Genomic DNA, 144,179 nt, shown 5'->3' with positions numbered 1-144,179 from the left:
ACTTACTAATTAAATTGGCTGTAACTGCCACCGTTAAAATGTGATGGCCAACGTAATTGGCTCAAAAGTGACTGCTAATGTCTCATTCATAGAGGACATGCAAATTAATTTTATAGTTTCCACTTCCAAATACACAGAGCCTTCCGTTCCCTCTGTTACCCATCTGTCAGTCCCTGCCTGCACAGGCTTCCTCACTAAGCTGCCATACAATCCCGTAATGGTTTCCTGAATTAATATTCATTGTGGTAGGAAACAAACCCACAACCTCACCCTACCTAGGAGGACTTTACAGACAGTCTCACTGACAGAGGTATAGGTTCCCATGTGCCCAGGGTAAGCACATATCTCAGGCCACCTCACTATTCATCTCCTTCAACTCCACCATTGACCTCTGACAGACATGCACATGGACATTTGTGTGCACACCAAGCAGGCACAATAGTTGGCTGAGAGCATCTGTGTTGGCTTCCACGTTAGAACTTTTGTTTTCATCAGCTATTATTTCCCTTCCTTAACCTCAGATGACCTAGTTAGGGCCTTATGTCCTGCACTACTTCTGATAATTCCCTTTCTAAAACCTGGATCGTGGACTTAGCCACCCTAGACATTGATTGTGGTCTTCCTGTGACCTAGACCATATTCATCCACTTGAATTTCAAGGATGTCCTGCTGATAAATAGAAGATAGCATGAGTGGTGGGAACATGAAGTTAAGGGAATAATTCTGTAATTTGGACCCGCTGTGCTGACCCCACATGCCTTCTTTAAAAAAAAAAAAAAAAAGGAAAAAAATTAACCTGCAGCCCTGCCTGGTTTAAGTCAATAGGATATGTTATATTCCTGAGCAAGTTGTTATTGCAGGAGAAATGTCACTAAGAACAACACAAGTTACCCTGAGGAGGGGGACTTTTGTGATCCTTTCACAGACCAAGTTCTAGAACTTAGGGAGATAAGCAACATTGCCCCTGACCATAAAATCTGGAAGAACAGATTCCAAGTAGAACTGGTGAAACAAAGTGACCTAGAGTTGCCCTGAACCTTTACTATGCCTGGTGGGGACTTCAAAGTCTGATGTCATCCTGTGGTCAGCCAAAACTCAAGAGGTGGACCTGGGCAGGATTCTCTGGAAATTTCCCTGAAACCACCAATAAGACTTCAGGGCAGAAGGGGAGACACCATCCTTCTCCATTCTGAGGAGCCATAGTCTCCCTTGTGAGTCTTCCATTTTCCCTTCTCTTCTAAGAAACTCATGCCTGCTACTCTGAGTAATATAACTGAAATCTCTCCGGTATCATTGCAAGAACCAGTGAGAGTGAAAGAATTGCTCTGACTGCCTCAGCTGCAAGGCAGGGCCCTTGCCCTGTAACACTACCACCTGATCAGGCTACTAGGCTCCATCTATCAGATTAGCCATTCTCAGGAACCAAAACCAAGATGAGTTGATCAGACCCTTCTTATTACCCACTTAGAAAGTAGCTCATGTTTCACACAGACTCAAATTCCTTTCTCTTCCTCCTGAGCCCTTGTTTCTGAGGTCTCAGGAGGCCTCAGAATGGAGTTCTGATGAATTATGAGACCAAGTCATGCCACAATTTAGGCATAGCTGGTTTTACCAGCCAAAGGGGTTAGTTTGCTCTCCACATATCCACAAGCTCATTTAAAAAAAATTACGACAGGTAATGAATATTACAAAACTAAGAAAATTAAAACAATAGGAAGAATCTTGAGCAGTCAACAATTCTAAAACGCCTGAGTAATCCATAAATTCAATGTTCTCAAACTATAATAAATAACATGGTAGAATTTAGCTAATGAAAGATGAAACAACTCAAATTTTTCATTAAGGAGTTATGAAGACATAGTTTATTAGTTTTATACTAAATCACACAAATACTCAGCAGCTACAATCCTTTAGATTTGTTTTGACTCCACATCTCAATTTAACACCTCCAGGGTGAAAAAAAATCAACAAAACAGTTGTGACAAAATGTTCCCATATACTTTAGAAGTCTATTTTACTTAATCTTCCAAATAAGACCTATGTGATGAACCAAACAGGCTTGGCCATGTATCTTCTTGAAAAGAAGCTGTTAATAAAGCATGCAAACTAGGAAATTGGAACCCAAACCAATGCATTGACTGGCGTTTAGTCAAAAATAACAATACACACATTCTGGTTAGTTTGTACAGAAGGGAATTATAAAAGAGAGAATTTGTCACTGATAGTCCCTGTGGGGGCTGGATACGCTTGCTGGCTGTGCATTGTAGCCCATCATTGCTGTGCCACAAGACCAGCAAACGCTGGCCCAGTGTCACCACCTGGTGTCAGCACTGGTTTCACTGGGTGATGGACTCAGAATCTCTAACACTGCACCCTACGTGTTCAGATACCACGACTGTACTTGCTTATGGTTCACAAGTGTCATGTCTACCTTTAAGACTTACTCCATTTCATCAGTTTGGAACCACCTAAGCCAAGCGACTACATCATAAACTGCAAGAAAATCAGAAATCTGAGATTTGTGGTAGAGAAATGCAAATAGAAGGAAACTGGGATGAGTGAGTCAAACCTGCGGTATCAGTCAGTCTTTTCCCTTAAATACCCAACATCCCTTTCCACCTTCCTTCTCAAAATTGAATGTACAGACAAAGCAAAACATACTCCTAACAAGGCAATTCTACATTGTGACTGAAAACACCAGCATATCCTCCTACAAGGAGATATCCATGGGTTTATTAATCCCTGTACCCATTTCTGAGTGATATGCATTCCTCCTCTGGTTCAGACACCACCTTGCCTTGATATCCTATATGCTATGACTCAGATACAGTCACAAGTTTCTGAACTACAGGGATACATGCTGAGAAATGTGTCATCCATTGGTTTTGTCATTGTATGAGCATTAGTGTGTACATTTGCACAAACAGAAGGGTATGACATCACATGGTGGAATAACCTGCATCATCTGTGCAGTCCTTGTTGACTGAACAGTCATACGTGGCTCATGACTGTACACATCCAATACAGAAGTAGGAGAAAGAATGGTAGGAATTGTAAAACTCTTACAGTTCCTTCCCTTGAGCTCTGGAGCCCAGCTGGAAGAAATCAGTCACTTGTCAGTATTCCTTGTGCACCAAGTCACAGTGGGAGAGCTGCCTCCAGGCCACCCACCCTATCTCTACAGGCAATTCGGAAGATGACCTGGTGAGACACTAAGTAACCACTTCAACATGTCTCCCATTCTTAATGCTAAAATCCTCATTGCCTTCGAGCATGCTGGATCATCAATCCCAGACTCACACCTTCTGAAACTGCATTCCTGGTACACACTACTAAATTAACCCCTAGGTTTAAATACTGGCTTATCTACCTTCCAAGCTCTTTCTTCTGGCAAGTTTTTTTTACCAATTAAATGGACTAGTATAACTAGTTCTTTTGAGAATAAAAAACATGTAAAAATGTCTAGGGTACATACTGTATGTGAAATGAAATTTATCTGATGAATTATCAATAAAATAATTGTTTTTGATATAGAAGCACATAGAACAGGGAGGACAACAGGCAAGAGAATGGAGTGGGGTGCAAGGAACCCAGAGTACTTTAAAAGAGGGTGATGCTGAGGGAGTTGATAGGAGAGATCTGTGGCACAGGTCAGCTGCTCAAGGCATTCAGGGAAAAGCCAAGCCAAGCCTCACACATCCTGGTAGCCCTTGAGGAAGCCCATTTCACAGCAACGACACAGTAACCACACTCTGGAGGCACCATGGCACAGAGGAAACAAGTGAACACTCCAGAATCAGAATGATAGGAATGCAAACTTCAGCTCTCCTGTTCATTAGCCTGTGACCAGGGGTGAGTAACTCAAAAACAGTTTCCTCATTAGTAAAGTATATACCTTAGTAAATTAGTAAATTATGGATGTTTGGCAAAGCTACATGATCATTATGAGAAACAATGTGCATAGTGTCTGTCTGTGGTGTATGCTCAAGAAACAGCACATGTGATTTATAGGAATCATGTTAAATGCTTTGCAAGCATTATCCCATAAGACGTAGGAAAATTCTATGGAATAATCATCATCATGTTCATTTTACAGAAGAAGAAACTGAAGCTTAAAACAGCTAAGTAACTTGCCTAAGATCTCAGCATGCAAGTGATGGAATCCAGATTCACACACAGTGATCTTGATCTAGAGCTTGTACATTATATTTGGCCTCATTGTCCAGATGAGGAACACAAAAACTTATATGTATATAGCATAATATAGTTATATAGTTACAAATGGGTAAACCATACTCATATCAATTAACGCTTAAGCTCTAGATTTCCAACCTATTTTAATGCACCTGTGTTAATTTTGTTCAAATAGTCACAATTAAAAACTTGGGGCTTAATGTGTTAATGATTAAGCTCCATATCCTGTACTTAAGGGAAGTTACAGGAACTGCAATAGATTATCTTGATCTTACTCTCAGAACCTAAAATACCAAAAATGATTTACTTACATCAATATTCTCTGAACAGGAAAGATAGAAGTAAACAAAGCATTTTCAGAAACTTTTTGTAAATACTCTATATAAATATCTCTTGGTCCAAAGTAGGACCTCATTTACCTCAAGGACAAAAGCAACTAATCTAAGATGCTTAGTTACTTAAAAGGAGTAAGGAATACATAAGAAAAAGAAGATAATTACGAGACACAAGATGCCTACAGAAGAGCCCCTGAAGGGTTAGCGAACCTCAAAGCAAAGTAAAATTCAGCACAAGGATTTTCTAAACCAAGGGATTTAGCTAGTAAAGACGATGGTCTCTAAAGTTCATCACTATTTAAGAATCAGATTGAGGAGGAGCAGACTCAGGGGCAGTTTGGAGGTTCAGACAACTCGAGCGAACTAGACTGTAAGACTATAAATCAATTTTAAGTAGGTTATGAATAGTCAGATTGGGGGAAAAATCAAATGTTCTCATATGAAAGTTTACTCTATTTTAGATCAAAGAGCACACACTAAGAACAGATATTTTTGGGGGGGAAAGAGATGACTGTACTTATCTCCCTTATCTCTCCTCCTTTATGCTGTTCAGGTATTTCCTGACTCTGAAAACCTACTGCTGGCTCCATCTTACACTGAATGGAAACAAAATTCCTTTTCATGGCCTGAAAGTCCTTGCAGGGCATGTCATCCAACTGCCCCTCCAACCTCATTCTAGTTGCTGTTCCCACCCTTTTATTCACCCCAGCACCACTGATGTTCCCTTCTGCTCACAGGAGCTTTGCACACAAGGTTCCTTCTTCCTGAAAAGTCTGGCTACTCCCCATCACTCCTTTACCATCGCCCATCCTTTAGCCCTTAGTTCAAGCTTCACTTCCTTGGGGAATTTTTTTAACTTCCCTGACCAGGTCAAATCCTTTTCTTACAAGTACTCTCTGTGCCTTGTATCTCTTTATTGCAGCAACTATCATGGTGACAATTTCAATTCAAAAGTGTGTTATTTTATAAACATATGCCTCATTTGCTTTGCTATATTCCCTGGGAACAAAGGAGGAGTTCAGTTTTACTCATTGTTTTATTCCCCAGCACCTATCACACAGTTGGTTACTTGGTAAGTCTTGAATTAAGGAATTAATTCAGTAGTAGTTTCTAGACTTTGGGAGAATGTTTTGGTGGTATCAGTGTCACACCAATATCTTTGCATTCCTTTCCTCATTGGTGGATTAAATGTTTTTGTCCTACAAAATTCATATTACACAGTAACGCACAAAACAATGGCAATAGGAGGTGGACCCTTTGGGAAGAGATTAGATCATGAGGATGAATCCCTCAAGAATAAGATTAGGGCCTGATAAGAGAGATAAGAACTTGTTCTCCTCTTTCATCTTGTGAGGACACAGTATGGAAACAGTCACCTGCAGCCAGGAAGCAGGACCTCACCAGAACTCAATCATACTAGCACCTTGACCTTGAACTTCCCAGCCTCCAGAACTGCAAGAAGTAAGTGTTTAGGCGACCCAGTCATCATAGTATTTGTTATAGCAGCGCAAGCTAACTAAGACACCCTCTGAGCACACGAAAGAATAAACTTTGTACTCCTCTTGCTGTTTGGTAATGGCATGTGATTAGTTCTGGACAATATACCATAGTGCTCTAATTTTCAGTCTTTTGATTTCTGTGGTGACTCTGCAATCACACGTTGAAATGGACTTTCGATCACATCCTGTGTCACTGGAGATAGCAGAGAGTGGAGTCTCCCAGCCAACCTGCATGCAAGTGTAGCATAAGTGAAAAAATTGTCCATTACTGTTTGAGCCCCTGAGGTTTTAGGTTTGTTTGTAATAGCAGCATAACCTAGCCTATCCTGCATAAGGCAGAAATTGGTACTAGGAACATGGTCAACCATATTATCCAGTAGTGATATATTTGATAAAATTATCTGATAATTTGAAAAACCAGTAACAAATGGAGAGAATTTGCTGTCTGGTAGAAATGAATAGAAATCAGAAGAGTAGTTGTGTATGCCATCGGTTTCTTTTGACAATGGGGATTTATTTTCCAGGACTTTCATAACAAATTACCACACTGAGGGGCTTATACAAAAAAAATGTATTGTCTCCTGTTACTAAAGGTTAGAAATTCGGGATCAAGATGTCTGAAATTTTGGGTTCCTTGGGAGGGGGCTCTGAGGAAGAATCTGTTCCATGCCTCTCTACTGCCTCCTGGTGGTTCCTGGCAATCTTTGGCATTCCTTGATTGTAGATAAGTCACCTTTATCTCTGCCTTCATCCTTACATGACATTTTCCCTGTCTGTGTGCATGCCTATCTTTGTCCAAATTTACTCTTTTTAAAAGGACACAGGACATTAAAGCCTATCATAATGACTTCCTTTTAATTCGATCACTTCTGTAAAGATCCATTTCCAAATAAGATTATATTCTGAAGTAGTATAGTAGGTGGTTAAGACTTCAATGAGTCTTTTAGGGGAGGATGAAATAGATCCATTGCACTGAGTATTGCAGAAAAGAGTTGAAATTAGGAATAATGCACACTGCAAACAAAAATTTAAGAGAATAGAGAATTCACAAATGCAGGAACCTGTAAGTTTGGAAGAGGTAGCATCTTTGGATGTCTAAAAAGGAAAGCATAAACTAGAGTAGCAAATGCCAATTGAAACTCTATAATGCAGTAAGAATTAAAGAGGGAATGAAGCTGGAGCTCAGTGCTAGAGACTTGCCTCGCATGTGCTTATCCTCAGCACCACATAAAAATAAAGATATTAAAATAAATAGATTATCTATCTCACACATGGTTAAAATCTTTGAAGCACCCAGATATTTGTGTCATTTAGAAAGCTATGGCTACTCAACAAATAGACAAAACGAATGGTTCTGCCACAGAAGCCTGATAGGCCCAGAATTTCCACAATTAAGCTAAATAAGAGAGGAATGGGGGTTCGGTAGCAACATGTTGCAAATCTAACAAGAATGTCTAGAAAAAGATTGTGGAGATGGCTACTGGTACCCAGTGACTGAATTGAAGTAAATGAGAAGTTGGCTAAGGTATTGAGATAACTGAATTACCCAAGAAAACCAAAGCCTGTGGGGATCTACGGGAAAGACGTGAGCTGAGAAACTAGACAGAATAGGCTGTTTATGTGGATCATAAAGAACATTGGTAAAAGAGGAGTCCCCCAGTGGGTGAAGCCAAGGTCTTATGGAGATCAACAGAGTGGGAGCTCCACCCAGAGAGTCTAATTAGTAAGCTCTAATTCAGAAGGGCAGGCCATCACCATCGCCCCTGCTCTGTCTGGAGGCTGTGATACATCCTCGAGAGATCCTGGATGTTAAACTTGATGCCATAACTAAATGGGGCTTTTGGGTTGTGACCCCCAGGAAGGAGTGAGTATATTCTACATGTAGGTAGGAAAACAAACCAAATATCTGATAAACACATGGACAGAATTTGGTAGTTACTAGTGCTGCACATGGATAGCCAGTTGTCCATTTATTCTGGGCAATTGGAAAACTGAATTTCCTGCCTCCCTTTTGTGGGGTGGGGCATACTAGTGAGCATAAATGATGTGGGTCATTCTCATGCTGAAATATTGAATTGCTGATATGAAGCACTCAAGAGATATTTCCCTATATCCTCTACTTTGCTGATCATGGAAGCCCATGTCAAGCTGAGAGGTACTCCTAAGACTGAGTTCCTGAAAAACAGAACCCATGAAACAGCTCAGAATAAACATGTAACTTAAGCCAAAAAAAAAATAAGCAAACATACATTTGCTTTAAGAGATTTTACTGAACATATGATCTAGGAATTATGTTCCTTGGTATTTGCTCAAAAGCGTTGAAAACATACATACACCTGCACAAAAATTTGCATGCAAATGTTTATAGTGACTTTAATCATAAATGTTAAACCTTTGAAGTCCCTAAAATGTCCTTCATTATGTGAATGAATAGTTAAATGTACTCTTAAGCCATGGGAAAAAAACTTAAATGCATATTACTAAGTAAAATTTCAAAATCTAAAAAGACTACTACATGCTATATGCTTCCAACTCTGTAATATTCTGGAAAAAGCTAGGGACACATTAAAAATACTGGTCATTTCCAGGAAACAGGGGTCAAAGGGAAGAACAGATGGAGCACACAGGATTTTTAGAGCAGTGAAACTATTGTGTATGATAATATAATGATAGCTCTAAGGAATTATACATTTGGCAAAAGCCATAGAATGTACGAGTGAACTTCCAATGTAAACTATTACTATTAGGTAATAATATATCAATATTTGTTCTTCAAAAAAGAGATATGGGTTTTTTTTTACTGAAGTATAGCTAATACAGTATTTATAAATAATTCAATTGATAAAATAATCTCACAACAAAGAAAAAACACAATATATGATATATCTTCAATTTTAAGAAATATTCCCCAAGGGCTCCATGTTTTAAAGGCTTTGCCCAACCCTGTTCCCTATTGAGAAGTGATGGAAACTAAGAATTGGGCTTAGTTAGAGGAAATTAGGTCAGTGGGGCATGACCTTCAAGGGGGTAGATAGACCCAGCCCCTCCCCTTCTATCTCTTTCACTTCCTGGCTGCCATGAGGTAGACAGCTTCCTCTGCCAGTTGATCCCTCCATGATGTGCTGCTTCACCACAGGCCCAAAAGCAATGGGGCCAACTGATTATGGACTGAACTCTCCACAATTTTGATTCAAAATAAATCTTTCCTACTTCCAACCTGATTGTATGAAGTATTTTTTCAGTAACAGAAAGCTAACTAACACAGTATGTGGATGTAACACAGGCAAATTTCACATACCAGCATAAAATTTTTACTTCAGAAGCAGCAGTGCATGAAAAAGAAAACAATAGTAATGTGTAAATGAAATAAGGTAAAAGCAGTCTTACAAAAGTGAAAAGCTTCTGAAAAATATGTAATATAGTGCACATTTAAAAAACAGTACTTCTACATTTCTGAAACTTTATATCCTTTGACCAACATCAGTTTCAATTATGTGAAATGAGTACGTCTAGGGATCTAATGTACTGTATGATCGCTCTGGCTAATATCATTGTATATTTGAAATTTAGTAACTGAGTACATCTTAAGGGCTCTCATCACACATACAAAAACAAGAGGCGAGGGAAATAATGATTGGCTTGTGGTAAACATTTTGCAATTTACATTTTACAATCTACCAAAATATCACATTCAACACCTTGAATATATGCAATTTTTATTTTTTGTCAATTATACATAAGTAAACCTGGAAAAGAAAAAGAATTTGAACTAAACCTAACCTTAAATATATCACAAAACTATGGGACTCCATTAACCCCAATAAATCATAATTTGTTTTTATGTAAAGTATAATAAACACATTCAACCCTCAAAATCTAAATGACTCTTGGTCAGCATTTTGCAAGGAAGATAGACCAATTATGTACAAATAATCTGAAGTGCTTGTTAAATATACAGGTGACCAGGCACCATCCTGGACTTCTGACTCAGAATCTGTAGATTAGAACGTAGGAAGCTAAAGTTTAGCATTTTGTGTAACATTGAAAGACACTGATCTAGGGGATAATTAAAAACTTTAAGATTCCAAATCATACACCTTTCATTTAAGATGCTAGTTTCTTAGGATGTTTAGTGAACACATAAGCATACATTATGTTAATATAACACAAATCTGTTCTCGGAATCATCTCTGATCCCTTTTTAGGGTTCCTTGATCCTTCTAACCCTTAAACTGTAGTGAATTACATGATTGTTCTTTAAGAGACAAGCTCAGAGTGGAGCTTAGTAACAGAATGAAAATCAAGCAAAAAGAAATCATAAATGAATTCCCATTTTTCCTCACACAAAATTGAACTGAGTTTGAATTGTCCTCTTGCTACTCACATTTCCCATAGGCAATGAATGGTATAACTTGAGTTAATGAGGTTTTGCAGTTAAGAAACCAATGGAAAACATAACAAATTATAAGATCTTTAAGTAGTTCTTTGGGGAGAACCCAACTTCATGGAGAAGGTGAAGAGAAACAAAATAATATAATGCAAGTGGTACTATTCAGCTGTTTGTTCCAAAGAATGTTATTCTTGGCATTCCTCCTGGTAATGATTTTATCTCATAATTGCACGTCTCTGGATTTTTAAGTGAATCAATCAATCAAAGGCGATTAGGTATAGGCATGTCTGTATCTGGAAAGTCCATGAACAATCTCTGCCATTCTTATAAATCAAAGATCAGTGAGCTAAATTAAAAGCCCTGGGGTCTGAGGATAGGGGAGCTCAACTAACATTTTCTACAAAACCAACCAGAGGGCTGGGGTTGTGGCTCAGTGGTAGAGCTCTTGTCTAGCATGTGTAAGGGTTCGATTCTCAGCACTGCATATAAATAAGTAAATAAAATAAAGGTTCATCAACAGCTAATAAGAACATTAAAAAAAAAAAGAGGTAGGAGTAGGCCGATTTTTAAATGAGATGAACCAATCTTTCTGTATGATATTTAAATTTACACAAAACACCATTAATAGTTCTCTAATAACTATATATCTATTAGTTTCTCTCCCCAGATTATTCGTTGTAAGTTTGTTTTTTGTTTTTTGTCGGCAGGGAGGGACAGAGACCATACTTAAATTAGATTATAGACACGAAAAAAAATTGGTAACTGCAAAAACATGACAAATATAAGGTATTATCAATGTCATTTGTACTTTATTCTAAAACAGCATGGAACATAGAACTGGTTGAACTACATTCAATGAACACAATACATTCCTCTCAAAAAACTATTGTTACCATCTACAGGTACTGAGTTTGTTGTCTCCATTCAGAAAAGAATTGAAGAACAGAACACACAGACAGCAAGCAAGAAGTAGGGTGATTGCAAAAGGGAGAGAGATACAGAGATAGACTTCTCCGAGAAGAGGCCCCAGAGTTGGGTGCTGTGGGGGAATTTTGGCTTCTTTTTGGGATCTCCGGAATTTCCTCCTTTCCTATCTCCTCCCTGCCCATGCACTCGTCACTATTATTCACTGGTCCCTCTGTCCTTGTATCTGTTTTTCTTTTGGATCTCCTGCTTAGGAGCAGGAGTACAGAAGAGTCTGCTTGTGTGCAGGAGCACTTTCGTGAAGCAGGAAGTTGACCTCATGAGAAGACCCTCTCCCTGCTCCTTTGCTCTGGCCCTGCCCCCACCTCCTCACTCTTGCCCTGGCTGCCTAAGCCCTTCTACATCTCTCTATCAGAATATTAAAATTTCATCCTAACTAAATCCAATGCACAAACTCAATCTTAGTTTCACCTTTGAAGATTTATACTTATGATCACCAAGGGAAAAACATCAAAGGATACAGAAATGCAATTGTTTCCGTTTCCAAGGAGGGAACTTAAGGTATTATGTGACAATAAATGAGTCAACAGATTTCTAAATCAATGATTTAATGTTATTGACATTTCCCCCGCCCCTAGGGGAAAGTAGACTATTCCAAAATTTTCAATATATTAGTGTATATTTTATCTAAAGTTATATCACCATGATGATCTCAGCATCTGAATACATGCTGAGTAAATAAATACTTTGATGAATAGCCATAGATTCAATAACATGCTCCTACCAGGATTGCTCTTACATCAAAGGCTTGACCCAAGATAGGAGGTTCCTATTACTACTCCCCAGAGGGTCCTTAATACCTAAAGGTCTTCCTAGGGATAAATCTGCTTATGTCAAATCATTAAATAAAACTAAAAATACATAAAAGGTCTCATACATGTAGGACTGTAGGACAGCAGAGGTGTAGTGAGGGAGCTAGACTTAGGATCTGGAAGATGGTAAAAAAGGGTATAGGATTTGCCACAAGATTGGACATTAGAATGTTGGGAAAAACTTCGGTGAAAAACAATTAGTGATCATGTAATTTGGCAACCCAAATAAGAGACTGAATATATGGAAAAGAATCTTGCACAGATAAGGCCTATCTTTCAGTATGTGCTGAATAAGTATCTGGTTTTGTTTTTTAATTGGTGATTTTATGGTACATGGGGATCAGAAGTTCTGCAAAAAAATACCTTGAGTGGTCTATTTTCCTTGTTCATGGCAGCAAGACGTGTTCTGAAGGAAACGGGTTTTGATGATCTATAGGGGGATCAATAATGGATATTAACAAATCACATCCCAAGGAAAACAGTGGGAGATTCCAAAGAAAAGAATCTACTCTTGAATGGACCCATTTGGTCTCCTCTGCAGGAAAACCAATCCAGCTGCCAATGTAGGTGGGATGTGCTGTCACAAGGAGACACACAGCCTGAGAGCTAAATGGAAAGCTGCTGTTTAAAGCAGCTCTTTACAGTTCTGCTTCTTCCTTCTTCTGGCCAAATGTGCATCACAAGGGGGAAAGGTTTACTAGGTTTTACAAAAGCAATGAAATATCAAAATCTGTCTGGGACAAACTTGAGAAGTTTGACAGGCATATTTGCAAAATCAGGTTACAGTCAGAAGGGAATTACATATTTGAAATTGAGACTGTGATGAAGAGTTCAGGAAACCAATCTAGGTTGGTAAATTAACTTCCTTGTTTTAGAATTGATGAAACTGGGTTTGGGACTGCTCCCACATACCTTAGCTAGCATGGGATAAGACTTACATCTCCCAGGGCTCAAGGTGAACATCTATTCTGCTACACTGCCCCTCCTGGAACAAGAGGAGGCAAACACTCTTGGCCAGGAATACTGAAAGTCAAGACTAGCTCTAGTGAAGCTTCTTCTCTTGCCTTTTCCATCTCAAAACCAATCACCTTTTCTACATGTCCATCCAAGAAAAGAGAAAGAGCATCTACTTCTATTTCAAACCCAGTTCTAAATATTCTTTTACTTACCCCTCTTTACTGCCCCCAGGAAAAACCTTCTATGTTGTATAGATGGGAATATGTAATGTTGTACATACATATTGTATACATGATTTTATCATACATCCATGTATAATATAGTAACTTAAATTCTATGTATTTTAACAAAGCAAATATTTATTTCAAAATCAGTGGTTGCCAATGGCTAGGGAGCAGAGAAAAATGAATAGATCTAGCACAGAGAATTTCCAGGCCCGTGACAATATCATTTGATACTATAAAGGTGTAGCTGTGACATCATACATTTGCCCAAACCCATAGGTCAAAAGCAAGAGCGAACCCAACATCAACTGTGGAGTTTGGCAATAATGATGTGTGGGTGTGGGTTTGTTAATTATAACAAATGTACCCATCTGGTGGGGACATGGACAATGGGAGATGTGTGAGGGCAGGAGGTATATGATTCTTTGTATTTTTCTTTCATTTTCTTTTTACCTAAGAGTGCTCTAAAAATAGTCTTCAAAAAAATTAACTGACATCAAGACTACTAACATCATGAGTCACTAAGCACAGGTTACCCTGAACTAGAAGCTTCACTACATGAAGCCATACCTAAGATATCAGATCTTTAAGCCCATAATTTAATCATTTTTATTTCCTATTTTTGGGGGTGTTCATGCCCATGAAAAGTGGAAATGTAGAGAGAAACCAATAAGATAGTGTGAGAGGAACAACAGAAGATGTGCAAGGAAGATAAATGACTGACTAGCAAGAAAACAAATAACCCAATTTAAAAATGAGCCAAGGTAAATAGATATTTCTCAAAAGACAACTATAAATGGCTAACATGTATAAGAGAAGATGTTCAACATCACTAATCATCAGAGAAATACCAATTAAAACCACAATGACAAATCACCTCAAACCAATTAGAATGGTTTTATCAAAAAAGACAAATGATAACAAATATTGGCGAGGATGTGGAGAAAAGGGAACTTTGCATACTGTTAGGGAGCATGTAAATTAGCATAGCCATGGTGGAAAAATCATATGGAGGTGCCTGAGAAACTTAAAATAATAGAACTACCCTATGATCCAGTAATCCCACTACTGTGGATATAGTGAATGGAATTGAAATGAGTATATTTTGTTAATTGTCTTATGTTTTTCTTTGGCATTTGTCCTTCTTCTCATGTTTTATTATTGTTGTTGTGGTGGTGGTGGTACTGGCATGCTTTGGTTACATTCTCATTTTCTTTCACATATCTTCTATAGGTATTTTCTTTGTGCTAACATGGGACTTATATAAAATATTTTGTAGTTATAATAAGCATTTAAGAAGATAACTTCAAATGCATATAAAACTCTTCCCCCACATTTTAAGTTATTGACAGCAGATTATATATCCTTCTAAATTGTGTATCTATTAGCATATTTTGTAGTTATATTATTTTTATACATTTGTCTTTTAGCATATACAGGAATTAAAAGTGATTTATGTAAACCTTGAGTGTTACAGTGTTCTAAATTTGTCCACATATTCACTTTTATCAGTTAGATTTATACTTTCACATTAATATCAAGAACCCTTTCATTTTAAATTGAATTATTCTCTTTAGTATTTCTAGTAAGGTACATCTAATGGAAATGAACACCTTCCGCTTTTGTTTATCTGGGAACACTTTTATTTCTTCAACCCTGAAGGACAGTCTTGCTGGACATATTTGTGTTTGCCAGACATTTCGTTTTGTTCCAGCACTTACCCTCCTCACTTCTATACTGCTAGGTTTCTGGGACGAGATCTCCCGATAGTCCTCTGGGGCCTCCCTTGTGCATGACAGTGTTTTCTCCTGCTATTTTAAAACTTCTACCTATATTTTTTGACAATTTGGTTATAATGTGTCTTAGTGTGCACTTTCTTTGGGTTCACACTACTTGAAGTCAGTTGGGTTTCTTAAATTTGGTTATCTATTTCCTTCCTCCAATTCAGAAAATCCCAGCCATTATTCTTCAGGTATATTATTTTGACCTTTTCTCTCTCACTTGTTATTCTTAGAGTCCCATAATGCACATACAGATGCTCTTCAGCTTCTAATGGAATTACATTGTGATTAATCCATTTTAGGTGGAAAGGCTTATAAGTCAAAAATGCATTCAATACACCTAACCTACTTAACACCATAGCTTAGCAAGACTATATACTGTAGAGTACCACTTATTTACCCTCAGTTTCCTGGTTACTGGGAGCTATAGCTTGCTACCATTGCCCAGCATCATAAGAGTGTCATACTGCATATGGCTAAACTGGGAAAAGGTTTAAAAATTCAAACTTGGAAGTATATTATTTTTGTACCATTATAGAATCAAAAATCACAAGTCAAAAAATTTTAAATCAAAACTGTGTTGGCCCACTTGGTAGTATCCCCTAAGTCCCTTGGGCTTTCTTTACTCATTTTCATTCTTTCTTTTTATTCCTCTGACTGGATTATTTCAAACGACCATTTTTCAAATTCACTGATTCTTTCTTTCTCCCTCTGGTGTCTATCTGCAGTACTGCAATTTTTCCGGAGCTGCTACAAGTTTCCTAACCCTCTTTTGTTACCAAGGTCCCCAGGCTTTAGAGTATGCAGGATCCCCTTAAGTCTTCTACCCAGAAAAAACAAAAACCAATCCCTTATGAGCCCTTGAAAAGCCAGAATGTTGTACGCATACTCCAGCTCATTCACTCCCCAAGGAGATGCCAAGATTTGCAGAATTTCTCCCGTTTGTTCTGCACTGACTTGACAGGGATGGGTGGGGGAATAGATGACAAAAGGGGTGCTCTAAGCTATCATCTTTGTTCTACATGATCCCAGCCTAATGCTCTCCCCCAGCAGTCATTAGATCCAGGCAGGACTGAACCCATTCCCTCAGGCAGCTTCTGAAAAACTGAACATTGGATATATAGTCCAGCCTTCTGTGTCCTTCCCAAGGAAGAAGCTGGGAGAGCTGGGAATTTTCTCCCAATTGTGCCATACTGAGCCAGGGGGAGGTACTATGGCAAGGGAGTACTACGGATTTTCCTCCCAGCACTGATATGGCTGATTTTATTCTCACTGGGGATTTAAAAAATGAAGCCTCATAACTGGTTACTAGATTTTTCACAAATATCTATGTGTTATTGCTTAGACAGTGTCTTCATTGGGAGAAGATGGGTCTGGAGCTTCCTATTCTGCAATCTTGAGAAGTGACTGCTATAGTACATTCTCTCAGTGTAGATATTGATATGACACTCTGCTGCCATCAAACCGCAACTCTCTCCTTCAAATGATGGTCCACAATTTAGACAACGGCATCGTCCTCCAAAACTTCAACAGTCATAAATTTAGCGATAAAGGACAGGAGAATAAATTACGGATAAAGGGAAAAGGAGACAATCATAATAAAAAAAAAGTAAATGGATTATTGCAAAATATACTACCACAGAATTTTGTGACTGTGGTAAATTCACAAAATATTCCATGTCCTATATGCATTTATTCATCAGAATTAAATGTAACTCCCCTTTCAAAATGCCCTCTGAAACTTTATGTACAATTTTAAATATCCATTTTATACTTCAAAAAGTTAAAAATGATAAATGTATGGTAAAATAAAAATCTTCATTTAGAATGTCATAATTATTTCTCTAGTAATAAAAACACTAACAATAACAACCTCAATGTTGACTAAAGAAGGGAGTTGTTCAGAACCCTACAGAAGTCAAACTAAACTATTATCAAAAGTCACTGGATTCAGGACCAGGCAGAACAGCTTCCTGGAGAGAAAGGTTTCTAAAAGAACAAGATCAATACAACAGTGGCACACACATATAAATGAAAACTATTCAACTGAATCACAAATTCGAAAATGTCTCCATTATCTTGGTCCAATTTCTACTATATGCACCGTTCTGGCAGCTTCTGAGACTGGAGAGTACATGTCTCAAGCTCTCTCTGCAGGAAGCTCATCAAGGTAAACCTTCAAGCAGTTGCACATACTCCTTTCCTCCTTTGTTTCTCCATCTATTATAAACACAGTTTGGCCCCTTTCAAACATCTTAAATAATGTCCAGCAGTAAATGAATGCTTGTGGTCAAATAGAACCATTGTGCTTAGAGAACAATTTATGCTTCCTACCTTCCAGCTGTTCCTAAAATGAGAAGCCACAGTAGCAATTTGTCAGAAAAAAAATATATACATACCAAACCAATGAAGAGCATTTTCCCCATCCGTGATTCTTTAGTTCTTTCTGCTCAAATAAAAATATGGATATTTCACAACATCAGTAGAAGGTAAAAGTTTCTACATATGAAAACCCCACAAATGTTAACAAAGGTAAGAAATGCCAATTCAATTTTGGAAGAGACCATGTTTGAAAGTTCTAAGGGCAAAGCATTTCTGACAGAAAACTACCTGGACACATGTCTAGAAGCAGGATAAGTATGATGTGCTTTAGGAGAGGGAAGCAACGGACATGGCTGAAGGGGATCACGTGTTAGGGAAGAACGGCAACTGAGGTTATGGGGGAAGGAAGAATCAGTTCTGGCAGACCACAAAGACCTGGAACATAGTCCAAATTGAATCCTAAGTGGCATGCAGAGTTACTGGAGAATTTTAAGCAGGAAAACTGTGTGATCTGGAAGACATGTCAAAATGATTGCCCCACGTGTTATGCAAAGAATGGCTTCTGGGGCCTGGGGTTGGAGGCAAAAACTAGAATACTATCACAGGCATCCAGACAGGAAGTGAAGACAGTTTACACTGGCAGGGGGAGCAGAGGCTGTGAGCGAGGGAAGATTTGGAATGGATCTTAAGATGCTCAGGTGACAGGGACTTGCTGATGGATTGAAAGGGAAGATAAGGAGAAGAGGGAACAATGAACCCCTAGAGGCTTTTGGAGCTGGTAAAATAAATTCAGTATGCCAACTGAATGTGGATATCTGTACTGCTAGATCAATACCTTGACCAGCACAGCCAAACTCTCCGTTCTGGTGAGGGGAGAAGGGGGATTCAAAATAAAGATTCATAAACACAGGTTTTGAAGATAAAGCTGGGATCAGGTGGAGCTCTGCCCTCTGATGGAAATGCAGATCTAAAGCCAGCAATCTTCCTTTATATATCTCTCATCAAGTTAAAGACTAAGCAAGCATCATTTTTTGTATTCAGGAAAGTTACTGAAACTAGGACATCTGTGTAGCTTTTCTGCAGTTGCAATGCACAGTTACAAAGTGCAATGTTAGGAGCTTTGTGTAGCTCTCAAGATAGCCCATTGTTAAAAGTTACTGTAAAACGAACAGATACAGGAGAAATGGAGCTGGTGAAACATTGTGGTTGTCTAGCATAAGAATTCCTCTATTCCCAGGAGCTGTATGCCTGAGATCAAGGTCAGAACTGACAGGACTTTTGCACAGAGCCTCCTCATGCAGGGCATTGCCACAGCAGCTAAGCATCCTGTGCCCTTGCACAGAAACAATCCCAGGCACCAGATATGCCACAGCCATGAGGTCATCAGAGACCCCCAATCTCAGTCATGCTCTCCCATCCTCTGTTAACCACTCTCCACAGATCAAAATTTGCCAAATTATAAAGTTTTATAAATTTCAATTTAGAATTCTGCATTTTTAATTTTAAAACAAAACAGCACCTAAATATGAGAACACTTGAATTAACACAAATGTGTGTAGAAAAGATTGTGAAGTTTTAATCAGGTCTAAGCTTAATAGAACCCCAGAGTGACAGTTGTCAAGAAACAGCTGTCATACCCAGGCCATGTAAGAGAAACCTAGCATTTAGAATATGAAAAGCAGTCTTCTGGCAATTTCCACTTGGACAATTCTTTACTTCTAGGTTCCTCATTTACTAAGAGATGACTGACACACTGGTAGTCTCCAAATGAGGGTACAAGTGTGGAAACTGTCATCTGAGGAACAGTTGGAGGAATGACAAGCACTTATCATGAAGATTAAGGAGGAAGAAAATAGTGCCCTTAAGGTACTGAGTTGAGAGTCATTATCAAACCTATTCTTTATCTTTACAGAAAGAGAATGGGCCAGTAATTAAAAATACAAATTACTCTTTCATAAATAGAAGATAGTTCTAATAAATATGTCCCACATGCAATTTGTTTAGTGAGGTAATGATATCCTCTAGAAGGATTCCTGCACGTCTTGGATGACCCCCACTGGGCAAATAAATAGCAAATAAATTTATATTGATGGAGAAGATGGAGAAAGCAATCCTATATCCCCTCTCAGGCCCATATTCCATGATGTCATAAGTTAAGGAAAATCCCCAAATTATGAAACAAGCAAACAAAATTAAAAAGGGAAGGTTAATCAAAGGTACAACTGATCGTGTGAGCAATTTGGCATTCAATTTCAATGTACAGGTTACTCAATGATGCAAGATTAAGGTAAGGGAAAAAGTCATCAAAAGTAAGTACTCTATTTTATATGGTAGGCCTTACACCAACCAATAATTCTAAATGAGGAAATAATGTATCTATGGTTACAGTGAAATAACAATATACAGAATTAAATGACATAATTAAATCTTAAACCCCAAGGATTGTTCTGCTTATTATTTGATACCAGAAATAAAAGTGTAATCTAAAAAACAGAAAGTGGTTAGTCCTTGTGATGGTTAGTTTTATGGGTCAGCTTGGCTAGGCTTTAACCCCTAGTTATTCAACATAACACCTCCAAATGTTGCTGCAAAGGAATTTGTAGATGTGGTTAACGTGTCATCAGTTGACTTTAAGTAAAGCCCTCACCTGACCAGTTAAAAGGAGTAAAATCTGATGTATTCTGGACAAGGAGAAATTTCCTCTCTACAACATAACAGCTCCTCTGTGAGTTTCCAGCCCCAGAGGTTTTGAACTTGCCTGGCCCCCACAACTGCTTGAACTAATTCCTTAAAATAATTTTCTGTGGATGTAGGTGTAACAAACTCTTATCCCTGTTTCTCTGATGAACCCTGACTTCAAAATTGCAGTGATTTTTTTTCAAGGTGGAAGGCCAGGGCAGCAAAACTGTCCTAACTTTAATGAATAAATTGGAGAGCATGTCTGCTCAAAAACAAAGTGAACCTATGTTTGTTTAGGTTTGTTTTTATCTCTTTCTATATTTATATCATACTTTTAATTAACATGCTACACTAAAAACATTGAAAACCAGAGGTACTAAACCCTGATACAATGGTTTCTACTTTCCTATTCCTTTTTTTCACATAATTATGTTCAAATAAATATATATATGTATATACAGTGTAAGAACTCAACAGTGTATTACAAGCACATGTTATCACAAAGCCTTTGCAATTATTTAATAGCTGCATGACATACCATTGATTGAATACATAAACATTTAAACAGTCCCCTATGGAAAATGTATGCTATTCCTAATTGTCCCATGACCTGAGTTATCACCTTGACCACGTGTATGGGTGTTTCCATATTTGGACTCATTTTCTGAGAAAAAGTCTATGGATAGAATTCTGGAGTCAGTCCTAATATTCAGCAAGAATACACTAGTGAATGACTTCCTATCCACGGAACTGCACAGCCAGCCCAATAATCCCCACTGAGGGAAGTGGCCGTGAAGTGGCAGAGCAGTGGCACATTTGGGCTGGAGCACAGGAGGCAAGCCTGGCTGGCAGCCTGAGACCCAGAGAGCTGGAGCCAAGGCAAGCCAGGGCACCTGGATCTGTTTCTCCTGGGCTAGGACTAGCCCTGTGCAGTGCTCTACACAACACTACACTCAAAACAGAGCATCCATGATCCCAGACTTCAACCCCCTGCTTCCCAAGGGGTGGCAGAAAAATGGAAGTGGAGCAGACTGATGAGATTGCAGGGCTAACCAAGAGCATTGGTACTTTTCCAAACCCTGATTAGCATAAACTTGGACCAATGGTTGACCCAAATGGTATAAACCTCTAGACTAGCACACTCAAGTGGCAACCTCTATAGATCCCCTCTCAGCTTTTGAGAGCTCAGTCTCTTTTTTTCCCACATGAATAAATCCTACACTTTTCCACTCAGTCTTCCATGTCTGTGCATTTCTTTCTTTGAATTCACAAAACAAGAGCCTAGAAAGAAGTTGGCAGGGACCCCTGGGGTCTGCTGCAACACTGGAGAACACAGCCTGCCATTAACAGCTGCAACACACTGCTCAGTGGTAGTGGAGAAGAATCAGGCTTTGCTGGCTGCGGCCCTCAGAGGTGACCCTGGCAGGCATCCCCTGCCTTGACTGACTGCTAACACTACAACAGACTCTTGGCTGCACAGGCCTGCAGCTTATGTAGATTCCACCTGCCAACTGAAGAAGAGATCTAGTTTCATCTCAAACTCCAGTTTCACTAATGTAGTCACACTGCTTGAACAACATATTAAAATATGTCCATATAATTTAGTAAACAACCTTTTCCCTTTGCCTATTAAGTGTCCCCGTTCCACCATGATCAACCCCCCTCTCTTGGAACCACCTGACATCTCCAGGATTGCAGAAATACAGGATTAACACCTGTCTGCAAAAAGGGGACATGCTCCAGCACTGTAACCAGGGTCCTCATTGGTTAGTAGACGTGTTTTGCCTGTTAACATATTTTGAAATCCCCAAGTCGGAGGCATCAGTATAAATATAAATGACTTTATATTAAGTAGCTTGGTTTTAACATCTCATTTAACCTGTATTGGTGCTTTACCATTTATTTTCATACAGTTCATCCTCTTTTGATATTCCTAACCTCTTCTTAAGCCAACAATGCCTCCTATTGTTGCCCAGATACTTCCCAGGCCCTACCCCACCCTCTACATTGGTTCTTATTCTTTCCTGAGACGTTTTAACTAGAAGTATCTCTCTTCTTTGCCATTTCATCCCCAACTTCCGCTTAAGTAAATCTTAGACCCTACAAAGAGCCTATCTTCTCCCCTGTGTAGGAAAAAAAGAATCTATAAATTTTTTTTTTGACTTGTTGATTATGCACAGACTGTATTTCTTACTTTTGTTCTAAAGACATTTGGGCTTTGGAAGATCATAAAAATAGTACTGTCAGGGCTGCTGAGAGATCAGGCAACTCTGAACTCAATGAGCAAGCTATTTTTCTCTTTCTGAAGTAAATACTTGAGGGGACCTAGTCTTGACAAAAGAAATAATCATTCTTTGTACTTATTGGAAAAAATACATGGAGGCAATTTATGATGAACATGTTTTATCCAAAATGTTGTTCAGCCAAAGTAATCGATCAGGCAAGGTTATTGCTTCATATGATAGTCACTACTCATGTGGCTACTGCAATACACACTTTAAATGTTAGTGTACATCCAAGTCAGTTTTGGAGTTGTTCTCACAGATCATCTCCTTTCCTTTTATTTATACCAATTAGTATTGAGACTCACCCCTAAAGCAACAATGAGTATGACAGAATTAATTAAATCATTTAAAAAAACAAACAAACAGGTGGGCCTAGTTCAGAATACCTGGGGATTTAATCCTCAGAGAAGACACATGGAAATAATTTAAGATGCTACAAGAGAAACATTCCAGGAGGAATTGCCATGTCAAAATCCATTAAATGGAAGTTCAAAAATTGTCTTAAGATACTCTTCAAGCAGATGGGACAGAATTTGATTTTGTTTTCAAATGAAATTGATATCACCAAGGAACAAATATGGACATTTCATCTGAAACGTGTTAAATATTATTGACAGAAAAAAAGTAGGTGAATACCTACTTATATAGTCCATGTGGTAACCAGAATATGCAACCCATAGGAACCTTGCAATGTAGTTGGCAAGTGAAGAGAGAGTTCAAAACAAAGTACATTAGGTGCCAAATAGGAAAAGAACTTAGAAAAGGCAGTGAGGCCACACAGCTCAAGCACCTCACCATTCCTGGCAGACAGACCACATCAGCCCTGACTATCTCATGCCTATCACTGGTGTCTAATAGCCACTGACAATTATTCTAGGTACAGCCCCACCATGGAAGCATTGCAGACTAAACTATACCATGCTGTTGTATATCCAGGCTATTTTCAATACAAGTGGTATCCGTCTCAAGCAAAAGGTAAACAGTAGGCAAATGGACATGGTATTCAACAGATATTATCACACTATTATCACCCCAAGGCTACTGTGTGTCTCCTGAGATGCGGGCGACAAGTGCTATGCCATGTGTGAGAATCAGGTCTGTGACTACTTGGTGACACTGTTCATTTGAAATTCAAATTATTCTCTGATAAAGAAACCATTGAACAAAATGATCAAAATAAGCCCATAAAGTACACTAAACAGAATGTAAGCTTCATCAGAGGAAACACAAACTATATATACATATTTGAAGGAGTGACAAAAAAATTAGTAAATACAATCCCAGTTACTAAGAATGAATAGATCTGTACATGTACACTTAGAAGAAAGTGGCAGTTGTAATCCCAAAATATTCAAGTTCATCAAAATAGATTCTAAAAAGAGGATAAAATCCATAATGAGCAAGAATGACATAAATGACTCATAATAAATGATAGTAATAAACTGTACTTAAAGAGAAAATAAGGCTCCTGGTAGATGCTTTGACTTTTATTTCCATAAAAATTTGACTCACATATAAAGACACCATGCAGATTCATACAATGTAAGTGTTCTGGGAGAATTTTCAAGTATTGGGTCAAAAACAATAAAAATCATTTAATATATAAGAAATCATTTTCTTATACATTTTCCCATATGGATGGGAAAATAATACATTGTATTACGATATGAAAAAAAAAAGTTTGGGACAAAGATGTGTTGGGTTATACTTAATGACCAGTTTTATAGAAAACAAAATTGATATGTAACATTTGACTATTTTCATGGTATAAATACTACTGCTATGGCCCATCCTAAGCTGTCAAAACATCACTCATCACAAAGTCGGGAAATTTGCTCTTGTGAGCTCATCATACCATCCAGCTCTAGCACACTACTGATTTAGGGGTGCTATGGCTTGCCTCCAAGGGCTCCTGTGTTGGAATCTTGATCCTCAGTGTGGCAAGACCTTTAAGAAGTGGGGTCTAGTATAGGTGTCTTAAGTGGTCAATATTATGATTTTTCTGGCTTCCTACCTTCCACAATGCTCCCTCTCTCTTACAGGCATACCCACCATGATGCCATTTGTTGCAAGATGACACAGCCAAGGTACCTTTTGACAGAGGCCCAATCAGACTTAAACTTTTTCTTTATATGTTATTCAGTCTCAGATATTTTCTTACAATGAAGAACTGACCAATACAGAAGACAATGGAAAATATGAGGTTTCTTTTTCTGTTTTTTTTTTTTTTTGTTTTTTTTTTTTTTCATGAAACCAGTCTTAGTATTTATTGCCTGTGGAAACAGTTTGGTAGCAAAAAGCCAAGTTTTGGTGCCAGGTGCACATTTGGGTAAAAGAATCTGTCACCGTTGACTACTATGTGCTCATGGGTCAGTTATTTCATTGTTCTATTGTTCTTAGATTGACTTTCCTATATGCACAATGGAAATGACAAGAATATCCACCCTATATTGTTGTCATAGACTCAAAGAAAGAAAAAAAAAAAAAAAAGAAGCTCCTTCTCTAATCTTAATGTCTCCCTCCAGTACAGTCTACTGACTGAGCCTAACACCAAACTAGTTGGCAAAGGAGAAATATAATCTGCAATGTTCAGATCTGCAATCACAAAGAAGGATGAAAAGGGGTAGATTTTGATATAACAAATAGCTAGCTCATTCCTGGAATAAAGGCTATAAGAACCTGGATAGCTCCTGAGACTTCAGGAACTAGGGTCAGCGACTCAATCACTGTCAGATGTTTCTTCAGCCAAACATCACCCTCATTCTACCCTTCAACCATGGATGGACTCTTTCATAGGTCAGAGATAACAGACACTATTACAATCCAGCACCATAGCTCCCAATCAAGACCAAGTAGAAGTTGGGGGTTGGGAAAAAGTCTCTCCTCCAGCTCCATTATAATATGTAAATTAGGAAGTATTTTTGAGTCATGGCCCTCCTTCAATGCGACCAAGATAGTGTATAACGCTGATGCCTGTATTAGTCTCTTCTTTGCTGCTGTGACCGAAAGACCTGACAAGAACAATTTTAAAGAATGAAAAGTTTATTTGGCACTCACAATTTCAGAGGGCTCAGTCCATAGATTGTTGACTCCATTGTTCTGGTCCCCAGAGGAGGCAGATCATCATAACAGAAGGGCATGATGGAGGAAAGGAGCTCAGGACAAGGCCACCAGGAAGCAAAGAACATTTCTCACCAGGGACAAAATATAAACACCGAGGTCATGCCACCCGAGAGCCACTTCCTCCATCCACACAGTAACTCCCTGTATTTACCACCAGTTATTAGTGGATTAATGTACTGATTAGTACACCCATAATTTCACCTCTGAATGTTCTAGTATTGTCTCATACATGGGCTTTTGGGGGGATGCCTCACATCTAAACCGTAACACATTGTGTAACATATGCCCAACTCTGTAGGAAGGAAATGGGGAGCTTTAATGGTAGTCCCATAAGAAGCACATGGGTGGGGCAGAGAAGGAAAAGTTTCCCAAAGAAGGGGCAGCAGATAAAACAACAAATATTCATGATCAATATTCCCAAAGTAGTCTCATATTTCATACCTCACTTTTTCCTTAAGACCCTGTCAAAAAATTACAGAGATGGATTCTTAAAATCTAATGTACAAGAAGACAATTCTGCTCCAGCATGACCAACTTGTTCACTGTGCTTGATCTCCTCTACCTCCAATTAAGCAATGACTAAAATACACAAATAACCAAGGAATGGTGATAGGCACAATGGTGGATCACAATGTGGTTAGTCATACTGCTGGTTGAGTTTCACTGCTACAGCTTCATAAAGGCAGGGGGAAAGGCAAGTTAAGGTTTATGCAGCAGAATAGTGGTTAATGTTTAAGTTTCCTTTACAGAGAACCAAGAATAATTAAGACCAAGAGGTTTTTTATTGAAGGAAAGAAAGGCCTATATAATACTATGAGACCTAGTTTAGCATTCAATTTATTAAACTCATACTATAGAATTAAATTCTGGGCTGCTTGCCACTCAAAGGCCAATCTTTGGAAGCTGAGAGATGGCAGGAAAGAATAAGTTTATTCAAGAATAGGTATCTTGGAAGATGGAAAGACTGTTGAACTTAAAGTCCCATCTTGGGGGAACAGGGGCACAAAGGGATCTTTATAGGGGAAGAAAAGGAGGCACAGTGAGACAAGGGCAGGAAGGCCACCCACTGAGTGGGGTCTTTACCAACCAGGGCGTGTATCTGCCCCCTCCCCTGCCAGCCAGAACATCACAATCGATCTTGACCTCCTGGTGCTAGTTCCTATATTTTCTTAAGACAGACCTATTACTTTTCTGCAAATTAAACCTCAAGTCAGTTTACATGTTCTGTGTCAGTTGGTGCACTGAATTAAAGATGGAGGAGGGACATTCAGAGGTCACCACATGTTCTGCGTTCTGTAAATCTGAATAGATTAATTTGCAGTGAACACCTTAACCATTTAGGTGGGGTCTCTCTTTACAGAATTTAGAATGATGGACAAAAAGTAGGGATGAATTACTTGCAGAAGGGTAGGGGAAGGGAACCTACTTTGCAGAAGAGCAGAGTGAGGCGTAGTGAAAAATAATTCTGCCAAGGACTACCCCTGAAGGAACAGTCCTCTTACACTTGTGATGGGCTGACAGATCTGGCTCCATGAGAATGTTATAGGCCAGACTCCATTTTGCTCTGAGACTCCATGTTATGTAGGAAATAAGTTTCTCCCATGGGAACACCCCTCTCTGTACCCATCATCAGTTACTTAGCATGACATGTTTAATAATATACAATGACAACTCCTATGTAGTAAAAATTGCTCTCCTTTGACCTCTATTGCTCTTAACCAATGTACCATGTAAACAGTGATTGTGTGGATGTTAGCAACCATTCTTTAGTTTGTACCTAGGTAAGGGTCACTTCCCCCTCTGTCGATGATCTCTTGAAGTTAGTTTGTAATTTTGAATCATAGCAACAGACACTTATGATTGAAGTGATTTTTGGTATAAGAACCCCTACAGCTCCCCCGCGCAAGCCTCCCGGCGGCCCCGCACACCCGCGGAGACTCGGGGCTCGGGCCGGGCTCCACGCAGAGTTGCAGTGGTGGCCAGATGCCAAGTGATCTTTCATCAAGCAGAAATGCATCGAACAACCAGAATCAAGATCACGGAGCTAAATCCCCACCTAATGTGTGTGCTTTGTGGAGGGTACTTCATTGATGCCACAACCATAATAGAATGTCTGCATTCCTTCTGTAAAACATGTATTGTACGTTACCTGGAGACCAGCAAGTATTGTCCTATCTGTGATGTCCAAGTTCACAAAACCAGACCACTGCTGAATATAAGGTCTGATAAAACTCTTCAAGATATCATATACAAATTAGTTCCAGGGCTTTTCAAAAAAGAAATGAAGAGAAGAAAAGATTTTTATGCAGCTCATCCTTCAGCTGATGCTGCCAATGGTTCTAATGAAGATAGAGGAGAAGTTGCAGGTGAAGATAAAAGAATTATAACTGATGAGATAATAAGCTTATCTATTGAATTCTTTGACCAGAATAGATTGGATTGGAAAGTAAACAAAGACAAAGAGAAATCTAAGGAGGAGGTGAATGATAAAAGATATTTATGATGCCCAGCAGCCTTGACTGTGATGCACTTAAGAAAGTTTCTCAGAAGTAAAATGGACATACCTAATACTTTCCAGACTGATGTTATGTATGAAGAGGAACCTTTGAAGGATTACTATACACTAATGGATATTGCATACATTTATACCTGGAGAAGGAATGGTCCACTTCCTTTGAAATATAGAGTTCGACCTACTTGTAAAAGAATGAAGATCAGTCACCAGAGGGATGAACTGACAAATGCTGGAGAACTGGAAAGTGACTCTGGGAGTGACAAGGCCAACAGCCCAGCAGGAGGTATTCCCTCCACCTCTTCTTGTTTGCCTGGCCCCAGTACTCCAGTGCAGTCTCCTCATCCAGTTTCCTCACATTTCCAGTACCATGAATGGAACCAGCAACAGCCCCAGTGGTAACCACCAATCTTCCTTTGCCAATAGACCTCAAAAGTCATCAGTAAATGGGTCGTCAGCAACTTCATCTGGTTGATTCCTGAGACTATTAAGGAAAAAAATTTTAAACTCCTGATTTATATGGATATCTTCATGCCATTACAGCTTTATAGATGCTACTACATGTGACTATCGTCCAATTTGCTTTCTTTTGTAGTGACATTAAATTTGACTATAAAAGATGGACTAGATGTGATATTCATATGGACGTTAACTGAAAAGAAAAATTGTTCCTATAAAGAATTAGATTCTTTTTGTTTGCAAGGTTTTTGTTTTTGTTTTGTTTTGTTTTTTTGTGTGTTAGGAAAGATGTGAAATGGTTTCTGTAACCATTGTTTGGGTTTGGAAATACTCTGCAGTGGATAGAAGCATTGGGCCATAGTTTGTTAATCTCAACTAACGCCTACATTACATTCTCCTTGATTGTTCTTGTTATTACACTGTTTTGTGAACCTGTAGAAAACAAGTACTTTTTATCTTGAAATTCAACAAACAGAAAGAATAAGCATAGAATAATGCATTCTATGTAGCCATGTCACTGTGAATAACAATTTCTTGCATATTTAGCCATTTTGATTCCTGTTTGATTTTTACTTCTCTGTTGCTACGCAAAACCGATCAAAGGAAAAGTAAACTTAAGTTTTACAATCTGTATGCCTAAAAGCGGGTACTACCCTTTATTTTACTGATTTGTTTAAATGATTTCGCTTTTGTAAGAATCAGATGGCATTATGCTTGTTGTACAATGCCATATTGGTATATGACATAACAGGAAACAATATTGTATGATATATTTATAAATACTATAAAGAAAATATTGTGTTTCATGCATTCAGAAATGATTGTTAAAATTCTCCCAGCTGGTTCGACCTTTGCAGATTCCCATGCCCTATGTTGAACCTTGCTTTTACCAGCACAGATTATTTTCAACATGGATATCTAATTCTAAATTCTGTTCATTGGAAGCAATTGACAAGTCATCGTAATACTGACTTTTCTCCAATAATACATGTTTGCTTTAAGAATCATTGTTGCAGTAAAGAAAAGCTTTAAGGAATATGGACATAGTGTTTCCATTGGTTATAGTGGAATTGTGTTTTTAAAATGTATATTTATCACTAATTCTAAAACAAATTTTTAAATAAACCAGCTAAGTGCTGGAAGAAGACATTTTATCTGAAGTTATTTTAATGTGTATTACACAAATAATTTCAAACTTAAGCAGTGCTTTAACAATGGAGTATGCCTTCTCTGTAATGTCTGGAATACAAACAATTTATAATGAGCTTCTACAGGTATTTAAATAGAGCAAGCATGTTAAATTTAAAACATGAACAACCTCAACACTTTTCAGTTTGTGTTTTGCTTTGGTCGAACTAGGTGTTTGTTCATCACCCATCAGTTATTTGTGAGGGTGTTTATTCTATATGAATATTGTTTCATGTTTGTATGGAAAATTGTAGCTAAACATTTCATTGTCCCCAGTCTGCAAAAGAAGCACAATTCTATAGCTTTGTCTTGCTTATAGTCATTAAATCATTACTTTTACATATATTGCTGTTACCTCTACTTTCTTTGAAGATTCAGTAAATGATGTTTTATGAAGCTACAAAATACATATATTTTTATTTTGACCTAAATTTGTACAGTCCCATAGTAAGTGTTGTTTCTAATTATAGATGTAAAATGAAATTTCATTTGTAATTGGGAAAAATCCAATAAAAAGGATATTCATTTAGAAAATAGCTAAGATCTTTAATAAAAATTTGATATGAAAAGCACAATGTGCAAAAAAAAAAAAAAAAAGAACCCCTACAACCCTGTGGTCGGGGCTGTTCTCCTAAGAGCCATTTTTATGAAGTATTGTGTGAAACAGTCAGCTGGCCAGCTTAATATTAAGACTCTCAAATTTGGACTTCTCAGTGGTGATTGGTCTGTTCTTAATTTGCGCCCCATAACAACACTCATATCTGATAAAATTTTGAAAATCAATTTTATTAAGCATTTAGACATTGATTATGAATTTGATGAAATTCCTTTAAACAATTCAACTGTAATCACAAAGTTATATGTTTGATTCTTTGGAGTATCTCAAAGCATCTGAAACAGTAAACCATGCACAATGTCATTTCAAAACTTATGATACCTTTACATTGAATCTAGTTATCAAAATTCTAAAACATGCTTAGCTATTCTCTCTTATCCTTAATTTGACACATTGCTAGTGTTACTATTTTAGATGATCTTAGAGTTTTGTTAATCTTACTAGACCAAAGGGAAAAAAAAGTCTACCGTAAGTCGAGACTGTGGATGCTCAGTTGCTAGATAAGTGGCTCTGGGCTGGGAATTTGGACATGATCATAACCATTATGGTGATTCAAACAGGTTGACACTGACTTTCATAAAGTGAGTGATTTTAATATAATACGTGTTTTAAATTTCAAGTTTTTGAAACCTGGTGCCTTTTCTGCAAATGGTCTATTTTAAAGTTTAAATGTCCTAATCCCCAATCTATTGTCCTGTCATGATGACAGAGGGACCTTGTCTATGGACATTTAAAGGTATGTATTTCCACCAGATTTAATTATTGGAGTCATCTGGGGTTTAATCCCTATGAATAAGCAACCTCCTTTGGAGAACAGGCTAATTTATTTCATCAGAAACTAAAGTCTTGAAATTTCTATCTTCAGAAGTCTGATAAACTTTCATATCCAGTTTACTGGGTTATTTTGTGCAACAGCAAATGCTAATCAGAGCTGCTTATTCTTGGCAGAGTTCCTACTTTGTATAGGATTTCTTTTCTGCTTACCCAGACAGAAAGAATAAGTGTATCTATATAACAAGGTCATTCCTTTTGGGGGTCATCCTTGGCAGAGTGACTCACTTTCCATTTTTTTATAGAGGTTCTGCTGACAGAAGACTACAACATGCCTAGACATGCCTCACAATCCAACAATGGCACTCTTCGATATTTAGTGATGCTTAGCCACTCTTTTCATATTTGCCAAACCTAGAAATGACCAAAACATCCTTCAGCAGGTAAAGGGACAAAAAGGCCATGTTATACTCAGAAAATGGATGATTACTCAACACTAAAAAGAAATGAGCTATCAAGCTATGCAAAGACATAGAGGGAACTTAAATGTACAATGGTAAGGAAAAAAATCTGAAAAGGTCACATACGTCACATACTGTATAATTCCAACAGTTGATATTTTTTAAAAAGCACCACTATGGGGACAATAAGTATCAGTGGTTTCCAGGGGTTAAGGTGAGGGAAGGATGAGCAGACAAGGAATGGAGGCTTCTAGGACAGTAAGGTGCCATAATGATGGCTATGTGTCACACATTTGTCCAAGCTCATGGAATGTGCAACACCATGAGTAAACCCAATGTAAACCATGGACTTTAACTAAATGACTTTCAGACCTGTTAACACTAACACTTTTCATAATAAAATGACAAAGTCCACCAATTGCCCTAAAAATATGTCTGAAAGCTTGACCTCAGATCTAAACAAAACTTAAGAAATGTCTTTGGCTTTTTTTTGTTGTTGTTGTTTTTTCAATTCTCTTATTATAAAATAGTCCTTTCATCATCTATTTTTCTTTTTGTGGCACTGATTTTTCAGATGAGACCAATGGTCATATTTAATATTCCACATAATGGTTTGCCTAAATGATGCTTCGGTAGATTCAGCTGAAACATTTTTTGCAAGAATGGTTTAGTGGTTATACTCTGTACTTCTCAATGCTTTGAATTTAAGGCACATAATGTTAATTGTCCCACTATTAGAAATGCTGTTTGATCACTCGGTTAAGATCATCACTGGCAGATGTCTCCAGTGTAAAGGTTGATTTTTTTTTCCCTTTGTAAATAGTAAGTAATCTATGGGGTGACATGTGAATTTCTTGTTCCCCAAAACTTTTACCCATTAATTTTAATATTAATATTTTTATTCTGGGTGTTGCAAGACAGCAACATTTCAACATTTTTATTTCTGCACTTATTAAATGACATGCCATAGTAACATTTTTTCGTTTATATTTTCTCCATCAGTAGGTACAAAATACAACTATTGTATGTGAGGGCGCAAACCTCCAGTAATACTGAAATCACCAAATTTAGATAGGCACTAGAAAGTTGGCTGGAGATCATGTAAATATTCCACTTTGCACACACGCGTGCTACACCATCGCACAAGACAAGTAGTTTAAGAAAGCTCTTTTGATTGACACCACTGCTGTCTGAATTATTAGTAAAGATTTCTCTATTTGTTTTAATATGAATAAATGCAATTTGAAATAAACCAAAATTCATTATTCCCGATGCATAGTGTTAGGATTCTAGAAAGATAGAGGAAATTATTAAAAGCTGGCTTATCTGGGCCATGGAAAAACTAAGCAAATAACTGTATAATCCCTACCTCCATACATGCCAAGAGCAACAGAATTTTAATACTTACTACTTAATTTAAATTTATCTTCATTTCCCTTAATTTCTGATGTGTTTAATGCAAAGACAACATGGGGATGGGTTGTTAAACTTCTAAGCAAGGCATGCAACTCTATAATTTGTGATTCCCTGGGCTTCTCTTAAAAAGTAGCCAGAAATTGCCACAGGTGCAGAATTCAGCAGCTTGGAAACTGCATTCAAGGTGAAGAGAGACCAATTTCATAGATTGAAAGCATGATATGTAGAATCTCTAAGAAGCTCACATGTAAGGAACTCACCTACTTGCATCTTGTGTCAAAACAAGACTATGACAGTGGGTCCAGTACTGGCCCTCTGATTTTAACAAAAGTTTCTATCAAAATGAGGACCCCATCTCTTAGGAATATCTCCAGAGAAATTCAACAAGGTTTTTTAAAAGTTTTAATAGTTCAAGATCTTCTAAATAATCAAATATGCCTATGAGATTAAGAACATTTCCCCCCTGATCTGGGGTTCTCTCTCTTAAGGGTAACAGATGGTAAGTGGTTGAAACACTGTAGAAATCAGAGATTATTAAAAGGCCCTCCTAAACTTTTGCAGGATATTGTCATTACCCACTTGTGTTTCAATCAAATTTGAATAATGGAATAAATACTCACTCATCCCTTATTATGAAAAGAAGGTCGAAGAAAATTCCATTCTACTTGGATGGAATTTAGGAATGGGTGAAATATGGGAATGGAAATACCAACTCATAAAACAAACAATACCTAGTACTGGTTTCAGAAAAATCAAAACACGTACATCTCAAAAATATACTCTATGCCTTCAAGTAGCTAATGCATCATGATTCATTAACTCACTCCGCTGAGGAGGAAGACCTTCCCAACAGTATATCTCCAACAGCCTGAGGAGGGCCTTCACTAGCACAACACACCCCATGAGTGACCGTTGAACTACGGCCCATCTCGGGGCACCAGGTAGGCCCAAGAATTTTACCTCCTCCCTTTTTCCCTCCTCTCATTCTTTTTTAAGAGTTGTACTACTGAAGGAATTTTAAACTTTTGTGAAGGTAAAAATATCACAGGGGTTGGGGATTTAGCTCAGTGGCAGAGCACTTGCCTTGCACGTGCAAGGCCCTGAAAAAAAAAAAAAAGGAAAAAAAATCCAAAAAAATAAAAAACAAGGTAACAAAAACACCACAAAATGCAGGATAGTCAGGTGACTCCAGGGCAGAAGTTTCCTTTATTCTAAACTTTAATCTCTAACATATTCATGGAGCTTCAGGCTTTAGTCTTTAGTTCTCACTAGTTCTTCATTAACTGAATAACTGGCTCAATGGCTCTTCTATTCTGCTAGATAATAAGCTATATAATGGCCAGGACCTTGTCTATCACTATTTTAAATGCTTAGCACATAACAAAAAAATTGATATATTTTTATTGAATGAATGAAATAATGACTAATCAACCCAATCATGCAAAACTCAGTCCAGAAGTCACACCTGACTCAGGGAATCCTCAGAATCTTACACAGATGTCAAATAGCAATGATTTTCTTCCCTCATAATATTTATATTGTCATCTCAGTGCCTCCCTTGAGCAAATCCAGTTCTCTGTGGGGTTCCCTGGGACCCATGTCTTGCCAAAGAATCACTCTGCTCACACAGATGCAGCTTCAATCATCACTATGAATATTTCTCATTTGACCAAATGCATGAGATGCCCTGATACCAACAAATACTCTCAGTTCTTCAACACCAGCTGGAGTCCAAAACTTCACTTCACTTCTGACACCAACTCCTGCAGTTAGTGCAGACTTCACGGGTTAAGGACTCAGTCATAAGACTGTGCCACATCAAATGCCATTTGCAAAGGGTGAAGTCAGATGACTCATTTCTGCTCAGACAATTACAAATTTGAAGGTTCCCATGTCTTCCCTGCCTCAGGTTCAATAATTTTCCATAATGACTCACAAAACTCAGTTAAGTAATTCACATACTATTACCTCTTTATTGTAAGACACTGTTTTATAAAAACTAAATGGCAGACATACATAGGGCAAGGCAAGGGGGAAGTGCAGAGTGTCCATGATCTTTCCTGTGCACCGCTCACTCAGAACTTCAAAATGTTCACCTAACTGGAAGCTCCCCAACCTGTAGTTTAGAGGACTTTAATTAAGTGGGCCAAATTAATTGGTCATTGTGGATTGAACTCAATATCCATCCACTATAACCTCCCTGGAGGTTCTAATCAAGGTTCGGTGTTTCTGGTGATTAGCCCCTTCCTGAAGCTGTCCAGGGACCCACCTATGTTACCTCATTAGCATAAATTGAGGCAGAGCTGAAAGGAGCTTAATATGAATAACAGAAGATACACCTATCAACTTTATTGCTCAGAGATTACAAGAATATAGGAGTTTTATAGGAACAAAAGCCAAATAACTTTTCTCTTGTTAACACAGCTGGCTTATCACTTTTCATCTTCCTCTTACCCATGACTACATGGAGAATCCAATCCCTATTTAGGTTGAAGTCCATTGTCAAATAGTAACATTACTCTGGCCTGTAAAATCTGCTACATGCCAGGCCCTGTACCTAGTGTTTTATTTATACTAATTCAACCTTGACAACAACACTTTGAGATAGGCACCTTTTTTTCCCATTTTCCACAAAAGAAAATTGAGGCACAAAGTAGTCAAGTAACTTGTCCACAGTGAAGGTGATACACAGGGAAGGCAAGATTCAAATCCCAAGGCTGGCTCCAGAATCTGAGCTCCTGAGCACTCAACCAGTATAAAAGACTCTGTTAGGAGGATCACCAGGTTTTTGCACAAACTGAATTCTTCATATCCTACTGAGTGGTTGTAAAGATTAGATTATAAGATACATCTAACAGTGCTAAGCTATTCTTTTTACAAGAAATGATGGTTTCCAATTTCCTATCTCCTACTTTCTTCCTTTTTCTCTTTGCTCTTGCTAAGCTCCTCCAAGACAAGGTTATGGAAAGGCACATTGTTTCTAAGAGTTGCTGAAAGCAGGACAGAAGGAGAGGTTCACTGGACACATCAACAAGAACTCTAGAAAACAGCCTCATATCAACTCCCACCAAATGTGAAATCTTAGGCAAATGGAATTCCCTGAGCCTGTAGGCTTTGCACAGGAGTAAACAGAATTCAATGTGGAATGGAAAATGGAAAATTTTATTACTTCTCCTGACAGATGATCTCTTGAAATCAAGACACTATGTCTCCCAATTCTGCTTGTTTTGTGGGAAAACTTTGTGTTCCATGCAGCAAAGAGAAGGAAGTTGTTAGATAGTATCTAGACCTGAGAGGTGACCCCCCCAGGTAGACCCTCTGTGGACATTCGTTTCCACACTTGCAGAAATGGCTAGCTCTCCTTCTCTGGTAAAGATGCACTTCCGATTGATTTGTGTGAACTGGGGACAGTGCGAAAGAATGTTTCTATTTACCCAGAACTAATATCAGCAACCTTTCTATGGCAAATAGCAAATACTGTGTTCATATGCCACAAGTTAGTTAGAAATGTCAGCCTTCTATTATTAAAGCCTCGTCCCTGCTGGTCATCTTCTCGGCTGACACCTAAGGAGACAGCTCCACCCTCAAGTATGCTTATGCATCCAGCTCAGATAATGAGCCCATTAGCTGTCCACTCTAGCCCTGTCGAAAGTCAACATAGAGAAAAACGTAGGTGACTAAATTTTAGTCAAGAAGTAACTCTAGGGCTGGAGTTGTGGCTCAGTGGTAGAGTGCTTTCCTGGTATGTGTGAGACCCTGGGTTCCCTACTCAGTACCATATAAATAAAATAAAAGATCCATTGCAACTAAAAAAAAAATTTTTTTTAAAGAAATAACTTTAAAGAATAAAAGTAATGATTGGCAGGAAGAGCATAAGACTGAACCTAGGCTATAACTCAGAACATAAACCCTAGCATGTCAATGCCCAGCAGGGCATCTTACAATCGGTAGGAACATCACAATGTGTAACTGAAGCAGAATGAAGTAACTGGTAACCCTTGAGAGTTCCCACTATCCATGCTAGACTCCCACCACAAAATGAAAACTCTTAACATTTCCTACTGCTTTTCCTATCCCTGCTCACTCTCCTTCATTCATAAAGAGTTGCTGCACTTCTTATGTAAAACAGGTTGGTAAAACACAGTCTGCAGACCAATCACTTGTTTTAATAAATAAATAAGTAAATGCCCATTTGTTTGTATATTTGTTGGCTGATTTCATGGTATAACAGCGAGTCGAGACGTTGCAACAGAAATCTCATGATCTGTAAATCAAAAGTATTATTTGACTCTTAAAGGAAAAATGGACAAATGAACGGATCTAAATTTGAGGTCATAGGTTTTGATTCTGGGCAAGATGGAGAAAATACATTCTTCACTGATTCTGCCACTGAGTTCAATGATAAAACGTGGACAGAAGCCATGGTGACGATATTGGACAACTCTGAATAATAAATACTTAGGGATAAAGACCACAATTCAAAGTACCAGTGGCAAATTTGACATTTTCTTCCCTCTGGTCAGAATGCCTTTCACTTGACCCCACATGTGGATATTGCTGTGGAAGTCCAAGGCAGAGCAGGATAACTAAATCCCCATGTTTCTTGTCAAAAGACTAAAGGGTAGATGTTAGGAAGGTAGAAAATACTGGGAAGACTGTCAAGATGAGAAGCTTGTGAAGCAACCACACAAATTGTTTATTAACTCTTGGGTTTATGCATGAACTGAATATATGCTGGTAAAATCTTTAGAATATGAAAGCTTTTGAGAACTGAACTACTCTCCTCCTATACACAAAAATCAACTCAAAATGGGTTGAAAACTTAAGAGTAAGACCTGAAACAATAACATATCTAGAAGAAAACATAGGGGGAAATCCTTATAACATTGACCTTCACAATGATTTTGTTTCACTGTGATTTTTTCCATCACTGTGACCAAATGACCTGACAAGAATAATCTAGAGAAGGAAAAGTTTATTTGGGGGCTCATGGTTTCAGAAATCGCAGTCCATAAATGGCCAACTTCATTGCTTGGGCCTGAGGTGAGGAAGAACATCATGGCAGAAGTGTGTGGCACAGGAAGGCCACTAGGGTCATGGGAATCAGAAAGCAGAGAGAGCTCTGCTCACCAGGGACAAAATATGTACCCCAAAACACACCCCCAGTGACCTACCTCTTCCAGCCACACCCTATCTGCCTACAGTCACCACCCAGTTAATCTATTCAAAGGGATTAGTTCACTGATTGGGTTAAGGCTTTCATAACCCAATTGTTTTACCTCTGAACCTTATTGTCTCACACATGAGTTTTTGGGGGACACCTCATATATAAACCATAACAGATTTCACAGATACGACACAAAGCACAGGTGACTTAAACAGACGAGTGTCATTACATTGAACTACAAAGCTTCTGCATAGCAACCAATCCATAGTGACAAGATAACACAGAGAATGGGAGAAAACTTCTACAAACCATATATCTGTTAAAGCTCGAATAGATAGTTCTTCAAAGAAGATATAAAAAGGACCAAAGGGTACTTCAAAACAAAACCAATCATTAGTAACCATCAAGAAAATGCAAATTAAAAATCACAATAAAATATTACCAAACAACTGTCAGGGTAGCTTTTATCAAAAAACAGACAACAAAAAAATGTAAGTGTTGGTAAGGATGTGACTACGTTCAGACTCTTGTTCACTACTGACAGGAATGTAAAATGGTATAGCCTTTTATGGAAAACAATATGGAATTTTCTCAAAAATCTAAAAAGAGAACTACCATCCAATGTAACAATCCCACTTCTGGGTATTTATCAGGATCTCAGAGAAATACTAGCACTCCCATGTTCATTATAGCACTATTTATAATAGTCAGGATTTGGAAACAACCTTAATATCTATGAATGGATGCATTTTTTAAAAATTTAATATTATTCAGCCTTCAAAAAGAAAATTCTGCAATATGTGACCACACAAAAGAACCTTGAGGACATTATGCTAAGAGGAATATCCCAGCCACAGACAACCATTGCATGATTCCACTCATATGAAGTATTTTAAAAAATAATCAAATTTATAGAATCAGAGTTAAATGGGAGTCTCTAGAGGCTGGAAGAGATAGAAATGGGAAGTTGCTAATGAAAGGCCATAAACTTAAGTAATAGGTATAGGCTTTAAAGATCTACTGTACAATATTGTACCCCTAATCAACAATATACAATAGACTTGAAAATGAATCAAGAGGGTAGATCTCATGTTAAGTGTTCTTACCACAATTATGTTTAATAAAATAAGAAACTCGAACTAAGAATTGAGCTAAATGCTCCACCCACTTCCCAGACTGTCCGCTCTTTGATACACAGATGGAATGGATCCAAATAATACTGTGAGGCTTTGAAAACTGAGCTGGAACCACTGCACATGGAAGGCAGTTTGAACTTGCTCCTAAAACAAAATTACCAACATTCACCATAGAACTTAAACAGGACCCGATGTCTCACAACAGGGTATTTAAAATTATTTGGCATACTAAGAACTAGGAAATTGGCCATTCACATGGGAAAAGACAACACACAGATGTCAACACTGAGATGAAATAGACGTTAGAATTATCTCACAAAGACTTTAAAGCAGCTATTATTTAAAATGTTCTGTCAACCATAAACACTCTTAAATAGAAAAATAACAAGTCTCAGCAAATAAATAAAATGCATAAAAAAGAAAATGAAAATTTTAGAATTTAAAACTACTGTCTTAGTTTGAGCTGTTATAACAAATTACATCTATAATTCGTAATATAACAAACATTTATTTCTCACAGTTCTGCAGACTGAAAAGTCCAAAATCAGGGAGCACCTACTTCCTGCTTTGTAAATGGTTATCTTCACAAGTCAGAGAGCAAGTCCCCTCCCCTTTTTTATCATCTTAGGAGGGCTCCACCCTAATGACATAATAGCCCCAAAGGTCCCACCTCCAAAATACCATCACACTGGGGTTAGGCTTCGACTTGTGAAGTTTGAGGACATACAAACTTTCACTCCATAGTAAGTATAAGAATTTTTAAAATAAACTAAGGCTAAGGGCTTACAGTTGAAACTACTGCCAGGGTCAGTGGCACATGCCTATAATCACAGCCGCTCAGGAGGCTGAGGCAGAAAGATCACAAGTTCAAAGCCAACCTCAGCAATTTAGCGAGGCCCTAAGCAACTCAGGGAGACCCTGCCTCTAAATAAAATACAAAAAAGGGCTGGGGATATGACTCGATGGTTCAGTATCTAGGTTCAATCCCCAGTACAAAAAAATGAAACTACGTAGGTACTAAAACAAAACTTATATACACATTTAATACAGTATAACAAGTTCAGTTTCAAATGGCACAAACATTTCCTAGAAATTCATAGCTGTCCTTTTAAACTACCTTGAAGATACATTTACCAATCAGGAAAATGTCCTATGCACACTATGTTTACTTACTGGTCTTATTTGCTTGTTTTAAAGAAAACTAGCATCACCAAACTGAGTCTTTTACCATTGTGATGGGCTGCAGATCTAACTCCATGAGAATGTTATAGGCCAGACTGTAAGGGAAATGACTAAAAAGACTCCATTTTGCTGAGACTCCATGTTATGTAGGAAATAAGCTTCTCCCATAGGAACACCCCACCTCTCTACCCATCATCAGTTACTTGGTGTAACATGTTAAGCAATACAAAATGACAATTCTTCTGTAATAAAAAATTGCTCTCTTTTGATCCCTACTGCTCTTAACCAATGTACCAAGTAAACAGTAGTTGTGTGGTTATTAGTAACCATTCTTTAGTTTATACCTAGGTGACCCACTTCCCCCTCTGTCGATGATCTCATGATGTTAATTTGTAATTTAAAATCATAGAAATAGACACTTATGATTAATGCAACTTTTGGTATAAGAACTCCTACAACCCTGTGGTCAGGGCTGTTCTCCCAATAGCCATTTTTGGGGCACTGTGAGAGATAGTCTGCCGGCTGCTTAATAAAGACTCTCAAATTTGGACTTCTCAGTGGTGATGGGTCTGTCCTTAAGTTGTGCCCATAACAACCATATCCAACAAAGTTTTCTGGCATATGCCTCTCAAATACTTGCCACATTTACTGTGACATTTTGTGCCAGTCAGGAAGAATAATATCAGAGACAACTGGGTTGTGTCAAAAGGACACAGGAGCTCACCAGAAAAGAAGTCTATCAAAAAGAATATGTGCAATTGATTGAAACACTGTTTTAAGACCCAGGAATTCATAACACTAATTGTAAAAGAGAAAAAGGAAAAAAAAAAAAAAAAAAAAAAACTTGTTGGATATCTCTGGAAGTAAGCAAGTTACCAATTCCTTATTCTTAAAGTTGGCAATTGGAAAGTAAAAGGAAGAAATTAGTCACCCTGCCTTCACTACAGGTCCTAGTTAATGATTGGAAAAATTTCTTGTTTGTTTTCTTTTAAGTATTCTAGCTAAACCACGTAGGAGGAATGATAGATTTAGAAATTCACTAATTTGCAGACATTACTTGAAATACTCAATTCAGTCAATAAATACAAATGGGATGAAAACATTTAATTGTGGATTAATGGGGAGATTTACAATGGAGGTATCAGACTTGCAGCATCCCCAGGGTTAACACAACCAGACATTACTGCTTCCCCATGTGATGCAATAGGAAGCACATAGCATTCATTACCTGCAAAATATTCTTGCCAAAAATGATGAGCCAGAATAAAATCAAGTATCTAAAGTCAATGTTCATTGACAGAAAACTCAGGAGACAGAAAATCAAGTTAAATGACAACTCAAGAAAGCAAACAAAATTCTAAAACTAGAACTTTCTTCAGATTTCTGTAGATAAGTCTTTGACCAAATGCTACAACAAATCAAAATGTCATTAAGAAAGAAAAATGAGGATAGAGTTATATAGAAGAATCTTAAAAGCCATAATTAATGCACAGGTCTTGTTTGGATTCTGACAAGAAAGAAAAAAAGACATCTTGGAGGCAACAGTATTAGATGTTGCTAAGGAATTATCTATCATTTTATTAGTTACGATAATTTTATTGTAGTTAGATGAAAATATTGTTTTTAAGAGACGCACACACTTATGTGTGAAGGTATAAAATAATATGATATCTCATTTGCTTTTCAACACTTAGTTAAAAAGTAAATATGGAAAAACTTTGACAACTAAAATCCTTATGTTGAACATATAGAAACTCAGTCTCTTTACTTTTGTATCACTAGTATGTTGACTTGCATGTAGACTGGTCTCATAGTTCTATGTTTAAAATTTTGCATTAAAGATATTTTTAGTAAGAATTATCATTGCAAATAACATGATGATATACCTAAGTCTCAGCTAAACTCCAAAAGCAACTCTGAAAAGGAAAATAACAAAGGATTCAGGTACATTTGCAATGTCATTTAAATATATGACTGTCTTTTTACATGAGTATCTTTTGAAGTATAAGGTCTAAGATGTTTTCTTGAATATGCAGTCACTTTTATTTGTAGTGTTAAAAATCTTGCTGTTTACTGGAAGGAAAAGTCATCATATCTTTTAATAAATCAAACCTCAGCTCCTCCACTAAAAGTGTCAAAGTTCAGGTGGAAGGTGAAAGGTCCCTGGAACTCACAACCCTCCCTCTCATCTAGAAATCTGCCTGTTGAGCTCTTGTAGCTGCTTCATGAAGAACTTAGTTCCTCTAAGATTCTAACTTAGGTCAGAACATAGAACCCTTCTCTTAATGCTTCCAATCAAAACTGAGGCAAGGTCATTTACACCAAGAGTTTAATGAAACTGAGGCAACACATTTACATAAGAATTTAAGGAAAATTGGGGAAACAAAAAGAAAATAAGCACTGAAAGCAACTCACTGAGGGGATGGGGGAATAGAACTAGCAGCATCAATATCCCTTGGAAATCTGTTACAAAAGCACATACATGGGCCTCGCCCCAGACTTACTAAATCAGCATATGCAGGGACAGGGCCCAGGAATGCAGGTATTAAGCAGCTTTGCTATGATCCTTTTATGGGCAAACATTTTAAAATTACTGAACTTGATAGCCTCCAGATTCTGAACTGTTCTATGATAATCACTCTCAAACTTGACTGCACAACTAGAAACACGAAGGGACCTATTAAAAGTTCCAGCACCGAGGCCTTACAAACAACCCATCGAACATCTCTGGGGGTGGAAGTCAGGCATCAGTAGCTTTTAAAACTCTCCAGATGGTTTCAATGTGCAACCAAACTTATGGGTCCAGAAAATGGCATGATGCAGGCATTGGTATTTTTTCAGAGCTCCTCACATTGCTCAAGTTCAACCTGGGCTTAAAAAAAAAAAAAAAAAAATCAATGAATATAAGCTTACATACAAGATTCCGCATACTCATTTCCACTTAGGAATCTCCTAAGTGATCTCACTGCCTCTACTTGGCCTTGCTTCCCTACATACCAGAAATTCCTATAGACATGCTTTGATGTTATACAATCCAAGAAAAAAAGACTAAAGGTCAGAAATTCTCTCTTCTACCCTTTTTATGTGCCTTTCTACTTTTGATTTCCTATTCAATAATTAGACACTTGCACAGGTGGGCAATATCAGCAGAATCACTCACCACGAGAAACCATCCTTCTACCCATTTGGTAAGATGTTATGCCAAATACTTCAATAGTCAAACCAAAATCTACAACACAGTAACTTTAACATTTAATAAGAAAATTGTCAAAAAAATTCATGTTATCCATGGACAACAAAATAATGCAATCATTGGGTATTCAGTAGCAGAGATGTAATTAATATGCATATACCATACACAAGTATAAACTATACTCTGATTTATAATTGGATGGATTATATGGCATATGACTATTAAAGACTTTAGGTATTAATGTCCAAGTTTTCTGAGGTCCTTACCTTCCAAAGATGAAATCCACTTCTGACAGGTGCCATCCTGAGCCACTGGCAGAGAGACACTATCATATTGAGTTTGCGTTCAGGACTTTTATGATCCCAGACTCACCACTTACCAGCTGTCTGCTTTATAACAAGTTATTCAATCTAGTTGAACCCTTACCTGCAAAATGATAATGATACCTTCCCTGAAGGAATTTTATGAGGACTCATGTATGTGATCTACTGACAAATTGCTTAGTAGGTGATTTATGGTCAATAATGGGTCATTGGTATCATTCTTTCCAGAACACTGCATTGTTCTTGCCTCTGTGACTGATTTTGTCATACCATTACCTCTGCCTCGAATGCCTGTCCCTCTTGTCAAATGGTTCATTCAGCTAATATTTGAATATTTGCTATGATGGCCCTTTATTAGTTACTGATGACAAACGACAGTCCATGCCCTCATGGGAAGACAACTCAAATTTCTAAGTACTATGAAGGAAAAGTACAGGGTGAAATGAAAGTGCACAAGCTGGAGGCCTCTAGTCTAAGGAGGCAGTGTCAAAGAGCAGTACAGAATAGGGGCTAAGAGCATGGACTGGATGCCTATTAGTTGTGTGACCTTGGGCATGTTATTCAGCCTCTGTGCTTCTGCTTCCTTAGTACCTAAGAAACAGTGTTGTCTGGAGAATTGAATGCTGTACAATAAACATAATGTTTGGTACAGGCAAGTGCTTAGCAAAGCCCTGATCTTGTAAAAACCCTCTTCGGTGTTAAGACTTTCTATGAGATTTTCCTGTCAGGCAAGAGCAGATACAATAAACGTTAGTGCAATGAATAAAATGCACATTGCTAAAGTCATAAGTCAGGTACTTGCATCCACTCTACTTCACTTAACATGACAGCACTTATTTTGCCACCTATCTTAAGGTCTCAATGGAACCTCCACACAATAACTGCCGATGCGTTCTACTGGTGTTCTCTCCAGGAGCTCTAAAGGGAAGAGTGTTTTAGCAGAGAGGATGGGCCATCTGTGTTCTAGGACAGCCTAGCAAGTTGAACCTGCTACTTCATTTTATACCTGTCCATGATGACTGTCATCTTCTAATGTACAAAATTATATTTACTAGTGCTTATTTAATTTCCTATAATCCCCATTTTACCAAGGAAGAAATTACATATTTCAGATGTGAAATAATCTGTCTGAATTTGTGGCTAATAAATGGCACAAGTCAGAACTTCCTCAAACATGAACTTCCAAACTTCTTTCACTGAAGCAAGAAACTCAAAAACTTTGTCATGTTCAAATCCATCATATTTTTAGGAAATGTCCACAAATACCCCCTAAAAAGTTCAGAAAGAACTAAGTCTGTCTATATGTTTAAACATGCAAATGTTCCAGAGTACAACCAACTGCCTTGTAATTAGATTATTTCCAACACATAGGCATTGATGCCACTCTCTTACTATTATAACAAAAATTTAAAAAACCGTAACATTTACAAAATGTTTGTTATACACCAGGTACTGTGCAAAGTCCTTTACAGGCATTATCTCACTTAATTCTCTTAACACTGAAGCTTAGAAAGACTAATCTAAGTGATAGAGCCCAATTCTTTACATAGCCATATAATTTCAAAGTTCTGATTTTTAGCCTCTTTTCACTGGCTTTTTAGCTTTCCGTCACTACAGCAAAATACCTGAGATAACTTATAAAGAGAAATGGTTTACTTTGACTCACAATTTTGGAGGTTTCAGTCCATAAATGGCCCATTGCTTTGGCAGCAATCATCAAGGCAGGAGTGCATGGTGGAGAAAGTTCATTCACCTCAAGACCAAGTGCAAAAGCCAAGAGGAAGGTGCTAGAGTTCCAATGTCCCCTTTATGGATCCACTCCCAATGACCAGAAGACCTAGTAGGCTGCACCTTTTTAAGATTGTACCACCTCCCAATAATGCCACAGTCTGGAGACCAAGCCCTGAACCTGTGAGCACTTAGGGCATACTTATCCAAACCCTAGCTTGCACATCTGCGTTCTGGTTACGGATGGAATAGCATCTTAGAGTTCCTCCTCTTCAAGCTTCCCCTTAGAACTGCAGTCTCTTGCTTTAAAATTATTGTTCTTGCTTATCACTAAATTTCCCATAGAATTTTTCTCTAAAAGGAGTCCAGACTGTCTGAAAACACCTTGTTGGGTCTCTCAGATCCCATTTCTAAGGCTGCTCTCTTCAGGGATCTGGCCACAGATGACTAAGGTACAATTCCTACCAACACGTCAGAATCTACCTCACCAAAATACCTCCTCACCATGACTGCCAAACTGATAGACCTAGAGGACACAGAAACCAACTTGAGCCAAGTCATGCCAACTCCTGGAGTACCACTTTCAAGTTGGATGGAAATTATAGAAATATTTCATCACTAGCATTAAACTGTCCAGGATGGGATAGAATAGTGAAAGCTCCCTGTGCTAACAGCTTTCTATTGAACTTCATCATATTCAAAGAAAAGACTAAAACCAAGGACAGTGGTTCTAATTTATAAAGACCATTTAGAGCTTGCATTTGGAAAGAATTAAAAGTAAAATACTTTAAAAAAAAAAAAAAACATGTCCAGGAAATAAGCTATTGAGCATTGAGTGAGTGAGGTGCAATAATACATGAGTTACTGTATTGACAAAGTCTTAGAAAATCCCTTGTGGATTTTCAGGCAGGAATGTGTGTGTGATCCAACCTCAACAGGAACAGAATCCTAAGAAATGGAGACATATTTTAGGAAGGAGAAAGGAAGCGTTATGGTTTAGATATGAAGTGTCCCCCCCATACTGTGTTAATGCAGAAATGTTCAGAGGATGATTAGATTATTAGAGCTGTAGCCTAATCGATGGATTAATCTATCTGATGGATTAGCAATTTGAAAGGATAACTGTACCAGATGGTAACTGTAGGCAGGTAGGGCATAGCTGATGGAATTAAGACTCTGGAGGCATTCCCTTGGGGATTTTATCTTGTTCCCCTGGCTCCTTCTTCCCATTCTGCTTCCCAGTCACCACAAACTGAGGGACTTTCCTCTACCTTACCTTTCAGCCATGATGCTCCGCCTCATCTCAGGTCCAGAGCAATGGAACCAGTCCACCATGGACTGAACCTCTGAAACCATGAGTCAAAATTCTCCTCCTCCAAGTTGCTCATGTCAAGTATTTTGGTCACAGTAACTATAGGCTAACTCAGGACATATCTAAGAGTGATGTCTTGCTAGATCAAGGTCTCTGATTTTTTCACCTGTTAATATAGGATTTCTTAAAACTATTGTGGGGCTGGTTAGCTAACAATCCTAAGAACCATGGACAAGTCTTTGTGCAATCAAAAGTCACTTCAAGACAAATCCAGGAATAAGAAAGGAAGAGCTAAGTTCTGTGTGTACCTTTAAATGAACTCAGCACAAATCCCTGGAAGTCAGATAAAATTCATAGAGTAGGACAGAGGAATTACATGGAGTCTCAAATCCACAAAAATCTCCATGTCTCTAGCATGATACCAAAGAACATTTGAAAGAGACAGCATCATCAAGAGTTTCCTTTAAGACAATATGAAAAGAGAAAGGTACTCTGTATAGGGATTCAAAGTCTAGAGAATTTTGTAGGAGGCCAAGAGGAGCACACCTTGGAGCATCTAGCACAACTGAATCACTCACAAAAGGTGCTCTTCCTAGGTGAGAAAAGGGGAGGGAAGAATGGGCTACCCTCAGGGAATAAGGCAAGGAGGATAAATATGGCCTTGAACTACCGAGGAAGCAGAAATGACAGCCCCTTAAGTTCACTTATTTGGCAAGGAAGGTCCTCAGAACCTACTGCAGGTCAAGTAGGACCTGAAGCTCCACAGTCTATTTCCATTGTGAAAGTTGGTATCAAACAGCAAAGCTATGACCAAAGGATGCCCACTTCTAGCTCCTTTCAGACACAACTCAGAGGACAAATTCTGGGTCAGTCCTGGGATTTTCTAGGACATTGGGGGGTGGAATGCTTACCTATCTGTTTCATTGTTATAAGAAGAACTATATTGGTGAAGAAAGCCATCAGAAAGGAATAAAAGGTGAAATTTCCCTCCGTCTTCCCTTGCAGGAGGTCCTGGAGGAGGTACTGAAGTTTACAGAGCACCTACCCGATGTTCCTTTTCCTTTTCAGAACAAGAGGGTATCCTTGTCCATCAGGGTTGCTGCAACAACATACCATAGACTCATGGGTGGCTTATAAATAACAAATTTCTGTGTCTGGTAAGTGCCCTCTTCCTGGTCAGAAACACTTCTCATTGTTCCCTTCACATGGTGGAAAGGAATAGGGGAACTTTCTCAGTCCACTTTGAAAAGGCAAAATTTCCATTTATGAGTGTGCATACCATAAGCTAATCATATTCCAAAGACCACCATCTGTTGATACCATTTCCTTGGGGTTGGGATTTCAACATATGCATTTGAGTTGAGGAACATGTTCAAGGCCATAGCAGAGGGCCACACATCCAGGTTGGGCTGAACTCAATGTGAAGAAAACCCTAAATGCAGCCCAGTAGGATTCTGCCTACTTGCTGTTACTACTGAGCTTTACTTAACACCTAACAAATTTCCAGTTGCTTGAGCTCCACAAGGAATTAATTAGTTTACCCATAGGGCACTGGTCTGCCTGAGCTGTGGTGGAGCAGAACTCAGAAGTAAGGGTGCAAACCTTACTCAGCATCTAAGCATCCAGGTTGAGTGAAGCGTCACCTAAGAGAGCGCCTTCAGTTAGCCATGCTCAGCTCTGTGGGTGAGCTCAGCTGGGTGGCGGGTGGAGGGCACAAGAGAAGGAATGGAACTTAGACAACAAGAAATACAGAAGAAAAAAAAAAAAAAAAACAGTAAAGGTGGCATAGGCTCCTTTTTAGACTGAAACATCTCCCCTCCTCCCTACTCTCACGCAAAGGACATGCTAAAGAACAATCACTTTTTGCTTAGGAGCTCAGAGGAATATGTAAGCTGAGGATAACACCCTAAAACCTCTGGGTAATAAGGGATAATTTTAGAAAGGTGCTTGGACGTATATACGGGTGAGAAATTTTTGAAAGAACAGATTTTTTAAAATAAGAAACTTTAATTGTTATGTTGTATAGGATAAAGTCCTCTCCTCCAATTCCCTTCCCCCACAATATTTTCTATAAACTCACACAAGCATGGAGTATAGGAGTTATTTTGGAAGGAGGTTGGTTTGAGGAAGTGCTGGATCTACCTATAGGAGTGAAGTTCAAGCACATGAAGTCGGACAAATCCAGGCTATGGGAGATTCTCCTGTGGGCCAGGAAAAATTCAGGCAGATCAGTCTGAGGAGGCCCACATTGTATGCTGACTGCAAGTTCAGGTGTGTGCATAGAGCTAGCAGAGGAGCCTACCAAGAATCACCTGAATTAAAAGCCAAGGGTTCTCAGGAAATATCTTCTTTCAGTTTGTCAAAGGCATTCCAGTTATCAATTGTGTCCAGTAAATTCTACCTGAAACTTAATGGCTTACTTTGGTATTATAGCTCTTGATTTTGTAGGTCAGGAATTTGGACAAAATTTGGGGGTGTGTGTGGGTGTGTGTGTGTATGTATATATATACATATATATATATATATATATATATATATATATTTTTTTTTTCAGTCTTGGGTTTCAAACTCATGGTCTCCAGTATGCTAGACAAATGTTCTACCACTGAGTTGCATTCCTAGCCCTTTATTACTTTATTTGGGGACAAAATCTCACTACACTTCCAAGGCTAGCCTCACATTTGTGATCCTCCTGCCTCATCCTCCCAAGTAGCTGGGGTTATAGGCATGTACCACCATGGCCAGCTTGATTGTGCGTATTTTTTATGCACCATGAAGTGCTACCCGGAATCACTCAGCAGTAAGTGGGTGATGGCTGGTTCCATCTACTCTAGTCTAAAGTGGCCAAAATGTCTGCACTCATCAACTTGGGGCTTGGGTGAAGGTGGTTGGAAAGCTGGATAAAACTGAGTTGCTCATCTCCTCCAGTTTCAAACCCTCTCCACCTAGTCCTTCCAGCACTACCATTAGGCTGTGTACCTGGTGGCCCAGGCTCCAAGAGTTAAGTGTTACAAGAGACAATAAGCAGGAATTGTAGCCCCCTAGTGGCCCGGCCCAGAACTGGCATAGCATCACATCATGCTATTGGTCAGAGCCAGTGCAAATCAGCCCATAATGAAGGAAAATAAACTCACCTCCTAATGGGGTCATCTCTAATCTGCTAAAGCAGCAAACAAATTTAGTCCAAGAAAAACTAGTCATTTTCCAAGGAGAATGTCACAGACTACATAGATACATGCTACTCAGAAGATACCAGAGCCTGGCCAGACTGAATGATGATGAGGAAACTGCACTTTAGAATAATGTCACGATGTTAGGAAGCTGAGGATGCTGACAGTTTTGTTTCAAGGTACAACATAAGAAACTAAGGTGGAGCATCTTGTCAGTGTCAGGTGCAGAAGAGGCTGGGAGCAACCTGGACATGGAGTCTCCCTTCTCCATTGCTGCTGCAGAGAAGGACCTCAACATAGACTGGGAGAGGCAGGGGATGGTCACTTCATGTGGCCACCATAGCCCTCACACATGTAATGCAGGGTTCCCCCAACCACAGAGCTTCCGAGACAAAGGGCTGGAGTCCTGAGTCTATAGGTGGAACATGAGTCAGATAGTACACTTTCATTCCTACAATGTGATAATCATTTGCTCCTAGGAAAATGCAGGTACCATCACTTAGATCTGAGTCACCTTGATGTTCTTTTCTCACTGAGACATCAGGGAAAAAGTTGGCCCTTATATGGGCATTTACACATTGCATAAACAAGCAATTCCTAATAAATAATGACTTTCCTCCATTCTTTGACATTATCGTCACCATCTATTCCAATACTGCAGTCAAATACTAGTGAAAAAGAATTTCTTTCTAATCACCAGATTGTTTTCTTGAGAGTGTGCCCGTGGTGAACTCCTTAGGTGAATACAGGAACAGTCACTAAGCAGACACAACCCACCTCCATAGTCCCACAGACTGGATCACACTACACATATCCCAGCCCCGTGGTCACAATCTGGGCAGATGCTGGCAGTCATATAACAACATCATCTCTGTATTAGAGGCAGGCAGACATAGCAATCTTAGAAGAAACTCAAAATATAGCCAGCATATTTCTTTATTAATCTCCTTTCATATAATATCTACTGTCCTCCCATGCAGAAATGAAAGTCCTATCCAAAAACCAGAACATTTTTCTTTGACCCATTCTTGTCATCCCATAGCTTCTTTATGTGATTTTTGTTGTTACCTTTGTAAAATCATGTATTGTTAGGATCCTTCAGGTACAATTAATAGAAACTTCCACTGGCTTAAGAAAAAATAGGAAATTAATTGGCACAGACACTGTAAATTTTGAGAATGTACTTCAAGCACTGATAGATCCAGAGCTTTGAATGATGTTACCATTCTCTCTCAACCAATGGGCTCTGCTTCTCCTTGTATATTTATCTCATTCTTCCCATTGAAACTTAGAGATTATCCTCCAAAAGGCAACAGAATCCTTCTTTTGTATCTATATTTAAAATCTCACAGGACTCCAAGTGTTATTACATGGTATATGCACATCTTGTCCAGGCACAGTGGTGAGAGAAAGGGGTCACTCAATTGGCTGGCTGGGTCCTGTGCTCACTTTAGAGGATTACAGAAATAAAAGCAGGTCTACCACAACTTCTGAACTCAAAAGAGCAGTTCCCTACTCAAAGAGGGGTGCAGGTCAGGCAAAAGCAACACATTTCCACCTCATGTGACCACTCCTATGTTTGATTAAACTGGAAAGCATATATTTAAATAGATAGTTAATTTTTAAAAAATTCTGCAAAAGAGTTTTTTTTTAAAAAATTCTTCAAAAGAAACAAGCAGTCTAAAATGCAATTATTTCACTCGTTTTTGTCCTTCTAATGTGCCTTTATTTTATGGTATGTTATCTTCCTTTTAATCCCATCTTATTCCATTCTCCATTCACTTGGCAAGTTACCTCCTCTCTCCCAGCATCTCCACCTCCCTCACTGTGGAATTATTCCCATCAGAAACCAGCCCTTCCTGGGCCCTACACTCCCCTCCAGCTACTGAACAATTTCCATTCCCTCTTGTATAGTAAAACTTAAGAACTGTCTCCATTCACTTTCTCTTCTTTTTCGCCTCTCTTCTGATCCAAATCTATTCCAGTAATATTTTCAGGACCTCTTCTCTCAACAGGGTACCCATCAACAAGGTCACAAGATGAGATCCATTTTGTGATTCTTACAGTCAATCTCTTCCATCTTCATTTTTCGTAACATTTGACACACTCAAGTCATCTTGGAAGATTCTTTCCTCTTGGATTTCACAATACTTTGTTTTCCTGGGTTTCCTCTTACCTCGATGGCTCCATCTCCTATGTTTCCTTTCCTATCTAGACGTCTTCCTCTGACTTCCACACTTAAGAACATCCCAGAACTAAGTCCTTGGTTGTCTTCTCTTCATCTCTACTCACTCCTTAGGCAGTTTCTTCCAATCTCTTGACCTTGAAGATCATTCAAATACTAAGTACTCTCAGATTTTATGCTATCGCCCCAATCTCATTTCCCATTCCAGACTCATTCATCCAACTGCTTATTTAATATCTCCATTTGAATGTCTAAGAAGCACCTCACACTTAACATGTTCAAAATAGAATTTAATCTTTGTCCTCCATCAAAAATATGTTTCTGCATAACCTTTCACATCTCAGGAAATGGCTATTCTACTTGCTCAGGTCAAAAATGTCACAATTACCCTTGACTCCTCTCTTTATCTCACTCTTACCATTTGGATCTGGAGTGTTCCCCAGGGGCCTATGTGTTAAGGCTTGGTCACCAGCCTTACTGCAGAACCTTCAGTAGGTGGGTCTAGTGGAAGGAAGAGAAATCACTGGAACCATGTCCTTGAAGGGGATACTGAGACCCTGGCCCTTCCTCCTCGCTTCACTTCCAGGCCACCAAGAGGTGAACAAGCATCCTCCATCTTCACGTTCTCCCACCCCAATATGCTGTGCAGCCACAGGCCTCAAGCAACAGGGCCAACCAGCTGAACTGAATCCTCTGAACCGTGAGCCAAAGATAAAACTTTTCTCCTTATAAATGATCTCAGATATTTTATTACAGCATTAGAAAACTAATATACTCACACCCCACATTCGAGCCATCAATCACTTCTACTGGGGTTGATCTTCATAATATCCCCAAACCAATGACATCTTACCACTTTCACCAACACCAGCTAGTCCAAGGCCAGACTGGCACAAAAACCTCCAACTGGAATTCCTTTTACTACTATTCTCTTCCTACAGTTTTTTTACCCAGCAGTCACTGCTTTTCTAAAGACACAAACTATTGACCATAACCTGCACAGCCCTCTGTTATCCAGCAGCTGCCTATTTCTCCAACCTCATGGCCCACTCCTCTCCTTCCTCATTGTAATCTAGCCTCCTGGACTTCTTGTTGTTCATTAAATATCCCAATTTAATCCCACATCAAAGACCTTTGCATTTGATTTCGCCTCTGCCTGGAAATCTCTCACTCCAGTTCTCATTACAGTCACCTTTGCTAACCCTCCCTAATATTATCTTTTAAGAAAGGTTCTCCCTCCTCAGGCTGTACAAAATACCACCACCCTCACCATACAGCACCCTCAATCCTCTTCCACGGCTCTACAGCTCTTCGAAGCGCTCAGAATCATCTGGCCCGGGGCACATTATTTTGTATATCTGTTTCTGACCCACCTTTGTGAATAGAATGGAGACTCTGTAAAGGACAGACCTCACTCCAGCTTCTCACACCTATAGACCCAGCATCTAGAGCAGTGCCTGGTTAATGGGAAACCCTGAATAAAGAGTTAATGAAGGAGGAAAATGCCAGAAGCTGTTTAAGAGCAAATGGGGAAAAAATGAAGAACTGTCAGGGTAACTGGAACTGAAAAGAGGTTACAGAAAACATCCCTGTGTTCAATTAGAGAGTTTTTATTAGAGACAGAATATCTCCAACCTAATTATGTTTGCAGGAATCTAACTGATTTTTAAATACTGTTAAAAGGCACAGCAAACACTGTAGAGAATGTCAAAGTTCTGACAGGAAGATGACAGTTGAAGTTTGTCAGGAATATGTAATGAGCATCTTATGACTGAGCAGGCTACAATTAATAGATTGCATCTTGGAACTAATGTTTAAGTAATGCATGTGGAATTTGATAATTTCCAGTTATCTTTGTAGATTCATGTTAAGTGGTATTTCTCCCTCATTTATTATTAAAGGTTATCACTATTATTTATTTATAATTAAAAATTTGTCTTGTAAATGTCTAAGAATATTCATTCTCTTTTCTCATCTCCCTTCATATTTAATTTTTTTTTGTTCATTTATACATAGTTTTCATACCACCCTGGTAGGGTTAAAGTAAATAATTGTCATCTTTTTTCACAGAGGGGTCACAACTAAGAAATAATACTTCTTTTAAATCTTGAGTTTATATAGTAAACAATCTCCTAGAATTCCTGCCCACTCCAACTCCCTTTCAGAAGCTCTGCTTCCACTATTCCCACTGAATTATTAAAAAGTCACTGTATTGCTGCCTATCCCATAGACAAGAGAGGCAGAGAGTTCGCCCCAAATTGGCTCATTAGATGATCTTTGCCCGTAGTTCTGAAATCGTCTTCTAAAACCTCCAGTAAAAGAATTTCTATTTTCAGAAATAGAAAGTAGACTACTTCATTCTATTCTTTACACTAAATACAACTAATATCCACTAATATCTGTGTGCGTGTGTGTGTGTGCGTGTGTGTGTGTGTGTGTGTGTATGGAAAGGGTGGGGAGTTGGGAGGAAGAACTGGTTCTCAGCAGTGGAGAGAAGGCAGCAAGTTGGCTGAGTTCTCATGACCCAAGGAACAACACAGCAATGGTTTTCCTGGGTTTTCTTGGGGTCCCATGTATCTCAGACTTGGGGATTCAGAAAAGCAACTAGGAAACTCCAATGAGAACAGGTAAAAAAATAAACAACTCTCTCTGGACTGGCAAAGGGCAAGCTTAAGAAGGCAGAAAACTTAGTGAATATCCACTTTTCTCCAATCAAACACCACTGAAAAACTGGTCCCACCTAGTAAATGATGAATGTTAACCTAAACCACTGCCTTTGCCAGGCTGAACTAAGACACCCAGAGCCCCACCAGGGAGACATCAGAAAAGGCTGAGTTTATCCACATTGGATGATAACAGGTCACCCCATCTCAGTGTCAGGGGAGCCTGGACTTCTACCCTCACCTCTCAAGAGCACAGTACGAGGAAGCCTCTTTCCCCAGTGGCTGGTGTGAGAGGAGGAGGAGGTCCAGCAGATAGTCTAAGCTCTCCACTGCCTGTAATGAGGACACTACCCTCCATGGTATCACTGGAGGCCATGTGGGAAGCATTAATGAATGCTGCTGCCTCTCCATCCAGGGAGGAATCTTGAAGGGCAGTCTGTAATTTTACCCAGTCAGCTATAATGAGGAGTCCCCTTCTCTGGGGTCAATGGTGGCCAAGAGTGGACCTGACCTCCACATGGCAATAACCAAGTGCTACCTCCTACCTCCTTCCCCTGCAAGAATTGTATCAGAGAAAGCCAACTACAACAGAAAGTTTAAATAAAATCCAAAAATCACAACAATATATCCTAATGTCAGCTCTCAACATGAAATCATCATATAAAGAAATGGAAAGACCGTAAACTGGATCCAAGAGACAGAAAATAGACACCGACATCTAGATGACAGATGTTAGGATTATCTTACAGATGTTAAATCAGCCATCATAAAGATACTCCAAGGAGAAAATACAAATATGTGAGACAAATGAAAAGTAGGAAGTCTCAGCAAAGATATAAAGAACCAGTGAACATTTCAGAACTGAAAACTATAATAATCAAAATGTAGCCAATAGTCTCAACAGCAGAATGCAGAGGATGGGGAAAGAATAGTAGGCTTATAGAACAATAGAGATTATACAATCTGAACAGAGAAAACATATGGAAGAAAATATTAACAGGGCTTCTGGGACCTGTAAAACCCTAGCAAAAAAATCTAATATTCATATCATTAGTCTGGGAGGGAATGGCGTAAGAGTGAAGCTGAAAAAGAATTCAAAGAAATAATGCATATAAACTTCCCAAATTTGGCAAAAGACAAATCTATAAATTCAAGAATCAGTGAGCCCCAAGCAAAATAAACCCAAATATATCCACATCAAGATACAACAAGTCAAAGTTCTAAGAGAGCAAGAAGGCTTTATCTACAGGGAACGACCGACATCAATGACAATGGATTTCTCATCAGAAATCATTGACAGGAGGAAACAGTGTAAGAGTCAAAAAGAAAAGATCAACCCAGAATTTTATGTCCAGTGAATATATCCTTCAGCTATATGAAGACAATACACACTCAGATGAAAGAAAACTGCAAGACTTTGTTGTCAGTAGAACTATGCTGAAAGAATGGTTAAAGGAAAACATCTACATAAACATAAATAATAAGAAGAAATTGCAACATCAGGGGGAGAAAACATGGGAAACAAAAATATGGGCAAATATAATAAACTTTTCTTCTCTTGATTTGTCCAAGTTATATTTGACAGTGGAAGCAAAAATAAAATGTGTTAGCTGGGGCTGGGGCTTAGTTGTAGAGCACTTGCCTGACTTGTGTGAGGCACTGGGTTCAATTTTCAGCACCACATACAAATAAATAAAATAAAGGTCCATTGACACCTAAAAATATTTTTAAAAAATAAAATATCTTATGAGGTTTTAAATGTATGTAGAGGAAATACTCAAGATATTTTTAAGTTGGGAGAACAAAAAGGAATAAAGATCAATTTTCCAACTTTGATGAAACTGGTGAAATTATGACACCAGAAAACTGTAAAAGTATGTGTATATAATGTAATACGTATAGCAGCTACTAAAGGAACTATTCAGAGATATGCTAAAAAAAACATGATAAAAAAATCAAGAAATGATCGCAACAAAAGTTCAGGTAACTCACAGGAAGGCAGGAAAAGTAAAACAAGGAAATAGAAAACAGAAAACACAAAAAGAAATAAAATGCAAGACTTAAGTCTTACAAATCAATAAATACACTAAATATAAATATTTTATATGTGCCATTTAAAATACTGATATTGGTAGAGCAAATTTAAGAACATGACCCAACTATAAGGTGTCAATAAGAAATCTTTTCAAATACAATGATGTAGTCATGGCAAAAATCAAAGGACTGAAAACGTTTGTCACTTAGGCATGAATCAAAAGGTAAGAAGAGGCTGTATTTTATCACATAACAAACTCTAAGTAAAGAAAATTTCCAGATAAAGTGACACTGTAAAATGATAAAAGTCAATGCACCAAGAAGATATGGCAATCCTACATGTTTGCACCAATCAACAGAATAAAAATTATATGAAAAGTAACAGTACTGAAAGGAGAAATAAACCCACGATTATATTTAAAGACTTTAACACTCCTTTTTCAACACTTGGTAGAAATAATTAGATCAACAAGGATATGGAGGAATTCAACATCCCTATCAATTGACATAATAGACATTTATAGAACACACCACTAAACAGAAGATACACATTATTTTCAAGAACCCAGGAAAATATTCCAAGACAGACCATATCCTGGTCTGTAAAACAAACCTCAACAAGCTTAAAAGAACTTAAATCGTACGGAGAAAGGTGGATGCGTGCACCACACCACCAGCCCCAGGGGAAGAGTTCACTGGGCAACTGAAGAGGTCCAGGACTCATTGTCCTGAGTACGTGCAGCTTGAAAACGACTTGTTAAAGCAGCAAGGAAATGCAAGCAGCAGGGGATTCCTAAGAAGCACTGCACCTAATGAAATGATGTGGTCAATGTTTTAAGATGGTAACCATCGCCACAAGACAGATAAGATGTTTAAAAATCTAACAGTGAACTCCAGAAAGACACAAAAAATGTTTTGAAGGGGTCTTACAAGGTTATAGATTACAATTCCATGTTAAGATGGTAACAATGCAAGGATTCTGACCCATTTCGATAACCAGGTTCGACCTGCCTCTGTCTCCTTTAGATCAGTCAGGTTGAGACTTTTGTTCCCCAGCTAGGAAGGGCCAGTCACCTTGAAGCAGATCTGGAAGAAAGATCTTTGACTCTTCTCAGCCCTTAAGAATAAGGGAGAAAAGGATCCATTGGGGAGATGAATTAGGATTGAAGAAATATGGATAGGTAGAACAGAGACAAACAGGAAGGGAAAGATGGACTGTAATTTAAATCTGAAAACTCCATGCTTCCCTTCACCTTCATGCCCAGGCCTGTTTTCCTCCAGGCCTGCATTCTGAAGACCTCCAATAAATCTTAAGAGTACTCTAAATCCAGCAGCTATGCTTTGTTAGTTTGCACACTATTTCAGACTGATTTAAAGAAAGGAAGAGATTGCTAGAGACCCATGACATGAGTACAGTCCAAGCGCTACATGTTAACTAGATAACATCAACCTGAAGATTTTAAAGAACCAGATGACCATCACCTACTCTGTTCCACAAGCAAAGAAATCAAGCTCATGAGCCTGATGCCACCTCACTATGCTTCTCTTGTTCTCCATGTACAAAGATTCCTTTAAAAGAAGCCTTAGACCCCAAAGCACATCTCACATTGGAGGGCCTGGCCTTGATCCCCCTTCAGGGTGTATCCTGCTCTATTATTAGCGCTCCTGAATAAAAAAAAAAAAAAAAAAAAACATATTGAGTGTGTTCTCACAAGCACAATGGAATCAAACCAGAAATCAACAACTCAAAGATAAAATGAAAATCTCCAAAATACTTGGAAACTAACCTGCATACTTCTAAACAGCCCCTGAGTCAAAGCAGTTGTCTCAATGGATATTTAAAAAAAAAAGCACAATAAATTGATATGAAATTAAAATAGAATATATCAAAATTTGTGAGGTACAGCCAAAGCAAGCCTTAGTGGGAAATTTATATCATTAAAGGGAATGTTAGAAATGAGGGAAAATTGCAAGTCAATACTCATAACTCTTATAGCAAGAACCCACAAAAGAACAAAATAAACCTTCCATGTATGTATAGTGTAAAAACATGCTGTCATGTGTATCTAAAAATAACAAATAAAAATACATAAAATAAGCCCAAAAGAAATAAGGAATGAAATAGGAGCAAAAATCAAAAGAACTGAATGGAAAAAAGAGAAAATGAAACAAAAAGCTGTTTCTTTGAGAAGAAAAAATTTGACAAAACAGAGACTGACAAAACAGAAAAAAGACACGAATTACCAACATCAGGAACTATGAGCAAAAATGGATTACAATGAACAATTCTATACATATAAAGTTAATAAATTAGATGAAATCGCCCAATTTCCTGAAAAATACTACCACAATTCACCCAATGTGAAGTGAATTCTTACTTTCAAAACTCTCCCCACCAAAAAGGACAAACTTCAGTCCCCCATGGTTTCACTGTAGAATTCTACCAAATGTTTAAATAAAAATAAACATCAGTATTGCACAATCTATTCCAGAAAGCAGAAAAGGAGGAAAACACTTTATTGATTTTGATTTTATAAAGTTAAAATTACCTGGGCTGGGAATACAGCTCAGTGGTAGGGCACTTGCCTTGCATGTGCAGGGGCCTGGGTTCAATTCCAGTACTGAAAGAAAAAAAAAAAATATTACCCTGGTACTGAAACCAGACCAGATGGCACAAAAAACTGAAAATTATGGAGTAAAATCCCTTATGAATATCAACACAAATATTCTTTATCAAATTATACACTGTGACCAAGTTGGGATTACTTCATGGATGCAAAGTTGACTTAATATTTGAAAAGCCTGTTGGGATTTTGATAGTATGTAGTATACCTTATCAACAGGCTAAAGGAAAAACACGAGATCATATCAACTGATGCAGAAAAAGCATTTGACAAACTTCAACATCCATTCATGATTTAAAAATAAAAAATGGAATGGAAGGAAACTTCTTCGACTTGATAAAGAACAGCTACAAAACACCTACAGCTAACATTATACCTAACACTAAAGACAGGAATAAGACAAAAATGTCACTCACCACTCTAACAACATCATGCTAAAATTTCCAGCCAGTTCAATATGGAAGGAAATAAAAGGCACAAGGATTATAAAGGAAGAGACAAATCTACCCCCATTTTTAAACGACATGGTAATTATTTGGTAAATAATACTTATCAAAATCCTAGCAAGAATTTTATAAATAAGATTAATTGGAAATTTATATGAAAATACAAAGGAAGATTTTAAATTTTTTGAAAGGGAATAAATTCTGAGAATCAGTTCACTTGATCAAGAATTATTATATATCTACTGTAGCTCAGATGTGTAGTTTTGGCAGAGGGACAGGCATATAAAAAGGAAACAATTAAGAGTTAAGGGGCTAGGGATATAGCTCTATTGGTAGAGTGCTTGTCTTGCAAGCACAAGGCCCTGGGTTCAATCCCCAGCACCGCTAAAAAAAAAAAAAAAAAAAAAATTCAAAAGTAGTCCATATAGACATGCCTGAATTATTTTTAGCAAAAATAGGTCAACAAAGGAGAGATAATCTTTGCAACAAATAGTGCCGAAGCACTGGGAGCTCTATAGACAAAAAAAATAAACCTCTACCTAATAACCACAATTTATACAAACACAACTCAAAATGAATCACAGATAAATGTAACATGAAAAACTAAAAATCTTCAGAGAAAAACAGGAGAAAAATCTTTGCAGTCTAGGGTTAAGAGTTTTAGACTATGCATCAAAATCATTATCCAAAAGGAAATTTGTATAGAGTGGATTTCATCAAAATTAAAAACTTATATGCTATAGAAATGTCATATTAATAGTACGAAAAGATATGCAGAATGTGAAAAATATTTATAAGCCCACATAACCAACAAAGGACCAGCATCTAGAATATATAAAGAACACTCAAAACCCAGGAGCAAAAAACCTAACAATCCTCCTTAAAAATGAGCAAAAGAAATGAACAGACATTCACTGCAGAGTATATACAGATGGCAAATAAGCACAAAAAATCTGTTCATTGTCTTTAAACACTAGGCACATGAATATTGAAAGCACACTGTGATGTCATTCCGTACCTATCAGAATGGCTAACATGAAATGTAGTGTCAGCAGCCAAATCCTGGCAGGGGTGTGCAGAAACCAAATCCCTCAGATGTTGCTAGAGTGAATGAAAAACAGGACAGTTACTGGGGACTATAGTTTGACAGTTTAATTAAAAAAAAAAAAAAAAAAAAAAAAAAACCTAAACATACAACCAACCTTATAACTCAGCAATTTCATTACTGGGTATTTATCCTAGAAAAATAAAAACTTACATTCACACAATAACCTGTACATGAATGTTTCCAGCAACTTTATTTGTAATAGTAAAAAAATACTGGAGACAGTCTAGATGTCCCTCAACAGGTAAATGGTCACACTGGTATAATCATACCAAAGACCATACCTCAGCAATAAAAAGACATTACTGATGCACCAAAATAAGTAAACAAACAAGGTTGACTCTCCTGAGAACCATGCTGGGTGAAAATGCCAATTCCATTGAAATCTGTAGAACTCCCTTTGCCGCCATCCTGTGAATGACAAATTATAATAATGGAGAACAGATCAGTGGTTTCCAGGGGCTAAGGAAGATGTGGAGACAGGAGGAATGAGCATGGCTATAAAAAGAGCTGCACAAAGGATTCTCATGGCATTGAAACGGTTCTGCACCTTGACTGAATCAAAATCAATATCCTGATTATGATAAACTTATTTTGTAAGATGCTACTATAGGGAGAAACATGTAAAGGGCACATAAAATCTCTATTATTCCATTCACCTGCATATGTATCTCCAATTATCTTAAAATAGAAAGTATCATTTAAGAAACTTAAAAAGAACAGCAAGTCCCTTTTGGCTACAGGAAGTGGGAGGTAATTTAGTGGAAGTTGGGGAGGCCAAGTTGGACCAAGCAAGGCTACAGCAAAACCCTTGGCAGAAAATGGTGGAGAATGAAAGCAGAGGAGGCAGGTGAGGTAAGAATGAGCTACTACGGAGAAGATGCCCCTCAAGAAGGCAGGCTCGATGCCTCTGGAGAGGGGAGGTCAGGATGCCACATGTCCTGGAGAAGCACAGCGCACCATCAACGAGGTCTGCGAGACTGTCCTGCTGACGTTCCTCTGGGCTCAAGCTAGCTCAGGTAAGTTCTATTTCTTGCTGCCCAACTCCTAAGCAATACGGCCACTTTCACAATGATCTGAACTCTCAGAACAAAATGGAATAAAAAAGAGTGAAACCAAACATACTCTTTCCATGCCATCCAGCAGTCCTGCTCCTTGGTGTTTAACTGAAGGAGCTGAAAACTTACGTCCAAAAAAGTTCTTTGTGACCGTTTATAAGCAGCTTAGTGTGTCATTGCCATAACCTGGAAGCAGTCAAGATGCCCCTTCATTCAGTGAATAAACTGATATATCCACACATTCACACCAAAAAGAAATGAGCCATGAGAAGTCATAAAGGAACCGTAAGTGGACATTACTACATGAAAGAAGTCAAGCTGAAAAAGCTATACACAGTACGACTCTATCAAAGTTCCACTCTGGAAAAGACAACACCACTACAGATACAGCAAGATCAGACATTGCCAGTGGGTGGGGAGAGGAATGAACAGGCAGAACACAGAGGATGGAGGGGGGGCACCAAAAATACTGTGATACCTCCATGACAGGTGTGTTTTATACCTATGTCCAAATACATAGAATATATAGCACCAAGAGGAAACCCCAAGGTGAACTATGAACAGTGCACGGTTATGACGTCTAGGTTAAACATTGTTTCAAAATGAGCCACCCTGGAAGGATGTTGATTACAGGGGGAGGCTGTGCTTGTGTGGGGACAGAGGGTCAGAGAGGAGATCTCTGCACCTTAATTTTTCTGTGAATTTAAATCTGCTCTAAAAACTAAAGTCCTTGGTGGCACACACCTGTAATCCCAGCAGTTCAGGAGGCTGAGGCAGGAGGATTGTGAGTTCAAAACCAGCTTCAGCAAAAGTGAGGTGCTAAGCAACTCAGTGAGACCCTGTCTCAAAAAAAAAAAAAAAAAAAAAAAAAAAAATTACAAAATAGGGCTGGGGATGTGGCTCAGGGGCTGAGTGCCCCCAAGTTCAAGCCCCTGTACCACCTGTACCAAAAAACAAACTAATTAAAGTTCTTAATATGTATAGAATATATCACAGGTAGATTTCCTTATGTTTTTGGTTCAAAGCAGTATCTAATTTATTAAGGCCAATACAGTGTGAGATAGTTTATTCATAGAAATATTCATAATATTACCAGTATTCATCCTAATTGTAAATAATACACCTGCAGATAGTAATTTACATGTTTAACCTTTTGGTTGGAGATGTCCCATTTTCAGTGAGAAACCCACTTGAATTGCCTCTCTGGTAGTTGAGCTAAGCTGTTTTAAGCTGCTCTCACTTTCCTTAAATTGGCTTATATTCAATACAATATATTATTATATATTCTAATAAACAAAAGGGAAATATCGACCAGCAACGTGAGTATTGAGAACTTCTGCTTTTCGAGCTGGATGCCAAGGGCAGTAGTCCAGTTATGTTATCAGGCTACGTGGACCACGGTGACAGCCAGTTCCTCTGCTCTTCTGCCTAAGTTCCTCTGACACTTACCGCCACCCTCAGTTAAATGCCGAAGTTAGTTCTGATCCTTCTTAAGGAGAAATGATTCAACAATCCTGTCAAAGGCATTTAATGCGGATTTTTAAAACGAACCAATTACCTTTCTTGATCATAAAATTCAAACTTATAAAAATCAGCCACGTCCACTCAGAGCACACCCCTGATACACGCCGAGGCGCACCCCGTTTATCCCTGTGTCTACTCAGTGCAATTGTGACTCGCTGCCACACCCTGGGCTCCGTCTACACATGCAGCAGCCTGAAGACAGACCCGCAGGGAGAGGACCACTGCGGTGGGGCTGTGAACCACGCGGCCCTCACAGTGGGAAACCAGGACGCACACGCTGGACGCGGGAAGGGAGTCTGCAGAGCTCACTCCACCGGAGGAAGAGGAGTGCGGCTGTGGGTGGGTGGTGGGTGCTCCTCCGATCACGTCCTTCAGAAACTGATCCAGGACCTGCAGGACTGTCTCACAGCTTGTGAGCACTACCAAGACGTCCTTGTAGAAGAGCGTCAGGAGTGGGCTCTACAGAGAACAAAAGTCAAACCAAAAAGCAACCCCTCTTGGAGAAAGTCGGAACCTTGTGTTGTACTGAGACAACAGAGCCTTGTACAGGGGAAGGCAGACCAAAAGGCTCAAAGCCACACCAGCTGTGAATAAAGGTCAGAACCTTGTCATATCCCCAACAGTGAGACGTCTGGATGCTGGAAATTGACCTTTAGGCAGGCTGGCATATTTGCAACTCAGCAAATTCAAAAAAAATTATCTCTGGCGTTTTCTGTGAATGAGACAAGCTTCCAACTTGCTTCTGTGGCAACAGGATTAAAATGGAATAGACTTTTTAATAAAGTGAGAAATGCTGCCTGGAGGTCTCATACAAAGCACCTCCCTTCTTCCTTCATTAAAGGGCTTTGTTGTGAAAGCAGATTGTTAGCCATTATCATAATTATAACCCAATTGCTTCATTTATTCAGTGCCTATCACATACCAGGTAGTACACTCAGTTCCTTCAAGATGTCACATTTAAGCCTCACAATAATCCTTTGAGGTATTGCCATCCTCATCCTATTTTACAGAAAAGGGAAACAGAGGCTTGAAATGACTGGGCCAGTCCAAAGTCACAAACTAGACTACCATGTTGCCAAACAAGTGACAGACCTCAATAGCCCTCTGCCACTGCCTACTACGAGGGGGCTGAGAAGCCAGCACCAGTGTGGTGTTGGGTGCTGGAGCAGAACTTCCGCGTTGGTTTTGTATCCTTCTCCACCCACTGCTTGGTTTCTTTTTGCAAAGAGAATGCATTCATCCTCTTGTAATAAAAAACAATCAATCCTGGGTCTAATAGAAACAACTGCTGAAGGGAAACACTGAGTCCCTGGAGTGAGGGACACACGGAGGGCTCAGGGCAGCACCAGAGTAGAACTGAACTGGGGAAGCATTTCATTCTTTGTAAAAATAAAAGATAACAATTAGCTGAAGTACAAATCACATGTTTTATCACATTTATGTAAAGTACCATTAGATATCATATACAAGAACATATATACCCCAGCATATCTTTTGTATGAATTATAGATATCTAAAGAACTTTTAGTTGCCATGTTAGTAACTCTGTAAGGTAGAATTCAGATGTATGTATTTCAAAAATCTCCAGAAATATTTGTTGAAAGACTCAACAACTGGGAATCCCTATTAAAATTATTCTTAAAAAAAAAAAAGAAGAAGAAAAGAGCTACTCCACTTTGATATGTACCCAACAGTAAACATTTACTGCAAGACATAATCTACTGTTCCTAAAAGTCCAAAACTAGAAACAAGCCAAAGCATAGGGAAGTAAAATGGATAAATAAGTTGTGGTTTATTCAGACAACGATGCTACAAACCAATCTACAGCTCTACTCAGTAATGAGCAGGAATCCCACAAATGAAATACTGAGCAAAAGCAACCAGACACAAAACAGTGCATATTGCATGCTCCTAGTATCACAGAATTCCAGAAGAGAAAAATCATTTCTGCTATTGGAATCAGGATAGTGACTACCAATGGAGTAAGGGAAGAGGGACAGGAGGGAGATGGAAGAGGGTTTCTTGGATGCTGATATTTTTCTATTTCTCAATCTGAATGCTGATAACACAGGAACATTCAGTTTAGAAAAATTAATCAGCTGCATACTTAGAATATGTGCACTTTGAAATAATATATAATATCAAATTTAATCTAAAAAAGCAATACAATTAAAAAGGTCAAGTAAACCTAAAACATCCATAGCAAACAGGGATCCTTAGGAAGTGTAAAAATTTGAAACCAGGACATTAAAAAAAAATTTTAATACATCAAAGAAAAATGATGTAAAAGTAACATCATTGCTGCCAGGACCATGTAACCTGTGTAGGCGAACCACTGCACTCAGCAGAGGGTCCTGTTAGCATTCCTTCATCTCCTTCCTTTGACTCAAAACAGACAGGAACATGATTCACACAAAACCAACTGCTACGTTCTTGAATGAAGTAAGACTATAACCAGTGTGTAACTCAGTATTTCTGTGAGCAAACATACTACAATGGTATGTTTACGCCAGTTCAGATTAGATAGTTCCAGAGGATTTTTAGACATTTCCAATTTTGCACTTCTCTGGGGTGGGAAAGCAAATGGGAGATGGTGACTGAGCTACCAGAAGGACGTGCTGCCCGGCCACCGTACCCGTGGTGTACAAGGTAGCGTCTAAAGAACACTGGCTGCGACACTGTTTTCAACTACCTGGAGCTGTGATCCTGACTCACTGGGGTGTCACTAAAATATGTCATTGAAGTAAGTCACATCAGACTCCAGCAGCCAAGTTCAAATGCAAGAGAGAAAACCATATCTGAATATTAAAGAATGTCTAGCTGAATGGGAGTCAGCATGAGCGCGTTTCCATTTAAAAGCAGCTCATCTTCAGATGCTGCAGGGTGGCTGGCATATTATTAGTCACAGCACTTTGACCAAATGACCACTGTGGGTCAAGATTCTGCCCTCACCACCCAGCTGTCATCTAGACTCCAGAAGAGATAGGGGTGCTGGAGCAGACAGAATAAAGGGTAGAAATCTACAACAAAGCAAAACTTCAAACCAACCAGCACTCATCACACAAGGCAAAGAAACATAGGGGGCACTTTGATAATGTGTGTTTGAATCAAAAGATGAAGGATTAACAAGGAAAATAACAAGTGCCTGATCAACAAAATCAAACACAGCAAAGGACCTGCTGCAGGTTTGTGCCATTCTACCTACTGGTTCCACAGTGCTTTCCCAGCGAGAATGACGTCTCCTTCACTGGCTCTTACTTTCCTAACAGTGCACGCGGGCAGGATATAATCACTGTGATTTCTGATGATGATTGAAAAAAAGCATGCCTAGAAGTGGAGGCAGAAAGCAGAATGGAAGAGAAAGGAGTGTTTAGGTAAATAAACCTGTTTTATATTCCAAAATCTTCTCCTGTCCTTGGCCACTAGGGTCAATAGCAAGGAACTCGAAAAGTCACAGGTCATGATCAACCAAAATAGATGCTAATAGAATTTGGAGACAGCCATGCAGCCATGAAATGTCAATATATTACAAGATAGTCTTCTAAATATCAAAAAGGCAACTAAAGACAACAGCAAAATATAACTTCAATCTTTATAAGAGTTTAAAACTTCTTTTTTTTTTGCCATCTTCCAAAAAGTGAATTGGTCACTTAGAAAAACTGTGATCAGGTCTCTAGCTAAGAAATAAGTTCTGTTTATTTGCCAAACTGTCACATGCTGTCTACTAAGAGGAAAGTAAGGGGAGATTGAGGCTTTTGTTTTATTCTTAGAATGACTCCAAAGGAAAAAAGGTAGACACAGAGAGTGGTAAGGTCATAGAGAATTTTCTCTTTTGTTTGTTCTTGCCATACATGACAGTAGAATGTATTTTGATATAACATACATGGAATATAACTTCCCTTTCTTATAGTTGTACATGTGGAGTTACACTGTCATGTATTCATATATGAACATGGGAAAGTTATTTCTGATTTATTCTACTGTCTTTCCCATTCCCATCCCTCCCTCATACAATCCTGTGAATCTCCACTCCACCCCCAACCCCCACGTATTGTGATTCAGCATTGGCATATCAAAGAGAACATTTGGTCTTTGGTTTGGGGGGATTGGCTTATTTCACTTAGCATGATATTCTCCAGTTCCACCCATTTACTGGCAAATGCCATAATTTCATCATTCTTTATGCCTGAGTAACATTTCATTGTGTACATGTACCACATTTGTATTCATTCATCTATTGAAGGGCATCTAGTTTAGTTCCATAGCTTAGCTAGTGTGAATTGAGCTGCTATAAACAGTGATGTGGCTATGTCACTATAGTATGCTTATTTTAAGTCCTTTGGGTTTATGCTGAAGAGTGGGATAACTGGGTCAAATCATGGTTCTAGTTCAAGTTTTCCAAGGAATCTCCATAACTCTTTCCAGAGTGGTTGCACCAATTTGCACTCCCACCAGCAATGTATGAGTATAATAACTTTTTCCCCACATCCTCACAACATTTTTTTTTATTTGTATTCATGATAATTGCCATTCTGACTGGAATGAGATGAAATTTCAGCTTGTTTTAATTTGCATTTCATAGATAATTAATCCTAAAAACAAGTGTAATTTTTTCTGTAAATGAATGTTTTTTGCTGCTGACTAAATGACCCAACTAGCACAACTGTAGTAGAGGAAAGGTTTATTTGAGGGCTCACAGTTTCAGATGTCTTAGTCCATAGAAGGCCGGCTCCATTCCTCAGGTTTCAAGGTGAGGCAGGACATCAATGGTGGGAGAGGGTGGTGGAGGGGCGCAGCTCACATCATGGTGATCAGGAAGAAGAGAGGGGGACAGAGAGAGACTCCACTCTCCAGATACCCAATATATACCCCATGGCCATGCCCTCAATAAACCACTCCATTCAGCCACACCCTACTTGCCTCTAGTTACCACTCAGTTAATCCCATCAGGGATAAACTCACTGATTAGGTCAAGACTCTCACAACCCAATCATTTCTCCTCTGAACCTTCCTGCATGGTCTCACATGTGAGCTTTTGAGGGACACCTCACATCCAAACCATAACAACAGCCAAGTATCTTGTAATTTGTAGGCCACATGATTTCTGACACAATACTCAACACTGCACTTAGATCATGAAAGAAGCCACAAACAATGTGTAAGTGGATGAGTTCAGTTGTGTTATAATAAAGCTTTATTTATAAAACAGACAACAAGTAGTATTTAGTGTGAAGTTCCCAGCTCTAGATAGGATCACCTCCTATTAAGTGTAATATGTCAACATTTTATTAAACCTGACCATGAGAAGGTATCACTCATCTATGCCACATCAAAAGTTTTAGCGCTAATGTCTCCTAGAATGCAAACTCTTGTTCAAGTCTTCTTATACTAAAAAGACCTTTTTGAAGTTGACTCACATTTTATCTGTTTTCCTAAGCTGACAAAGTATAGTATCAGGACCTTAGAATGAATGAAAGATAAAACCTTGACACAAAATAGAACCCTTAGGGGAAAAAATCCAGTCTGTGTGACTGATTCAAACATGATTCATTCCAATGCAGTAAGACATCCAAAATACGTAGACAAAAACATTATCTACATATGTTTCAATGGTACTATTAAAAAAAAAAGATACCTAAGGGAAACAAATGCAGACTCCATTTTCAACAAAATTGGTAGTCTTAAACTACCATATATGAGAGAGGGCTGCCAAATTCATGAGAGGTTGAAGAATGGTGTGGCAAGAGGATGTCTGCTCAGACAAAGGTGGCAGCATCCATTTTTTTCCGAAAGGTGACAAACTATGAGAGGGAAGACTGATGATCCATTTTTGTAACCAGCAGAATGGAGTAGGCATGCTGATGGCAAGAGCTTTCCTAATTCCATTTGGCACAGAAAAGGCAAGACTCAGAAATCAAGAGACATCTGTTAGTGAGTAGACCTGGGTGACTATAGGACAATATCTGCATTGATGGCTGTCCTGCAGCATCAGTATCCACTGGCTAGGGAGATATAAAGACTCAAGTGTCTTTTACACACACAAACAGTATGATCTGGAACTTGACCATGTCAGACAAAAATCCACTAGACAAGACCAGGATCTGGCCCTGAAGGACCAATGGAGAACTGATCTAGGAAAAAAAAGAACAGGAAAAAATGCAACTCACAAACCAAGAATATTCCTCCTTCTGGAAAATTTCCATGGAGATTAAAAGTTTGACCAAACATAGGACATGAATGTGAAGACCTTAATAAATCTCTTATGTAAACAGGAGCTTCAAGTAGTGACTAACTCTCAAGTATCTCAAATAAGATTCGTAGGGATGTTAGGAGATATAATAGGAGCTGACCCTAGAAGAGAAGAAAAAGCAGTTACAGAAATGTAAGCCACACTGGAAGCAGAAACACAGACATTGCTAAAACACAGGAAGAGACGAAGACAGCAGCCTTGGAAAAAGCTAAGAAAAGTGAATAAAGACAACATAACATACTCATAATTGGCATCTCTAAGAAAGACAATCCAAATCAGATATTTTAAATTCTAGAAAATTTGAGAGACATTCAAGATGAATTTAATCTACAGATGGAAAGACATTATTCCAGAAAAATCTGACACAGGGTAATAGTCATTTATATGTAAACATACATGTGCATGTGTTTATAAATATATGTGTATGCAAATATATACACATATATATTCTAATAAACAACTGAAAAGAAAAGGTTAAAACAAATTAACAAAAGGAGACCTTGGAACATCTAAACATTTTAAGACACCTAAAAAGGTGAGGGAATATCATTGAACTTATATTTATCCGTATCCATGTACAACCTCAAAAGATAGCTAATACCACAGTGTCCTCATGAAAAGAAAATGTGATGTGAGACTTTTAGACTATTCAAATGTTATTCGAGTATAACAGTTGAATGCTTTTTAACTTTTTAGCACTCTGAAAATGGTTCCATGACTTATTTTTTAAGAAATCACTAGAAAACTTCTTCCAGCTTACTGGACTTCTATAGCAACATAGATCGTGGTCAGCATTCATCCCGTCAAGCTATGGGACTAGGACCAGAAGAGATGTAGGGATTGTGATCACAAAACAGATTTACTGTTATCGGCCCTAGAAATGTTTAAAAATGATGTAAATAACAATTGGATGGACAAGTAGGAAAGAAGGTACTAACATGAATATGATTTTCTTCTTTTATAGCTATTGAAGAGGGTAAATCAAGTAGTAATGGTGTACATTTACTTAAGACTCAGAAGACCTGCAAAGATTGTCTGTCACAGTTCTGTGCAACCCGTATGTCAAATTTTCACAGTACGTTAGTAGATGAAATATTTTCTGCAAATATGCTCTGGACTTTGACTTTTCATATGTAAATTATATACAGAAAAGCACTTAATTTTTGTGAAGAAATGATCTAGAAAAAAGTTGCTAATTCCCAGGTAAGGACTGGGAATATAGCTCAGTTGGTAGAGGGCTTGCCTCACGTGCATTAAGGCCCTGGGTTCAGTCCCCAGCAACCCCCCCAAAAAGTGCAATTAAAATAACACTAATAGAAATGGTAAAAACCAGAAATCTCAAACTGTGGTATGATTTTGTGTGGAAACCAGGGTTTTTTATGAGTTAGTAAGATAGTGGCTTCCAAAATTCCTGCCATGATTTTAGGCCTTAAAAGTTTATACAGAAAGGAAAAGAATTTTTCCTAAGTATCTTCATTAGAAATAAGAATTTTGTTTTATAGCCTGACACAAGTTTAATTAGAGCAACCTCATAGTGGTTCATAAGGTGTTAGAACTTCCCATTTAAAGAACCCTTTGTTAAGTGTGAAGAAAATACTAAGTAGTAGTTGGTGGGAATATAAATTAGCAAACTGTTAGCTATTTGGTGGCACCTTTGAAATTTAGTACTTGCAATGCCAATACTTTATTTAACCTATTTGTCAAAAGAGACCAACTAAGTGAATTATAGCATATGCATCAGTTGAATTCTATTACCATCTATATGCTGAAGTTTCAGAAATACCACATGTAAATCAGACATATGCAACTGCACAAAAATGCAAACATTTGCAGATGGGCAAATAAAATAACTGGAAGGAAATAAAATGTGATGTTTAGAAGAGAAATCCTACATAGATTGATTTTTCTAATTTTTAATTTGTTCTAATTAGTTGTATATGACTGTAGAATGCATTTATATATTTTGATAGATCACACATAAATGAAGCGTAATTTCTCATTTTTCTGGTTGTACTGAGCTGCTCATGTAGTCATATATGTACATGAGATAATAATGTCTGTTTTGCTCTGCTATCCTTCCTCCTCCACACCCCTCCCCTCCCTTGGCTCTCCTCTACCTAATGTAAAGTAACTCTATTTTTTCCTATCCCCCACTGATGTTTTTATGATATGTATTTTTTATATTTAAGAATGAAATAAAACCAAATTTAAGATATTAATCTTTTTATTTTGTTTAGATTTACAAAATCAAACAATATCAGGATTGGAAGGAACACAAAGAACACCAAAGTCAATTCATTTTGTGAACATGTCTTCTCTAAAATTTTTAAGTACAGTTGTCTAATCTTTGATGTCTCAGCCGATTCACAACCTCCAAGGGACAAGGAGGACCCCCAGAAACAACTCACATACTCCAGGTGCAATGGCCACCCAATGAATATAAACTAAGAGTTGCACTGACTACCTGATTACTGAGCACCCCAAGGAACATGGGTGGCTCCATGACTTTTCTTAAGGGTGGAACAAGCTTCAACAGAAACACTGTGTGGCAGCAAGGAGCAATGACAACTGTGGCCTGATTAATTCTCTCCCATGTGAGGTTTGAGGCAGGACTCACCTCTTAAGTCCAAGACTCTCTGATACTTCATCAATTTCAGAAGATGTGGAGGAGTCCATAGCAGGGAAGGACACATCCTATCTTAAGGGCAGATGGGAACTCAAGTGATTAACTTTTATGAATAAAACATGTGACTATCTTTTTGACTCCAAAATTGTGGAGGTCTGCTATTGTTTAGATCCAAGATGTCCCCTGAGGCCTATTTGTGAAAAGCCTGGTCCCCAGTCATGGCACCATTGAGATGGTGGAACCTTTAAGTGATGGGATTTAGTTGGAGGAAGTTAGGTCACTGAGGATATGCCCTTGAAAGGGATATGGGGACCCTGCCCCTTATTCTCTTTCTGCTTCATATCCTCCCTAAGATTTTCTGACTTCCTTTGTCACACATTCCTACCATGATGTACTTTACTACCACAAGACCAAGGCCTTGAAACAATGGATTAAAAACTTGAGCATAAATGAACCTTTCTCCTTATCTGTTTCTCATCTCAGGTATTTTGTCACAGTAATGGAAAGCAGATTAATACAGGGCATACTGACATACATCTCTATTCTGAAGAGCATAATTGAGCACTGAGATGGAAAATAGGAAGAGTCATTTTATCTCAATATATAATGTGACTTTACAAGAAACTAAATGGAAGTAATGTTCTAGTTCATTTCAGTGACTTTTGAGACTATTTATAAAAAGCCCTGAAGGACTTAACTACCTCAGTCATCATTATCAAGAAGAAAACAGAAAATAATAACTTGGATTTTAAAAGTGGTCTTGTGAAGGTGAGAACTTGACTTTTCTGATCTAACGGCATCCTTTCGAGAAGGCAGTACTTTACATGGATTGTGTGGCTACTGAACCCATTGGAAAATGGAGGAACCCAGGGTGTGGTCCACCATGCATTTCATCCTGTCAAAATTCAAGATTTCCTTCACTCCTCATAGCCATTCCTCATAGAGGAAGATGCCAATATAGGTCAAGACCAAGGACACATTTAGGCCAGACTACTAAAAGACATAGTCTTCCTACAAAGAAGAAAAGAGGTTAAAAATCTATCCTTTGAATAATGAACTCTGGTTATTTTCCTTTTAGGTCATTTCTTTCTTCTCATATGCTGCCTTGTTTCACAGCGCTATTTAATAAAACCGGTCCAGAAGTTTCCTCTCAATTGGAAGGAACCTCAACCCCTCCACAGTCCCAGTGTAATTACAGGTGGGAGCCGGAGTGGGGCTCAGAAGAGGCCCAACGTGCTTCCAGCGTGGCTCTCAAGCCATCACTGGAGCCCAAGTGATCCTGTCTGTTCCCTGATGTGCCCTCGTTAGGGGAAAGAAGTAAATATGTCTCAAATATTCCTTCCGCATACACCACAGACCCCTGACAGCTGGTGCCAGAACAACATTTGGGATCCCAGCCAAATATCTTAAGATTCAACCAATAAGCACCTTCAAAATTTTGTGAAACTACCAAAAAATATTTTTTTCTTCAAATAGTCCTGTACTCCTTTTTTATGAGAAATGTTATCATCTTGCCCTATAACGAGAAGCTAAGTGATAATATATTCATTCCTCCCAAACCCAGGTCATGCCTGATAGTAAATTAGATATTTCAGGAAGTCCACTTACACTCCGAGGGTACTAACCGACTGGAGTGCTATTTACCTCCAGAGTAATCATGCACCAAATGGCCCCCGTGACCTGAATAATGTGATGCCTCTTGAAGCACCTATGTTCGAGTCAGCTCCAGAGCCAGCGTGGCCGAATAAAACACAGCAAAGATGCATGAGCAGAGAAATGCCTTCCGCTGACAGTGGGTCGTTTTTCCAGGCCAACCCTGCACTCTTTCCCGTTTCCATAAGTGATGCCATTATCCACCCAGCTGCTCAATCTGAAACCCTGAAAGTGATCCTTGATCCGGGCCGTTATTCCCTCACCTGCCCAATCTCTCCCTTTCACAATAAGCCAGAGTCCTGGAGCTTCTACTTCTAAATGATGCCTGTCCACTCGTCTCCATCTCCGTTACCTCAGCCTCCTTCACTGCAGCCATGTAACGACCATTAACCAACTTCCTGCTGTCATTCTTCCCACCTGCCACCCTTGCTCCACACAGCAGCCACAATCTTTTTATAACTTGGAAATCATTTCACTCCCTAAGGCCCTACGTGGCTTCCCACTGCACTTGAAATACAATCCAGACCATGACCTGACGCAGGAGGCTTATGTGAGGCTCCGCTGAAGCCTCATTCCCTGCCTCCCGCCACCAATCCTCCCGCCTGACCACTGTACGAAAAGCTGTTCCTTAAACTTCCACATTCTTGATTACAGAACCTGTTAATTTCCTTCATAGAACTTATATAATGTGTTCAAATACCTATTTACTGTCTCTGAAAACCAGAATACGACTCTCTCAAAGGCCGGGACATCATCTCCACCGCTGCGAGGACTGTGCACACACATGCTGCCTTCTCTCTGGCTCTGAGAGAGACGGCCCTCCCCTGGTGCACCCGCACATTTCCATCTACTCAAGAGCCTCCTCTCCACAATGCTCTCCTGCCTTCAGCGCACCACCACTTTCTCTCTCCCTCTCTGCTGGATCGTTCACAGCAACACACGTTATAATTTATCCAATTAAAAAAAAAAAAAACTGTGCCTCTTATCCCTTCACCCACCATTCTATGTCTCTGCTTCCCAGTCATCCTCAAAGTCATCGGCTACACTCATGTCAGTTCTTCTCTTCCCATTTTCTCTTGAACCCCCTTAGTTGAGCTTTTATTCCAGTCATTCCAGGGGAAGAGTTCTTATCAAGGCCACCAGAGACTACCATTTTGACATGTGTGACGGTCCCCCGTCTTCCTTGTATTCTGCACAGTCCCCATGATATTCAACTTACCAGGATCATTTGACCTAATCGTGCACTCTCTTTGATAGCATTTTCTTTCACTCAACTTCTGAGATACTACTTTCTCTGTGTCCCTCCCTCATCCCTGGTGCCCCTTCTCAATCTGCTTGACTCCTTCCTCCACAGGTCTCTGCCCTAAAATCTAGAGCTCAGTCCTCAGACCTCTTGCCTTCTCTATCTCGACTCACTTAGATGATCTCACTCAGTATCATACTTTAAATACCAGCAATAACATCAACTACCACGTTTATCTCTAAACACACCTGTGCTGCTGCCAATTATTTGAGTGAAGTGAATTAAATAAGGCAGGATCCTTATCCACCATCATAGTTATACTCAGCTCATAAAACAGTGATTGACACAATTATCTGTTCAATTAATAAATACTGTTAAACTAAATATCACAGAAAATTTTCCAAAATGGATGTCTGTCATTAGGTCATTACAAGTCCTCATTTCTTTTACTATAAGTCAATGGCATTTCAAAACATTGTATATTCCAGGTACAGAGGGGTCATGAGGTCTAGTTTGTTCCAAACACGAGAATTAGAACAGCCAAAAGAAGCAATGGATTAAATATCACTCAGAAAAATCTTCTGAATATTTTTTCTTATTCTCAGGCCATTGTAAGATTTGGGTAATGAAATCTTGGATATATTTTTAAGAAACAAAATGGAGGGCTGGGGAGATAGCTCAGTCGGTAGACTACTTGCCTCGCAAGCACAAGGCCCTGGGTTCGATCCCCAGCACCGCAAAAAAAAAAAAGAAAAAAAGAAAAAAAAAAATGGAAGGCTGGGGAGCTCGCTCAGTGGTATAGCATTTGCCTAGCATGTTTGAGGCTCTGGGTTCAATCTCCAGCACCTCAAAAGAAATGGATTAACAGAATTCTATGCTACAAAATCAGACACAATTGAATGGAGATTCATGTTGGCACCATCTTGAAAAATTCATCTATGAAGGACAGAGAGAACAAGGATCTTGTCTACGTTCCTTTGAACAAGAAAACAAAACAAAGTGTTGATTCCCTAAATGTCCATACTATTTAAGAGTTTCTCAGACTGCAATTAATTAAAAATAAGAAATTCTCTCAGAGCAACATGGATAATCTCACAAGCACACTATGGAGCAATAGAAATCAGACATAATCAGATATATATGGTATATTTTTGTCTTAAGTGAAAGTCAAAAAATGGCGTGAGGGAACTTTCAGAAGTGATGGGAATGGTAGATATCTTGATTTAGGTGATGGTTACAGGGCATATAAGTTTTTCAAAAACAAAATCACTGGACTGTGTACTTAAGATCTTTACATTTTAATGAATGTAAAATAGGACAACTTAAACTAATAAAATTAACCTACAATGAGGAGGAGTAAGACAAATATAAATAAATTTCCTTACTGCAGGATCTCTCACAGCCTTTAAGATGCTAATGTGCAATATATATTTCTTAAAGGAGGCTATAGGATGCAGTATGTTACAGATTTATTTGCTCCAGTGACTTTATTCCCTTGTACACAACATCTATAAGGTGCTAATGTTTCAGGAACCCAATAATTTCAGCATGAAGACATTTAAGGACTACAAATACTACTGCAGCCATTCAAAATAAATAAATAAATAAACAAACAAACATCTAATTTTAAGCAATCACTTTCTGAGGAACTCTCCAGAATAAACTAATTATAAAATGCACCCCCATATATAAGGCCTAATTAATTCCTGGTGGCATTCTGCCCAGAACAATATATTTACTTCTGGAGTTGTCGACCTGAAATTCCTCTGACTGTAATTCGGAAATGAGTCCGTCGTCAATTGAAGAACTCGAGTTTATGCAACAGCAGCAGCCATCAAGATACAGGCCACACTTATTTTTCTGTCTGCTGCATGACATCCGTCTCATCCAGAGGTGGTATTGAGGCATCAAAACCCAAGTTTAAGAAATCTTAGGTTGAATTCCCCAGGGAGTCGGCTCTGAGACAGACTTGAGTGTGGGAGGGTTCACTGGGAAGAGCTCACAGATCACCACCTGCAGGGGAGTAAGGGACGCTGAGGGGGTCTGAGAGGCATTTTATCTGTGATTCATTCCCAACAAAGACCTCAGGGATCCTGTGCAGTCTCTGGAACCAGGGAGGCCCCTGAGGGTTATTTGGCCTCAAGACAAGAGAGTTAGATGTTTGCATCCTCATATCAGACTAGTCCTTGCATGCTGGCCAGCGATTCACCATGGGCGAGGGGTTCTCTTTGGCTGAGGGTAATTTTCAGAAAACTAAGAACCCTTTGTAGCGCTAGGGAGAGTGAGTGCCTGAGTCATGAAGGGAGAGCTGGACAGCACATCAGCATCTAGAAGAGCAGCCAAGGTACCCAGTCCCACCAAACTCAAAACGAGTCTCAGACCTGCAAGAAACCATTCCTACCAAGTCTGACACTCTTGCTGCTAATGGAAATGCTGTAGCCAAAGTCCTCGACTGTATTCATGTAGAGTTTTCTATAACAAGTAATCATAAAACTGCAAATGATCTTAGATGGTTACTAATAACTCTACTTCATAATGCAAACCATATAACAAAGTAGCCAACTAGTTTTGCCATGAGAAGAAGCTTAAAGGTTCTTCATGAGGTATAATGGTATGAGCCATCAGACTTCTCTAAGGAGATCAGAAATCCATAAAACAACTTCATTTCGAAAGAATTTAGAGTGACTGGGTGTGGTGGTGCACACCTGTAATCTCAGCAGCTTGGGAGGTTGAAGCAGGAAGATCACAGGTTCAAAGCCAGTCTCTGCAACTTAGTGAGGCCCTAAACAATTTAGGGCTATCCTGTCTCTAAATAAAAAATAAAAAAGATCTGGGGATGTGGTTCAGTGGTTAAGCACCCCTAGGTTCAATTACTGGTACGTTAAAAATAATGTACACACATATATATGAGTAATTGTCTTAACACTGGAATATTTTTTTTTAAATCACATCCCTTTGTCCTCTTTAACAAAACTGACCATCACATTGGACAAAGTAATTTTTAAAAGGTTCTAGGTTTCTCCTTCATTCTCCTTTATAATATTGTCAATGATTCAATCTAAGCATATGTGCTGAGTACCATCTTTTCTGAGACACCATGCTTCATATTAAAAAGGTACAGAGATGAACAGGAAATTCTCTATGGAGGAGAGGATAGACATGTAAACAGGTCATTGTAAATCAGTCATCTGTTCATTCATTCATTCGAGGATATCTAAGCACCAACCATGTGCCCATGAACAGGATAGACGACGCTTGCCTTTATGGAGTTATATGCTACAGGATGAGTACTAAAATGGGGACAGGAGGTGCTGCAGTCTGTGTCTCCACTGGGGAAGATGGCCCACAGCAAGCTTGATGAGAATAAGCTGAGTAACAGCAGCAACTAGCCTTTACTGTGCACTTACACTGTGCCTGGCACATCTAGCAATTTATTTAGCTTTCAAATTAATCCCGAGGTAGGTATACTATTAATAACATTCCCTATATGCAGGTGAAGAAACTAAAACATAGATTAAATAGCTTCATCAAGCTTAAAAGGGAGCTGAAGTCTTAATTAAGTTTAAAAAGCAGCATGTGGCAGATCTGAAACTCTCAGAGGAGATAACTTTGGAATTGAGCCTTGAAAACTTAGTAGGACTTTGCCAGATGGACACCAGGAGGGGCAGTGAGAACAGTCCAGACACGGAACTGCAAGTTCACAGATATAAAAATGTCCAGAAACACACCAGTCTGCAGGTAGGCTGCTCGGGAGAGGAGCAAGAGTTAAAACATGAAAAGTAAGGGCACTGGGGGGTGGGGTGGCAAGCAGACTGACAAAGGAATCATACAGCCACAAGGCAGAGACTGGAAGAACAGAGGCAAGGGGCTGATGCCAACTATGTTATAATGTCAAAAAGATTATTAATAAAAATAAAATGGCTAACATGCGCTGAGAGAACCCTATAACTTATTTGCTAAATATTTGCAAATTTTCTCATTCTAGCTTCACTACGATCTGCTGAAGAAGGTACTACTATTATTGCATTGTAGAAGGGAGAAGGCTGAGCTTTAAAGGGAGCCGCCAGATTGTTTGGGAGTCTCCCATTTTTGAGTTCAAGAGCTGGAATTCAAATCTAAGCCACTGTGACTCCAGTGCTGTGTTCTCAGCTGCCTGCTCTCTGGCACATGTGTTCAATGTGGTGGGGCAGGAGGATGGCCCCAAGGCAGCCCAGGACACAGATGAAGCACCCCTCAACCAAAGAGCATCCACCTTCTATGGGTTGGAGCAGACTGGGGAAACATGCATACAGAGGTAGCACTGGACACTTGGTGGGATCTGGTCATGAGAAGGTAGGAAGAGTCGTGTATTGTCACCAGTTGTATAAATAGGGGATTCCATGAACCAGGAGAAGGAGTGGACACAATCCCTGTGATATAAGTGGGGAAGGGAGGATGACAGACAAGGCTGCAGATGAAGAATTCAGAGGGCAGCCAGATACTTAGGTCTGGAACTGAAGGAAATAATTACCTATGAAGGTACAAAATTTGGCCACAAACATTTTGAAGACCTGAGCGTGGTTGTCTAAGGGAAGAATAAGAAAAGGCAGTGGTGGACAGAAACCTAGAAAGTCCCAACTCTTAAGGAAGGAATCAATTTTCTCATCTGTAAAAATAAGAAGCTACATCTGCCTTCTTTAAACTCTATTTCAAAATATGGAAATTAAAAAAAAAGAACCCTCTTTGGGAAACAGCTTACATATAAGGCATGTTGTCATTAGTGTTATTTCTGAAAAAAAAAAAAATGCAAAGTTTTAAACTACTTCTGGGTGGTACATTTCTGCTGAAGAAAAAATAATCTAGCTGAATGGTGTACATATTCGACCATAAATAAAAATAGCACTAACAGTTTATCGGTGTTACTGCTTTTCCTGCCACTCTGAGCCCAAGTTGCAGAAGTCAAGTAATTCCACTTGGCTGCAGCACAGTTGGCTTTGGATGGAAGTGATGTATGCCTCCAGCTCTCAGGACATTCCATTTTCTTATTTATGTTCTTTCTTCACCCTTCAAGCTAAAAGATTATCACTGTGTGGTTTACCTGCCTCACCAAGAATCTGTACAAAAGACCATTTCTCCAGTTTCTTTTTTAAAGCAAAGAAAAAGTTCTCAATGTTAACATGTATCAAAAAAGAAAAAAAAATCCTGTTTGGTCCGCCCTCCCTGGCTGTTGCTACCTTGCAGTTTATGACATACACATAGAGGGAGGTCTGATGAAGTGAAGGAGGCAGCGGAGAGCTGCTCCATTCCCGTGGAAACCAGGAGCCCCTTGTGCAGGCGGCTCTGCCTCCTTTCCCGTGCGGTTCTTTTGTGTGACTTTGCAAGGGGCTTGTGGAGGATTTCTCAATGTGTGCCTGCCCAGGCGAGCCCCACAGGGAGGGAGGACCCAAGCCGAGTGGTGGCAGAGGAAGCCAACACAGACCCCACAGTGCTAGAACGGGCTCGACGCTTGCATGCAGTTTTTGAAGTCAGCAAAAGAGAAATCAAATTACTATCATTTTATACTGCTTGAAGTTCAAGACGAGGGGATTCTCTACCGGCGTAATTACCATGCCAGATGCAGCCAGGCACAGAACAACCAAGTGTGTCTGCCGTGTGGACCCTGGAGACAAATGTAAGTTCTCGTGCTGCTGTATTTTATTGCTGTGTAATTTTCTCTCTGGTTTGAAATCAAGCTTGGCCAAAATGTAATCATTTCCATGAGAATTTCTGGTGTGGAAAGTTGTCTGCTAATCTTCAAGACTTTTTCTTTTTCCTTTGTTAACTAAGCAATATAATATAAGCTGGAATTCCTGATAGCAGGCACAGCAATTCAGCCTAAGACTGACTGAGAACTATAACCCAAAGTATATCCCATTACTATGGGATTAACTCTGGATGCATTTTTAATGGACTTTCCTAATGCCAACTGCATACAACCTCGCTGTTTTGGATTGCATGCTATTTAACATTACTATGGTTAAACCAGCCTATCCAATCAAATGAGATATAACTATAAGTGATTCCTAGTAGTTACAAAACTTTTCTTCTTTGGCCAGGACCACATTTGACTCCCTGAATTCTCAAAACTCTGCAACCTCTGTGATAAAAGTTCATTCTGCTTATTTTGTCCTTCTTTGGTGGAAAAAATATATAACCCAACAGAAGACTCCACTAAAATTGGGACAGCAGGAAATCTAGAGAGCATTGCCATTCCTTAACTACTCTCATAATAATGGGAGAGGGGAAAGCCTGCAAAGGAGCTCCACATGTACACCAGCGTCAGCACAACAGAGCACGGGGACAGAAAGATGAACGGTGAGCAGAGGCTATAACTTGTCAGTCTTTCAACACTTCGTCTGCTACGAGTTCCGAGTCAGACATGGATATTCTTTGTGAAGAAAATTCTTCTTTGAGCTCAACTCCGAACTCCTTAATGCAATTAAATGATGACCCACGGCACTATAATAACGACTTTAACTCCGGAGAAGCAAACACTTCTGATGCATTTAACTGGACAACAGATTATGAAAACCGAACCAACCTTTCCTGTGAAGGGTGCCTCCCACCAACATGTTTCTCCTTACTTCATCTCCAGGAAAAAAACTGGTCTGCTTTATTGACAGCTGTAGTGATTATTCTAACCATTGCTGGAAACATACTCGTCATCATGGCAGTGTCCCTAGAGAAAAAGCTGCAGAACGCCACCAACTATTTCCTGATGTCACTTGCCATAGCTGATATGCTGCTGGGTTTCCTTGTCATGCCCGTGTCCATGTTAACCATCCTGTATGGTGAGTGGCATTAGTTTTCCAGCTGTACCCACACTGATCACAAAGAGCATGTGCATGCAGTTAGCAGATGAGCAGGGGCTCAGCGGGTGAACCCTAAATAGGAAGCTTTGTTTATAGACTAGGGTCTACCACCACACTGTGCTAGTTACTTAAATTTTAACCCTTAAAATGATGTTTCACTTGAAAAAAAAAATTAGCTGATCATTTTGGTGCTTTATGCATACATTTTATGTAGCAAGATAATGATAAAGTTTTGTGGTTTAAAACATGGACGTTTTATGCAGTAATGATTATAAATATCCCAATACCATCATCAAGCAATAACTTACCCATCATTATGAAACCACTTGATTCTTGGTTCTTTATATTCCCACCCAATTATTCCAGCCTTAGGAAAGAACAGTTTTATCTTTGTCACACAGTTTTCAGCACTTCTAATGGAGTGGTAAAACCTTCCCAATTACCTTGGAACATTTGCAGAGAGAACATTAGTGGTGGAGTGGGTTTGATGTTAAAACATTCAAAGTCTCCATTAGAATAAATGAATTACTCCAGTTTTAATTGTTCCCTGCCCAGAGAAGCTAATTTGGAAAAGTGCCTTTGAATTATACCCTCAACTCTTTAAAAATGCATATGTATAAAACTCCAGTCTGGTTTGGAGGAGAGTGGAAAAGAAATGGAAGATTAATTTTGCTTTCTTCTCCACAGAGTTTGACACAAACCTCTCAGCAAGTCGGCAAACACTGGGACAGCTTCACTGGGAAGAATGATATTCTTTCCAAAATGAGTAATACAGCCAGATTTCTCCTTAAACAGAGAGTGAGGGAGAGAACCTAGAGACTGCCCACATTGGCACATTAGCAATCAGCTGGACCTTAGAGATGGGCTATGAGGGTGCCCGGGAGAGGGGATTTTCTAGCCAAGACTTAAAGTCTAAGTTTTCTTTTAAAATTCACCTATCCCTGAACAGTGTGAAGGAGGAAGGAGGTGAGGAGGTGAGAGCAGGCATCAGTTTGTACAGGGTCACTGCGATGGCTACAAGGCTAACCCTGGTTTCACCGTGCAAATGTCACACCTAAATAATTTCCTTAAATGTGCCTGTCATTTCCCAGACATTCTGGAGGACTTCTCACTTCCTAAAACCCGCCCTGCCCTCAAAGACAAAATCCGGTTGGGCGTGAGGGGGGTGACTGTGCAGGAAACCTTGGCAGAAGGGTGGGCGGGACCACACTAGCCAGGTTAGGAAAGCGACCCCTCCGCGCTACCCGCTCAGGAGGCAGGGGTGCCCCCTGGCGGCAGCCACTCAGCTCATGACTGGTTCCGCCGGGAGTGCAGCCCCGTCCCCAGACTGGTCCCTACACCTCCGGAGCAGCCAGAGGGGCGCCCAGCATCTCGCACGAGGAAATGTCCCCTCATCCCCACCTAAAACCCAAAGTAAGGTCTGCAGCAGCCTCCTTCCAGAAAGCGGAAAAAAATAAATAAATAAATAAATAACACTCAGTCAACACCAGTTCTACAAAGGCAGAGTCTGCTTCCCCTGAGCTGGGGCTCTGCTAAAGAAAAGCGCTGCTTTCTGCTCAAGCTCTTTGCAAATGCATTTGAAAGTCTCCAAATTAGGCTTGTGTCCTGCATGCACCCTTTCCTTTTCTAAATTAGCCCTGGTGGCATCTTGGTAGACAGAGTATGTCCACATACGGAGAGTTTGCTCAGGTTTGTGGTCTGTGGTATCAGAAGGAAAGTGATCTTTACAATTTTCCTCCTCTCAAGCATGCAGATCTAACACCATTACTTACACTGTTAGCAAAACTAATTAACGCTTTTTATAGCTGTTGGCTCCCTCCAGAACACACACACAGAAACACAACACTTTGCTCATGTCCGTAAGACATCTTCTATCTTCGTAACACAGCAGGTAGCCTTAGATATTTGCAGCCCACCTCTGGCCATCCTTCTCAATTATTTAATTGAACTGTTTGGCCTGGGCATCAAAGCCATGTCTAAAGCTCTCCATCTGATCCTAAAGTGGCATCCAGGATTGAGAACGACTGTCCATGTTCTCCAAGTGTGGTCCTTGGACCAGCAGCATCACCTGGTAATTTGGTAGAAATGCAAATTTTTCAGCCTGCTCCAGAGTTACTAGATCAGAACCTCCAGAGGTGGGTCCAGCAGTCCCAGTTCTAAGAAGCACCTGAGTCACCTGTTCCCTAAAGTTTGAGAACTACTGCCATGAAACAAAGCTCAGAGAAAGGACATGATTTTACCCAAGTTTGAGGTCAACACCAAAAGCATCATTGGTAAATAATTTATCATTTTTACAAATAAAGACATAGTCCCCATCTGGATTTTTAACCAATTAGCCACTTGTGCCAATACTATTTATTGCCATCACTGTGTGACACTGGATGATTGTTACAATAATAAGATGGGACTAACCTTAGGACCTATAACCTGAAGAGAAATATAATGACAGTTCAGTGTGAGAAGCACTCCAATAGAGGAACTCCAAACACATTGCAACTTTGGACATAATTCATTTGAAAAAGCAGTTTTGCTATATGAGTAGGGCAGGGAGAATCCCTAAAGAGGAACCATCCAAGTTAACCATACCACACTGATAATTCCAGACACCAGAAATGTTCAAACCTCATGTTCATCAGCCAGGGCAACAGTACTGCAGTTAAATACAGTAGCTATTAGAGTTTGTTCAGATATTGAAATTTTCTTGTATCATCCCATGCCACCATTTGTGCCTGTCACCAAAATGGAAATCATTGCCCCAGGAGGCACAAGGCTGCCAACTGATGCTAAGCTTCTGCATTGCAGGGTACCGGTGGCCTCTACCTAGCAAGCTCTGTGCAGTCTGGATTTACCTGGACGTGCTCTTCTCCACGGCCTCCATCATGCATCTCTGTGCCATCTCCCTGGACCGCTACGTAGCCATCCAGAATCCCATCCACCACAGCCGCTTTAACTCCAGAACGAAGGCATTTCTGAAAATCATTGCTGTTTGGACCATATCTGTAGGTAAGTAGGAGCATCTGCCAGAGTCGTGTTTGAAATGACAGTTCATGCCTTCTCAGGAGACTTGTTCTGTTTCCTTGCATTGGAACCTGACATCCCCCTGAATCTCTTATTTTGTGTATTGCAAGATTATGTCCCAACACAGCAATTATCAGATTTGCCACAGGAAAAGAAAATATGTTTATGTCACTGGCTGACTATATTTTTTGTATTGCTTTGCCCAGGTAAGAATAAAAACAGCTCTGTGCAGGGACAAAATTAGGAATATTTGTGCCGTTTTCCCCAGTTCTCACTTTCAAGTTCACTATTCCAAATTCTGAATCTTCCAGAAACCTCAGCTTTTATAATCATTGGGATTTGTGGTCAATAGAGATGCCCATACTAGAGAACATAAGGCTTCTGGAGAAAGATTCCAGGTTCTGCAACCCAGAGGAGGAGAGGACAGAGAATGGCAGGACTTGGTTAGGAGCCACACATTTCAGCCTGCCCAGTTCCTCTGGGCCCTTCACTGTTTTTATACGACAGGTCACAGGATTTCAACACGCTTCAGTTAGGTTGATTACATACATTCACTTCCTGACAGTATTGATCATCTATCACACACCTAAGTCAGGAAAGCCCAGGTAATGGAAACTGAAGGGACAGCTCCCTAGCAGCAATGTCAGTTGTACCCATCACCTCAGCAACCTTGGTTGTAACCAAAGATTCCCTGAGACTTGTTACAAAGTCTCAAAGCTCCTAAGATGGAAATGCCATAGTCACTTAAGGTCACATGAGCTATCTTCTCTACTTCTATGAGAGAGTATGGGATTTGTTGGCAAGTTGAAATTCAAGAACTTGTGTAAAGATACAACTTTGTAATAATGCCAATCAATAGCAGCCAGTACAGCAATACAACCTCTTGTGATTACTTCCCATTTTTTTCTGCAAACAGTGGCTATGCACTCAGTAGAGTAGATATCTCTTTCATAGATGGAGAAACTGGGATAGTATCTGCATAGCCCCACAGCTGGTAAGGTGTGCAGCGGGAGTTTCTTAAATCTAATGAGAACAGTAACATTTGAGTGATTATCAAATTTTCAAAATTTTTATCTATTTTCCAGTTTGAACTTTACATGATGGTTTATGGTAGAAAATTCTATCATGCTTATTTGATAAGTTAGGTAATTCGAGAACAGAGGTCTGTGGCTTTCTGAGTCACACCTTCAACTTGTATCATGGCTAGGACTCTAAGCTTCTAGCACCAAACCTTGCTCTTTCTGCTGCCGGTACCACTTTCCTTAGGAAAGAGTTTTTGCTCCAGGAAAATGCTGTGGTTTCTGGGCCTCTGCAATGTAGGATCCATTCTACTAGGAACAAGAGAGTGAAGAGACAACCATTTCCAATCCCGGGTGCAAATATAAGCCCCCTGGAGAACATTGATTTAATTGGTCCAGAGCGCAGCCAAACGATTTTTATGTAGAGCCAGGGTTGAGGACCACTGAGACAGATTGCCAGAGAGGGAGATCACATGAGCAAAGGAGGGTCAAGTATAAGGCAAATGAAGCAGCTAAGTAACTGGTAAAGTTACTCTACTTTTACCCCATATCCATTGGTGAGACCAACTGGGAGGGTCTACCATCTCTTATTCTCGGCCATACCAACTCCCTCATCTTAGTGGAGCTTCATAATAGTACCATTAATGAAGCTAACCATTTCTAAACATTGACTACAAACCCAGTAAATGTCCTAAACATCTTATAGAAAATCAGCTATTGCACATGGTATTGTTGATAATCAGAAGTCAATTCAGGTCAGTTTGCCTCCAAAGACTAGGCTTTATCTGTTACCCAATAAGGCAGTCTGCTTCTGGCTCTTTCTGGCTATCACCCCAGGAGTCAGGCAGGAATGGTTGTGGGGGTGCCAGCCAAGGGTCATCATTCATCCATTTGGCCAACAAAAAATTTATTGCATATCTGCTATGTCCTTGGCACTGGGCATGCTAAAGCTTTCCTGTTCTAAAGCAAATCTGAGGCATGTAATACACATTCAAATCTCACAGTGCAATAGAAAGTAGTTAAGCAAACAAATAAAACAAGTTACTCAGCCTCTATTCTAGAAGTCTGCAGCATGTGTGGCTGAGGAGGGAGCAGGTAGTAAGTGTAAAAATGAAAATGTCAGTTCTATTGAGGAGCCTGAAGAGACTCAGCACAAATATTTTCCTGAATTTTCTTCTAGTATTTCTGTTTCTATGGTTGTTATTTTGTTTGTTGTTCAAGGTTTTATGTTTGGGTTTGTTTGCTCCATTTTCAATTTAGATCGTTAATCTGGTTGGAATTTTTTTATTTTTCCAGTTTTCCTGAGGTATAACTTAAAAATGGATGGATTTTAAGTTTCACAATGTGGTTGATAGCATTTCACAAAATGCAAGCATACCACAATTTCATCATCCCACCCAACTACCTTTAGTTTTGTGGTGACAACATTTAAAAATTGCAAGGATGAGTGCATGTTATCATCTTAGTCACCATGCTGTACATTAGATCCCCTGAAATTCCGCACCTCCTATCACTTAAATTTGTACCCTTTGACCTACGTTTCCCCTCTTTCCCTCATTTGCCCCTGGTAACTGCCATCATCCTGTTTCTATGAATTTAACATTTTTAGGCTTCACATACAAGTGAGACCATGCAGTATGTATCTTTGACTTATTTCATTTAGCATAATGCTTTCACGGTACATCCATGTTATCACAAATGGCAGGATTTCCTTTATGATTCTATCATATAGTGTTTCTATTTGCATATGGTCTCACTTATTTTTGATTACCGACAATTAGCTTTTTCAGCATCTATTGATATAATTAGTTTTTACCTTCAATCTATTGATACTCAGTTTTCTTGATAAATTCCTATTAGATTGTACTTGCATTCCTAAAATAAATGCACAAATACTGGATTTGGATGACTTTGTTGGTTGACTGGATTGTTTCTTAAAGCAAGGTTTCTTTTTCTAGCATCATTAAATTAATTTAAAAGTTGTTTTTGTGTTATTTTTGACCCTAAGGTCTTTAACTATGTAAGTAGGAATTATGTATTCTTGAGAAGTATGTAGAGCTTACTTGTAAATCTCTCTGATCCTGGTCCCTTTTTAAAATAGTATTCTTACTTACATCTCTAACCTCTTCAGTAGTTATATACATTTTCTCCCTTTTGGGGGGGTTATTAGGTGCATATAAATTTTAAGTTATCTGTTATGTTGATTTTTAACCATCAAATCATCTTCATATCTGGAAATGTCTCTTGCCTTAAAAGTCAACTCCATCTGATATTAGTATAGCTATGCCAGATTTCTTTAGATTATGATTTTTTTTATATACCTCATTCCATCTCACTACTTTCAAGTTTTGTGGCTTTATATTTTAAATGTGTTACCTGTATGAAATAAAGAGCTGTTTTTATCCAGTCAAACTTTCTTTTAATTGGACTCCTTAGCTCTTTTATATTCAATGTAAGTCAATACTAGATTTGAATCCGCTCTCCTACAGTTTGCTTTCTGTGGTCCCATTTGTTCTACATTCCAATCTCTCTCCATCCTTGCTTTCTTTTGGACTAACCAGGAATTGTTAATTCACAATCCCCTCCTGTAAACATGTTAGCTATCCATTCTTTCAGCGATTACAACAGACCTTTGTGATCTCAGAGGCTAAAACGATTCTTTGAACACATCTTGTAAATACAAAACCTTTAGAACGTTTTTAACTCCACCTGTCCTGTTGCTGCTCTGTGTTTCCTGTTTTCTACATGAGCATTTCTAAATTCATTAGCATCACAGACATTCTGTTGGCATTTGTTTATTTCCCATGTTGACCTGTGATTGCCTTTTCATTTCTGTGATTCTGCCTGGCTTCCTATTTCTTATGCCTGAAGAACTTTCTTAAGAATATCAGGGTGTTTTTCTTCAGTTTTTGTTAGCTTAGACATCTTTACTTTGACTTCATTTAAAGCACATTTTTGCTCAGCCCAGAAATCAAAGTTGGCAGTCTTTTTTCAGCACTTTCTAGGTGATATTCCAAAGTTTCCAGATTACTTTGTGAAAACCCAGATGTCAGTCTTATTGCTGTTCCCTAAAAACCACTACCCCTGCTGCATTAGAATTTCTTTGTATTTTAGCAATTTGACTATGATGTGCCTAAGTGTGGGTTAGTTTTGCTTTTATCCTACACAGGGTGTTGATTCTTAAATTTGTCTTCTGTCACTTTGGGAAATCCCTTGGCCATTATCTTCTGATCCATTCTTTCTCACCCTCACTTCTGGGACTCCAGTTTGTGTGTGATAGAACTTTTACCCAAGTTTCTTTTGACTCGGCTTTCTTCATTTCTCCCCACCTTTTGCCCCTCTCTTTAGTCTGGGTAATTTTTCTGACTCTTCTTTTAGGTTATTAATCCTCTCTTCTACTTTGTTGCTAGACCCATCTATTATATTTTTAATTTCAGGTATTATATTCCTAGTCTAGATTTTTTCCACTTGAATCTTATAGATTTTAGTTTTCTTTAATAATTCTCTATATTTTCATCTATTTTCTTAAATATTGCAGCTATCTGGATATCTGAATTACCTGGGAATTTCTATTTTCTGGGTCTCCCTCTCACCTGGATTCTGTCAGTGGGTAGGGTTGGTAACTTTTTAAATTGAATATGGAACCCTGTGGATGTTATCTTTCTGCAGAGAGGAATCGTCTAGCTTTAATACATAGAAAATACAGGTCCCCTTAATCAAGTCAGGGACTGAGCTTATTTTAAACAGGGTTTTTGTAAGAGCTGGTCTAGTTCGAGTTTATTCTCACATCTACGCTGGGCTCCTTCGGGATCCCAGATGACAACCCCACATGTTCTCCACTTTGCGAGCTCTGAAATACAATTTTTATATCCTCAACCCCATGAGACTGCTGCAGACTCTCTAGCCGCTCAGCCTCCCTCACCAACTGACAGATGCCTCAAGGAGAAAGGTGGCTCATACCACCATCTTCTGGTTCTGCTCTTCCCTTCCCTTCAGAATCTGACCTCAAATCCTGGCCTCCTGGCCTCCTTAGTATCCCTGGCAAGGTTAGGTTTTTATCTCCCGAGCCCCCAACAAAGGGCTTGGGTCCCGAATTCTACTTTGATAGTAATATTACCCTGTCTCCTTTTTGTTTAAATCTCTCCAGCGTATCGTTTCTCATCTCTTCATTTTTAATAGGTTAGTTTCCTTGCTTTATATGCATGTTTGTAATTTGTAAAGGAACTTTAACAAGATCTGACACTCTGCTTTTTGACTTGAAATTCAACCAGTCCATGTTTACTGTGACAATCAACATAATCAGCTTTATTCCATTTTATATTTGCCATCTTTTTTCTTTGTAATAGCTCCTCTTCCCACCCCTACCCCCATTTTCATATGTCTTCTTGCAAATGTTTTCATTTCATTTCCTTCCAAGGAATGCCCTTATCCCATTCCACCTAGCTTGAATTTCTACTGGACTTTTCTAGTCCTCTTCTAAGTAAGTCTCACCCCAAAATTACTTCACTAGTTCTATTAATATAAAAATAATAATCACACTAAATTATTTTCTCATGTACCCCAAATCCCAATTCACAGGATTTTTTAAAATAATTTTTAAGTAACCTCGTGGTGGGTCAGAAGTTTTTAAACAAGTTAAAAATGCAGAAACTATAACTATATACTGTCCATTATATAAAAGATGTTTGATATGGCTAAAATCAATATAAACAAATTCCCAAAAGAAAAAAATCTGACACGTATTTGATGCAAAGACCAAAGATTAATACTTTTAAGATACAAAGAGCACCTACATTCTGGAAAAAAAAAAAAAAAAAGGATGACAATTCAATAGGTAAATCAAATGAACAGACAATTCACAGAAATGTAATTTGAATTGGACAATTAGGCTCCCGAAAAAATGCTCAACTCTTCAATAGTCATGGAAACATAATTTAAAACAATCATGTAAGACCATTGTTCACCCATCTGATTGGCAAAATAAAGTGAGTGAAAACACACAGTGCTGTTCTGGACCTGGTGCCATACGTTCTCATGTCCGACTTTGGCAAATGTGAATTGCTGCTTCTTGGGCAATCTAACAAGTGCTGCTGAAATGTGACCTCCCAATTCCATTTGAGAGAATCTATTCTATAGAAAACCAAACGTGCGTATAAAAATCTTTAATGCAACAATTCTGAAATGGTGGAAAAGTTGAAAGGCTGGGTTCTGTTTGAATAGATTAGTTTTTCTAAGTTACAGCATTTTCTAAGTTTGGAGCTCTTGAAAATATTGAGTTGGGGCTATTTGATATTCAAGTGGAGGGATGTCTATGATATCAAATTTAAAAAAAAGGAAGTTTGAGGTGCACGCACGGTATGAGCCAATTCTGATAAAACAGTCATAGTGTATGGGCATATGTATATAGTAGCACTGAAACTCTAAGACTTCACACTTATCAAGATAAAATTTAAAAGGATGGCAGGATTGTTGCTTTCTCCATTATACATTTCTATATGGCTTTATTTAGCACAAGTACTATTTACAAAGTGTTTTGCATGATCAATAATAAAATACTCACCTCTATCAGGTCAGCTTAGGCATCCCGGGGAGGTGGCTGACCTGCAAGTTGTGCTGGGATCTAGCAAATAGCGACCTCCATAACCACATCATAGACTACTCTCCTTTTCTCGCACTAGGTATTCCTGACATTTGCTGCTTCTTTTCCCCACATGCTGCTACAGTGTTGTCATTTTATTGCTTACCTAGACTTCCATCTAATTCTGAGGAAATTGAGCATAATTACAAATCAATTGTGTTTTCCATTGGTAAGCTCTCCAAGAAAAAAGTGAGGGCAAAAGAATGAGGCATTAAGCTAAGAATCATCCTGGTTTCTCGGTGGATTTCACTTTCCCTTCATCAACCTGATTCCTATGATCCTAGGTAACCGTGACTTCACTACGACCTGTAGGGAGGGGTAGCCTCTCCTCCTGGTGATGATTACCTTGCCAATGCCTTACGAAAAAAAACAGATGCCAGCTTATTTGCCTTCGTTAGCAAAGGTACATATTAGATAGAAAAAAGTGAAATGACTCTTTTCACATTGTCATTTTCTGACAGGCAAGCAAAGATACCACTTGAAATTCTTTTTCCAGAAGTATTATTTCATTTCAGAAATGTATTTGTAGCTCATGGGGCAATTTTGAAGTGAATCTAAATAAAAATATTTCCCCCCTCAAGGCTAAACATGTACTTTCTGCATTATTGCTTTTGTAATAAGAGAAAAGGCACGTTGTGTCTTACAGAAGAGCCTTCACGCTTCACAGCTGTCACGCCATAGTAGAATCTTGAACTGGAAGCTTAGGTCCTCAGCTGAGCCTCTTCCCTTATTCAGGTCAAGATGCAAGCCTTCCAGGACAGAGTGTCTGTAAGGAAGCTTTGAGGGATAGTAAAAATGTATCTTACTGTAGTTTTGTCTTTATATGGAATTCCAGTATCTTTTCATGTTCATGAGCAAACTTAGATTTTGTTTTCTACCGTTGAATGTTCATGGCTTTTACTGTAGAACTTAGTGATTATAAGCAAAAAGTCTAAAGCTGAACTGCCTGGATTTGAATCTGGCTCTATCCCCGATAAGCTCTTCGACTTTGAGCTAGCTACAAAATATTGTGGAGCTCTTAAAAATATCAAGTTGGGACTCTTTGGTATTCAAGTGGAGAAATGTCTGATATTAAATATAAAAAGGAAGTTTGAGGTGGTTTGGAGAGAGATGAGCTGACACTGGAAAAATGGAATAGTCAATGACCTCCCTTGTCTTGGATCCCTGGTAAAAAGATGGACACAATGACAGTACCTACATTGTGAAGTTATTCTAAAGATGAAGTGAACAAAGATAACGTTGATCATGTAATAATTATATAAGTTTAACAATATTTGAACTCCTTTCCATAAGGTTGTTTCTTTTTCCTTAACTGATATATTCAGAAATTAGATCTTTGTGTTCTCACAATTTATCTATGTATTCCCAATTTGTGGTCACCTGACATTGCTCGTTCATTCCATGTGGGTTTTTTTAAAATAATCTCATTCATAAATGTTCATTTCTTTTTTGCCATCTGAATTTAGAATCATGACTTAAAATTGCTTTCCCACTGCAAACATACAAAGAATTTTCCCATATTATCCCCTATCACTTGAATGGTTGTTTCATACACTTAACTCTGAGCCATTTGAATTTTAACCTGTGACCTAATTTACTTTTCCTTCCTGGCCACCTATTGTCTCCCCAGTGATTTCATATGCTATTGTCATCTACTAAGTTCCCATAGATACTTGGATATATTTCTAGATTTTCTTTTCTATGTGATCAGTCCATTCATTCATCTGAAGTATACTTTTGATGATGTATAATTTTTATTGTCTCAAATCTAGTACTTCATTGTTTATTCAGCCTTCTCTTGAACATTTTCATTTGCTTATTTGTGAGTTTTAGAAATCAGCTTCTATCCAGTTCTAAAAAAAACTGTTTTTAAGAATTGCATTCAGCTTTATAAATTCTTAAATATTGGTTAGCACACTTCTGTAGTTTTATTTTATCCCATTTCCTCATGTCCTTTTTTGTATTTTTTCACCCTTGATTTCTATGTAGAATATAGTAAATGTACATAAACAAGTATAACTATGTAAAATCTTAGCAATTAGGTTGAAAACACTAGATCCACAACTTAGGTCAGAGAGGAATGATAGTGAAATATAATTTTCCTGTCATATTTCCTGGAAAAAAAAATGCTTGAAAAAAAATAAATCAACTGAATAAAATGGGCTCAAAACCAGATGGTGTTCTGTTGCCCTTTGTGCTGGAGCACATTCCCAGCCTCGCTGCCTGAATTGAAATATCCAAGGAGCCCACTTGGGACTGTCTCCTCTGGGACCTGCTAGTTTGTGCCCAATTCCTTTAATGCCTGTGAATCAGCCTGAGAAGTAGATTAGAGAGACCCTTCAGGAAACCAAGACAGGAAGACTGTGGACCACCTGTTCTGGCACCCACTCTTAGGTCATATTAAAGGTGAGCATCTACCAGGATTCAAAAGGAAACATCAGTCTGTCTTCTTTCCAGCTACAGTTTATCTGCTCATTTTCTCTCCTGGAGGGAGGAACTGAAATCACTTCTATGATTTTTCCTTTTCCTTTGATGTTGCCCCTGCCACTGCTTTATCCTCCCGTCTCAGGCACTGCCCCAGCCTGCAGGTGTGCAGATCAGCATCCAGGAGGAGGGAAACTCACAACCAGGTTGAGCGAGGGTGCAATCCATCCCTACAGTATCGCAACCTCATGCTTTCTCTCTCCAAAACAAAGGCTCCAAAGGGCCACCCCTAAGTAGAGCCCTTTTTTTGTCCCTTGAGTGCAGTGATCCTTCCCATGCTCTGTCCTTGGGTGCAGGAGAAGTAGGGCCATCTTACCTGGTCTGTTTTTCTCATGCTTAAGAGCATAGTTGGGTAAGAGAAATCAGAGAGCTTAAGCTCTTGGAGAACGTGTCCTTGGTTGTCCTTTAATATACTAACCCATGAGTGACAAGCAATAATGACCCAGGCAGCTCAGAGCCTGCCAGAGTGGCAGCTGATTTCTCTCTGCATGGCAGATTCTAGCCACAGCCATGGAACAATGTGCTCAATAAAATAGCACTTGGTAGCTTACACACTCCACGGCCACTAGAAACTAGTGAGAAAAATTAAGAAATGATCAGATAGAGGGGGAAATAAGCTTTCTCCTATGGCAGGCTGTTGGTTTGGTCTGGCTTATGGACTATGAATTTCTTTGCTTTTTTGGGGGAAAGGGACCATTGTTGCTTCTAGCTATTTAAAGCTGAGGCATAACATCCATATATCCCTTTGATGCCCACCTCCTGCCCTTGGGCTATCACAGGAACCTACAGGTTCTTGAGGTTTCTACTTTCTCCAAATCTCTGTTCTTTCTGGAACCAAAGGCAAGAATTTCCACCAACCCAGGAGCTATGGAAGATCATCTGATCATTTTGTTTTCGCCAGCACCCTAGTGTCCCAGCACCCTTCCTCAATCTAAAAATATCCAGTTCTGAGCACACTGGTGACTAACCTTATTGTTGCTGTGCTGATGTGACCTAGAGCTACCAGAGAGTCCCACGCTGTGAATTGGGAGGCCGTGCCTCTGACGTTTCCAACCTTAGCCAGATCCTCATCATTGCTACCAATTCTTGGATTTATCTTTAGTGTATTTTTTATTAGGACTTTTCCTATTGAGGTTCTCTTCTCAACCTCAGATTGCCATTCTTAATTAGATGATCTTGTCCCCTTTTCTTAAAAAAAATAAAAAGGCATCATGCACAATTTCCTTTCCTATTCTACCTCCACTTTTGAATTATGCCCATGTTCTTCCATCCTCCCTGTTCCTACCTCCCAGCCCACCCAAAAGAATCAACTCCTCTCCATTTTTTCAATTTAGATCAATAACCCTCCAAATTCTACTTTTGCTTTCTCTATTGTCTCTTCTAATTCCTGCCTAAAAGCAACATTCAGCTGCAACCTCCTTCCCTCTTACCGCTTTTGTCCATGTTATAAATGCTGTCCTAATTTCCAATCAAATCTGAAAGACTTTGTACTCAATTCCACTCCCGGGTATATATCCAAAGGAAATTAAATCAGTATGTCAACGAGACATCTGTACTCCCATGTTTCTTGAACCCTATCCATGATAAGGGAAGAAATGGAAACAACCTAAGTGTCCATCAACTGATGAATATATTTTAAGAAGTGGCACATATATACAGTGGACTACTATTTGGTCATTAAAAAAAAAAAAAAGAATGAAAGTCTATCATTTGCAGCATGGATAGAACCAGAGATCATTATGTCAAGTGAAATAATCCAGGCACCCAAAGACAAATGCCACATGATTTTATTCATAGGCAAAACACTTAAAAAATGATCACTTAGAAGTTGAGAAAGAATGGTGGTTACCAGAGGCTGGAGAAATTAGGAGGGAAGAAGGGATGGGGGAAGGTTGGTTGGGGTACTAAGTTACAGTTAGATAGGAGCAAGAAGTTCTCGTGTGCTGTTGCACAGTAGGGTGCCTATGGGTAATAGCATGATGCATATTTTTAAAAGCTAGAAAGGAATTTTTAGCTTTCACCACTAAAATGATAAATGTTTAAGATATATTTAACCTGGTTTAAATATCACACAGTGTGTATGTGTATCAAAAACATTTCACTTTATTCCATAAATATGTACAATCTTATGTTTTATGTGTAAGTTAAAGGGCTAATTTTTAAAAAAACACTAACACTTGGCCCCCTTTATATTCATGAATCTTCCAAAGGAGAGTTGGGTCTTAGCATGCCCTCACAATGATATTTTTCTTTCTTGAGTTTCATTGGCAACTCCTTGGTGGATTAAAAATCTGTTAGTGAGGCACCAAAAAGTTAAATCATGTATTCAAGTAAATGTGAGTACATTCTCACCGACAGATGAGAGCCAACAGGTCAGGACTATAGCGGATACAAAGTGAAGTGACCCTTTGTCCCTCCCTGCCTCTCTAGACTGGCGTCCAGTCATGGTGGTAACCTGGAGCCAAGTGCCCTAAGGAAGCTCCTGCTGATTTCAACCCTTTGAGGAAACCCTTCCATCCCCTTCCACCCGGATATTCTTGACCCTTTGCATTTCAAGCAGTTGCCTTAAAGTCCTGCTAACTTTTGCTGCAGTTTTGTCTTATATTTATTTTAGTCCTTTAAGTTCCTTCTCCCTAAACCGGATCCCATCTGCTGTCTCCTTCCCAGAGGCATTTGAAATACCAATGAAATGATGTCTTTTTCAAGGGTTATAATTTTTTCTAATTTGTCTCAACTTTTTAATCATTAAATGGGTTTTTCAAGTGAGTGAGGCCCATACTCAGACACAATTTTGACCACACACACAAAAGAGAGTGTATATGAATACATTTGTTATTATCTACTGTCCCTTTTTTATTCAGTTCAGTGGGTCTTTTCAAATGTCTCCTTCCTCAGCTGCCCTCCCCTGCCTGATCATCTCTGGCTTTTGTAGACTCCTTTTTCTTTCTTTTTCTTTTCTTTTTTTTCTTCCTTAAATGGTTAAGTCCTCCAGAGAACCAGTCTCCACTTTTTCACTCCTGATTCTCCATCCTTAGGCTGAGTCCTCTCCATTCCCATGGATTCAGCCATTACAACCCTGCTCAACTGTTTAACCTACATTCTGACTCACCGTGCTCCTCCCCTCTCACCCCAGGGCTTCAGCCTCTTGCCTTCAACTACCTGAAGGGCACCTCTAGTGAGAAGATCTACAGGAACCTTGGTCTTATCAAATCAAAAGCTGTACTCAGTGCTGCCCACTTGTCCTCCAAAGTCTCAATCTCAGAACATAACATCAATGCCTACTCAGTCTCTCAACAGCCAGCCTCGCCCCTTCCTCACCTCCACATCCAAGCAAGTGACCATTCCTTTTGTTTTTACTTATCCACTGTTTCTAAGTCAGTCTTCTCCTTCCATCAGCCTTCAACATCCATCCTGTGCTACTGTGAAACTTCCCTCCCCAGATTCCTTGCCCTCCTTCTCCACCCTGCCCTTGAGATCCACCATGTGAACCTCAGGTTCACGAAATCTCCTGCTGGAGGCCCTTTGAAAGCTTCTGCTGCCAGTAGAGTGCAGACCCTTGAACCAAAGGCCCACAGTCCCCCATAAATCTGGCCCCTGCTCACACCTCTACTGCCTCTCCTACCACACTTCGTCTCACCAGTTATTTTCCAGGTACGATAGTAACCATCACATGCCATTTCACTCTTAAGTCTTTATTAGTTTTCTGCTGGCAATGCCTTCTCATCCCCTTACCTGGCTAACTTCTATTTTCCTTCTGGTACCACCTCCTCTAAGAAGCATCCTTCTCATCTGCCCTACTTTGATTCTTCCATGGCCCTTCATGTATCTGTCTTTTCACATATTTTATTGTCACGATCCTGTTTATTCCTCCACTTGGTCACAAACTTCCAAAGAACAAGAAAGAAAAGCAAAACAAAAATGCATTTCAACTTGCTCCCAAACTATATAATGGAAAATGCCTAGCCAGGCATGCAGGCATACAAATATTAATTTCTGGAGTCTGACACTGAAGGCATTCTTGAAAGAAATTTTATTTCCCTGTGCTCTCAATTTCAAAAGCTATTTTTAAATTGCTTTCCTATACTTTAAATGGAAGACTAACAATCATATAAAATTAAACTTCTTTTATTTTTCTACTTAATATCAGTCATGTTGTAATCATTATAACTGCCTCATTAGTTGAGGCTGTTAGGGAAAAGGCAAAACAAAACCCTCTAACAGTTGGTGAGCTTTAGTTTGAGATTTTTCCTGTTTCTTTAGAAATCATTCAAGAAAGCCAGGTGCTGCGGTACACACCTGTAATCCCAGTGCCTTGGGAGGCTGAGACAGAAGAATCCCAAGTTCCAAGTCTGCTTCAGCAACTCTACAAAGCCCTCAGCAACTAGGGAGACCCTGAATCAAAAAGGACTAGGAGTATAGCTCAGTGGAACATCACTCCTGAGGTTAAAATCCCAGTAGCAAAACAAAAAAAATTCAAGAATACTTCTAAGTTGAGTTTTCTCATGTCGGAATCCAGATTTCATATCAGAAGTTTCCTCTTCTTTAAATTTATTGTTTAAAAAACAAGAAATTGTCTAAGAGTAAGTGGTATCTGCTGAAGGCCTCCTTCATCTTGGGCAGGATGTTACCATTCTGGCTACATATTAATGTGGCTACATACTAATGGAATCTCCACATTCCACAGTCCAAGCATGAACTTTGCAAGTTTAGATTATCATTTTTTTTTCCTTCATCAAAGAGTCATTACACTTTGCGAAGTTGAAACAAGTTCTAGTTAATTATATGAAACAAGTACTAGTAAATTCACTTATTTAAAATGTAGGTAATAGACTTTCCTGGGTCCATTCACCTGCATGGGACCTTCCTTTTGGTAGGAGAATCCTCCCAGAAGACCATATTAAATAACAATGCCAAGTTAGTGAGCGTCCACAAAGGTCCAGAAGCTTCACAAGCATGTGAGGTGCATGGTGAAGGTCAAATGCACATAAAACCATCTAACAGAAGGTTCAACACATATGCTTATGAACCTTTTTAAAAACAGGAATCAAAATACATGTATACAGCAAAAAGCTTACAATCTAATGGAGAAATAGCTACCTAGAGTAGAAAGCAGAATTTGCCATTATACTAAAAAAGGTAAAGAACTCTGGGAAGGTCAGGGATGAGGCAAGATTGTATGAGAAGGAACATGTTGGAAGTGAAATGGAGAAGGAGACAGAACTTCCCCAGAGAGAATAATGTGGGAGAAAGACATTATGACAGGACTTTAAAAGCAAAGAATACAAATAGTACGAACTTGCAAAAATATCCTTTAAGGAACATCTAACTCTAAAACTGATGCTCTTTTTCACTCTGGGGGTATTTATAATCAGACAGGCAGAACAAACTCTCTAGACTCAGAACATTTTTGATGGTACTGAAAGAATGCTGAAGATTTCCTAGCTGTTGGGCTCATCACTTTCAGTATTTTTCAGTCATCAAAATAGTGTTATGCCATTAATATTGTATTTCCAAGATTAGCACTAGCTCACACTGGTCACATTGTATGGCAGTTTTTGTTTGATGACTTTTAAAGAAGTATTCGGGGATCTTGGATGAACAGAGATCTATTTTTATTAGAAACATTTTTAAAATCTCTCTTCCATAGAAGTACTTCTAGGAAGATTTTAGATCATTTTCTGATGAAACTTTTTTTTTCCCCAAAACTAGCATTTTCTGGCTTTCATTCTGTCCCTGGTTATAGGTTTCTAATGGCTTTTGCTTTTACCTTAAGGATTTGAGAAAAACTGAAGTACACTAGCATTTTGAAAAATATATGATTGATGTCTTCAAGGTCCATTAGTTATCCAATCTTTCTTTCCCATTTTTTAAATTAACACTCGATTTCAGGAGTTAGGACCACCAGCTGTAGTGAAGTGTGGAGATACCTGGACATATTTTACCCAATTTATACTTGAACTTGCCCATAAGATCCTTCAGGATAACAATCACTGATGCTTACCTTCCCCTTGGCTAAAGTCTCTTAAAATGTGAATTAATTGGTCTTCTACATTTCCCTGTGTCCCACGGAATGGATTCATCATGATTCCTTTTCATATTCCTATTCTTTTCAAGTCCCAAATGAACCACTGTGAAGGTTTATGGGAGTGACCATGTTACAGGCTGGGTTACCAGGATAATTCCCATTCAGTTTGTACAATTGGGATAGAAACTTTGGAGACCTCCCAGTTGATAGAAAAATCAAGTCTGTCTACTCCAGAGTGCTCTTCATTTCTCTACTAGGTATATTACTCCGTCTTTGGTAAAGGCAGTTCCTTATTAACTGTGTTTCATCTGAATAAAGTTATTCAAGCTTATCTGAAATAGAGAAGTGATTCTCAATTATCGGCTGTGCTTGAGGCACTGAGGTTTTACATCCACTACTTTTTAAATTTTTTTATTTTTAGTTATAGATGGACATGATACCTTTATTTTATTTATTTACTTTGATGTGGTGCTAAGGATCGAACCCAGGGCCTCACACATGGTAGGCAAGTGCTCTACCACTCAGCCACAACCCCAGCCCTGTGTCTACTACTTTTGTCTTAAGCATGGGCTTCTGATTGTCTGGTATATTTGCACAATGTGCCAGACACCCCACCTCTTTGGTTTCTTCTTGTAAGTTTTTTGTGTGTGTGCATCCCAGGTACACTAACTCTCCAACAACACATTCCTACACCAGTTCTCCACTCATTCCAGCCAAGCATAACGTCATTTTTACATGTACATTATGTGTTGGATGCTAGTGATTCAGACACTAACCCTGTCCTTCCTTCACCGTGTTTTAACAGACATGATTCCTAGATGTACTGAAAGATACTTTGCTGATTGATTTTGCTCTTATAACTATGTATTAGTGTCTGACCTTATAAGAAATAAAAACATATATATATGTGTATATACACATGCATATATATAGACATTATTCTAACTCAATTATTTTGGTTGAATAAATTAATGATTGAGGGGAAAAAAGGGATAAAATAAAAGAGGGGGCAAGGAAATAAGATGAAAGAAGTAGTTTCCTAAGAAGCCCTTTTGGTTTCTTCCTGATAACAAAGTCATTTCTAAAGTAGGATGTCCTCTCATGCCTGCCTGCGTATCTATGGGACCTTATTTGGAAAAGGACAACGAATGAGAGTTTGGATGGACGTCTCTATAGGAGCTTTTCCAGTATTTTCGGAGATTTAATATCTGTTTCCATGGAGATGGTTTGGCAAAGATGGTTGTCAACAAAAGCCAAGAATGACAAACATATACCATGAGAATTTCACATTCCAGCTGCCAGGCAAAAGCTGGCACTTTTAAGTCACACTTTTTGTCTTTTCAATAACTTGCTGCTTTAAACTCAGCAGGAAGCACCTAATTAATTCGACCAAGAAATATTTTCATTAAATTAATGAGGTTTCATTTTTGACTGTTTACATTTCTCATAAAAGTGAAAGCAATTACAGGGACAGGTTTAATAGGGAATTTTCCTCAGGGGAATGGAGAACTTATAGGTTCTGGTTTTGGCCTTCAAAACCCCCCACCTCTAGCCTTTTCCTCAGTGAACTACTTAAGCCAGCACTTGCTGACCGCCTATTGTGAGGTATTTTATCATGTTTGAACAAACCATTTATAGGAAAGTTAAAAAAAAAAAAAAAACCAAGAGAATTAATGAAAGAAAACTGAGCTATGAAAGTGAAGTATTTCCTACAGTCCATAATAACCATTCTCAGATAAGTCCGAATGGAAAACAGAAGACCAAGTCACCTTTGCCGAGAACCCACTGTTTCTGTAAAGGATGACTTTTCTGCAAGAAAGTAATGGAAAAATGTGAGAATTACTGAGAAATGCATATTCTTACAGCTAGTTCCCAGAAGATCTGAATCCACAGGCTCTGAGAATACTACTGAAAACTATCAGTTAAGGATCAGGGCAGAATTTTAACATCATATGAATTGCACAGCAACTTGTTTTTAAAATTGTAGGATTTTCTGCATTCATATATGCTTTGCTTGCTTAGATAAGTACTTTTGTTACTATACAGAGTGGTCAAATAATCCATGTAATGGTGCATATTAGAATTTTAAGCTCTGAATGGCAGGGTCTGTATCTTACTGTCTTTGAATTCCTCACCACTATCACAATAGGCACTTAATAAATGCTAAAAATGGTTGTTGATAAACCAATCCTGATTTCCTCAAGCTGGAGCATTGGCCTTGATTCTTTAGAATATCCTCCCATGGTATCTTTTATTTAAAGTCCACGTTAAGGAGTTTTTATTTGTAGTTGGTGAGAAAGGTACCTTCTCACATCTCAAAGAGCACCACTTTCCACTAATAACACTATCAGAACACAAGAGGAAAAATATAAGACACAACTAAAGCAATTTACCTGGTACTGTTTTGAAACAATAAAGAAAAATTAAACAGTTCAAAAAATCCTAAGTCTTATGAGGGATTTGTCAAATTAAATTGCATTTGATAATCCTTTTCAGTACTCAATTCCATTTTCTGCTATTAGGTCAACACCTGAAATTGTCAACAAGCCTATGAACAAAGATGCTTTTGTTCTGTTAGCAAGGAATTCTACTTGAAATTTCCACATGACCTTCAGAGCTAGCTGGGCATGCAGGGAAAACACTGGAACCTTAGTGGTCTGATCAGTACATGTGATGTCACCTGCAACCCTTCTTCGTGTTGCCAACCTGGAAAGTCCACTAATACTTTGTAATTATTTTGAAATGGGGTTTTCTCTTGGTTGAAAAACTAGATCATAGACTGAATTGAAACAGTAATGCTAAGTAGTCTATTTTCAGGATGGTTTGCTTGGTTTTGTTTTCTTTTTCCATGATAGTTAAATGCAGAGCAGAAAATTGATTATTTAGCAACCTGACCAGTGGCTCAGCAACCTGAAAAAGGACAGCAATGGAATTAAACCAGGAGAGGACTGACAGGCCAGTAGGGGATCTTTTGTAACCCAGGTTCTGCTTCAAGTAGAATTAAATAAATAGCAATCACAAAAGGAGGCAAGGTTTTATGATTGATTTCCCTTTTGATTTCAGTCAAAATTGATCCATATAATTGATGGGCTTGGAACAGATTTTCATAAAGATAGAATAAGAAATACCAATCTGGTTCCATTTATATTTGCACATCAGGATTCCAGCATATGCCAAAATCCAATGATTGATAAGTTGAGATCAATTCACACAGTGTGAGAAGGGATCGTGGTTTTGGTTAATTTGGTATAAATTAATAGTAACAAGATAGCAAGATACTAGCATTTGAAAGACATGTCTTCTAGCATTAAGCTCGTTTGGTGTGGGTCTATAATACACAGTAATGCAGAGTTTCACAATGACCTAGAGATTGCACTTAGTAATGAAATGAGCAGAGCACTAAGACAGTCTGGGCTCCTGCCTGTTTTTGTCAGCTTGCAGGTTGTATACCTCAGTTTCCTCATCTGTAAAAAGAACTTGGATTACTGAATTCCTGGCTGGAGTTGTGGCTAAGTGGTAGAGTGCTTGCCTAGCACATGTGAGGCCCTGGGTTCGATCCTCAGAACCACATAAAAATAAAGGTATTGTGTCCACCTACAACTAAAAAAAATATTTAAAAAATTAATGAACCTTGAAATTTTTATAATAAGTAAGAATATTTAGTGAAATCTCAAGCAAAACTCAGTATGGAGTTTCTATAACTTCTCCAAACCATTGTCTTTGGGTGAAAAGTAGTGACATTCAAGCAATGTAGACTTAACAGTCTAAAGTTGTATATAATTGATACAATTCTAGAATAAAAGGGATGCCATCCTAAAACCCTGAAGTTATTTTTCAAATTACTAATTGAGATGCAAGGTATTGAACTATTTTTTTTTCATTTTCCTTTTTTAAAAAGCTGAATAATGCAACAGCAAGTAAAAATATTTTAATCCTAGCACAGCTATTTCCATTTTTATATTTTGTCTCCCACATATAACGTATCTTAAAGTTGCGAGAATATCTCATGCTGGTCTACATTCTGATCCTTTTATATAACCTTGTACTGTTGACATCTTTCTGTTTTTTTACATGGGCTTCATCATGACCAGTGTCTATGAGTTATTCCTTCCTGTTGGTCATGATCTATTAACTGTTCTTCCCATTGTTTCTAGTTTGACTAGCAAAAATGACATCAGGTAGTAGCACTCAAAACTAATTTGGAATTTATTTATTTTTTTCTAGTCCTATAATAGTCTGTATTTGTCCTTTGAGTTTCACTTGCTTGTAATTATCTCAGGTATATTTACTTAAGACCCAGTACTTTACTCTTTTCCTCCACTTAAAAAAAAAAAAAAAAAAAAAAAAAAAAAAATAACCAATTTAGAATTTACACTTTTTAAAATCGAATAAAGGTATAGATCCTTTTAAAAAATTGTGTGGTGAAATATACAGCATACTTTGCCATTGTAACCATTCTTAAGTATATACTTCAGTGGCATTAAAGTCACTGTTGTATACTTCTGCCACTATTTCCAGACTTTTTCATTTCCCAAATTCTAATCATTAAGCAATAATTCTGTTGGAATCTCTAATCTACTTTCTATTAGTTTGCCCATTCTACATATTACACATAAGTGGAATTCTACAATTTGCCCTTTTTGCATCTGGCTTATTTCATGTAGCATGCTATTTACAAGGTTCATAATAAAACAAATATTAGTCCCAGCACTTGGGAGGCTGAGGCAGGGGGATCCCAAGTTCAAAGTCAGCCTCAGCAAATCAGTAAGACCCTAGACAACTTAGCAAGACTCTTTCTCAAAATAAAATATAAAAAGGGCCAGGTTGTGGCTCAGTAATTAAGAATTCCTGGGTTCAATCCCTGGTACAAAAAAATTAAAACATGTATTAGAATTTCATTTCCCTTTAATAGCTGAATAATTCTGTTTTATGTTTACATATATAATTATTTTAAAAACTCTATAAACATAAAATATTTTATATTTTAACATTCATCTGTTGATAGACATTTGTTTCCACCTCTTTATTATCAATAATGTTGCAATGAACATTGGTGTACAAATAACATTCAGTCCTGTTTTCAATTCTTTGAGGTCTATACCTAGGAATGGAATTTCTAGACTATATGGTAATTCTAGGTTTAGCTTTTTGAGGAACAACCAAACTATTTTGCACAGCAGCTGTATCATTTTACTTTACCACCAGAAATGTAAAAGGATTCCAATTTCTCCAAATCCAAGGCAACACTTTTTATTTTCCATTGTTTTATTATCATAGTTCATATGAAGTGGTATCACACTGTAGTATTAATTTGCATTTCCCTAGTAACTAATGATGTTGAGCATCATTTAGTGTGCTTAACAGCTATTTGCATAACTTCTCTGAAGAAAAATCTATTCATGTCCTTTGCTCATTTTTAACATGGTTATCTTATCCTTTTGTTGATTTTTAATAGTTATATATCTTAAATTTTAAATCCTTATAAGATATATGATTCACAAATATTTCCCTCATTCTACATATTGCCTTTTCACTTTCTTGGTAATATCCTTTAATGTAATTATAATGAAGTCCAATTTATTTGTTTTTCCTCTTGCTTGTGCTTTGGTGGACTGTCTACTTCAATCACTTTTATGTTCCTTTAATCTAATTTCCCTTTTTACTCTCTTCAGATTCTTTGAAGCTTCTTTATCACCATGAGTTCACTTGTTGGGGTGTGTATTATGAAATGATATATCTGGGAATTAACATGATTTTCAAAAAGTTATTTTTCTATAAATTCTTTAAAAATATTTTGATAAGTATTTGATTTTTTTTCTGTATGGCAATGACAAGTGAATAACTCATTTGTCCCATATTTTGAAGTGGGAGTAGCTGGTGAATGCATATTTGTGCACTTCAAGGATGAATACCTGCCCTGGACTTCCTTGGGGGAGTGCCTGAAAATAGATAAGGGAAACAGCAAATGGGATAAAACAGGAACTGAGTTAAACAGGGCATTTCCATTATACCCCCCATGAGTAGGTCCTCCAGAAGAGTTAGGAATACTAATTAAACATTTTAGGGTACAAATTCCATAATTTTCAAAGGAAATCAGCAATGGTTTGAAGAACGTTAGGTAGCACGTAATTCTGACTGGCATTTGCTTTTGGTCATATGAATGGATCTTCCAAACCACGATCTTCCACATAGTCTTATTTGTCTAGTCAGGGCCTTTACTCTCAAGGACCTTGTACAAATGTTCAATCTCAATACCCAGCTATCAGAGCTTTGCTTTCCATTTTATCTTCAAACTGCTTCTCCAGGTGCACAGTGGCCTTTGATAATTCCATTCAGCTTGACTCTCTGACCAACCCTGGCAGCTTTGCACATTCAAGGATGCTGAGCTCTCAGATTATTCAAATGCTATGCTCTTCCTAATATCTGTCCTTTCTAGAGAAAGGACATCCCCAGAGCTTTAAAAAGATGGAAGGATAAATGTTCGAAAATGAAAATAGAACTTCTAATAATGACCTATTAAATTCACAAAATTATGTGTTTCCAAATGCCTAAGGAAGCCTGCTAAGACTGGACTATCCCAGAAGTGCTGGGAAAATTAATAAACCATTTTTATTTTCTACTTTATAATCTGGATTTTTAAAAATGGGGACAGAAGCTAATTTAGATAACATATGTTTGTAACATGTTTATTATCCCTTCTTAAATTTCTTTAAAGATTCTCCTAGGAAAATCTCTAACTCAAATAGCTACCATGACTAAAACTCGGGTCTTTGGTTCTATTCTACTTGCAAGTGAACACGTTTTCCTGCCAGTTTCATGGATGTTGGCCAAAGATGAGAGACTCTTGGGTTAGAGATTCAACCCAGTAAAATAGGGTATCATCACTTTCTTACACCAGTTGTCCAAGTTCCATTTCCCACAGGGTGATGAAGAGCAGGCCAGATGACAATTACAAACACAGTGGATTACATTACAGGAAAGCAACCTAAATTTAGTGAAGCTAAATCTTTTATGATGAGCAGTAAGCAAGCCTGCTCTTAGCTCCAGATGGGGACATTATCTCTGTCTTCTGAGATTATTCACTATTCAAACATCCTTGAAATGATTCTGGAGGAACAGCAACTCAGAGTCCCATGGAGAATGACTCCTAACAGTTTTATACTACATTACATACCCCTAGGCACCAGCCCATTCCATAATATTGAGATAAATTCACACTAGGAAATGGAATGATTCACATTTAAAATGCTCCCTTTCCTGAGACTTTGATCATTCGTCAAGGTTTTGGGGTTAGCCTTCATTTTTCCAGGGTGAAAAATGTCAGTCAGCATCAGCTTTCAGAGACAAAGTATTTGGCACCTAGCACACAGTGGCATTTCAAGGGTGGCTGTCACTATCTCCAGCTGAGGGCCATCAACCATGCTTATGTTCAAGTTTCTCTTTCCTTTTCAAGTTTGTGGACCAAACTTGCATTGCTTAAAAAAAAAAAAAAAAAACTCTCCCCAGATAGGAAATGAGGCATTTACCTTTAACCCTTTGCTCAAATGTCTGTTTCTTAGTGAAGCCTAGCCTGATTCCCCCACAGAAATTATAATCATATTCTCTTCCATCCATTCCCATTCCTCTCCTCAGTTTATCTTCTTGTACATTATATAATGCATTTATTGCGTTTTATTTTCAGTTCCCTCCACTGGAAATGCAAGTTTGACAAGGGTAGAGGTTTATCAGTTTAGTTCACTGACACAATGCCTAGTCCATAATGGTATCTAGTATTGTTTAGTGAATGAAAGCCCTAGGACTCTAAGACATCAAGTATCCCTCATGGTTTCATAACCCAGAGGGCAGGGCTGGGACGCAAAGGAGGTCTTCTGACTTCAAGTCCAGTGCTGTTTCCACTGTGCAATTCTTATTTCACAACTCAGCCAACCTAGATGTTCCAGCTAATGGCACGTCTCCCAACAAAGGTCTAGATTAGTTCTGTCCAGAAGCTGAGATAGGGCCTCTTTCCTAGGGGAAAGGATGGACATGGGCAGGAAAGGGAGGAGCTGTGAGGCCAGGCTGAGGCTACAGGGCAGCTAGCATCGTGGGTAAGACCACTGAGAAGCAGAGCCTCTGCTCTGACTGTATCTGTGCGAGTGTGCCTCCTGGGTTAACAATGCAGATTCATCGCTCCAAATCCTATAAAGGGGAACTGTCAGGAGTCTAATCTCTCTAAGTCAGGACTGCTGGTAGTAAGAGACACTTTATATAGAATTTTAATCTACAAAGCAATTTATAAAACTCTCACAAATAGAATCCTCTTAGGACTCCCAGGATGTGGGCAAGATGAAGATAGCAGAACTTGAAAATAATGAGATGTGTAAAAGAGGACTGTAAAAAGGTCTCAGATGGCTGGAGAGAGCCCACAAAAGCTTATTTCATCCTGAGCATCCAAATGTTTCCATCAGTGCTAACAACTTTTAGGAGCACTTCAACTCCTGTCTCTATATATCCTCCACCCAGTGATTAGTGCAATCAGCATCCCATGAGATCCCCCACCCCCAAGAATACAGGCATTATAACACGTTTTTCTTAAGTCAATGACTCAAAAATCTTTTCCCCTTGAATCAAAGTGCTGTACTGTCCAGTGGAGTAGACACTACTGTTTTTAAATTGATTTTAAAATAAGAGTAAACATTAAGTCACACTAGCCACATTTGGTGGTCAATAGAACATCTGGCTGGTGGTTAGCACACTGGACAGTACAGATATGGAATACTTCTATCATTGCAGAAGGTTCACTGGACAATGCTGCCCTATGTATGGTCTACATGAGGAAGGACTGGTTTTGGTCTGATCTTAACCTGGTAGAGCAAGAACCGTTTTGTAACTATCTGTTGCCAGAATTTAAGCCTGATATTTCTTCTCCACTTCTTGAACTTGGAGCCATTGCTTCATCTCATCCTGCTTTTTGGGGTCATGGAATGTTTTGTTTTCTGTCATCCATTCACTGACCTTGAATTTCTGCCAGTAGAGCCTCTCTTCCCTCCCCACCCCTCACAGTCCTTGTCCACAGCTGACAGTTCCTGGCCACATGAAGCTTAGGACTGTCCATCTTACTGTTATCTCATTCTTTGAGATATCATAAAATTAACCCTTTATGTCTGAGTTAAGGTTACAGAACATCATTGAGAACAATGCAGTGGAGGGTAGGAAAGAATAGCAGAACATGTTCTAGCATAACTCGATGCTATTTGGAGGTAGAAGAATTAAGCTTGACGTTGATGGTTAACCCATAGATAATAAAACTAAACATTAACATCTGCCAGGAGAATATTTTTATAAGCAAGTGAAATCCATCCATATAATCAATATGAGGTCCTGTTGGGGACACTTAAAATTATCTCCTAACCTAGGAGATTTCTCCACAAAGATGGTAGAGAAAGAAAACCGTTCTCTCATTGAATTCACACTAACCAGAGTGTGATGCACATCATAGGCAATCCACAAAGAAATTGCAAAGACAAAGACCACATTTTTATAGAACTGAGCATGTGCAAGTAATATGACATGCACATTCTCAAGATAAAGAGTAACTCATCAGTCAAGAGGGCTTGATAGCACCATTTCTTACACATAGTCCACCCTAAATTTACCTGGTAATTGAGGTGACCATCTGTGTTAGCTAATTGGCTTCATACAAAGGAAAAACAAATATCTTGCATTTTAATGGCAAGAGAGAGTTCTGCAACTTGGAGGGAGACCCCCCCCCCCCCCCGCACTTGGAAGTTAGGCTTCTACACTTCCACTGAAACTGGGAGACAGTAATAGTGTCTCCTTTGATGATTACATTTCAAAGAGATGACTCCTTGGGTCTTGGGAAAGATTCTGGGATTGAAAGCCCTGCAAAGGGTTTTAAAAAGATTTACATCTGAGGGAGAGAATTTCTAAGTTTGCAAAAGAAAATGCTCTAAGAAAAGAACTGCCTTACTTTTAAGAGAAGCCTCTTATTTTTTTATTTGTATGTACCCTTACACAAGGAATATGTTCATTAAAGGTTTTGTAGAACATCCTCTTATTTGACTGATAATTTAAAATCTAAGTCTCAATTAAAAATTCACAAATTATTTAAGAGAGGTTTTTTTTTTTGTGTTTTTTGTTTTTCAAATGCACGGTAACCTGAGTTGTACATCACAAAGAGCATCAGTGGGTGGAGGTCCTTGGATATCTGTGATAATTAAACTGAAACAGTTTTAAATTAGTGATTTAAGTCATTTACCTGGAAAAGACTGAAAGGCATCTGAAAACAGTATAAACACTGATACTTTCCCTAATAACTTATTTTCTACTATGTTTAAGACAAACACCATTTTATAAGTAGTACATATTTTGCATGTTCTAAAATAGTGGAATTCAAATAAAGTTGTATTATATGAAGCAAGTGAATAGCTTAATTTTTTTTATTTATTGCCTTGGCATATAGATTTTTGCTTTGTGTTATTGAAAATCTTGCATATAACAATATGCTCTTGCTGACTTCTATCATAATTTAGGAAAACTCTACATCACCTTTTTGGGGGCAGGTACCAAGGATTGAACTCAGGGGCACTCAACTACATCCCCAGCCCTATTTTCATTTAGAGGCAGGATCTCACTGAGTTGCTTAGCGCCTTGCCATTGCTGAGGCTGGCTTTGCAATCCTCCTGCCTCCGCCTCCCAAGCCACTGGGTTTACAGGCTTGCACCACCATGCCTGACCAATTTTAAAAGCCATTTTCAACACTTGATAAAATTCTGATTTAAGAAAATTAAGAATCATACCATTATTTCCTTCTTCTAAGACCAGTTAGTTGGCCATCCACATATCCAATGTACATTTCATTCTCCTATAAAATACTTTAAAATGCTAATCGAGTGATCAGGACAGCTCTAAGACTTTAAATACTCTTTAAAAATGTACAATTAATCCAGTTGATTTGTAGTTAACAGCTGACTGAATAAATAGTGGTTGATTCATTCTTGTAAGTATTCAGTGTACTTTAGAGACAAGTGCTATGCAGGTAAAGATTGTTTAATAATTTTTTATAGTTCCCATTGCCTTTCGGATGGTTTTGAAAGGTCAGGTACCTGTAGCTCCTTCTTTGCTTCACCCTACTTCCTACCTATCTCCATGGTTTCAGGCCCAGGTAGAATTTCCCCAGTTATTGGGCTCTCTTGTTTCAGGGTTGAAATTTCATTTTCTACCCTCAACTAGTCTTCATTTCTGACTCTTTCTTTGGGTCTGGGCCCCCCAGTTAGGTGTGGTGGTGCATACCACTGGAGCTATTTGTTACTCACCAGAAGACATTTCTAAATTTAACTGACCAAACAGAAATTATAAGCTGCCTCCTAAACAGTTCATTTAATGGAGTTGACTAATAATCATTTCTCAACAAGGGTCACCAGTCAATTTTCATTTCCTTATTTTGGATGTTCCTTATTAGGGACTATGTTCCCTAAAGCTATTTATCATCTTTCCATGAATAGCTTATACAATATTTTTCCCACTAGCTAATTTTATTTTTTGTTTTATTAAATTTGATCTTAAAATAGAGCATAAATTCCCTATAATACATTCATTTGCTTAGAGTGGACCCATATCATACACAGTGCTTATCTTTGTACTTTTGGATTGTGATCCTTACCAGAGGAAGCCCTTCATAATTAAAGTGATATGTAGAAAAGGTTTTTAAAGGGAACTACTTGCTTTGAGTCTGTTTCCCCTAAGGTGTGATATGCTCCAATTGATTGGTTCAAAATTGCAAGGTAGTAAGCAATTTGTCACTGACAAAATGCTGGGGGAAAAAAAAAACTTAAAGAAGATAAAATTATTTTGGTTCATGATGTTAGAGGCTTCAGTCTGGTCAACTGGCTTCATTTTTTTCTGGGCTGTGCTGAGGCCAAATATGGTAGAAAAGTGCAGTAGAGCAAAGCAGGTCACCTCATGGCATCCAAGGAGGAAAGAGACTCAAAGAGGATAGGACAGAGAAGGACAGAAAGGAAAAGATAGAGTCCCTAAGGACCCACTCCCTTTGAGGACTCACCTCCTATCTTTTTGCACCTCCCAATAGTCTATTCAACTATGAATCCATCAATGGGTTAATCCATTGATGAGCTAAGACCCCCTCCTGATCCAATCACTTCCCAAAAGCCCCACCTCTGAGTATTCCCGCATTGGGGATAAAGCCTTCAATACATGAGCCCTTGGGGGACATTTCAGATCCAAACCTAACCTAAATGCATCTGCATTTTCTATGTGCCAGGAACTGATTGTTGAGGTTAAATACACTTATGAAAATACTGCAGCTCATTTCACTATAATGGTTCAGATCTGGCAAGGAGGTCAGATCTGGTTCTGTATTTTTGCGTGCTTAGACAGAGGTCATGTTGAGGTTCACAAGTAAATTTTTTTATGTAGGAAATTATCATGCTCCTGGACCACTGACCCAGGAACTAAAGAAAATATCAAGACAGAATCTGTTTCTGTCATAGAGATAATAAAAGGTGGCTATCCCAGTCGGTGTACATTCAATATTTCTCTTTATCCAGGGCTCTTTTAAGATATAGAGGGATAAAAATGCCTACCCTGACTTTAGTTGGTGAGTTAGTGACTCACAAAATTTTGTTTTAGTGATCAGTTCAGCCAGAGACAGGCCCTCTTCTTCAGAATTGTAATACAAGCAAAAATAGGCTTTGCCAATTCCTTTGAGTACTGTTTCCCCTCTTCCGGGTACTAATTTTTCCAAAATAATACACTCCACATGATTCAGTCCCTATAAAATTTCCATCCAGGCTAAGATTCTAGTTGATAAGATATAGTGGATTGTAAGTTACCACCTTTTCCAGAAATGCTTGTGTTTTAAACAGGGAGCCAGAAAGATCGAAATGCTAGATAGATTCAGAGAATTAAGTCTATGGAGGGAAAATTTCAGGAAGATGGGGAAATAATCTGAGCTGAAAGCGCTCTTTCCAGTATCTCCCCAACTTTACAGCAGAGGCAAGTTCACGCCTTTGCCCACAGCTGGTTCTGCCCAGGAAAATAACACGTGCTGGCTGATGTGTGTAATGTCATGAATTTGAAGATGATGGAAGGAAGTGACTGACCAATGAATCCTTCAGGAAAACAACAAATCACTTCCTTCATAATTAGCAGGCTTCCAGATTTATTAAATGCTAGCACACAGTAGGATTTCATCTTATTGGTTCCCCTGATCTTGCTTCTGAACTTTTCTCCTCCATTCCTCTTTAAACCTGATTGCTTTCAATTTATCATTTCAGCTTCCTGTCAGTCATTATGAAATAACTGGGACCTTTTAAAAGGATAAATTCTTATTTTCCCACTTAGCTTCCCATCTCTGTCTACAACAAAAACATCTGGTGAGTTTAAGTAATCAACCTCTTCAGTGTGGTGATTAAAGGATATCTATCTGAATTTGCATTCCATTTGTAGAAACTGCTTGGGAGCCACTTGGTTCCATGTGGCTCCCTGTGCTCTTCATTACTTTCCCTCTCACCCTCTCTCCCTGTGGCCAACCTGCCTGAGTAGGAAGCTCTATTTCACTCCAGTCTCACACTCAGCAATGCAAAACCATTAGCCAATGTTAATAATAGTAACCCATCCAACTTCATTATTTCAGTAATGGAACCTGTCAAGGTTAGCCACTGATGGCTGTTAATGCCCTCTTTGTTGACAGTCATGGCAATAATATTCATTTTAAGCAAATAAAATATATTCTGATTAAGAATCCATTCAGCCCAGTTGGAATCCAATTAAGGCAGCTTTGGAAAAAGGCTCATTCAGGATCTTTCCTCTTAATATATTGCAAAATCAACACAGTTGAAGTTTGACTTCTCCTATTCAATAAGTCTTATCTTTCATTGGAGAAAATATTGTCTTCCATCAGAAAGAAAGTAAAGGTGATTGTTCTAAAATCCTCCTTTGTCCCAGACCTAAATCCTGACCCTAAAGCAAACCCATACACTGACCCAATTATCTACTTACCATATCTAATGCTATGGTTTTACTTTAATGTAAACATAACTTGTTCATCATTTGCAGGAATCTTTTCTTATATTAATCTAATCATTACTATAATTGTCTCATTATTTATAATATAATGAGTTATAAAGCAAGATGAAAGTAGATTCTAGCTTGGAAGTCTAGCCAAGGATGACAGTCAAAATATTTTTTTTTAAGATTTATTCTGTAAATTTTATTGGTGCATATTATTCAGAATAGTGGTTTCCATTGAAGACAGTCAAAAATATAAACATGTACAACACAGATACCAAGTTGAAAAAATTCCATTCTTGACCCCAAGAGCTAGGGCCTGCTGAACCTTAAGGTGTCAGACCTTAAGTTGTAGATTATGGAAAATTCCAAGGACTCCCAGAAGAAGGTAGATAAAAGGATGGATAAGTTTCTGGGGACTTCTACAGCTCCGAGCAGTGACTATTGATTAATGAGAACAGAAGAAGTTCAAATTTTTTACAAATATTTTTACAATACTTTAAAAACATTTTTTAGATGTTGATGGACCTGTGTTTGTATTCATTTATTTATATGCAGTGCTGAGGAATGAACCCAGTGCCTCACACGTGCTAAGCAAGTACTCTACACTGAGCCACAACCCCAGTCCCAAGAAGTTCAAAATTTAACTAGTGTGGCTACAGAATGGTGCTGGCTGAAAAGAGCCCCAACAACAGGGATTGTGACTCTTTTCTAATGGTTAACCAGTTTTTGCAGAATGGTGATCATGTGCTAGACACAATGTGGCCGTTGGTTATGCCTAGGTAAAGCAGGCACTTTTTCTACCCTCAAGGACCTAGACACATACTAGAAGAGAAAGACAATGGATATGTGGACAAACACTATGTAATTTTAAGGGGATAGAGTGGTATAGATGAAAAGGACATGGTGCCACAATAGTGACAATGGTACCTATTTACAGAAGGTGCTCAGGGAAGTCTTTTCTGACCATTTTTATCTCAGGTGAAGCTTGAGGAATGACAAGAAATCAGCCATTATGAGAGCATCTTGAGAACTTGAACAAATTTAAAAAGCTGTTGCAGAGAAGTAGCTGTATTATTTGGGAAATAAAGATGTCCTTCAAATACTGAATCATAATAGTATTTTGTCAATTTTTAATATTTTGAGTATTGCTATTTCTTTTAAAAGACAAGGCAGTTTCGCAAAGAGTGAACTAATTCCTGACCTTAAGATTGATGAAAAAAGGTTAAGTGATGCCACAGGTATTTTTTCTTTTTTACTGCAGATGAAAATGATTATTATTGCTGGTTCTTGTAAGGAACACAAATTCTAATACTTTAGTGACTCATGACTCTTTCATACGATGTGGAAAAACAGTGTTTATGGTCAATCTGTCCCATTTTCTCACACCTATCTCTTGCCATCCCCCAACTGGTTGTCTGTCTTACATGGTGGCCCACCATTAGCCAAGGCAGGATCAAAAGAAACATCCTGCCATCTTCCTCTTCCTTGCCTTCCATATTTAATCCATTACATATCATTCCTGCAACCTCAAAATCCCTTGCATTCCTCTCCATTCCTTCTTCCTTAGCCCCAACTTGGAATTTGATCTTTTTAAATAAATAGTGCTATGTTCTATTAACTGGTCTGACTTATTTCCACTTCCTGTTCACATTCATACTAGTACCAATCCAATTTCCTAAAACATATCATCAGGTCTCCTGCCTAAAGTCTTGTGTTGGCTCCTTCCTAGTTCTGCATACATAAATCATGACCTGCAAGGCCCATCAGGAAGTATCCCATCTTCCTTCTCTACCCCTCTGTACTACCTGCAATTCCTGATGGCATTATGATCTCTTTTGCCAACATGCTTCTGCTTCCTAGGGAATCTCTCCCTCTTCATCACCTGACTACTAACACTCATCCTTCAACAGTTAGCTCAGCACTCACTTCTTCCTGATGCTCCTCCTCCCCCAAGATTCCTGAAGGAATCACTAGCATCTTCCTTTTCTAGGCACAGGTATGTATTGACCAAGCAGCTCTTCTCGGATATACAGCAAGTACTTCCACATCAGCATGTCCAGAGCTGAATTACCTTCCCTCCAAAACTTACTTCTCTACCGAGTTCTTAAGCTCCATGAGAGGTACCACTCTACAAAGCCAAAATCTTCGCCTTCATTTTCTCGCTTGTATCTTTAATCACGAAGTTCTGCCAGTTCTCTGGGTCTTAGGAAACTCTCACTCCCCCTTCCCTGTCCCCCGCCACTGCTGCCTGTCACTACCCACCTCGTTCACTGCAGCATCCTCTTACTGGTCTACTTCCCTCCTAATCCATCCTCCACACAGCCCAGCCATTTATCTCATTCCCACTCTCTGCCTAAAATCATTTAGTAACTACCCACTGCCCTTAGGATAAAGTTAAAACTTCTCTGAATGGCTTATAAAGGCCTTCAAGATTCGGCTTTTGCGTACCACTCTGGGTTCATCTCTTTTGAGCACCCTTACCTCATATTAAATTACTTTCATTCCTTATTATATGCTGTGCTTTCTTGCCTCTGGGACATTTATCCAATTTGTCTGAATAAACTCTTCATATTCGAGGGCTCGGCTATCACTTTCTAAGCAAGCTTTCTTGTTCAGTTCCTAAATCCAAGTTAAGTGTCCCTCCCTAGCTGATACGGTCTGAATGTCTCTCTCCAAATTTGTGTGCTGAAACTTAATCATCCATGTGATATATTAGGAGGGAGGGCTTCTGAGAGGTGATTAAATCATGAAGGCAGAGCACTCATGATTTAGTACCCTTATAAAGGGCCCCAGAAGGCTGCTTTGAAATCTCTACCCTGTGAAGATACAGTGAAAATGCACCATCTATGATACCAGGAAACTGGCTCTTAACCATACACCCAATCTTCTGGTCCTCCATCTTGGAATTTTCCAGCCTTCAGAACTTTAATAAATTTCCACTGTTTATAAGCTACTCAGTCTGTGGTATTGTTAGAGCAACTCAGTTGGACGAAGATGCTAGCTCTCCTCATAGTACCTTGCACTGTCTTGTCCTAGGACCTACCACATTGAATCATAAAGGCCCTCCACTCAACTGTGAACTCCACAGTGACAGGGACTGTGGCTGTTTGGGACAAAGCTACATCCTCAGTGCTCAGCATTATGCTTGACAGAAGATATTCAATAAATATATGCTAGTTGAATTAGTTATGGAATCAAATAATGTAACATAGTTACAAGTCTTTTATTAAGATAACTGACAAAAGTATGTAAGAATCACCATCCCTGATTTACTAATGGCCTCTCAGTCTAATATTGTTACTGAATTCAAGAAAGCTGGAGAAGGACTTGCTGATCTTCACTTTCACAAACTTTAAGGTATAGCCAAGACTCAAATCCACTTAAAAGGCCCATACTCCATAAAGCATACAGACAACCAAGCTTCACATCAATTTCAAAGGCATTTTCCCCCTATTTAAAACCCTGCTGTATTTTCTATCTCTTGAATTTCATGAGATTTTAAGGTATGGAATGAACATTTTCTTCATTTTTCCTACCTGCCTTGAATTTTAATCTTGAAAAAAATCAAGATTAAGTAATTATACTTATTAAGTTTCATTGAAAAGATAGAATACTGTACTTAGGTATTTCCATTTACTTCAAGCCCTTTCTAAACTGTACATCAATTTGATTATATATCTATGAGATTAATGTTTTGCTCTTTAATGAATTTTATGGAGAGAGATTATTTAAGCTAGATACTCTCACAAAAGGGATGAGATAGCATTGGCAGGGACACAGGGAATGCCTTTTTCTCATTCTTAGCCCAGTATCTAGAACAGTCTTTCCATGGTAAGTGTATAACCAGAGACAAAGAAAGGCAAAGGATTGCTTTATTCTTTTATTTTTCTTTACTGTTCATTTTGTCCTAAACCCAGGTAAAATCTCCAATTTCCCCATTTAATATGGTAAGGAACATAACAGTCAGGAACAAGGTTTAAATACAAGAGCATGGTAAGCAGAGGAAAGACCACTTTCTCCCCTGATCAAAACAGTCTCATTCCCCTGAATTGAGCACTCCTACTTTTGACACGCCCACTCTCATCATGTCTTATACATTAATGTGTCACATTACACATCACTTACATGCACATCTATCCAGTGAGCCTATTTTAGATGTTTAAGTTAATGTTTGCTAATTTTACGATTATATTTTTTGTACTTTGGATCAATACCTTTTTCCCAAGTCTTAATTTTCATGGACCCTGCACACCACCAAATATTCCAAACTACTTACTGGCTATCCTGCCTCTGTCCTCTTTAGGAAAAGATTTGGGTTCTTCCTCCACTTATTCTTTTCCTGCCCACATGGAATGAACACCACCCCAAAAGCACAAGGAAAAACCGAAGGAAAATAAGTTGCCAATATGATGAGCCAGGTGTGGTGGCACACACCTATAAACCCAGATGCCCAGGAGGCTGAGGCAGGAGAATTGCAAGTTCAGGTCAGCCTGAGCAACTGAGACCCTCCCTGAAAATAAAATTTTAAGAAGCAGCTGGGAGTGTAGTTTAGTGGTAGACTACTTCCCTGGGTTTCATCCCAGCATCACAACCACAGGCACACCGTGTGGCCAGTATGTTTCCCAGGTGGGAGCACCTTCCCTATCCTCTTGCTCCAAACAGGAAGTGGAAACTGAAAGAGACATCCCTCCACCTAACCCAACGAGATTTACTTATGTCTCACACAAGTCCACTCACTAGAAAATATATTAGGTTGTACCTTGTGAAACTGTCCTTTTATGAAAGTTAAAATGGTAAAACATCAGGGTTTTTTTTTTTTTATTTAATATTTCAACCCAAGAATTCAATGAGAGCCCTTGAGTGTGACAAATTTATATCATCATTTCTCTTAGAAGGCAGAGGGAGAAAAGGTGGTTACTTCTTAAGGCTGCTGCAGAAAAATATCAAAGTCATTGGCTTAACACAGGAATTTGTCTCAGTTCTGGAGCTCAGTAGTCTGGGATCAAGGTATTGGCAGGGTTGGTTCCTTCTGAAGGTTGTGAGGGAAGGGCCTGTTCCATGCCCAATTCAGCTTCTGGAGGTGTGTGGGTTACCCAGGTGTGTAGATGTTACCTAACCCCTGCCTTCGTCTTCACGTAGTAGCCTGTGTGCATGCTCATCTCTCCGACTTCCCCTCTCATAAAGTCACCAGTCATAGTGGATTAGCACCCCCCTTAACGACCTCATTTTAACCTGATCATCTACTAAGAATCTATTCCCAAATAAGATCACATTCACAGCTATCAGAGATTATGACTTTAACATCTTTTTGGAAAGCACTTCAACCCATAATAGGACCATGGGGATCTACAATCAAAATCACTATTCCAATCAAAATCTATTTTACTACCTTGGCTGCTATCAGAATATGCTAATTATATTACCATATCCCTGTGTCTAGGAGTCTCTGCTGACTTTTGTTATTAGGCTTGGAGATCTAGAAACCCCAAGGCAAATTTTAGACTAGAAAGAGTTGAAGTCAGATAGGGACAGACCTGGGATGATATTTTATTTCAATAATGGGCCCAAAGTCACTATTAGAAGTCCTGTCTATAAAAATCAGTTCTAACAGCATCAACTCTTAGCTGGTCCAGCCTAAAATGAACTAAGATGGACAAGCCCTATAATGTGCCCCTCTTGCCACATAATAGAAGTCTAATAAAGTAAGTACTAACAAAGCCTAATGAACAATCCTAACTGGGGAACAAGCACCTAGGTGTGGCTCAAGGACACTGAGGAACACCCAAAACTCTGCTATTTGCAATGTTGCCTACTGGATGTTTTTAATTCTTCCATCGTCAATTCTCCTGTCAACACTAGTTAATGTTTCCGTCCTGTTCAACCCAAAAGGTTTCAAACTCAGCTAATGTCTGAGCATCTCCTAAAAACCTATCACTGCTCGGTACTCTTCCATTTTATTTCATTTAATCCTCCCACTCTATGGGGAATAAAACTTTAAAAAAAAATCATATCTCAGACTTTGCACTCTTAAGTTCACTATCTTCTCGTTTCCTCACTATTTGGTAAAGATTCAAAGCAAAACATTCATGGTTCTAGGACCAGGAACCCCTGACTTAGTCAGGCTGGGTTTCCCTTTAGTCTTTCAGGGCTGTAAGAGCAGGAGCGCTCCTAAGTTCTGAAGGCATGCAGACTGGGGCTGCAAACTGCCTCTGCCAAACAAAGAAACTGGCAAATCTGACAGTTGGCAATAAAATCTCTGAAGAAGCTCTCAGCAGCCAGAAGGGCATTAGGTCCACATGTGGGAGAGAAGTGCCATCCAGAGAGGAGGAGAGCTGAGAGCCATGGACAGGGTAAATGGTGTCCTGCAGTAGTGTCCACACTGCCCTGGGCAGAGCCTGTCCGCCTGGTGACCCTGGCAAAAGCAGAGAGGCAGCAGCAGTGATGGCCCAGCATCCTCTCCAACCAGTGAACGTCTTCAGGAAGTGACTAGAAGTGCAGATCTCAACCTCAGCAGCACATCAGAATCACCCAATGCCCTCAGCCCGGCCCTCCCTGAGACTCAAAAAATCAGAATCCTTATGGAATCAATCCAGGTGCCAGGATTTTTTTCAAGTGGTACCAACAGGTTTAGGAAAACAAGGACACATTGAAGAGAGAATGTGGGCCATTTAGAGAATGAGAAGCAGCCCAGGTGTCAGTATTTTTAAAGCTCCTAGAGTATTCCACTGTGCTTCCCAGAACCACTGGGAGCACAGTGAGGGAGGAGAGCCACCAGCTGTCCTGAGCCTTTTCTCCTCCTGCTACATGTGGCCAGTTTAAGGGGACTGTGAGCTACAGCTGCCCAAGGAGATGTCCATGGAGGTATCACAGCAAGAGGTAGGCAAATGGGAGACTGCAGCACACACTTTAAGACTAGAGATCCCTGCCTAGGGCCTGTCCTCCTCCCTAACCAAGAATGCCAGGAGGGTCACAGTCCAGGCCTGAGCTGTAGCCCCTCCTCCAGGTGTGCAGTAGCTCTCAGGGCAGCTTATACTCCCAGAGGGACTTAAAGTCACAGGAAGCATTCCCAGGCACGCGAGAATCACAATCTCTAACAAAGACGAGCAGACCAACTTTCACCCAACAATTCAGAAGTGATACACTATGCAGAGGAGCAAAACATCAGATTGGCACAGCCTACAACACTGGATGCAAGGTAACATAAGAATCACCAGCACGTTCAGAAGAAAAAAAAAAAAAAAAAAACTATTGTAGAACCAATAAGACCTCTTTTTTTAATGTTCAAAATGAGATCATTTAACATTGTGAATTAAACACCTTTCTTTTTCCTAAAAATTTATTGACAGTTTCAACAGTTTAATCCAAATGTTAAAAATATTTTTTTAGAAATATGATAAAGGTGTTCTAAAACATGTATGGAAGAAGGAAGTTCATCACATCCGTAGCCTCCATGTGGAAGGACCAAGGACAGAAACCAGAGCTTCCATCCCTGTCTCCTGTTTATTTCACCCCCACTTAGCCACAGCCCTGACTCGCATTTTAACAGTACAAAGAAATATACTGCAAGCAATGCTTTTTATATTTTATGACAATTATCTTAAAGAAAGGTTTTAAAGGTACTACATCCATCTGAATGGCGTCAGAACTCATCAAGTGTGTCCCTTGGTTGAAGAATTATTGTTAGGAATGCTTCTCCAACAGCACAGGTGCTACGATGAGGCCATGAAATTAAGGGAATGCTCAAGTGGAAAAATGCAACGTCACAGCCGGTGAGACCCCCTTGCCCCCAGATCTCCCGGGGCCATACCCCTGCAGCAGCAAGTATCAAGGTCCCAGTGGATCTAACAAATGAGCACTAATTTCCTGGTGCCACTGTGACAGTGACCACAAGCTTAACATTTTTGTTGTTGGCTGAAAACACAAATTTACTACTTACAGTTCTGAGTCCAAAAGTCCAAAACCAGTCAGTCTCACTGGACCACAACCAAGGTGTGGGCAGGGCTGTGTTCTTCCTGGAAGCTCTAGGGAAAAAGTGGTAGGTGGCCCCTCCAGCTTGAAAAAGCCACATGTACTCCTTGGATCCCGGTACCTGTCCTCCAACTGCAAAGCCAGCCAAGGGAAGCTTGAGTCCTCTCACTGAATCACTCTAAAGAGATGCTCCCATGGCCCTCTTTCTCTTTTAAGGAAACTTGTGATTGCATTGGGGCCACCTGGGTAATCCAGGGTTCTTGGCGTATCTTAGGATCAGCTCATTTGGATATTCAATTCCCATCTGCACCTTTAAGTCCCCATTACTGTGTAACACAACATATTTACAGGATCCAGGAGTTGGACATCTACCTACTATAAAACACATCAAGTTCAAATATTCAGCAGGTCAGAGTTCAGTTAACAGAGGTCTAGAAAAATGGTGCAGATATTATTGAGAAGCTCACCCCTCATTTAGCTGCATCTGCAACTCTCCCGGGTGCCCAGGATATCGCTAGAAGTAGCACTGCTCTCCAGCTACTCTAAACAGGACCTGAAGTGATTTTTCAGAAATTTCCATATAAAATTGTTTTTCTGGTCTAGCTTATTCCAATCAGCACTTCAGTGTTAATGTAACCCAGCAATGTGTGTATGTAACCCAGCAAATTGAACTCTCCCCAGGATGTTAAAGTGGATGTGTGATGTGTGCTTCAGTGCACTTGTGAATTTGAACCAAAATACACAATTCATCAAGGAGCTCATCCTTTATAATTTCCCTGCATTTCCTTACAAACTATCTGGCTCATTGCATTTTGACTGTGACTTTTGTTTCTTCGTGTTGTGATTTTTTTTTTTTTTTGAAATTATAAATTGCTTTCCTATTTTCAGAAAAAGTACTCTCCAGAAGAAGTGGAACTATAAAGCTATAACGCTATGATTTTACTAGGAAACACAGGCACAAACCTTAGACATAGCCTTCGTACATCCAGGTCCAGTGATCCAGAATCGTCCATGTGTTGCAAAGAATTGGGAGAATTGTGCCTCTCCTGGAAAATGTGTACAGTCACATGAACTAAAACTTTTGCATTCATTGTCAAGGGTTGCCTACCCCACCCCAATTCACCCAAGACATCATCTGAAGGTCGAGTTGAGGACAAATATTCAATCGGCACAGCAATGGCGCTCTGATTAGGGGGACTCATGAAGAAAACGAGTATTGTACAAGATAGTGGAGGAAATGGTAACCTAAAAAAAAAAAAAGAGGGCTGGGGAGATAGCTCAGTCAGTAGAGTGCTTGCCTTGTAAGCATAAGGCCCTGGGTTCAAATCCCTAGCACCACAAAAAAAAAATCAAAAAAAAGATTTTTGATTTGGAGTTGTACCTTAAAGACTTACAGTAAAAGATAATTGTTCCTTAAGATCAGGCTCCTGTGGGCTGGGGCTGGGGCTTAGTGGTAGAGTGTTTACCAGGCATGTGTGAGGCACTGGGTTTGATCCTCAGCACCACATAAAAATATATAAGATAAAGGTATCATGTCTATCTACAACTAAAAAATAATAATAAGCTCCTGAAAGCTAGGTTCCATATCTTACCCACTTCTGTATCTCTCCTATGGGAACCCATAATCAACCTTCACATGGATAATATCTAAATGGCCATAAATGTGAAATGCATAGCTCTTGTGGCACAAGCACAGACAAGAGGAGGCCTGTTCTCATAGAGGTATTGCACTGGGCCAGCAGGAATTCTGGGCTCCAAAGCCTGGTGATTCCGGCTCCAAGAACCAGGCCTGAGCACGGTGACTTATTAAGCAGCATCTCTTCTGAAATGAGAGAATTTGACCCCTGAGCCCTGATAGCTAAACTGCTGAGACCAGAGAAGAGCACAGACTACAGAGCCAGACTGACTATGGCTCAAAATTCTACTTTTACTTCTCACTTGTGACCTTAGGCAAGTTACTTAACCTACATGTGCCTCTGTTTTCTCATCAGCTAATGGAAATAATCATAATGCTATTTCATAGAATTGCTGTGAGGATTATGTGGGCTAATTTGTGCAAAGCACTTAGGACAGTTTCTGGAACATAGTAAACTTTGTATAAGTATTTGCTGCTAATATAATTTCTCTGAGTATTATCACTACCACCACTACATATGGTGCAGTGCTAGGTTGTAAATTTTTTTTAAATTGTTATTAACAAGGATTTAAGAGAAAGGACAGTGTTTGTGGAGAGATCCCAAATTAATCTTTACTTTCATTTTCTATAAATGACAAATTTTTCAGAATCTGTTGATTTCCCAAATGACCTATATTTGGACAATCTCTTGCCCTTGCCCTATAATGAAGATAACGAGTAAGCCTACCATTTAGTCTTAATTGTTTTCTTCCCGTCTTTTTATGTTTCGTGTATTACCAAAGTCCTCTGCATTTGCATGTTCGTTTATTCCACCATCTTTTTCTAATTTGTTCTAATTAGTTATACATGATATTAGAATGCATACATAAATGGAGTGTAACTACTCATTTTTCTGGTTGTAGGCAGTGTAGGATCACACCAATCATGTAGTCACATATGCGTATAGGGTGTTAATGTCTGGATATTCTATCATACTTCCTATCCCCATATTCCCTCCCCTCCCTTCACACTCCTTTGCCAAAGTAACTCTATTCTTCCCTAGCTCCCACCACCTTATTGTGAATAAACATCCACATATCAGAGAAAACATTTGCCCTTCAGTTTTGGGGGATTGGTTTATTTCATTAGCATGATATTCTCCAACTCCATCCATTTACCTGCAAGTGCAATAATCTCATCTCTTTAAGGCTGAGTAATATTCCATCATGTATATATACCACATTTTCTTTATCCATTCATCTGTTGAAGGGCATCTAGTTGGTTCCATAGCTTGGCTATTCTGAACTGAATTGCTATAAACATTGATATGGCCTCATCACTGTAGTATGCTGATTTTAAGCCTATGGGGTATAAGCTGAGGAGTGGGACAGCTGGATCAAATGATGGTTCCATTTCAAGTTTTCTGAGGAATCTCCATACTGCTTTCTATTGTGGTTGCCCCAATTTGCAATCCTACCAGCAACAACGTATGAGTATACCTTTTGCCCCACATCCTTGCCAACATTTATTATTACTTGTGTGTTTTAGTGTTTAATTTTAAACACTATGTGCCAGACATGATCTTAGGTAAGACCCTCCTTTGATGGAGCTCACATTCATGGAGATGAAGAGCCAACAAGCAATAAATGGATCAACAAAAGAATATCCTATAGAGACAAAGGCCAAAGGGAAAAACAAATCAGGACAATGGCTGTGGACGGATTCAGGTCTCAGAGACCAATGTAGGTGGAATGTCGGGAAGATCTTCTGAGGAGAGGAATTTCCTGGGATGTTGGATAATAAAAAGGAGGCAGCCTTGGAAATATTCATGGAGAACAGGTTTGTGGCAGTGGGAACAGCAAGTCCAAGTGCCCAGAGAGGGGATGAGCTTACAGGGTTGATGAACAGAAGAGTAGCATGGTAAGAAGGGGAGAGAGTGAGTCAGGAAGGAGAGGGAGGCCAGGCCCAGTGGCTGACGGCTGGAACGGGACGAGGAGTTTGGACCTTATGTACAGTGGGGGTCTGTGGTGGCCTTAAGCCAGGGGTACGCAGGCAAGAGTGGAAGCCATCAGAGCAGTGGGGATGGACAGACCTGAATCTTAATGGCTTAGATCACAGAGTGGCGGTGGGATAGGAGAGATAAATTTGAACATAAACTGTGTTTCAGCAGTAGTAGAAGTAGTGTGTCTAGATGTACCATCTACTGGGATAAGGAAGATGGGGACAAAGTCGCAATCCAGACTTCCACAGCGGGATGCCCACTAGAGGACCACCAGAGGGGCTAAGTCGGTATCTGGACATTTAAGCTGCTCGTTGCTTACTACGGCAGTGTGCTGCCCTGGGGGGTCTTATTTGTTTTCTGCTTCCTGTGTCCCATTTCTCTCCCTATGGGCCATGTTTAAGTGATATGAGGACTCACATGATTCTCAGAGGTGTCTCAAAGCTCTTCACAAATAAACACTCTTAATCCTTACAATCCCAAAGTATTAGATAGCAAATAAAAACTATCAAAAAGATACATAATCAATCTCACGTTTTCAAAAGATCAATGACAATGCCTTATGACAGCATGGAAAGGCAATAGGGTAGTTTTTAAAGAAATGCGCTCAATTATAGTTCATGAAGTCAAGTTCCTAAAAACATGAGGTACAGAAGAAAAAAAATCAGACCTAGGTTTCAATCCTAACTCATTTATTTATGAACTACAAGGCCTAGAGCAAGTAATAAATATATTGAAACCTCCTTTTACTTCATCTGGAAAATGGAAATAATAATTCCTGCCTCATCAGTTCCTTGTGGCAATGAAATTTGCCAACATGTGTAGAGACCTACGAAGTGTCTCAACACTTTGCAGACAAGTCTTAATAAATGTGGGTTTTTCCCACTTTTTACTTATCACAGAAATAAGGATTTAAATATTTCTATCTTGGTTCATTAACTGTTAAAGAAAGCTGCTTCACTCAGTAAACACTAAGCTTTTTCTTATGTAGCTCTTCAAAAATACCAATAAATTATCCTTTTGTTGGCAACCAGACAAACTTTTCCATCAAAGCTGTGTTTTAGCCTGAAGTTACTGCATCTTTCTGAAAACTTAAGGGCCTACTTATACTGGGGAAGACAGAGAATTTACACACAGAAATCAGATCACAAAAATACTTCACCAATGTTGCAAAAACATTTTTTTCTGCCTCCAAATCCCTGAACTAATGTTTTGAGGTATACAGAACTTTGTAGAAGGTGGAGTAAATGAAATTTCATTCAGTAGGGGCTTTAGTACTGCTTGCTGCAAAACAATTTGTGAGACATAAAAACCTAACGCTCTTTATCTCAGATTTCACTCAGCTAGAAGCTTGCATGTTTGAGCCAACCAGATTGTTGAGTGATGGATGAAGAAACTGTAAAGAAACTTCTAGAATCCTAGGAGCTCAAAGAGAGAGTAGATAGTACAAGAGGGAGATAAGTTTAGCTCAGGTTAGAAAAAGGAATTGCTAGTTAGGGATGCTGTATGCCCCCAAGTAGTGTGGGGGGATGCTGTCTGATTAAGAATTTAGCTTATCTCTGTGACAACAGTTTTGTTTTGTTTTGTTTTTTCTTTTTTCTTTTTGTTTGGGAGGATGATTTATTTGTTTATTTTTCTTAGTTCAAGGGGTCCACATCTGAAACCAACCTGATAAAGACCCTGCATGATCTCAGGACTTAGGAACCAAAACAAAAACCTATTTGAGCCTTGTGTTAGAAATAGCATCAGTTTATCTGGATAGAGACAGTGACCCCAAGTGCAAGGTCAAGGTGAGAGGCCCGTAGAGATGTGAATTAAAAAGAACCCAAGAGTCTCTTTAAAGCTCCAAACCTGCCAGCTAATTACATAATGAAAAATGTATCTAGCCCACAGATACATTTTGTTTTGCTTACCCAATGTGTTGTGATTTTTTTATTGAACCTGATTGCTCTCAGACACTATCCGGCTTTCCTTGCTGGGTAGTGTAAGTATGAGGCATAATGCCCTGAGTTTCACCCTCAGTACCACAAGAAACCTAAAGAAATTGATAACGCAAGCAATGGCAGACCCATCTTGGAGAACCTTTCATTGGAACCTTATGAAGGGTCACTCACACTAATTCCCATGAGCCCTAATGCCTGTGAAAGAAACCCAGTTTTCATAACACCAGTCTGCTACGATCTTATGCCCTACCACATAGCTCAGTTACATTGCTGATCCCATAGACATTTGATTTCATAGTTCTTGGTAGATAGTTCGTATTTCCAGATTGACTCATTTTGAAGTATTAAGTACTTGAACATTTGCCAAATGCAGAATTCATAGGGAGAGAGAGAGAGAGAGAGAGAGAGAGAGAGAGAGAGAGAGAGAGAGAGAGAGATCCCAAATGGAGGGAATAGCAAAGACCAGAAATCCTAGTGGGCACCATCTTTGGAAGAAGCATCTCCTGTGCCATCCAATTAGAGCAGCTACAGTTCAGGCCAAATGAAGCGGGCACCAGCCACTGCACTTGAAGAACTATGACTCTTTTTAACTAACCTTTCAATATTTAGGGAAACTCTCAAGAGTCAGAACCCAAATTCCCAACCTTCCTTATAGGTAGGGCATTGGTTTGTAGCCTAGGTCCCAGCCAATGGCAGCACTCTGGCAATACAGGAATTTGGAAAAACAAGAAATAGAATGAGCAAGCTGCCCCATTGTGTGCCAGTAGGCTGAGGGAGCAGGTTTCCAGGGATTGCATCACTGAGTCCCTAGCACAGAGGTGACTCTGGTGGCACAGCAGCAGGCACTTCTCTTGTGGTCCTCCCTGGTACTCAGTGGGCAAAGAACTGGGCAAAGAGGTGAGAAACTTTCCTCACCTGCCATTGTATCAGCAATGCAGTCATACTCCTAGAATATCCACCCATAGCCCAGTCCTCTCCAGAATTCTGTGAATACTCAGTATCATTTTATCAAGCTCATTTTCTGCCAAATCAAACAGCATCAGTTTCTGTTACTCAAGACAAAAGAACTTTGCAGGCATCATGGTACATGCCTATAATACCAGCTACTCAGGAGGCTGAGACAGGAGGATCACAAGTTAGTTTGAGGCCAGTCTGGTCAACATAGTGAGACCCTGTCTCAAAATAAAATTAATTGTATAAAGTTGGGAGCATAATTCAGTGGCAGAGTATAAGTATCATGCATAATGACCTGGTTCCACCCTCAGTACCACAAGACTGAAGTGGTTGATAAAGCAAGCAATGGCAGACCCATCTTGGAGAACCCTTCATTGGAACCTTATGGAGGCTCACTCACACTAATTCCCATGAGCCCTAATGCCTGTGAAAGAAACCCAGTTTTCTTAACACCATGCTGGTGTTCACAGAGGAAGTACCCAGTGAGAATCTCTTTCATGATTGTTCTGTGATCCTAATGTATACTTCTGAAGCAACGTGACACTATACCCCCATGACGTGGAGCTCTTAGAGTGATGTCATTGTTACCATCCACAGAAGGTCATTCCAATTTCACCATGTCCATTGTCAGCCATTTGGAGAGATGCTCTTGCTCTGCAAGGTCCTTTTATCCAGGATGGTGAAATGGTTTCATATTAACACAGGCCTATGTTCAAAGAAGGCAAGCCAGGTATACGTTTTTAAACTGAGCTATAAGGATGATAGCAAGCTGGGGTTTTGTTTTTGTTAGTCAGAGTGGTTGGAGATTTTCTCTCCAACAAGCCTTTTTAGACTGAAAGAAGAACTCTTAGCATTAAGGAAAGCTGAAACATTCTTCTCTTTGCCAGCTCTTACGTAATATTATGTTTACTACTAATGGTACAGCGACTCTCATTTATATTCCTCATGGTAATCGTTGAAGGAATAACATTAAATAATCTCCATTTTGCAGAGGAAAACTGACAGAAATTAAGTGGTTTGTGCGAAGTCACAGGGAATCCAAACTTGACATTTCTGACTTCAAGCTAATGTCTCTTTTTTATTTTATTTATTATTTTCAGTGCAGGGAATGGAACCCGGGGCCTAAAGCATGCTGGGCAAGCACTCTACCACTGAGTTACACCACCAGCCCTGGCTTTTCTCTCCTACATCAGTGACCTTTCAAAGGTCACTGTGTTCTGCACGTTCCTGAGACCCCTAATACCCTTTCAGGAAGTCCAGGGTGTCGATACTATTTTCAAAATAATAAGAAGTTCCTTGCCTTTCTCCCTCTTTCTCTTATGAGAGTGGGGTGGAGATTTTCTGATACATTGGTATATGATAACATAATAAACTGAAGCAGAAACAGCTATATGGATACGCTGTCCTCTGTTAAGCCAGACATTAAAGAGATTTTCAACTACAAAATAGTGCCACTTACTTTCAATTTTGGAAAACAGTTATCTTTCATAAAATATACTACTATGTAATGGGTTTATTACTATTACTATGATGAATTGATAAACATCTATTTTTTAAATGTTTCCTTTACATTTCTAATACAATAGATATTGATATAACCCACAGAAACAAAGACTCTTTTAAATCTCAATAATTTTTAATGTGCAAAGGAGTCCTAAGACCAAATGTTTCAGAACTGCTGTCCTACATTATAGCACACTTGCATACAAAATCCAGATTTACTTGAATGCATCATTTTTTATGAATTTGATGCCAGTGCTAAACCTAGGTTTCCTGCTTACTTTGTACACTTTCTTTCCTTAGTCTCCTTTAGGATTGAGAGTTAATAAATGACAGTGAAAGGTCTTGGATTATAGAGTAACTGGTTGTAGATTCAAGCACCTTCTTCCTCTCAATATCTTAAAGCACTTAGTTCAGAGGAGATTCTTAAAGTATTTGATTGATGGACAAGTGACCAAAACTGATTGCTGTCACAGATAAAGGACCTGCTCCATGCCTCTGATAAGCAGCAAGCAATATGTGTGCTTCCTTCCAAGTCCACAGTTCATAGCAAAGAGCAGACTACCTCAGCCCCAGGGATGCCAGGTGCACCCCAGCCAGGAAGCACAGATCTTTGCTGGATCCTTGCCTTGGTCCTGATTCGTGTCCAGATTCTATTCACCCACCAGGCCAGCTCAGCTCAGTCTCCTACATGACTTTCCCGGGGACGCAAGCCGACAACAAACATCATACACTGACATAACATGGGGGCATTTATCCATGTCATCTCTTTTACTTCTTCATATGAGTCCTTCCTACACTGCTGCCTTGATAAATCATTTGTGTATATTTTGTTTTCTGTATACAATTCCAGGCTTCTCAAAGTTCTTTTGTATTACCTACAGAATCCTACTTAGCTCTAAGTAAATTATAATCTGTCATCTAAATAAATCTTAGGCGTTTGCAAACTAATTCAAACCCGTTATATCACTGTTTTCTCACCAAAGCTCTGCCTTTTTATTATTTCTAACCTTATACATGGAGTCATTAAAAATAAAGCAGCCTGAGGTCACCTGGCTGATCATTAAGAGTCAGGCAGAGACACATTTATATCTCGTGATTCTGAATTTTTTGCTTTTACCACCATATGATGGTCTAGTGTCCTAATACCTGTTTAATTTACATTAAAAAGAGCTTGGAGGAGCATAACACACCTCACTCCGGGTTATGAGTCAGAATTAACAGGAATAAACCCAGGTCTCCTGCCTTCCACGGTGCACTGCTTTAAGCCATCTTCTCCCTTGTGATTTTAGCTGTTAAGGTGGTCAGCTCCCATGCTGGCTAATCCTACACATAGCTCTCTCAGAAGAGTATGCAAAGTCTGCATCATTTAAACATTTATTTTCCTTCTTTCTGCCTTTTGAGGCTAATTAACATCCTTGTTTACTGTGTTTTCCTAGCAAAAATGAAGGAAAGCATTATGAAATTATTTGGTAATTTCAAGCTATGTCTATGAAATGCATGATAATGTCCAACCCTCTCTTTTCTCCCCTTCTCCTCTGTTTACTCCTCAGTACCACAAGTATTTTCTAAGTTCCTGGTATGAGCAGAACCCCATTTGATGTTGAGTTGGCTTGCAATAAGTAAAAGAAAAGATATCCCTGCCACTAATGAGATTATCGTCTCATGAGTCTAGTGACATTTCTAGAGAAAAATGCTAAGGTATTGAAACTATAGACCACCACAGCATAAATGATTAAGGAGTTTACGAAGGAATATGGAGTCCAAAAATAAGTTCTTGTTATATAGAGAAGTTATTGAGGAGAGACTTTGAACAGGGGATATACCTTGAGATGTCTTAGGGATATAGTTTGAGAATAGAATTTTTATTTGCAGCCCCTCAAATCATCCCCAAATAATCTGACACTTGAAGTAAAAAAAAAAAAGTGCTTTCTATGCAAATGTAGTTGCAAGACACTTTGTCCTGCTCCCCAGTACCCAACCAGCTGCTGCCCCCAAGCCCCTGCTGCATAGAAATCCTGGAACCTCAAATGTAAGGCACTTGAGAGAAGGAATTGAGAAGTCTCTGTAATGCCTGGTTACTGTTTACGGTGCCCCTTTCTCTATGATGCTCTGTGCTTTTAGGAACAACCTAGCATGCCATAGCACCCGCCTCCCTCTCAGACCTGCACCCCGGAGCTGCTCTCTCTGTCCTCTCTCCTATGACAGACAACTCTTTTTCCAAAGCCATGTTCCTCAGGATTCCTGCCTGCTGTGCATCTCTGTGCTGCTGCTACAGGAACTCCAGTTAATTATCAACCCTCAAGGTATTATAGGTACACAAAATGGGACTGCTCACTCTAATGGTGGGACGTTACAGTGTTCCAAGCACACCACTAGGGAGAGACACACAGGAGACGAGACAGGTCTTGAGAGTTCTTCAAATCACACTGTGTGATGATCTACTAAGTCAAGCCGCGTGTCATATTCTTCTGAATAGTCTAAGACAGACTATTCTAGGACAGAGAGAACACCATTGATCATGTCAAAAATTGAAAAGATTAAGACCAAACTACAAAGACCTGCCAGGGTGGGCTGAGGAGTTAATAATTGCTTGAATATGGAGGACATGGTAGATTCTCTCTTGCATAATATGATAAATGTGGTACTTTAGGATGCTGTGTGCAAGAGAAGCTTCTAGAAGAACTGACTGCCTAAGGATCTGGACTATGGAAAGTTCTGCTGCACACTAACTTTCCAGATACTTGACTGTTTCTCCATATTCCCTTGTGGACCAGAATCTCTGAATTGAGATATATCAAATGCAAAACTCATTCTCCACACTTTCAGAAAGAAACACTCCAAAAACTGTCTCTTAATTCAAATGGGAGAAACAATTCAATACTTTCAAGAAAGACTTTCAATAATGTGGGGCAGACATGAATATTTTTCCTAAGTAAAGTTTTGCTCATGAGCATGTTACAAAAGAATGCTGGTTGCTGGTGGATAGTATAATATACACTTATTTTTTAAAAGATGCAATGGTCAATAAGTAGACTTGAAAAATTTTATTTTTGTTAATATTATTTTGATTGGCAAATCTTAATTATATAAATTTATGGGGAGGAAATGGGGTTGTTTTGATAGATGTTTATAATGTGGGATGATTCAACAGAGCTAATTAGCATATCCACCCTCAAAGCTGCTTTATTACTTGTGATTCCAACAGCAAAGCAAGGCAAAGGTGATAATTTGTTCCAGGTACATCATATGATTCAGATTCTGTTTGGTTTTTATAACATCTTCTGGGGGACGGTAGAATGGTAAATGGAAGTAAATCTGCCCTGGGACAAGAGAGATGTGTGTGGGATTCTAAGTGCAGCAGTGACAGCTGGCAATCCACACCTGCAAATTGGAATTCATTCTCTTTACCTTTTCATTCAAGATCACAGAACAGGAAAGGAATGGGGGTCAAAAGAGCCAGAGACCACCTTACCAGGAACCTATGTTGGAAACTGTGATGGGAGCAGCTGGGCCACCAGCTGCTGCAAGCACGGTTGCTTAGGCTTCCGGGGTCGCTGAGTGGCTTTTGCTTTGATGTCTATGGAGGGCCTGGACATTCACATTTCTAAAAATATGACTATCAGAACCTTTGAGAATGAGGCACAAGTGATGGAGATTTTAAAAGCTTCCCAGGTGATTCTAATATGCAACCAATCTGTGAATAACTGCTGTTTATGAAAGAAACTAAGTGTTGATCATAAGGATTTCATTTTTAAACTATCTGCCTGGCCTCAAATAATTTCTCCCTAGAGGAAATTTTGACTTTGAGATTAAAGAATGAAAAAAGAAAGAAAGAAGGTTCAGAGAACCTGTAATGTCTTTACAATTTTATTTTAAAGAATGTGGAGTTAGTGAATATACGTGAAAGTACCTTGAAACATTGCAGTTTATTATTAGAGCTATTCAGAATTAATCAAAGAGGAAACATACAATTTCTTGGGTAACTGACCTGCCTATCTCACCCAGTTTCATGTACATCTCCCTTGTCAAAGGACCATAGATTTGAAGGAATTTAGCAAGTTCTGAGCATTATTACACTATTGGAAAGACAGTGAGTCCCAGTCCCAGTTACCCTATCTATTCATTTCTTCTTTCCAGGCAGTATGAGGATTATCCTGCATTATTCACTTGCGGTGCATTCTGTCAAACTGCTAGTAAATCCCTTCACATATCTTTAAAAAAAAAAATCAGCATGTGTTAAAATGCAAAGAAAAGGCAGCAGTTTCAGGAGAATTGAAACCTCTGAACCAAAATTTGATCATTTTTTTTCGGTTCCCTCCATCTTCTGTTCCACCCAAAGCCCATAGGATTCCCCTTGTCCTGTTCCCTGTGGGAACTTGCTACCAAGTAAAGCACCCTGTTTATTCCCTCAGGAAAGAACCTTGTCCCAGAAGCACCATTCTTTTTAAGATATTAAAGCAAATATGTACAGAATTAAGAATAAAGTCCATGGGGCTGGAGTTGTGGCTCAGTGGTAGAGCACTTGCCTAGCATGTGTGAGGCCCTGGGTTCAATCCTCAGCACCACATAAAAATAAACAAATAAATAAATAAGTAAGTAAATAAATAAATAAATAAATGTATGGTGTCCATCTACAACTAAAAAAAAAAAAAATTAAAAGAAGAATAAAGCCCATCTTTCACAGTCAGTTGTTCAGTTCAGATCCTTTTTCCAGACTGTGCTAAGATGTTAACGAGAGGTACAGAGCTATGCTAAAAGAAAACCACCAACCAAAACCCTTCAGTTGTTTTCCATTCATTTCATTGTCTGAGTTTTAATGGAAAGAAATAAAAATGTACATGGAGAACCCAACACCAATAGTGAATTTTGATTGCTGTTTTCCATTCTTCAGAAAAAAATACATCCAGCAAAATGCAGAGTCACGTAGTTCAAGTTACTGTCTGTCTGTTCATAAAAGAAAATGCTTTGTATGCAGAAATTTCAAGTGAGAGGACATGTCAGGTCTCCAACCGCAGTTATTATCAAACAAAGCAGCCAGAAAATTAATGCCCTGAAGATGACTGTGACCGTAATCTTGAATAGCAGCCAGTGTCTTCCTCTCTCTTGGTGGGACTGTGTTTTTGAACTATAAGACCCACAAATCCCATCTAAGTGTTCCAGTTCTTTAACATGGAACTTTTCCCCCTCTCTATGGAGGATTGTTTCTGGCTACTGTTTTCATCAAACCTTGATATTTACTATGAATGAGGACTTGAAAAACAATGATATATGATAGTGTTCAGGATATTTTTGTTAGATTGGAGGAGAAATGGGCCATTGAAAGACCCATTGGCTTGATTTTCCCCTCTACGACAAGGTCTCCCTTCCAGACACAGGACAACCTTACCCCTGACCTCTCACCACAACTTTTCAGAGTGGTTCTTTATGCCGGGCATCTAAGAAGGGGAATATCTCTGCGTCACCGCAAATGACTCCTTCACCCCTTACCCACTCTGGATGCAGAAACTGAGCCATTCTGAAGAGAAGTGTGTGAGCGTGCATGTGTGTGTGTGTGTGTGTGTGTGTGTGTGTGTTTTCTCCCAACAAAGGACTGATTCAGTTCTGAACTCCAAATGATTGAAGAATTTGGTATTTTATGTAATCTCACATTCTGGTTAATTGAAAATTGCCATTTATAAATTATCAGATTATAGACAAATAGGACAAAAGCTCCCAAGATAGTAACTTCCTTTGTATTAAGAAAATGAACAACCAAAAATTTAATAACAAAAATCATACACCTTTTTTGACAGTTGGTGTTTTGTTTATGTGTACCATGACTAATAGTAATGGCTGTGATTCATCACTTTAGAAAAGTAATCAACAGTTCTAGCTGTACCAGATTAAAATTGATTGAGACCCAATGTAATTCTGGCAGATGCTAATAATTACGTCATTATTAACTACATAGCCAGTAACCAAAACTCTTTTTTAGCTTCTTTTAGCTTTAGATGATCTATTATTACATAAAGTCTAGTGCATATAAACTAAGCAAAATACATTAGAAAAAAATAATGTTGATGTACTTTTAAAAATCTGACCATTCTGCAGAGAAAACTATTCCCATGATTGTGTACCATCGGTAGAACATCCCCTTTGGACTAGGCACCACCCTAGGTACTCTGCATATTTGATACATCTTATTCTTGCCACATCCATGAAAGCATGCTGATGCCAGCCTCATATCATGGATGAGGAACTAAGCAGAGATGAAGTGACCAGTCCAGGAACCCAGAGCCATAGCCAGGACTCAAATCCAGGACTGTCTCAAATGGATATCCAACACATCTGGTCTACTGAATAGGCTACCAAACTAAGAAGTCTGCGAATGATACAGGAGACATATTCCACAGATGTATGTTTAATCATTGGAAGAAAAGACACTCTTCTTAGAAATCGTGTCTTAACTTTTATGATGAAGAGGTTTCTGAAAGATAAGAAAAACTAGCGGCTCTCAGAGGATGTTCTCCTTAGAGTCACAACTCTTGGCCCACAGAATGTTCCCGATAGCAGGCCAGAGACAGACAGAAGTGAATGACAGGATGAGTCACTAGCCACAATAAGTGTTCTTAAGGACAGTTCTGATGTCATTTATTATCAACTTCCAAGAATTTCAGGATGGCCCTGCATAGACAAGTGACAAATGTTGTCATTTAAGTCTGTGAAGATAAAGGCAAATGGCACTAAGAAAGATTTGTGTTAGACATTGCACAAGCTTAAGCTAATAGTCCCTCCTGCCAGGATGGCCAGGGTGAGGCTATATGAGGTTGGTCACACCTCTGGTTGGATGGAGCTGAACTCTGTTCTGAATATGCAGGAGTCATATTACATGTCCTCAAGGGAACTTTTTCCGCCTGGGTGGCAAAAGTCAAGTAGTGGCCACTGACTCTGGAGTGAACCAGCATTCTTGGCTAACCTGAGACAACATCTTAGGCTACAGAATGTTCAGAAACCATACCAGGACACTCTCTGTTGTACAGCTTTAGGGAATTTAAAATATGGGCAGGAGTGAGAAGGAGACCTTTCTCATCCTTCCTCCCAAGGTGTCCTTGTAGTGGCTGTCCTTTTGTAAAAGAAGCAACCTTGAACTAAGTTACACAGTTAATCAGTATTCCTCTCCTCACCCATCACCCTAATTCTTCCTTATGGCAAAAAGAATAAGCCATCTCATGATTGCCTTGACCAGTCCCGGGCCGGTTCCATAAGCAGAGACAGGCCCCAGCAGAGACCTCCTCCCTGGCATCTCCATTCAGAAGGGGCACAGAATGTACAACATGGTCAGCTGACTCTCCCTTCAATGGGGTCCTGTCATCATGGAGAGAAATTAGCAGGATCAGAGCCAAGGGTCACCTTTTGTTATTTCTGCTCCCTCCCCTGCTTGTGCCCTGGGCCTAGGGGAGCTTTATAGATCCCCCAAATTAGAGTGACAGAGCAACTGACCATAAGCTTGTGCTTCTAGGTATTGTCACAATCCATTCCTAACTCTTAAATTTGTCAATAATGAAAAACCTGGTGCTGTGTTTGCTGTTGTAATCAGCCCTATGAATGTATCACCAAAATATGTAATGACTTTTGTGGCAGAATTGCAGATTTGAACACTAACTGCAAATTTAATGATATTAAGGAAGTATTAACTTACTATTTAGAAGTGAGAATGGTATTGTGATATTAGGTTTTTCTAAAAGTGCTTAGATCTGAGATCTTACATAAAATATCTACATATTAAATGATATGTCAGACTTGCTTCAAAATTAGGGTTAGTTTAAATGAATATTAGAAAGTCATATTTTCCAAAGACATTTAAAATATGTGCAATTTTATGATTTAATTCTCAGTGAAATAAAATCTAAAACATTACTGGATATATACATACATTTCATATATATGTACATATACATATAAATGAAAGAAGAAACGTAAATTATGGTTATCCCTGGCCAATGAGAATACATATTTTTTTTTGTTATTTATTGTTACTTTTTTGTATTTTCCAAATTTGCTGGAAATAAAATATACTGTGTTCATAATTTTACAAAACTATTTTTATATATAAGTGATGCTCATGACATTATGTTAGATGGAAAAAGTTACAGAATATGACATAGAACCCTAATCATTTTTAAATGTGTGCACATGGGTGTGTGTTTGTATATGTTTAAAATAAGCAGCATCAAATTATGAATGATGGTTAATCAATGGATGATGGTGCTGTTGGTCATTTTTATTTGTGTTTTCTTTGCCTATGTGTGTTCTTTGTACAATTAGTAAGTTAAATGTTATAATCAAAAATATGACATGAAAAATTAATGCTAGATTTATTATATTATTTATACATAAAAGACTGTCTTTATAAGGGTTTATAATACACAAGGAACTGTAGAATATGTATGCATTGGTAAAACAGGTAAGTCCAAAACAATTCTAAATTCTCATTCCCATGTTAAGGTTTAAGCAAGGTTGGTACAAAGTCCCTTCAACAGCCAGCCTTATGTGGCAGCGTTCTTGCCTTTGTGCACTGGGTTCCATAGTGATCCTGTTTCATCTTCTGTCCTGTTCCAGGTATATCCATGCCAATACCAGTCTTTGGGCTGCAGGATGATTCCAAGGTCTTCAAGGAGGGTAGTTGCTTACTCGCTGATGACAACTTTGTCCTGATTGGCTCTTTTGTGTCCTTTTTCATCCCCTTAACCATCATGGTGATCACCTACTTTCTAACTATCAAGTCACTGCAGAAAGAAGCAACTTTGTGCCTGAGCGATCCTGGTACCCGGGCCAAACTCGCTTCTTTCAGCTTCCTCCCGCAGAGCTCCCTGTCTTCAGAGAAGCTCTTCCAACGGTCCATCCACAGGGAGCCAGGGTCCTACGCGGGCAGGAGGACTATGCAGTCCATCAGCAACGAGCAAAAAGCGTGCAAGGTGCTGGGCATCGTCTTCTTCCTGTTTGTGGTGATGTGGTGCCCTTTCTTCATCACGAACATCATGGCCGTCATCTGCAAGGAGTCCTGCAACGAGGCGGTCATCGGAGCCCTGCTCAACGTGTTCGTGTGGATCGGTTACCTCTCCTCCGCCGTCAACCCGCTGGTCTACACACTGTTCAACAAGACCTACCGGTCGGCATTTTCACGCTATATTCAGTGTCAGTACAAGGAAAACAAAAAACCCTTGCAGTTGATTTTAGTGAACACTATTCCGGCCTTGGCTTACAAGTCCAGTCAACTCCAAATGGGACAAAAAAAGAATTCCAAGAAAGAGGCCAAGACCACAGATAATGACTGCTCCATGGTTGCTCTGGGACAACGACATTCGGAGGATGCTTGCTCGGACCATATCGACACCGTGAATGAAAAGGTCAGCTGCGTGTGATGGGCTGGTTGCCATGGCAACGGCGGAGGCCACAGCAAACCGGTTTTCACCTCTCTGGGGAAACAAAGAGTAGGGAGGCTGGAAAAAAAAAAAAAAAAAAAAAAAAAAAAATGAGGTCGCTCTCCTGGAACCGACCTTGACTCTAGGCCCTTAGTTGTATTCTGTGGATGAAAAGCAGAGTCCAATGCCACAAAATGTGCACTTCAAAAATGTTCTGACAGCATTTCAGCTGTGAGCTTCATGATCCTTTTAATGTTGTTGTAAATGATGTCCTTAAATAATTAGCTTTTATCGTACAATTATAACGAGGTCCTACATAAATCTAGATCAACTTCTATTACCGAATAGAAACCTTGCCACTAATGGGATTGAGTTGGTTACCTACTGCTGTAAATAAAAATAGCTATAAATAGTGAAAGTTTTGTCAACTACAATGACCTCTTAAATAAAGAAAAATATAAAACTTACCATGTCATATATTTTGAAAAGAAAAAGACACTAATGTCAGTGCTATGAAATCTGTACTGCTAAGGTAATTCAATGAAATACTTGACGACATTTTTCATTCATGCCTTCTCATAGATGCCATTTTGAAGTAGTCACAAGATTGCTGGCATTTGCTGCATTCCAAGTTAATTCTTCTCAGAAGTGAAAAAGATTTTAAGTGTTACTGAGTACCGATTGCTGCTTTCTCTTCTACTTCTTGTACTTTATTCTGAATTTCCAATGTGGTCTTGTTGCGAATTTGTTCTTCTAGGTAAACTATCAAAAGGATAATTTCACATTACCAAATACATTCTAGAAGTTGCTTTTCTAAAACAGCACTGATCAGGTATCTGATAACTCGCTGTGAAATGACCGCCTTATGCATGTGCACTCCTTTGAGCAGCAAACAGAATATTGACGTAATGGTGTCAGGGTTGAGGAATGAACTCAGGTTTCTAGCTGTTAACAGTAGCAGGGTCTTAGGAAATCTATGTGAAAAGCAGGTGACTTTCCTATTGGCACTGATCAGGTAAATTGAGGCTTTCAGATCAATCGATTTACATTATTTATTAGAACTGCTCACCTTGGTTTCACAATCATCTTTTGAGTGTATTCTCATGGATGGGGCAATTTTCTAGATACTAAGGATATAAGAATAATTAAAACAAGATCCTTCCCTTAAGAAAGATGACTAAAGTAAAATGGTCCTTATCAAAAAATACTGAGACTTACTCTAAGAATCAGTTCCATGTATTTCCTTCTTATCTGCTTCAGAAACAGGTTTGTTACAATGTGAGGGTAGTTTTCTCAGTAAGTTTTTCTGATTGATTCCCAATGAATGCCAAGCAAACAAAGAAGGGGGAGGGAATACCAGTTGTGATCAGACATTGCAATCAATATAGAAATATACACCTTGATCCAGACCTAACTAATGACTACCAAAGTGTTGAACAAAATTTTTGTCCCATCTCTCTAAAATCACAATTATTTTACTATTACTGCCAATAAAAATTTTACTATTCCCCAGTAAAAATCAGACAAATATAACATTTTGTATAAATGGTTTAAAGAGAGAAAAAACATGAATAGTAGTTAGTCCACCTTCACATGATTGCTGGAATAGAAGTTAGATTTATGATTATACTGATGAAGCATTTCTATTGAATATGAAGTAATTTTTACCCTAAGCCTTTGAAAAAATTACAGATTTGAAAATTAAAGAATATAAAAAGTATCGTTATATAATTTGGAAATGCACTAGGTCTGTCCTTACAGATATGTTGAAAGATAGTTCACTATTTCAAAGCTAGAATTTATAAAATGCCACTAGTACCAAGGCTGCATTTGAACCAGACTACTTCTTAATGATCATACTATACTAACTGATGAAAATATAAATGTTAAAGTCTCTGCTCTAATGTATTTTGCCTTAGTTTATAACTCTGCTCATTTCATTGTACATTAAAGATTACAGATTCTACCCCATGTATTCAACCTTGATCAGAATGAACATACTGCCTGACAGACATCTTCTGACTGCATATATATTACAAATGTGTATGTTTTTTCTTCAAAAATATCTACTTAAGTGTACATAGACAAATGTGTATCTGTATATATGTACAGACATGTTCCCATGCACTTTATTCAATATTTATATATTTATATGGAGGAAAAGAAAATCAGTGAAAACACTCAATATATACACATGTGTGCATGTTTGTATCATGTCAATTTAAATGTGAATTCATGTTCTAATATTCCTATGACCTTCCATTGCTTTCAAACGAGGCTAAAGCGTAATAGAAGTATAGCCCTTTAAATAAACTGGAAGTTGCTCTAATTTTGTGTAAAGACTTTAACAAGATTCTACGAGGGTGGTGAAAACAATAGTCTATGTACATAGTTTATTGGTTTTTTAAATTAAATGGTAACTTTGGGTCCTTTGTTCAGTCTGGGACTTTCTGATTACTAGGGCTTTTTGAATACACTCTTCACCCCAGTGAAAGTCCTCAAACGATTTATGGGTCAATGATGAAAGGATTCTCTCCTAGTCATTACTATTAAAACAGAGTAACAACTATTTCTTTTCTTTAAGTTGAAAGATAAATTTTTCTACACTTAAAAGAAAGGAATTAAATGCCATAGTTAGAGAAAACTCAGTTTAATGAATAAGTAATCTACTTGACCACAGCGCCATCTCATGGTCATTTTTTGAAATGCTATCGTAGCCAAATTGAACTGTTCCCATACTGCTTTTAGGAAAGGGTGCTTCTCCCATTTGTGCATCAATGGAACATATTTATAAAGTGTTAAATTATTCTGTGCCATATGCAACAGATACAGTGAAGATTATTTTATGTACTTATTTTAATTAAGGTTATTCTAAACGATTTCAAGAATGAATCATTGTAAATAAAGTATACTCAAAAACAAATGTAATTTTGTGTGAGTCCATAGCAGTGTCTACTACGGGAAATTGCCCCAAACCTTCCATGTCATCTGGTTAGGAATTTCAGGTCACTTACTGATTGTTTCAGAATAAAATAACCTGTGCTTCTGGAACACAGCCATGTCAAAGAGCTAGGACCCACCTAGTTAGATTAGCTTTATGGTCACATTTTAGTTTCCAATCATCTACAGAAAACGAATGCTCCTGTTTGATCAACATGTCTGGTTTCACACAGCCCAACAACATGAAGGACCACTGGTGTGCCCCAAGACATGCACACAGGTGTGCCTTGTACAGGTGCAATTACACACACACATTCACACACACACACACACACACCCTCATTCATACATTCTTCCTCTCTTTCTTTCTCTCTCTTGGTCTCGCTCTTTCGTGGGAATTAAACTAAGGAGATAGAATATTGTTAAACAAAAATAGGTGAAATCGTAGGGTAGGTGAAAAAATAGGTGAAATTTAAGTGTAGGAAAAGCATGTGAAATATTTTTTCCATTTGGGTGTAACTCCATATGTTGAGTACCTACCATGTACCAGGCATGGAACTGATTGCTTCATTTACTTTATTTATTGGACTCTTCACAAAAATCCTACCAGGTAGGATTATGCCCTTTTTTTTCACAGATGAAAGAAACTAACATTCAAAGCAGTTCGTAACCTGTCCAAACTCATATGACCAACAAGAAAATTGGCCAGTACAAGCCTGTGTCATCTGACTCCAACGTGTGAATTTTTTTTCGGCCTCATCTGGTACAGAGGAAAGAGCCCCATTTTGAACCAAATTTATGCAAGTTTCCATCCTAGTATCCCCACTAGGATGAAGTTTGGTGGAGTTTGGGCCATCACTTGATATCGCTGCACCTTGATCACATCATCTCTAGAATGGAGCTGCTAGTCCTGTCCTGGCTAAGCAACAGAGCACCTTATGCTTGACAACCTGTAAAACAATATGTAAATGTTACAAATGGTTGTTATTAAAAAGGAAAGAACACCAAAACCCCCATCAATTATTAATCATGAGACCAAATTTTATACAAAACTGTGGAAGAGACAACATTATCATCAGTCACTTCTATCCTATGAATGCCACACAATTTTAGAAAGTTTTCTGTTTTTTTGTTTTGTTTTTTTGTTGTTGTTTTTTTTTTTTTTTTTTTTTTTAATGGTG

General features: G+C 38.8%; 1 protein-coding gene and 1 pseudogene across 3 annotated transcripts; both read left to right on the top strand.

Annotated features, from left to right (window-relative positions):
- Positions 1 to 27,579: 27,579 nt before the first annotated feature.
- LOC306659583 (polycomb complex protein BMI-1-like) lies at positions 27,580 to 28,781 on the top strand (annotated as a pseudogene). Its single transcript has one exon. The product of its transcript is annotated as a polycomb complex protein BMI-1-like (transcript).
- Positions 28,782 to 80,515: 51,734 nt separating this feature from the next.
- Positions 80,516 to 142,954, top strand: LOC306659444 (5-hydroxytryptamine receptor 2A). Of its 2 annotated transcripts, XM_079136968.1 has the most exons (4): positions 80,516 to 81,280; positions 81,705 to 82,439; positions 85,263 to 85,463; positions 139,256 to 142,954. In XM_079136968.1, the coding sequence occupies exons 2-4, from the start codon at positions 82,028 to 82,030 to the stop codon at positions 140,056 to 140,058; spliced, it is 1,416 nt and encodes a 471-aa protein (XP_078993094.1). In that variant the 5' UTR covers positions 80,516 to 81,280; positions 81,705 to 82,027; the 3' UTR covers positions 140,059 to 142,954. The 2 variants fall into 2 exon arrangements, with proteins under 2 accessions (XP_078993094.1, XP_078993095.1); XM_079136969.1 differs by lacking the exon at positions 81,705 to 82,439.
- The last annotated feature ends 1,225 nt before the right edge of the window (positions 142,955 to 144,179 follow it).

This window comes from Sciurus vulgaris, assembly GCF_902686455.1.
Source record: "Sciurus vulgaris genome assembly, chromosome: 4".
NCBI classification, from domain to species: domain Eukaryota; kingdom Metazoa; phylum Chordata; class Mammalia; order Rodentia; family Sciuridae; genus Sciurus; species Sciurus vulgaris.
This window is presented reverse-complemented; position numbering and strand designations above follow the sequence as displayed.

Excerpts from the sequence above, each read along its gene's own strand:
- LOC306659444 (XM_079136968.1), top strand. The coding sequence starts at position 82,028 with ATGGATATTCTTTGTGAAGAAAATTCTTCTTTGAGCTCAACTCCGAAC. Across the intron at positions 82,440-85,262 it reads CATGTTAACCATCCTGTATG|GGTACCGGTGGCCTCTACCT; the intron begins GTGAGTGGCATT and ends TCTGCATTGCAG. Across the intron at positions 85,464-139,255 it reads TGTTTGGACCATATCTGTAG|GTATATCCATGCCAATACCA; the intron begins GTAAGTAGGAGC and ends GTCCTGTTCCAG.